The 118,892-nt window shown below is 37.8% G+C and overlaps 1 protein-coding gene across 2 annotated transcripts; it reads left to right on the top strand.

Annotated features, from left to right (window-relative positions):
• The first annotated feature begins 16,658 nt into the window (after positions 1-16,658).
• Positions 16,659-68,679, top strand: CCDC15 (coiled-coil domain containing 15). 2 transcript variants are annotated; one of them, XM_021000629.2, is made up of 12 exons: positions 16,659-16,903; positions 17,127-17,309; positions 19,803-19,952; positions 21,462-21,665; positions 32,003-32,116; positions 36,754-36,861; positions 37,439-37,516; positions 39,704-39,796; positions 41,268-41,371; positions 63,309-63,485; positions 64,946-65,094; positions 66,309-68,679. In XM_021000629.2, the coding sequence occupies exons 1-12, from the start codon at positions 16,754-16,756 to the stop codon at positions 66,428-66,430; spliced, it is 1,632 nt and encodes a 543-aa protein (XP_020856288.2). In that variant the 5' UTR covers positions 16,659-16,753; the 3' UTR covers positions 66,431-68,679. The 2 variants fall into 2 exon arrangements, with proteins under 2 accessions (XP_020856288.2, XP_078003254.1); XM_078147128.1 differs by lacking the exon at positions 37,439-37,516 and having other exon boundaries at positions 16,660-16,903.
• The last annotated feature ends 50,213 nt before the right edge of the window (positions 68,680-118,892 follow it).

Below are 118,892 nucleotides of genomic sequence, written 5' to 3'. Positions count from 1 at the left end.
TGTATATTCCCTTAAACAGACACGTGTAAATAATCCTGCTTTAAACAATTATCTTCCTTTTTTTCTTTCCTACTTCAATGTTAACTAGGTCTAATCAATTTTCTCCCCTTAGGCAGAAAGCTTCCAGAGTTCCAATAAGTAATTGAACAGCCCAGTTTATGTAACAATCTCCAATCACAATGATCTGCAAAATTTCACTTCAATTCTACCCAAAGCAGAGTCAAACTTCCTCACATTTTTAAAACACCTTGAAGGCAGCCAGAATCAATATCCAAGGGTGGCTTACCTCAAAACAAATACCCACTCATCAAGGCTGGGACAGCTTTGGACTCAGAAGGGACATAAGAATTGCAAACCCAGAGAAAAACACTCTCCCAGCCTTTCCCCAAATAGCTTTTATAATGTTAAAAACCCTTATTTTTGTAATGTTAAACACATTACCCCTACACCAGACACATTGGTGGGAGGGATAAAGACAGCCATTCAAACTTTAGCCTTGGGATCCCATTAAACCTGAATTCTAATCCTGGGCCCTTTTTCTTCTCTTGGCCCTAGCCATCTTGGGCTGCAAGCTCCTTATCAGTTAAAGGCTGCTTGCTGGCCTTCCACTAACTTCTGAGAGATTCTCTCCTTTTTTATTCTAATCTCAATCTCCCCCAGAAAGCCTGAGGCAGGAGGTCTTTCCCACTGTTCCTTTTCCAATCTCAGACCTCAAAAGTTACCCCAAAATTTTTCTGGTAGACATAAAACATCCATAGACAGACAGACATACAGGGTGCGCGCAATCCTATTTCTAATTTTGACCTAGGGTCCCCTTTGAATAGGTTCTGAGGTTTCTCTCTCTCTCTTTTTTTTTTTTCTCCTTTTCTTTTCCTCTTAGGAAAAGGAGGCAAGGAGCGGTAAGGCGGAGGGGCACCAGACAAAGGAGGGGCAGAGCTCGGGGCAGAAGACACAGGAAAAAGGGAAAGATCATTGCTATAACGTGCGGTCTTTTCCTCAAGCGTGGCAGTACCAGTGGGGTCGAGGGGGCTGTCACCTATGGAGAGATTAGCAAGGCAGGGGTAGAGAGATTCGCACGATGCAGAAGGCTGGGGGTTAAGGGGAGAACGCAAAGAGGGATCTTCTTTTAAGGGCATATCGATAGAAACTGAGTCATCATTTTTTCCTTTAGGTTCAAGTTTCGTTTGAGACTCTATATTTACGGCTCCATGGTTACTGGGGTCTATGGGAGGGCTTAGGACCCTCTCACTATTTTCTCTTTTAAAGATAACACTGCCCTCCTTAATAATTTTTGAAACATCTCTGTCCTGATGATAGATACTCAGTAAATCATTAATACAATTCCAATAACTGAAGGCAGTAACGGGGACCTTTTCTGGGCCAAATGTCTTATAATAGTCATTAAGACAATCTCCAACCCTTTTCCATCGTTTCTCATCAATTGTTCCTTCCTGTGGGAACCAGGGACAAACGTCCTTGAGGAAACAACAAAACTGAATCAAATCTTTCTTTTTAACCCTTACTCCTCGCGCCTTTAAAGAGTCTTTAACACCCGTCACAAACTTCTCATGACTACTAATGTCTTGTCCCATTGTACAGATGCCTCACTTACCTCAGGTCTCAATTCCTCGGGGCGGGCACTCCCGCGGCGACCACTGTCACTATTGTTAGGCTGCAGCTTAAGACCATTCCCAAAATCCACGAACCTTCGAGCCCCACGTTGGGCGCCATCTGTCCCGGCCTGCGGGACACACGAGGGCCTGAAGGGAGAAAAAGGGGATGGGGACAAGAGACGCGAAGAATGGAGACAAGACAGGCTTTCTGATCAAGTCTCGTTTATTGAGGGCAATACTAGCAGTAATTATACTCCAAGGAAAGGGAGTAAGGGCTTTCCAAAGGTCAAGGAAGGGATGATAAGGTTATCAGAACATATTGTTTCCAAAGAAGAATGGGGGAATCTACTTTTACAATCGTGCCGTTTTGTTGTTAGCACAGGTGGCTGGCTCCTGGTCCCCTACACAAAATGTCTCTCAAACTTGTGCAAGCTCCTATGCATAATCAGTCCATTGACCTGCTAAGTGTAAATATCAAAATTAGTACAGAAATAGAGTAAAAATGAGAGAACGATATGATGTGCAATTAAAATAACTTCGTCTTGACCTATTTAAATGAGTTATTGATGATGCAAATGGGATATACAAAAAAGAAAAGACATATATACAACTTCAATAATTTCATACAGAGATTTTAAAGATGTAAATAAATTGCCATAACAAAGGGGACCAAAATATCCTAAAAAGCACCTTTAACAGCAAATATTTATCTTACTTGTAATATGCAGAAATATTTGAACCAATCAGTTTAGAATATAACATCCATTTGTAAAATTTTATAGATCCTGGAAAGATCATGGATGGACTATAAGCAGTATCGCTTCATAAAACAAGGCAAAATTGTGGACGGTAAAATCAATTTAAAGAAAGCTTTACAGACCCAATTAAACAGAGGCCCAAGGATATTTAGAGATGAAAATGGAAGAACAATAAAGAGAAGAAAAATGATAAAGATCTTCAAAGATTTTTCAAAGTAACAAACTCCTTTTGCCATGTTAGTGGAGCTACCACTCTCGGATTCTAACATCACAGTCCCCGATTTAGAAAGGAGGTAGGAATGACACTAAGATCAAAAATTAGAAAAGTCACTGGATTAGACTAAGTGTGCATACAGGAGAGTGCTGTGCTGGAGATGACACAATTGTGAAGGCATGGAGGGATTAATTTCTAGGTATCTGAAGGAGGGGAAGATACAAAAGGTTTAGAAAATATCTCAAATTCTAATCGTCTGTAACAGTGAGTTCATAAGTGTGGGAAAAGCAAAGTAAGGAAATGCTTTCTATTATTAATATAAAAAAGTATTTTCCAAACTATATGAAAATTTTATAATAATGTACACATGCATCAAGAACATTCTCAATGAGGATATTGTTAGGAAAGAGGAAGGCTCTCACAAGATATATTCTATATGTAGAAAATACAAAATGCTTCTATATTTTTTGTTTGTTGGTTATTTTTGTTTAAATACACATACATTTATTTGGCAGAACAAACTGCTGCCTTAAAAGCTCTTTTCCAACAAGGTCCCTCCGTGCACACATCAAAATTATTCAAGATTCCTTGAAAAAAAAAACAGAAATAACCTTGTTGTGACCCTTTTATCATTAATATCAAGCAAGGCGAGAAACAGGGATATTTGTGTTCATTAAAGGTTTTGTAGTGGCACTGAGACTATCCAGCATGGAATGCAAGTTCAAGAGGGTAGATAGTGAGGTCCTCCAGATGCTGCTGTTTGTGATATTTGTAGTGCTGGTTGTTATCAAGCCCCAAGAACATTGTAGAGTCTCCTGGATGAGATCCATAATTACTCAAAAGAGCTTAAAAACTCAAGTGGACAAAGAATGTTATTGTCCAGAGTCCAAACTATGATATGTAATTATATGGACACCCGGTAGAGCTCATAAATAAGTATATATACACCTTGGGCAGACACTGCAAATGGACTGAATTGTGCTAAGAATTAGGCTTAGAATTAAATGAGGTGAGTAGGTTGGATTGCCTATAGTAAATTCCAGAACTTCTTTAATGGTCTAAGATTATTACCTAAAATGAAGGTACATCTTTTTAACACCAAATTTTTTTTTTAATAAATTACAAATGGGGCAGAGCTAAGACAGTAGAGTAGTAGGAAGCAGTTCAGTGAGTTCTCTGTCTACCCCTTCTCAACCCCCACAACCCAAACTCCTCCAAACAGATTTATGAAAGGTACCAGATTGAACCTGGATGGGGATTACTTTTTTGTAGGCAATTGGGGTAAGTAACTTACCCAGGGTCACACAGCTAGTAAATGTCAAGTGTTTGGTCTGAGGCCGAATTTGAACTGGCTTCAGGGCCAGTGCTCTATCCACTGCACCACCTACCTACCCCCGATGGGGATTTTTTTTTTTAAGTCTCAGTGAGTCATTTTTCCAGCCCAGGTCAATATAAGGAGACAGACAAAGAGGTCTGGAAGACTCTGGAGATGGAGTCTGGCCAGGAATATTTTGCCTGCTGAGTGCTCTAGCACAAGGGAAAGGCTATACATATTACAGTAGGGCAAAAGGAGGTCTGATACCAATATCAGAACACTGGACAGAAACAGGTACCAAGTAGAAGTTTTGTCACTCACTACCCAGCTCCAGATCACAGACCCAAGGTAACTGCCCTGCATCCAAGGAAGTATTCCATATACCCTAGATGGTATATGGAGAGAGTAATAGGTTCAGTAGCAAGCAGGAGCAGTGTGTCTCACATGCCAGGAGCAGAGCAGGGTCTCAGTTCTAGCTTCTTCTAGCCCAGTCTAAAGCCTGCAGAAAATAATCAGGGCAGGAATCACAAACCAAAGCAGACCCTACAGTTCTGTCAGTCACTCTGAACCAGTACTTATTTCCAGTTGGCTAAGAGTGGCTAAGTCCAGCAGCAGTCTACTGCTGCTCAGAATCAAACCCAGGTCAGGAACTTGCAGAGCTCAGACTAGGGGGGCAGCGATGAACTTTGCCCTTGATCAGATCACTTTGGGAATACTGAAGACTTGCAGGTCCCAGCCTGAGTTGTCCCTAAGATCTTGGAACAATAAAACACTCAATACCCCAAGAAAACACCAACAGGACCAACCTAGACCTTTTTTTTAAAAGAAGTTAACAGAGCCTGGCCCTAATATTGAGTCTGGTATCAAGAAGTAGGCTAGAAGAATGAGCAAACAACAACAAAAAGAATCACATCATAAAAAGCTGCTATGGTGACAGGGATGATCAAGACTCAAAACCAGAAGAGGAACGTGAGTAAAACACCTATAAGCAAAGGCTCAAAGAAGATCACTGTGGGCACAAATTCAATGAGAATTCCTGAAAGGGATGAAGCAAGAGTTTTTAAAAGTTTTTTTAAAAAAATTTATAAATAAAATGAGAGAACTAGAAGAAAAAATTGGAAAAGAAATGAGAACTACAAAAGAAAGAATTGGGAAGGGCACAAGAGGTAGAAAACCTTGCCCAAGAAAAAAAAGCTCCCTGAAAATTAAAATGGACCAAATTGAAGCCAATGACCCCATGAAACAACAAGAAATGTTAAAGTCAAAAGACTGAAAAAATGGAAGAAAATATAAGCTATCTCAAAATTAAAACAAATGACCTGGAAAATAGGTTGAGGAGAAAAAAATTTAAGAACCTTTATACCACCTGAATAACATGATGAAAAAAAGAGCCTTTTACTATTTTGGGAAATAATATAAGGAAACTACCCAGGTCTCTTAGAACCAGAGGGCAAAGTAGAAACAGAAAAAACCTAATAGTTGCCTCCTAAAAGAAACCCTAAAATAAAAACTCCCAGGAGCATTGTAACCAAAATCCAGAGCTTTTAGGTTAAAAAAAAAATACTAAAAGCATCCAGAAATAAAGAATTCAAATGGCACAGAGCCATGGGCAAGATCGTACATGATATAGCACTTGTTGTTGTAAAGGACAGGTTAACTTGGAATATGATATTCCAGAAAGCAAAGATGTAGACTTACAACAAAAAATAATGTACCCAGAAAAACTGAGTATAATCCTACAGGGGGAAAATTGGACTTTTAATGAAATGGAGGACTTACAAGCCTTCCTGATAAAAAAGACCAGAGATGTATAGAAGTTTTCAAGTTCAAACACAGGAGTGGAGAAACATAAAAGTACAAACACTAACAAACAATGATTAAGGACTAAACAAGGATAAACTACTTACATTCTAATATGAGGAGGTGATACATATATCCCCTCTGAATTCTATTATCATCAGAGGTCATAGAGTGAGTCTAATTAGATAAGTCCTAGGAATGGTTTGGCTACGTCTTGATCTTAAGAGAAGCATAGAAAATGGGGAAGAGTAATATACTGGGGAGAAAGAAAAGAAAAGTTGGGGGAAATTATCTTATAATCAGGGTGCACACGTAGACATCTTTACAAGCAAGGAGGGGAGTGGTTGACACTTGAACCTCATTCTCATTTAAACTGGTCAAAGGAGGGAAGAATATATATTCATATACATGCAGCTGAGTTCAGAAATATATTTCACTCACAGGGAAATAGGATAAAAAAATGAGGAAAGGAATTTAGAGAGAAAGTAGGTTAAGGGAGAGATTAGTCCTAAGCAAAACAAATTCTAAGTAAGGATGTATACATATATTTATAGCTCTTTTTCAGGTGGCAAAGAAATAGGAATTACAGGAGTGCTCATCAATTGGCAAGTGGCTGAACAAGTTATGATATATAAATGTGATGAAATACTATTGTACTGTGAGAAATGATGGAGATGGTTTCAGAAAAACCTGGAAAAACTTACATTCACTGATGCAGAGTGAAGTGAACAGAACCAGGAGAATAATTTATATAAAGTCAACAATATGGTAAAAACAAACAACTTTGAAAGAATTAGGAATTCTGATCAAAGTAATTCCAGAGCCAGTAAATCTGGCTATATATCTGCTAATACAGAAGTGAAGGACTCAGAGTTCAGAATGAGACATATGTCTGTCTATCTATCTATCTATCTATCTATCTATCTATCTATCTATCTGTCTGTGTCTGTCTGTCTATCTATCTATCTATCTATCTATCTATCTATCTATCTATCTATCTATCTATCTATCTATCTATTTTGGGAATGGTCAATGGGGAAATTCTTTTTGCTTGACCATACATCTTTATAACAGGGGTTTTGTTTTTTTCTTTTGTTCTTATTTGGAGGAGGAGAGGTGAGAGGGAGAGAAGGCAAATTTTTGCTGATTGAAAAAAAAATTTAAAAATAAAATGTATTGATACCTTCTGCTTTTCATATCTCTAGAATTTCTTCTAGTTTTCTTCCCACTCTCCACTCCCAGAGGTCCATCCCATATAACATATAATATTTTTAAAGAAAAAAGAAAGAAGAGAAAAAAAGTCCATAAAACTGATCAGTACATTGAAAAAAACTGAAAATATACACAATGTATCACACCTATGGACCTCTCACTTCTCTAAAGTAGTTGGGTGAGGGTGTTTTCTAAAAAACTTTTCTTTGAAATTTTGTAACATTCTCTTTTGATTAATAACAAAATTCTACTAGCATAGTATGGCTGCAAGTCATAGAATTCTATAGTTGTTGAAGAATTAAAATTGTTTATTACTCAAAGGGCAATGGAAAGGCACATGATAGAGCAATATAAAACAAATGAGGAACTCCAAAGAATTGGAATAAAGGAGATCACCAAAGAAATGTATAATCATAAAAAGAGGAGGATATTGGGTTGAGAATGAGGGCTGGACAATGTGTGCTCCATTGGAATCCTTGCTATATCAAGAAAAAGAAAGAACTCCATCCCCACCCCCATACACACACGCCTCATTGAGTGGACCCTTGTGGTGAATTTATGGGAGAACATGAACAATATTTACACAAGATGGGAAGGCAGGAATAAATCTTATTTGCATAATTGGAGCTAACATATAAATAAATTATATCAAAGATCCATTTTTGCATTTGAGTATAGGGGGAATGTTGGCAGATTAGCAAAGGTCAGATGACTTTTTGTGGGGCGTACTATAGAAGGGCTTCTTGTTCTGATACGGGTTAAATTAGATGGCCTCTGAGGTCCCTTTCAACACTGAGATTCTAAAATAGTCTTCTATTCTCCTGGAACTTCTGTTGCCTTCTTTGTATTAACAGATCACTATCATTTGACAATTGCTTTGGTTTTCTGGGCTTGTGCATTTTTCTGAACACAAGAAATTTTGGGATGCTATGAGCCTAGAGAAATATAAGGCATTAGAAGAGATTGCCTTTCTAAGGTACCTGCATTGTACACCTAGGTATCTAACATCCTTCAAAGCCTTTTGGAACTCTGTGTAGGGAAGTTCTAGGCTACAGGAATGTGGACATGATACATAAGCTTCGATGCTTCAATACTCATTCTCAAAAAACAAATCAGGAATTCAGTAGTATTATTTGAGTGCTCATTTATAGGTCTCTGTAGAAAGGCAAAAAAGAAAACACATATGATCCCTGTATTCAAGAAGCTAACTGGACATTTGACATGTACTAGCTGTATGACCCTGGGTGAGTCACTTAACCTTGATTTTCTCACAAAAAAAAAAGAAAGAAGCAGCTAATTCATAATAAGAAAGTCAGGACAATAATGGGATAATTGGGTCATAAAATTTTAGAGATGGAAAGGTTCTTAGAAATTAACCAGTCTGACCTCCCATTTTTAGATGAAGAAATTGGGGTTCAAAGAGGTTGTGATTTGTTCCAGGTCACAAGCTAGCCAGCACATACCACATTGTAAAATCTCAAAAAAATACATGTAAAAAAGCTATATAAACAAATATAAGTTAAAACAAGAAACTGTCTATTATTCTGCTAGGTTGGGGTATGGGGCACCTTGATTAATCAAAAATTCTCATTGATAAAGATGCAAATCACATATATTATAGACAGATTACCAAATAGAATGTAACAAAATTGATACGCTAAAACAGTATCAACATAATTTAATATTTTTTCAGTGATTCACAAGGTCCTTTTGGATCTTTCAGTGATTATCATCATTATGAACATCAGTAATCAATTGTACAATAAATATATGAACAAGTTGTGTTTGTCCTTCGTTCTCAAAGAGGACCACGGCATCAGGGAGATGATGACATGACCTGGAATTGACTTTGATTTGAGTGTGGGAGGGCTGTGCAAGGTCACCAGCCTCACTTGCTCCTCCAGAGCCATCTGGGTGCAGTGGCCAGATATTCATCAAGTTGACTGGAATTGGCCCAGGATCAATGGGAAACCCTGTTCCTTTTAAGCTAAGGTCTTTTCAGGTTCTCACTTTGAGTAAGGTAACACCCATTCAGTGACTAGGCATCTTTAAGAAGTGAGTCAAGGGATGGCCCCTTTAATTGAAAAAAAAAATCAAACTGGGAGGGGAAGACCCTCAGGGTTACTGGCCAAAAAGAGGAACAGTTACTATTTACGTGCGCTCTGAGCCAAGAGGGCCCAAAAATAAGCATTATGTGGTGCTTGGGCAGGGACTTATTGTTGTCTAATCTATGAGCTCCATGGTTACCCAACTGGAACTGGCTAGACTTCTTTCTCAACTCACTCTGAATCTCATGGATTCATGGCCTAGTCACTGAATGAGTGTTACCTCACTTCAAAGTGAGAACCTGAAAAGACCTTAGGTTAAAAGGGCCAGGGTCTCCCATTGATCCTAGACCATTTCCAGTCAACCTGATGAATATTTGGCCACTGTACCCATATGGCTCTGGAGGAGAAAGTGAGGCTGGTGACCTTGCACAGCCCTGCCTCACTCAAATCAAAGTCAATTGCAAGTCATGTCATCATCTCCCTGATGTTATGGTCCTCTTTGAGAATGAAGGACAAACACAACAAATATATGACCGTATTAGCGGATGATTTTGTTTAACAAAAATATAGATAATAGAACTCATGTAATTATATTAATAATATAACCATGATGAGGGAACATAAGTAATAAGTGAAAATAAGCAATCTCTAATTTCTCTTCTGACTCTAAAATTCTATGGTGCCTATAATTCGTAAATTACAGTATCATGGAATTTTAGAATTGGAAGGGACCTTAGTGTGCAGCTCATCTAATCCATACTCCCAAAAGAATCCCCATTATATTATATTCAAGTGGTCATCCAGATTCTGCTTGAAGAACTCCAATGAGGGGAAATTCATTATCTCCTAAGGAAATCCATTTCATCTTTGGACAGCTGTTAGGAAGTTTTTCCTGATATCAAGCCTAAACTGGACTCTTTGTAACTACTGCTCTTTGCTCTTGGTTTTGCCTTCTGGGGCTAAACAGAAAAAAAAAAAAGCAAACAGCCCTCTTCAACATAATAGCCCTTCAACTATTTTAAGAGACGGGCAGATTCCCCCCAATCTTCTTTTCTTCAACACTAAACTTATCCAGTTGCTTCAACCAATCCTTATGATATGAACTCAAGGCCCTTCACCATCCTGGTTCCCCTACTTTGGACAATCTCCAATTTATTAGTCTTTCTTAAACTTTGGTGCCTAGAACTGTACACAATTCACCAAATACAGTCTGACCACAGCAGAAAACAGAAGGACTCTTGTGTCCTTATTTCTAGAGGCTATGACTCTCATCATGTCTCCTCCATCTGTAACTGTGAAGTTGATTTTTTTAAGCCAAGTATAAGACTATATTTATTTCCATCGCATTTTACTTTACAAGATTCTGCCCCATTGCTCTTTCTTGTCAAGAATATTTTGAATCCTGACTCTCATTCCCTGTTGAGTTCCTTTAAGTTCCACCTAAAATCCCACCTTCTATGGGGAAGCCTTCCCTAATTAATTCTAGTGCTTTCCCTCTTTTAAATTATTTCCTTTTTATCCAATATAGCTTGCTTTGTTTTCATGTAGTCTACTCCATTGTAAGCTTGAAAGCTTACAAGAAGATTGTGAGTTCCTTGAGGACAGGGACTGAATTTCCCTCCTTTTGTACCTCCAGCACTTAACAGTACCTGGCAGTTAGCCGGCACTTAATAAATGTTGATTAATTGATTGATTGAAAGACGAAGTTTCACAGAGAGAAGAGAGAATGTTGTTAGAAATGAATTGTGCTTTAAAAAACTCCATACTAACAGAAGTCATGAAAAGATGGTGCCAGCTCTGTGAACTCCCAACTCAGAGCCACAGGAAAGATCTTACCAAAGCTGGGGCAGGCATATTAAAGTGTAGATCACTTGTGGGAAGGAAAAGAAGTACTGAATGTAAGTGGAAGGTGATGTGGAGGACATGAAGGAGCTAAGTTTTCAGGACAGGGGGAATTGACTGAAGAAGATCAGAGAGAAAATAGAACTGTGATTTGCCACCTTAACCTCCCCCAAACTCTTCAGTCTTGTAATTCCTGAAGCTTAAATGGAGAATTTTACCCCTGGCTACAGAAATCTAAGCACTATCTTTAATCACCCCACCCCTAGCACCCTTTCAGAGATCTGTGAGCACATGGTCCACCTAACCATTCTCTGACCCCAAGGGTTACTCCCTTCACTAGCTCCCCAACCTCCCACAAAGGTACCTCAAGGCATTTTCCCTTCACCCAGTCTCATAAACCATTGCTCTAGTGAACTGGTAGTAATAGGACCCTACTGTGGGTTTGATTTACCAGAACAGAGAGAAATAAATTGAGAGGCAAATACCAGAGCTTTTGCAGAGCTACAGAACCCTGTCTAGGAAACAAGGAATTTCTGTGCAGCTTTGTACAGAGAGTGGGCAGGGCTATGCTGCTCCAGCAACTAACAAACAAGGGACAGATTAGCTGGCTCCTTTTGGAAACAAAACAAGGGTGGATATTTTTTGTTTGTATGTTTTTGAGTAAGAATGGACAGGAAAGAAAAACACCCTTCAAAGAGCTTTTTAAACTTTTAAACTTAAGGTTACCAGAGGGTCATCCCCACTACCTAAAAGACAACAAGTTAAAGAAAGTAGAGATGAGATAAAAACTAAAACAAATCCCAAAAAGCCTCTTCATTTTGCCTCTTATCTTTCACAGCCACCCTTATCATCTTCTCAGGCTTTGCTGCCTACAGAGCTCTGGAGAGGTATGGGGTCCTGAGGATGTGAAAGGGTTGGATGTTATTAGGACAGGTGTAAGGCTCAGAGGGAGGAGGCGTGGATTCCCTAAAAGAGAGGGGCCACAGAAGAAGAATGGGAGTCTCAGAGAAGGTATGAATTTCCATAAATGAAAGAAGGGCAGTTATGGGGTCTTGATATATGTAGGGATATGTGGGGAACATTTACTTCAGCACAAGAAAAATGAGTGTAAATATTTGATTTCTAAAAAGAACTATTTCCCGTTCAGATGCTGAGTGTGACTCCAGCTTGTGTCCATGGTTGCTAAAAGTGCCCTATTCAGCAACTCTTCAGAGGAACAAAAAGAGAGAAATTGCCTTTTAAGCATTGCAATGGCACAACTGACTTATTTAAGATGCAGTGAGGTCATTCTGAAGAATATCTCTAGAATTGTTGTAAAGCTTCATTGCCCAAAAACAAGCAAGTTGAAAAATCATGGGGAAAATTACCCCAACTCTTACCTCATTATTAATTTTCTTCTAGACCCTAAAAGATTATCCAGCCTGTTCTACTAACCATGCCATGTGGAAGGACATTCCCCCCAACCCATTACACTGGCCTTCTTTCTAAGTATTGTGATACAGGAAATGGAAGTGAGGCCATAAGCCTGATACATTTAGACCACTTTATGTTAGGTTCTGGGTGGAAAGAGGTGGGGAGGACTTACACACAGGAAGGGGCACATTCTTCTTAGGAATATTCCTTCTAAGCCTATGCAGAGCTCAATATGGAATCTGGTTGGAGGGAGATATGACATATGTTTTTTTGGGAACTACATCCTTCACAAGTCTGCGTGGAGCATAGCTGGTGATGACACTACCCCCAATACAGTTTCTAGTTGGAGGGAAGCATTGGCAGGTCACATGGTAAGAGGCTGAGTACAACCTCTTGTGAGAGAGACAGAATATAAGAAGAATCCAGCAGGCAAGTAGAAAAGAGGGAAGAAGAAAATGGATGCAAAGGTAGGAGATTCCCCCACATGTATGTTGCTACTAAAAGGAGAATTAAATGAATGAAATGAATGAAAAAAATTTTTTCTTTTCTTTTTTAAAAAAAATTTATTTTATTTTTTATTAATTTATTTTTAGTTTTCAATAATCACTTCCATACACTTTTGAGTTTTAAATTTTTCTCCCCTTCCCTCCACCTCCCTCCCCAAGATAACATGCAATCTGATATAGGTTCTACATATACATTCCTATTAAACATATTTTCACATCAATCATGTTGTAAGGAAGAATTAGAACCAATAGGAGGAACCACCAGAAAGAGGAAAGAAAATAAAACAGAAGAAAAAAAAGCGGATAGTATGCTTTGATGTGCATTCAAACTCCATAGTTCTTTCTTTGGATGTGGATAGCATTTTCCATCACGAGTCCTTTTGGAATTGTCTTGGACCCTTGCATTGCTAAGAAGAGATGAATCTATCAAAGTTAGTTATTGCAATTGTGGCTGTTACTATGTACAACATTCTCCTGGTTCTGTTCACTTCACTCACCATCAGTCCATACAAGTCTTTCCAGGTTTTTCTGAAGTCTGCCTGCTCATCATTTCTTATAGCACAGTAGTATTCCATTGCATTCATATACTACAACTTGTTCAGCCATTCCCCAATTGATGGGCATCTCCTCAATTTCCAATTCTTTGCCACCACAGAAAGAGCTGCTATAAATATTTTTGTATGTGTGGGTCCTTGAAAAAATATTTATTAAGTATTTACTATGTGTCTAACACTGGGGTTTAAAAAACAACAACTGGAAAGCAAGATGACCCTGCCCTTAAGGAGCTAATACTCCATTTAAAGAAGAGAGCATATAAAGGGGAACCAGAACAACATCTGCACATGCCCTCCCAGCTGTGGTTCCTACTCTGAAAAACCATGGCTGCAGGACTTACATGTTTCACAGATCTGGTGCTGAAAGTATGTGTTCAGACACTGAATCGCTTGAGTTTAATTGTTATATGAGTTGCTAACACCCAAGTTCAAATTGTGGCTCTACCATTTACTACCCATATGACCTTGAGGAAGCCAATTATCCTCTCTGGGTCCCAGTTTTTCATGTATAAGATGTAGGGACTGAACTAGATGATCCTATGTTCTCTTACACCTTGAATCCATGGTATTACAGCCTTTCCTAAGTTGCTATGGGACACTTGTATAAAAACTTAAGGAGTTCTAAGAGAATGGACTCTTCTCTTAGTGTCCAAAAATAAACCTGTTTTTCTCATTCTCCTAATTTATGTATTGGGCTGGTAAGTTGACTTGGGAGCAGAGATGAAAAGACATCCATTGTTAAATGGATGGCAGGAGTATTTACTACTTATCTCTTATGTTGTATATACCTTGCGTTCTATTTTAAGTAAATGTCCTTTTGCATTGCTACTATATCAAGTGATCCAGTCATCAATTCTAGCAGGTAGGAGCAAAGCTCAGAGAAAAACTGGGAGCTCATGAGCAGAGGTTGAATAGATGATGAATTCCAAGAACTTGAAGTGGTGGTAAGGTACTACAAAAGTAATAGAAGTAAGTATCCATCCTCAAAGTGCATAGTGTAATTCAATAAATCAGACCACACATAAACATAAAAAATTTAGAAGCAATTATAAATTAAAGCATTAGCACATCTTCTGCAATTTCACTAGTTACTGATTAAAAACCTTGAACAGCAACAGAGTACTAAGGCACTCCACTAGAGATGATTGTCCAAGTTGATGTTAATGAGTTATTAAGGACTACTGTCTGGGTCTGGTTATTTAATTAGTTTTGAATCCACCTACCTGTATTATAACTACCCCATATCCCTTCATCTCACCCACCAGTATAATATCAGAGAATTTATCAAATGCTCTGCTAAAGTCCAAAATTACTGTCTACAGCATTTCTCTCATCTACCAATGGGATGCTTGGGCCCCAGACCTAAGATCATGTCTCTGGAAACCCCCCAATTTCTCAGTAGGCCCCTGTCCTGTGAGAAAATTTTCTCTTGTTGCAGAACACATAATCTTATCAGAACAGATAGAAGGGTGCCTGGCCCAAGGATTTTTGTCCCTGGCTGGCCCAAGGACTTTTCCTCCCAAGAGAGCCCCAAGTTCCATGCCTCTGACAACTCCCTCAACGTCTCTTATGCTCCCTAACTTTCCCATCCATAGATCCCAAAGACACCTGGACCCTTAGATTACCTAATTAGCATCCTTGGCATTCCTTTCCTATGCCTCTTTTCTATATATGTTCTCAATTTATCCCCATTAGGGTGCAAGTTCCCCCCAAAAGAATTTCACCAGCTCCTATTGGCATTACAATAAACTCTCTTGACTGAAAGATGTCTTGAGTGTGTGAATTCGTTCCAGGCGACCCTGCCTTAGCATTCTTGGGGTCCCAGCATCCCAAACCTCTACCCCAAACCTCTTCACTACTACTCCAATTACTCCCTCAAAATGAATTTTAAAAGTATTTATTCAGAGTTCACTTTGGGCCAGTCACTGTGCTAAGTACTATAGATATAAATTCAAAAAAGCAAGACAGCCCCTTCCCTCAAAAACCTTAGGTTATAACAGGGGAAGACAACACACAGGGTCATGGTTGCCAGGAACAGAGGTTTGGGTCTAGGTAATAAGTGGAGCTATAGGGAAATTGCTTTCTTAGAATGATCATGTTGATTGTTTGGATTGCTGATCCCAGAGCTGGGGAAGGGGGAAAAGGGTATGCATACAATGGCATGTCAAAAAAAAAAAGACTAATCTAGTTTGTATGATCTGTTCTTGATGAAGCTATACTTCCTTTTCTAAATGCTCACAAACATGTTAACAACGTGTTCTAGAATTTTGCCAGAGATAAGTGCACAGGCCAATAGTTTGTAGGCTCCATCCTCTTCCCTTTTTTGAAAACTGGGATATTTGCACTTTTTCAGTTTTATAATACTCTTCCTGATCCTCCCCCAACTCTCACCCCCAATGTTTTAAATATCTACAACGGTTACTCAGCAATCATATTGGAGGGTGGTTGTTGTTTTTTCCTCTCAGTATACTACATTGTGTAGATGCAGTATTGGTGGCCTGAACTCATCGGGTGCAGGAGGTGATCACAAACATTTGCTCATTCTTCTAGGATTTCAATTTTTTTAACCATTTTTATTCTCTCCCTCCCAATCCAAATATTACTTTCTTTGGCCAAGAGAATAGAAATAAAATAACCATTGAGTAGTTCTGACTTTTCTCTGTTGTCTGTAAACACCTTCACCAAGTAGTGGTCCTATTACTTCTTGGCTCCTCCTCCCTCCCTCAATTGGTTTTAAAAAAAAAGCTATTATTTTCCTTAGCATTCACAGCCAACTTTATTTCACTCTAAGCTTCAGGATGGAACACCTGTCATTATTTTTACAAGACCATTCCTTTACATTCATTTGGTTACCTGCGCTTGCTCCATACAAGTGGGAGTGTGCTGGAGCCAGCTCAAACCCTCTTTGCAGGGCCAATTGTTAAATTTTCAGGATGAAAAATCGCGAATTGGAAATCCAAACCTAAAAATCATGGCTGGATTTATTGTTCTGTTCATTATCCAAACTTAGGAAAGTGATAGGGAAAATGTTAATAACGCAGATTAAATTTTAAAATGTCTGGAGACTTCTTTTCCTAAAAGGCAGGCGGCTCTAAAATGAAGGATGCTGATCCTCCCCTCTCTCAGGAGAGAAGAAAAGAGCATCACGTTGACTAGGACTCGTGAGCCCAGGTCCGCCCCGACCACGGGAAACATCAGACTACAGCGCCCCCCACAGCCTGCAGCCGCAGACAAAGAACTCGAGACCGCCCCACCCCCACGGGAAGCGTAGGTTCCTGGTCTTCAGGAACCGGAAACAACGCAACTGGAGGCCGAATGCGAGTCCCTCCTACATTCCGCCCCGGATGCCCGGAGGCAGGGCGGGCCCGGAAGAGGTGGGAGTAAAGATGCGGGTTGGGCGTGGCGCCGAAATAGAAAGTGGCGGTTGAGGGGTTGTAGTTTACTTGGCTGTGTTTTCCCGTTAGGTTCTGGGCACCTGATGGCTCGCCCCGGCCTGCAGCAGCTTTCCCTGAGCAAAGGCGGGATGCGGGTGCCGCCGCCGGGCCGGGCTGTCTTAGGTCCCGGGCATTTCGGACGCCGCCCTTCTCCTGTCTTAACCAAACACTCGGCTGTCTTTGCCCGCGTCCAGGTTCTCTGTGCCTTCCGGCCCCGGCGGCTCCAGCTCTTCACCCGCCCCCTTTCCTATCCCGGGACCCCCGGGCTGCCCCTCCCCAGTCCCGCTTCTTCCCCCACTCTTCACTCCCACCCCGGGGCCCCATCCCTCCCCCAGGGGCCCAGCCCTCGCGTGGCTTTGTAAGCTGTGGAGGTTCAGAGCAGCTTCTTGAAGATGCTGATGTTTTCTTTCTGAGCAGGAATCACGGATGTCTCAAAAACCGGCACCGACCCGGAAGTCTCAATGTGCCCCCTGGGTGGAACAAACTTTTGAGAAGAACCGGGCCCTTCTGGCAGTGCTGGCTGAGAGGAATGAGGCGGTGGCCCCTGTTGGGGCTTGGGTGGAGTGTGCCTCACAGTGTGGTGAGGAAGCCCCAGCATCTGTGAGTGCCGCTTTTATCCAAAAACGGGGATGGGGAAGGGTACCCACCGCTGGACTGACTGGGCAGCCAGGGCTCCTCCTAAGTAAGCATGTTTTTGTAGAAGGGGTGCCGAAATTATGAGTCAAAACTTGTGGTTTGGATCATTTGCATAGTAATGTTAACTTTTATTGAGCACCCCCAGAATGCAAGGCGATAGGCCAGTTTCGAGAATGAGCCTAGCCTTACTTAGCATAATACTGTCCCTGCCCCTCAGATAATAATCTTGAGGAAACAAAGACAATCGATAAAACGCGTAAAGTTTACGCATAAAATCAAAGGGTCTTAGGACTTGAAAGAACCTCTGTGAAGCCATCTTGTTTAGCCCCCCTGCCTGAAGCTTGAATCCTCATGTAGATGTTGGAAAACTCTGCTAGAGCCTCCTTTCCAAGTTGATGGTCATTATAATTACAGTGTTCAGTTGCCATTTTTGTTCTTCCCATCTTCATTGTAGTTGTATAAATTATTTTCCTGACCCAGCTTACTTCACTTTGCCTATATTCACGCACGTTTTTCCACGACTTTATTCTTTATCTTTAGGATTTTTCTTTTTTTTAAACAGCACAGTAATATTCCAACATACTATGCACCATAGTTTGTTTAGCTGTTCCTCAGTCAGTGGACATCTACTTTGTGTGTGTAGGCTAAAAAAAAAGCTAGGTGCAAATCCTGCGTCTGCTAATTTCTACCTTTGTGACTTTGGGAAAATCACCCAACCTGTCAGTCTTGGTTTCTTCAACTGTAGGAGAGTGCTGGCATTGGTAAAGATCTCTACTAGTTCTAGATCTTATCCTGTATGATAGAATCAGTAAGTGCTAAAGTTCCCTGGGGGAAAAAAATGACTTTGCCCAAGGATGTAAGAAGAAAAAAAAATCTAACAATTTGAGCTATCCAAAAGTGGAATTGGCTACATTAAGATATAGTAGGGTAGTAGATTTCTCCTCATGCAAGCTCTTGAAAGGCACTGAATGGCCACTTGTCTGGGATTGAGGAGATTCTTGTTTAGATTTGGATTAGATTAAATGGTCTCTGAATTTCTCTATATATCTGAGATTCTGTATTATGCATGTGACCTTTGTTAGGTCACTTAATTTTTTAGGTCTTAGTTTTCTTATCTGTAAAATGAGTGGATTGAATTATATCTCTGCCAGTTCTTGATTCTGTGATGTTGTAAATTTGGAGAATTTAGGAAGAATTGATAGGACTTGTTGATTAATTGGGTGTGGTAGGAGAGGAGCTAAAGATGATAGAGGTTTCCAGACTTCGTGACAGCTTTTTTGGAGTTGTCACCCTGTCATTTATTTTTTGAGACATAACTCCTGACAAATATGTTCCTCCTCAACTTCCTGCTCGTCCCTATTTACACACATATATTTCTCAATGGCATATTTTTTTAAGAGGGGAGTCAAAAGTAATTTGGTTTTGAGAGTTTGGAAAGGGGAGTATCATATGAAGCTGGAAAGATAAGTTGGGGCCAAGTTGTTCCTCATACATGGCACTCTATCTCCCGTCACCATGCCTTTGTTCTGCCTGTCCTGTCCTTCCTGCATGTATTACATTTCCTCCTCAATTTTACTTCATTGATTCCATTTCTTCCTCAATTCAGCTCAACCACCACCTCCATAAAAAGCCTTTCCTATCTCTCTATTTGCTAGTGCTCTCCTATCCATAACTCCCTTGTATTTTTCTTGTATATGTTCTGTGTATATATATATATATATATATATATATATATATATATATATATATATATATACATATATATATATCTTATATTTATTCTCTGCATACATGTATACATATATGTATGTACATAGATATATAATCTCTTTATGCTTATGTGTGTACATGTTGTCTCTCCTAATAGGATATAAATTCCTTGAGGATAGGTGCCCTTTATATTTGTATACACAGTGGCACACGGTATAAACATTTGTAATAAATGCTTATTGATGAATTGCTAAAATATATAGGGAAAGTTTGTATCAGTTTGAGGAAAATAATAATGATAATCATGATGTGGAGGAGGGAATGCTAATTAGAGACATACTCCTAATGAAATATGGTTTAGATCATGTTCTTGAGAATACTTTAATCTGTTCTATAGTTTTATTAAATTTATAGGCTGAGTTCTGGTTAGAACTGATTGATTCTGTGTTTTTTTTAAATGACTTTTCAATTCAGTTTAAAAAGTAATTTGCTTTGGAATTCAGCAAATTATCTCCATTTAAGTTTTTAGTTCATTTAGTTTAGGTGCCTGAGCTGCTAAAGCTGTGCTAAATTCTACATTTCTGACCCCATCCATTTTCTTATTCTCAAAGGAATTTTGATCTCTGAAACTGGATTTTTTTTTTCAGGATTTCATCCTGATTTTTTTTTCAAGTTTATGATAGGAGAGCCCAGATAGGAAAAACTGCCTGGGGAATGAAGCTCATTTTCCTCCTTTTGTCTCATAAGGTTTCAGCATCTCAGTTAGAAGAAGAATTAAAGGAACAACAACGATTAAAAGAAGAAGCTCTGAAACGCTTTCAGGAGCAAGTGAAAAACAGAGTAAATCAGCACATGAGGCTAAGAAAAAAACAGCAGCTTCAGAAATCCTATGAAGCAGTAAGTTCATGAGTGGATTTTCACATGGGTTTGCTAAGAAATAGAAAGAACAAATACGGAGGTTTATCTACTGTACGCTTTGCTTTGGAGTCCTATTTGGCATAACTTCGAATTTAGTACACGGAACAGAAAACCACATCATTAAGGAACCTGGGTTCTATTACTAGCCTATCATGGACTCACTCTGTGGCCCTAATTGTATTACAATTTCTGATTTTTTGAAACCAATCTATGAACATTTATTGAGCACCTACTACACTGTGCTAAGCACTGGGGATACCAAAAGAGGCATAAGAAAAAGTCCCTGCACTCAAGGAGTTTACAGTCTAATGGTAGAGACAGCAAACAGACAAATATGTATAAATAAGTTATATACAGGATAAATAGGAAATAATTTAAAAGGGGAAGGCACTAGAATTAAGAGGGGTTGGGAAAGGCTTCCTGTAGAAGATGGGATTTAGTCGAGACCTAAAGAAAGGCAAGGAAGTGAGTAGGTGGAGTTAAAGGAGGGAGAACATTCCAGGCATGTAGGACAGCTAGAGAAAATGCTTAGAGCTGAGAGATAGATTGTCTTGTTCATGAAACAGCAAGGAAGCCAGTGTCACTGGATTAAAGAGTACATAGTGGGGAGTAAGTTATAAGAAAATAGAAAGGTAGGAGGGGGATAGGTTGTGAAAGGCTATGAATGCGAAACAGAGGATTTTGTATTTGATCTTAGAAGCATTAGGGAGTCACTGGAGTTTATTTAGTAGGAGAGTGACATGATCCCATCTGTGCTTTGGGAAAATCACTTTGATGGCTGAGTGGAAGATAGAGTGGAGTGGGGAGAGATATAATTAGCAGGCAGACCTACCAGCAGGCTATTTCAGTAATTCAGGTTTGAGGTGATGGGGCCTGCGCTAGAGGGGTGACAGTGTCAGAGAAGAGAGAGAGATTGCAAAGATGAAATCAACAGGCCTTGGCAACAGATTGGATATAGGCAATGAAGAGATAAGTGAGGACTTAACAGTGACACCTAAGCTGTGAGCCTGTAGGACTGGGAGGATGGTGCTGCCCTCTACAGTAATGGGAAGTTGGGGAGAAGAGTAGAGTTTGGGGATAAGATAATGAGTTCAGTTTTGGACTTGTAGAGTTTAAAGTGTCTACGGGGCATCCAGTTCAGGATACTTGAAAGACAGTTGGAGGTGCAAGACTGTAGGTCAGAGAAGTTGGGGGCAGGATAGGTAAATTTGAGAATTATCAGCAGGGAAATGTAAGTTAAATCCATGAGAGGTGATGGCTCACCAAGTGAAGTAGTAGAGGGAGATGAGAAGAGGATGTGGGACAGCCCTGAGGGACATCTGTGTTTCTTATGACATAATAAGGCTGCTAAATACTTGTCTTAAAATATCACAGGATAGCAAAAAAAAATCACCAAAGTACTTTTGGACTTCGAGGAATTGAGTGAACAAAGGTGATACTTGTGACACTTAGGTTAGAGACTCATTGTATCTTTTATTCCATGTACAGACAGAAAAAGAAAGCACTGTAGCCATGAAGTCTTCTGATTCAGCCCCACACTTGACCCCTAAAAGTAGCAAAAACATTTATCAGAGCAGTTTGAAAAGTGCTATCCGAAGTACTGGTCCCAGTTTGCTACCTACTCAGACTCATGGTGATACTGCAGAGGAAGAAAAAGATGAAAATGAAACATTCCAACAGCAGGCCCTGGCTGTAAGTACATCAGAATACTTACTATGTCCAGTGCACCTCAAATCCAAACTATTAGAGTTCCTCTCTTTAGACAGTGCTTTGTAAATACCTTAAAGCATGGTTAGAATACTTTATGTTTATAGAGTGTTTTATATATATTATTTTATTTGATTATAAATAGTTGTGTGAAGTAGAATAAAACCTCAGATATCACATTTGTATTTTTAAATGTTTTTATTAAAACAATATTCCTTTAGTAATTTTATTTTGCGCACTTGTTATTTTAGAATTCTGTACATGACAAGTTAGTTAACACTACACAGTGTAGTTAGGCTACATGTTCCTACTTATGCAGTTCCTTTTTCTGTATAGTTATACATTGTATGCTTAGGCTGTTTGTTGCAGCACACCTTAAAAAATATTTTTCAATTAGATATAAAAATTTTTAACATTCATTTTTAAAAATTTTGAGTTCCAAATTCTTTATTTCCCTCCCTCTACTCCCCTATCATTGAGATGGCAAGTAATTTAATATAGTGCAGTCATGCAAAACATTTACATATTGGTCATGTTATGAAAGAAAACATAGACCAAAAAATAAAACAAGAAGAAGATAAAGTCTAAAAAAGTATGTTTTGATCTGTATTCAGATTCTGTCATTCTTTCTCTGGAAGTGGATAGCATTTTTCATCAAAAGTGCTTCAGAATTTCTTGGATCATTGAATTGTTGAGAATAGTTGTCATTCACAGTTGATCATAATGTAATATTGCTGTTACTGTGTACACTGTTCTGGTTCTTCTCACATAACTTTTTATCAGTTCATGAAAATCTTTCCAGGTTTTTCTGAAACTATCCTACTTGTCGTTTCTTGTAGCACAATAGTATTCTATCACAATCATATACTACAGCTTGTTCAGCCATGTCCCAAATGATGGGCATCCCCTTGATTTCCAATTCTTTGCCACAAAAAGAGTTGCTATATTTTGTACATGCAGGTCCTTTTTTTTTTTTAATCTTGTTGGGATAGGGACCTAGTAGTGGTATTGCTGGGTCAAAGGGTATGCAGAGCCCTTTGGCATAGTTCCAAATTGCTCTCCAGAATGGTTGAATCACAATTCACAACTCCCACCAACTGTGCTTTAGTGTCCCAATTTTCCCATATCCCCTCCCAACATTTGTCATTTTCCTTTTTTGTCATGTTAGCCAATCTGATAGGTATAAGGTGGTACCTCAGAGTTGTTTAAATTTGCATTTCTCTAATCAATAGTGATTTAAAGAGTTTTTATGTATGACTATAGATAGCTTTGATTTCTTCATCTGAAAACTTCCTATTTATATCTTTAGATCATTTATCAATTGGGGAATGATTTGTTTTCTTATAAGTTTGACTCAATTCTCTATATATTTTAGGAATGAGGCCTTTATCAGAGTCACTAGATGTAAATTTTTTTTCACAGTTATGATTACTAACTGACAACACAAAAACTATTTTTGAACATTGCCATTTACTGTATGACCCAGGAGGAGTGCAGAGTTATTTATTTAGCTAAGAAAACTAAGGTACTAGATCTTAGTACTTAAATCATTTTTTGGCATTCTTTCAACACATAAAGTACCTACTTTGTGCTAGGCATCATGTTTATCTTAGAGAATACAAAGAATAAGACAGTCGAAATTTCTATCTTTATATTGTGTACTTGTGTACAGGTTAGTAAAGGAAGTAAGACATATACATAAATACCCGGTATAATACAAAAACTGAAGCATGAGGCATGAATGATGTGAATAAATCCACTATATATATCATTAGGAAAAATGCAGAAAGCATATTATAGATCAAAAATATACACTTTTTCCCAGCATCATTTCTTTCTTGAGAATGTAACTTTTCCACATCAAATTTTCAAGTTTTGGTAAGCTTAAAGAAATCACTAAAGTATTGAGTTTTACTTTATAACATAACTAGATAATTAGAATCAGTAAGCATTTATTGAAGGCCTATTATATAGTGAGTACTTTTATGTATAATAATAGCAAATTATAATAGCTAACATTTATATAGTACTTTAAAAATCTGCGAAGTGCTTTACATGTATTATCTCATTTCATTTTATCATTACAAAAATCCTCTGCGTGTTTGTGTATGTATATATGTAGTGCCAATTTTAAATAGATTTTATTCTCCAAGACAAGAATTGCATTTCCACTTGTTTACAGTACTGATAAAGTGCATTGTTATTCTCTTCTTTACCTCTGCACACATTCAAGTATTCAGAATGCCCAGATTTACACAGTAGCTTAAGTGTTACTTTTAAAAAAAATTTTTTTTTAATTAATTTATTTTGATTTATCAGCAATTACTTCCATAAGCTTTTGAGTTTTTAATTTTTCTACCCCTCCCTCCCCAAGACAGCGTGCAATCTGATATAGGCTATATATATACATTCCTATTAAACATATTTTCACATTAGTAATGTTGTAGGTAAGAATTAGAACTAATAGGAGGAACCACCGGAAAGAGGAAACAAAGCACAACAGAAGAAAAAAATAGCAAATACTGTACTTCGATCTGCATTTAAACTCCATAGTTCTTTCTTTGGATGTGGATAGCATTTTCCATCATGAGGCTTTTGGAGATGTCTTAAATCCTTGTATTATTGAGAAGGGTTAAGTCTGTCAATATTAGTCATCGCACAACTTGGCTGTTGCTGTGTACAACATTCTGGTTCTGCTCACTTCACTCAGCATACAAGTCTTTCCAGGTTTTTCTGAAGTCTGCCTGTTCATCATTTCTTATAGCATAGTAGTATTCCGTTACATTCATGTATCACGTTCACAATTATGATTACTATCTGTGTTTTTCTCTCCATCCTTCCCCCCTCCCGTTTATGCTTTTCTTTCTCTTTTCTCGTTTTCCCTCCTGACTAATGTTTTGCTTTTGACCACCACCTCCCTCAGTCTCACTTCCCTTCTATCCCCCTCTCCCTTTTCTTTCCCCTTTTCCCTCCTACTGTCTGTATGGCATGTTAGATTTCTATACCTAACTGATTTATGTTATTCCCTTCTTGAGCCAAATCTGATGAGAGTAAGGTTCAAACAATGCTCATCTCCCTCCCTTCTTTCCCTCCACTGTAATAGGTTTTTGTGCCTTTTCCTGTAATTTACCCTTGTCTGGCTCCTCCTTTCCTTTTCTCTCAGTACGTTTTCTTAGATAAGATTAATCCATTTACTTGGATCCATTTAACCCACTTGATTAGATTTTTTTCATCATTACATCAAAGTCAATTTAAACCTACTCCCTTTATGTATATCCCTTTAACATGGTGTAATAACAATACACTTCTCAAGAGTTACAAGTGTCATCTTCCCTTGTAAACAGTTTGCCCTTATTAATAACATATTGTTTTTTCTGTCCCATTTACCTTTTTATGTCTTCTTGAGTCTTGTATTTGAAGATCAAATTTTCTGTTGAGCTCTGGTCTTTTTATCAGGAAGGTATGGAAGTCCCCTATTTCATTGAATATCCATCTCCTCCTGAAAGATCATGCTCATTTTCAGGGTAGTTGATCCTTGGTTGTAATCCAAGCTCCTTTGCCTTATGAATATCATATTCCATGCCCTATGGTCTTTTAATGTAGAAGCTGCAAGGTCCTGTGTAATCCTGACTGTGGTTCCATGATATTTAAATTGTTTTTTCTGGCTGCTTGCAGTATTTTCTCTTTGACTGGTAATTTTGGAATTTGGCTACTATATTCCTTGGTTTTCAATTTGGGATCTCTTTCAGGAGGTGATGGTGGATTCTTTCTATGGCTATTTTACCTCTGGTTCTAGGACCTCAGGGCAGTTTTCCTTTATGATTTCCTGAAAGATACTGTCCAGGCTCTTTTTTTCATTGTGATTCCCAGGTAGACCAATAATTTTCAAATTGTCTGTCCTGGATCGATTTTCCAGGTCAGTTGTTTTATCAGTGAGGCACTAGACATTTTCATCCATTTTTTCATTCCTTTGTTTTTGTTTGACTGATTCTTGCTCTCTTATAGAGTCATTAGCTTCCATTTGCCCAATTCCAATCTTTAACAAATTGCTTTCTTCTATTAGATTTTGTATCTCCTTCCCCATTTGGCCAATTGTATTTTTTAGGGACTTGTTTTCTTCAGTGTACTTTTTTTCCAGTTGGCCAATTGTATTTTTTAAGGACTTATTTTCTACAGTTAATTTTTGTCCTTCCTTTTCCAAGCTATTGACTCTCGCATACCTCTCATTTCTCTTCCCACTTTCTCTTCTACCTCTCTCATTTGACTTTTAAAATCTTTCTTGAGCTCTTCTAAGAAGGCTTTTTGGGCTTCAGATCAGTTCATATTCCCTTTTGAGGTTCCAGATGTGGGTTTGTTGACAATGTCCTCTTGAGAATTTCTGCCTTGATCTTCACTCTTTCCATAATAAGAATCTATTGTACGTTTCTTTTTGCTCATGGTGTTTGCTAATTTCCAGGCCTTTAAAGAGATTGAGCTTTCCTGCTGGGGAGCAGAGGGCACTGACCCAAGCTTCTTGTGTTGTGAGCCTAGGGCCTGGTCACTGGCTTTGTGTCCTGGGGCTTTCCAGTGTTGGCAGTTGGAGGCTATAGGGTTCTGGCAGCTTATCTGGGGTGGGGCTGGAATCAGCAATACTGGAACTCCAGGGTAGGACTGGGTAGTGTGGCTCCTGGAGATTTCCTGCTCACCCAGGCCTTTCCTTCCTTTCGCTTTCTTTTAGCTCCTTTCAGATGGATGTTGTAGGGTGTTTATCTGCCTGGGGCCCCTTGGAGCACTGCTTCCCTTAGTTTTGCTGAGGCACTGGGAGAGCAGGTTGCTGTAGAATGCCCAGGCACTTGGTGGTTTTTCAAATTGATTTCCACCAGTTCCCCCACCCTCAGTGAGGCACTTGGGGGTCCAAGTGTTGGTGTTTGCCTGCTCCACCGCCTGGGCTTTAGGATCTCCTCCTTGTATGCCGAGGTGGGGCTTTCCACTAGCTTGCTGTGACGCCTCCCATTCTGTCCTGCTCCTGTTCCCCCAGGGTAAGAGGGGCCTTTCCAGTTAATCCCTCAAGCTACCTGGGCTATTGGACTGCTGCACCCCATCTTTCTTCTGGTTCAGCTGTTCCAGAGTTTTTCCTGGGGTGAAATTTTCTGGACTTTTAGGGGTTAATAAGGGAGGGTAAGAGCTGCTCACCTCTTACTCTGCCATCTTGGCTCCCAGAAGTTACTTTTAAACTTTTACTGCCTTGACTACAACTTTGAGTCCTTTATTTTTGGAAAGCTGCGTGGAATACTCTTTCTTCTGGTGTGTTTAGTTAACCTCATCAATGGTGGGTTCAAAAGAAGCACCTGCAGATGGGGCTGCTCCACCCCTTGGGAACCTACCAGGCATGCCTCCTGGCATGCCCCCTGCAATCTTGTACAGCTTAGTAATGATAGGGTTGCAAACCTTCTCGAATTCTTTTTTTTTTTCTTTTTTGGTGAGGCAGTTGGGGTTGAATGACTTGCCCAGAGTCACACAGCTAGTGAGTGTTACATGTCTGAGGCTGGATTTGAACTTGGGAGAACTCCAGGGCCGATACTCTATCCGTTGTCCAATTCTTTTTGCTGATACTCAGATTCTTCCTTCTCAGCATCTGGTTCTTATCCAGCCAGTTGATTATTTCATTACATTTGTCAAGAATTTTCTGTTTTGTCTTCATCACCAATTTTGCCTTTCAGTTTTTCATCCTCTACAAATAGCCTTAACATTGAATACAAAAGTAAAGGGAAATAAAATTGAATAGCAAGACTGAGGCTAAATGATGAATAATTTTGAAAGCAACCTATTATATATTCCTTTTAATTTCTGTGAAGCAAGTTGGCCATTTAAAAAATTGTCAGTAAAGTAGCCTCAATTATGATGCATCCATAAAGCAAATTCAATCGTATAAAGAAATTGTACACTAAAAAAAGGAAATATGTGCTTCCTGATCTTATCTTTCTTGTAATTTTTAATCCATTAGATGTCACTGGTATTATCTTTATCATAGAAACATTCAAGAACTGACTTCTCCATTTCCCCCAGACCTGATTAAAGAGCCTGAAATTTGGTTACATACTGAGGTCAATAATGAAAGTTATCTTTCTGTTAGGATTTCATGAAATTATCAGCTCTGTTGTGATTTAGAATCACAGAATCATAGAATTTTGAAGTTGAAAGAGACCTTTGAGATCAAATGGTCTAACAATCTCCTGTGCAGCACAGGAATCTTTTATACGATATGCCTAACTTATGATTTATGCAGCCTCAGCTTGAACATTTCGGGTCACAAAGAACTCATTACTTTGTGTAGTAGTTTGTTCTTTTATTGGACAGCTCTAACTATCTGGAAATAATTCCTTAAATAGCCCCTGTTTCCTCATATGACACTGTTTACAGACTCCTCACCATCCTCTTGGTTGCCTTTTTCTAAATGCTCCACAGTTTGTAATTTTTATCCTTAAAATATGGTTCCTGCATTTTTCTTAGCTTCTTATACTTGGTATGCCACCAAAAATTAACCTGCTTTCAGCTCTAGAACTCTGGTCCCATGAAGAATCAAGCCTGGCTTTTCCTAGTTTCCTATATCACTTGAAATTGAATAGAGAATCACATCATCAGAAGAGACTTCAAGAAGTCAACTGATTTAGGCCCTTGCCCTGTTTTTTTTTTCCTTCCCCTCTGCCCTTAATAGTATTTTATTTTTTTTCCAATTACAGGCAAAGGTAGTTTTCAACATTCACTTTTATAAGATTCTGAGTTCCAAACTTTTTTCTCCCTCCCCTCACCAAGATGGCGTGCAATCTTGATATAGCAGGCCCTTGCCTTGTAGTCAGCTATAGTCAAATGATAGTGGTCCCTGTGGTTGGAATTTCCACAGTATTGGTCAGCTTTATTCTTTTATGGATATTGGAAGCATATGATCAAGGTTGTTTGCTCTACTCTGCATAACCAGTTTTGTGTTTGCAGACTGCTATGCCCCAGTTCAGCCATTTCTTTTCCAGGAAAAACTTCCATCAACTTCTCTGATCTTTTCTTCTAGAACCTTTTCATTACATAGGTTGTTTTTCTCAATGCCTTGTAGACTTTTTACACCCTGTGGCAAATAAGATTAATAAGGGTAAACTGAGGTACATGGCTTTGAGCAAAATTAGTTTATTAACAGTGACATATATAACTGTTAGCAAAGTGGGTCAGACTGGTAACCTCAATAAAGCCAGCAATCCCAGTGAGAAGAGGAGAGCCTCTCTGTTGACACACAGCAAGAAGGGGTATTGGTAGGCATGGAGAAAAGGTGATAGGTTGTAGGTTCCGGGCAGGAACGTTATGATTGACTATACTGAGAAAGGTGGGCTGGCATTCACATGAGGCTAATCACCACCCCTCTCTGACAATTAGAAAAGCTAATTGTTTTATGGGACCCATCTACACCTTGTAATCTTTGTGAGGGGATCAAAACTACCAGACTTGCTATCTCTTTGGAAGAGATAAAAACTCCCCTAATCATACAAGGACAGGCAAGGACAGACAGTATGTCTTTTGGGAATGGTACCAAGTTAACTTGTGGGGCTTAAAGATAAGTAAATGTCCTGGAAGTATTCTGGAGGTTACCAAAGTATTCCCAGGGGCTACTGGTATGAAAGATAACAGCTTTTCTTTTCATTATAACTTTAACTGAGAGGGAAACTTGAATTTCTGAGTTCAACTCAAGGACATAGAAATGGATCAATTATAATAGGAAACCAATACAATATAAGAATCAGTTACAAAATAGAATTAATTTTAATTTCTTAAGCCTTTCTAAAGTCTGGGAAATTAAATTTAGTCCTTGAACTCTCAAACTAAATTCAGTACTTTATTAAGGGTGTGGCTAGATACTCTGAGCTCTTGGCTTTGGAAATGAAGTAGAAGATAACTGCATTTTTTGAGTCAGCTGGAAGGTAGCCATTGGTGGCTGTTAGGAAGAAGGTGAGATTTGTTGGCATTAATTTTGTTTATTAGACTGATAGTTTCTTAAGATTTTCCTGAGGACCACCTCTAGATATATGGGGGGAAAAAAGGCCAGATATTCATTTGCATGTATTTAATCCCCTATGTTAATTATGTAAAGGTTGCAGGGGTTTTTTTTCTTTTTTTGGAAGCAACTGGGGTTAAGTGACTTGCCCAGGGTCACACTGCTAGCAAGTGTCTGAGGTCAAATTTGAATTCAGGTTCTCCTGACTCCAGGGCTGGTGCTCTATCAACTGAGCCAACTACCTGCCCCTAAATGTTGACTTTTAAGCCAAGACATTATGAAGGTGCTAAGTGAGCCAGAAGTAAAGTCTGTTATCATTGCTAGGCTTTATAAATCACAACCATAGTTTTATATCAAAGTGTAATGTGTATATTTGCGTAATGTGAACAGGACTTTGGGTCACCTATGAGCTTTTTTAGCCATGCATAAACACACATAGTGATCACTGTCATCTTCAGATAAGTAAATCCCTTATGTACAATATGCTTTTTTAAAAAGTACATATGTTCTCTTTTATTCACTTTCTATCTGTCATTGTACATGTTACCGATATTAGAGGCTTGTAGTCAGGGAAGGGGTGTTGGTGGAGAAAGGAAAGACTACAGATATTAACATCACCCAGAATTTTTTGCTTGATCAATTTGGAGAATACTCCTTCAGGCAATGCGGTGATTGTGATAAAGATTTAAAGTTTATTTTACTTCTTACTGCAGGTCTTTTACAAAGGTGACTTTGATCCCCTGACCATACGGCATAGGGCAGTGCTACCTACCACTTGGCAAATAATAAGAGCAAGAATAATTCATGATACTGTGTTTTATATAACCTTGGCTACACATATGGCTCATTATGTATTGTGAATAGCTTCATCTTAGCTTGTTGAGCCACTCTGAAACTAGCTCATTGAAATCTAGGTCTTTTAGAAGACAGATGCCAATTTTTAAAGTTGATCTCTTTGCAAGAAGAGACAAACTCTTTAAAAACAATTAGAATCTAGTTAGAGGTTGTATACTGCAGGGAGACCAGGAAGATAATGAGAAAGGGACCCTGAAACTTAGATTACTATTTAGTAATCATCTGAAATTTTTTCATCTTTGCATATTCCTTTGCGAGAAATTTATAGACCCTGTTTTTCTCATTTTAGGAAAAAAATTTTATGTCAAAATTCCAGCAAATGGTTAAACTCGTCATGACTTTTCCACTATTAAAATGTATGACATGGGAAGAATCCACTCTTATTTGCTACTGTCTTTAGCCATCTATAAAGGGGAATACCCTTTCTTCCTACAGGAAGATTCCAATTCCAAATCAATTATCCTGTAGTCTTTTTTAAGACAAGCTGTATGTTAATGAAAAGTAATAAATAGGTAAATACTAATATAATGGGTGGAGACAGAATGAATATGTAGGCAACATAAATATTAGTAAAGTACCACTTAATAGCACTTTTGCTGAATATAGTATTAAAAACAATGAGCTTATAGTCTGCATTAATTGGAGAAGGGAAATTAGAACAAAGAATTTAAAGGAAGGTTGAATTGTCTAAAAATGGGAAAGGAATAGCACAAAATGGGAGAGAAGAGTATACATAGCGGCTACCAAACTTTTTTATGGGGAAAGGGTGTCTAGAAATGAAGGGTATGAATAAGGAATAACAAAAGCAGTTAGGTTGGCAAGGAGTAGCTGATAGAAGGATTCCTGTTCTGAGGTTTGCCATTTGGAGGGATGACTATAGTAATAATATTAACAGTACATTTATACGGAGCTTTAAAGTTGCAACCCACTTTCTTCAGAACAACCTGTGAGATTGGTAGTAAAAGTAAAGTATTTCCATCTCACAGACAAGGGACCAAGTGTCTGAGTAATTCTAAGTTGCCCGTGTGGTGGTTAAGGTAAGATTCAAACACAGATCTGACTTCTAAGTAGGGTGCTTTTTATGCTATACCTTGCTGCTTTTCAAGGTGGGAAGTATCTATTCAGTAGTTTCTATTTGTGTTAATCCAGACTTTAAGCTTTGGGTGTTTTTGTGCCAACATTTAAAGTAAAAATATATAATATCAAAAACTTATTTGACTAATAACTGTAAGACAAAATGATGAAATAAAAATTGCTGAGTTGAAATAATGAAAATAAAGTTGTTATACAAAAATATTATCACAAGATGAAAATCTCCTGTGAAAATAATCCTCTTGTCATAAGTTTGGCATGAATTTAATAGCAGGAGCCTATTTTCCTGTATAGAACACTTGTTATTGGTATTAACATTTGGTTTTTCTTTTTTTTCTTTTTTCCTTGCTTTCTCTGGCAGCTTAGCCAAACTGTGAAGCAAGCCCGTCAACAACTGGCTTCCCGAAAAACTACAGATGGGGAGAAGCCATTAGGACTTTCAGAAGAAAGCACAGAGAGTAACCCTCCCCAAGAGGTAAATTAGTTTGCTAAGAAACTCCACTGAGTCAAAGTAACAGTTCAGAGTGAACTCTTAAGAGACTATGAATGTAAAAGATTTGTTTAAAGAGTATCCTAAAACTGACAAGTCAACAGATTAAAATTCCGTTCTCTGGTTTCTTTTATATTTTCTTCAAAGTTCCTGAGTCTGGATGCTGAACTCATATAATGTGTTGTCTTAGCTTATAGAATTCCTTTTGAATTCTTGATGAGAGGCTTTTATAAAATTTCTCCATTATATCCTTTTAACCGTTATCTGCACTTCTTGCATTTCCAGTTAGTTGCCTGCTGGATATAATTCCCTAGGTGTCCTACCAAATTGTCAAATTGAACACATCTGAAACCCAATTTATTATCTTTCCTTTCCCGCTCTGACACCCACCACTTCTTTAGATTTCTTGATGACATCATTATTGTTTCAGTCCCTCAGGTTCGTAGCCTCAAAGCCATCCTAAACTTTTCCCTTTATTTTACTCCCATATTCAATAAGTTTCCAAATTTTGTTGATTTGTTCTTTATAACACCTTTCTTCATTGCCCTTCTCTCTACTCATATTGTTACTGTTGTAGTAAAAACCCTTATGTCCTATTATTTGCATTTTTGCAGTAGCCTCCTAATGTTTGTCCCTGATTCTGGTCTCTTTCTTCTCTAATACATTCTCCTTGTAACTGTCAAAATAATTTTCCTAAGGCATAGGTCTAACTATGTTATTCTTCAGGTCAAAAATCTTCAGTAGTGTCCTTTTACCTTGAGGATGAAATACAGACTCTTAAGACTGCTGTTTAAGGCTTTCCACAATCTGGCTCCCAGCCTTTCCAGACTCATTTCACAGAATTCATGTAAAACATTCATGCATTCTGAGTCCATTCAAATGTGCTACTAGATGCTTCCTCCTCTCACTCTGAAATTACCATTCCATCTACCTTCACGTGCACAGGCCCTCATGGCTGAAATGTATTCTCTCCTAACATCTACTTTTCAGAATCCTTAGTTTTCGTCTAGCCTTAGCTCAAGCATCACTTCTTAGTAGATGCCTTTTTCGATTCTCTCTTGTCCATTTCCTTCTTAGTTTTAGCATCTTCTCCCTCCTGAAACTACTCTGTATTCATACTGTGCCTCCCTCCACATAGTTTAAAATTTTTAAGGGACGAGACCATGCTTTTTTTTTTCCTGTGTACTTCCAACACCTGGAACAGTGCCTTTATATATAATGAATGAGTAAAAAACGGTTATTGAGTTAAGTTCTCTGGTGATGTGCCTTAAGTTAGTTTCTTATTAAGCATATACTTGAATACTTATGTGGATCTGTGATTACTTCCTGTAATTATGCAGATTATAGTCAATCCACACTACTCATCCTTTGCGATTCCTGTCTGTGTCCTTTCCTAAATCTTGCATAAACTATCTAATAAGACCTCTGAGGGCCTTCTAGTACTTTTTTAACATTTTTTAGGTGCCAGTATAGCCTTCAGGCTGCCCATCTGATACACCTCACTTTAATTACATGAGTAGCCTGCCCTTCTTTTCTGATCATAAATTTTCTCGATGATACTTTCATTCCATTTTTTGCATAGAAGTAATTGTTGGTAATTTAGTTCAGGCTACTTCTGTCCATTAATGCATTTTTCTGTTCCCACTGGAACTTGTTGATATCCTTGAGAAAACTGAGATGTATCATGAATAGCAGCCATATAACATCACCAAAAGAATACTGTTTTTAAATGGGCATTTGTATTTTTAAATGGGCATTTGTTTCAAAGAACAGCTTGGAATCATTGAAAGTGCTTCATGGTTTTCAAAATCTGTTCAATTCTGGATCCACCTCATCATCCATCTACATTGCCTGCCTGTTCAAGGTATTGGACTGTTGGACTGTCAGTGGACCATCCATCCAACTAGGTGTTATAGTTAGGACAATAGACATTTTTAATCCATTTAGCTTTTCCATTGTGGCCACTTTCTTCTCTTGAATGGCCTTGTATTTTTTTTGATGAATCTCCTTAGTATTCTGTGGCTTGATGCAGTCTGTGCAATAGCAGCTCCAAACAGAACCATCTGGAGGATTTTACCTTCACCAGGAAATACCTTTATTTGGATTCTCTCCCAAGACATTCTTCATGATAATTGCCAACGCTTTGACAATCTCCCTATTTTATGCATCATTTTGATGGTTATAGATCATTGAACAAACAAAACATTTTTTCCGGAATCTTAACATATGCATGGGAGATACTTCTGCCATAGGAAAAGCTTAAAGGCTCTGTTTTTTGGTGTTGAGTTGAATGATATTCTGTAATCAACAGTCAAAGCAAAATCTTATATTTCCTGTACTTTTCAGTTACTAGTGTGACTAGGAAGATGTTATCTGTTGTAGGAAATTGTTTGTAGAACTATTTGTTTGTAGAACTCTTTCTGGAAAACATCAAATTACTTATTTTTATCAAGAATTCCTTTAATATGTAGTTAGATCGTTCTCATGGAGATTTTATAGAGATGTGAAAGTAGACTTACTGTATTGGTAAGTTATTGCTGCTCTATTACCACGCTAAGCCTTTCTAATTTGCTGTTGACTTTTTTACTTTTCCTCTATTAGATAATTTGTTCAAATCTATTGACTCAGAAATTATTTCTGCATTAGTAACTAATAGTTTCCTGGCTGTTGTGGTGATGTTCAGGGTACCTCATGTTTATACCTTCAGAATCTCTTATTGAAAAAATAATATATGGGTGTGAAGCTTCTGTTTAGTATTTGTCACCACAATCATTCAAGCTGTGAGTATTGTTTCAGCTTTGCAGATATAAACAGAAAGACAAGATGGCTTATTGGATAGAATATTGGACTTGTCATGAAAACCTGTGTTTTCCTGGTAGGGGAGAGAGAATGGACCTTGAATGCCATACCAAGGAGTTGGAACTTTAATCAAAGTTAGCTCTCATGGGTTCAATTATCATTTATATGCTCATGGTTCCTAGATCTATATTTCTATCCCTAGTCTCTTCTGAGCTCTAGTCATACATTTCTAACTGCCTCTTGGAAATTTCAAACTGGAATTCTCATAGACGCATCAAAAACATGTCCATAACAACATTACATTTCCCCTAACCTCTCCACCCATAATGCTTAAGGGTACCACCATCCCACCAATCCCTTCCTGATCTCCAGCATTTAGTGCCATTGTAAAACTCAAATGGGATAATGTGTGTAAATGCTTTATAAGTCTTAAAGCAGTATATAAAGACCAACTGTTGTTGCTGCTGCTGCTGTTGTTATTAGTATCATGGTTATGGTTTTCTCCTCTATGTGGTCAATTGTAAGTTAATTGTAGAACTCAGTTTTTGCCTTGTCAGGAACGTGGTGAGATGGCTGCTTTTCTGCGTAAGCACTCCCCAGTGACGTACTTTCTAACACCTTTGCAAACACAGACTATTTAGCAGTACTGTGTTTTAGAGTGTTAGGTTGGCTCCAGGATACTGGTAGAGGGAGGTGATTGAATCAGAATTATTAGATCCTAAGGTCTGACATGGGGCATTGTGTGGAGCATGCTCCAGTGATTTGACTGATATTTTTCCAGAAAGAGTGCTATCCACAAACTTGACTTGAAATCATTATTCACAAGAAGAGAGGATTAAATCTGATATGACAGCATTGTATAAACCAGTCTTATGTGTCAAAGGCACCACTCGGTTTAAAGTATTATTTTTATTTTGAAATCAGAGTGTGCTTCCTCTTCAAGGCTGTTTGTTTTCTGGGTAAAGCATCAGGCAAAAAAAATTCTCTTATTGTGAGCAGTGACTGAAAATGGGGCTAAGACTTTCTTTTGTGAATGAAGTTAAGTTTATTACCCCTTCCCTCAAGCCTATACTGCTTTCTACCCCCTTAATTACCAGGGGTGGGAACCTGCCACTCAGGAAAGGAGGAGGATCTATAACTCCAGTTGCTCTAAACTATTTCCTTGTTGGGTTTGCCTTTAGTCACATCAGAATCACCCTGGCTGTAAATGTTATTTCAACTCTAAACATAGAAACAAAAAATGTCTTTGCTTGTCTTCTTGCCAGATTATAAAACCATGAACCTTCTGGAAATATTTCCATTTTAGAACACAAGGGCAAATAGCTGGTGTCTTTGGCAGTCAGACTTAGGGGGTGTGATATCTGTTGGCATACATCATCTATCCTGTTTTATTCCATAATGTATTGTACTTGGACTTCTAAATTTAGTGAGAGTCTCACTGAAGACTCTCACCAAAGCCTAGAGTATGACCACTCACATGTTACCCCTATTTGAAGAAGGTAAGAGGGAAAGGACTCTCCTCTGAAAGATCAGAGAGTTCTGCTCCTTCTGGCCCATGGAGAACAAAAGAAAGAGGAGAGGGAACAGCAGAAAGTAAACTCCTGGTACTTGCTAGGACTATAATGCTGCAGTTGCTTTGGCAGTATAAAGTTAGGTTCTGAGAAGCTGATTAGTATATTTTTATTATCTTTTGATATGCCAGATGAACTCAGCCTACTAAGATTGATCACAAGGCTTTTGATAAAACCTAGAGTATTATTTTTAGTGTATTGCCCTTTCCCAGGCTATTGATGTTGCTTTTTTTTTTATTTCTTTGTTTTCAGAAAATATATTTTGGGCAGCTATCATCTATTAGTGCAGATGAGAAGGATACAGAAAAGCCCCCTCCTAACGATCTTCCAGTCAAGATACAGGACCAGGAGACTAAAGATGTAAGTGAACCGTAAGAAATAACTACTTGGAATTTGCAATAGAACTTGCCAAGACTATGCTGCAACTGGTTTGGGGATACAGTATTAGGACCTTAATGGAACTTAAAATATCTATATTAAAGTCCTTCATTTTACTTAGATTACCCTGTTAAAATTACCTAATAGCTTTCACTGAAATCCTAGTATATGGCTACTATCAGAGGTAATTGACATTTTATATTTTTTAATTAAAACACTTTTCAGAAAGTCATTATGGGTTTTACTAGTGAGAGAGACAAAAGCATTCATTCCCTGTGGAATCTTAACAGGGGGCAAGTGGTACTCTAAGTTCATTACAGAGAGCAGCTAAAAATAATAACTACTTAGGATTTGGGTTGGGACTTGTTAGGACTATATTGTAACTGGTTTGTGGACAATGGCATTAGGGTTTATGGAGTTGGGGTAAGGGTTGCGTGTCCTGTGTTATGTTGTAAAATATAAATTACTCTAAGGCTGTCACCAAAGTATAAAAGAGTATCGCTAGTGTATTTCCTCCATTTGTGAACAAAAATGTGCATTTTGTATTTTTTGTTTTTAGAAGACATCATCTGGTATGAAAACTGTTGTCACCAGGGAGCCTGCAGAACGGATTGAAGAGAAGGGGGAGCCACAGAGAGTAATCTCAAGATTAGGGCAGGGGTTTACTAGCACTGTAACTATAACTGGTTTGGCAGTATAGAGTTAGTGCTACCTGGACACGGAACTAAGAGAATAGTGTCCTGTTTTATTCCATTAAGTGTAAGAATTCCTTAGACTCTTGAACTTGCTCCATACTTCTTGCTGCAGCCAAGAGTATTTTTCCATGAAAAAGTACCTGTGTGGACTTTGTGTCTTTATAGAAAACATTTTATTGGCTACCAGTATTTCCCTCAAATATCACCATAGCAAGTGAAGGAAGGCGAGAAACCCCCAGGAACTTTCACCTAGTCTTTATGCCCAGACCTTTAGCAGAGATTAGGTAGAGCAGAGAAAATAGAAGTAACTTGGATTGGGACTTGTTAAGATTAGACTGCAGTCAATGTTGGGAGAGCAAGTAAGAGACTGGGAAGTTAGGTACATAGTTTGGATTTTCACTTTTTTTCTTCAGTTTTGGCTGCTGCTAAGAGGTACTAGAATTTGTAACCTTGGAGCTAGGAATCCTCTCTCTGACTCTGCAGTGTAAATAGTTTCTTTTGGCACTAGGAGTCAACTAAGCTGGTATTATACAAACACAAATTTCCTAACTCACAGGGTAAGAGATGAATCCCACTGAAAGTAGAGTTTTCGTCAGCCCTGCTGGTTACGGATATCTTCTTTTCCTGACTTATTTCAGTATCTTTGCATTAGGTGATTTCATCCTTTTTTAGTTGTCAAGTTACTAGAAGCATGGTGCTTCTAGTTTGTAAGTGCCACCAGCTGCAATGTGGCACAATGCCTAAGCCATGAAAACAGTGATTGAATTATGTGTTTTAAGGCAGCTGGGTGTTTTGTTTTGTTTTTGTTCACTTTACTCATGTCTGAGAGTTAAGCATTTTCCAGTCAGTTGGAGTTTGTAAAAGGAGACTTAATGTGGAAGTCCCTAGAAACCCCTTCATAAGAGCATAGGACAAGTGTCTTGAGCCATGCAAAAATGTCTTGATCCCTGTTTTCCTGGTATAGGTGTTGGTGCTGTGTGCTGGTACATAATTCGCTCTTGTTTTGGCCCTGAGCAGGAGGGAATAGAAGATGTTAGTATTGAGTAATGCCCATTTACACAATTAAAGAGGGAACGGTAAGCAAAGACCCTTGAAGTGGTAAAAAAGGAGATCATAGGTGACAGCCTTTTTAAGCAGAGGAGAGAATGTGATGGGAGGCACTATGTCGTGCTGTTGAAAATTAGTCTTTGTACTTTTTAGCATATATACTGTAGCTTTTTCGTCCAACTCATGTTATTTTCTTTACCATACTAGTGATTTATCTCCTTTATGTATTCTTTTATGTATTTCATTTAGTCACAATAAGTGTTGAGTGTATTGAACAGCTAATATATGCAAGGCACTGTACCCAGGTGTCCTCGGATTACTTTTCTTCTCATATCATGATATAAAAACACTGATCAGAATTACCATCCTTCTGTTATGATTTTGGTGGGGGAAAAAGCCATCTTTTTTTTTTAAGATGAACTTTTAGAAATCACAAAGAGGTAATCAGTGAATGAATTCTCAATCTGAGAGGTTTTTTTGGTGAAATCAAGTCAGAACTTTTATATTACTGGTATTAGATGACAGGACTAGCCCTGCCCTTATGTCATATTGGACTTTTTGTTTAACCCTAGGGAGTGTGATTTGAGCCGTCATATTAAAATCTCCATACTAAGTTTGTTATAATTGAATTTTATTCTAATGGAAGAAATAAGTTTCATGTCCCTCTTTGCTATGTCACTAAGGACATATTTCAGGCTCCTGCTTCCATTGCATTCCTATGAAGAGAAATGAATCTGAATTATAGATATCAGACATTGAGATTTTAGAACCCAGACCTTTATTTCTAAGTCTTAGATTCAGATCTGAACAAATTCAAGGCATGTACAAAATACCAATATTAGTATTAACTTTAAGATGTTGTTCATCTTTCTCTCCATTGTTCTCTACTCTGTGGTCTTGGTTGACTGATTTCCTCTGAAGTTGGCCTCTTTCATTCTTTTATGGGTAGTTTGTTTTCAGTTTGGGTTCTTCACAAAACTTAGCTTAATGTTGAAAAATAAAAGAATAAAAAAAGTCAAAAAAAAGTACTCTGGCTAAATTTTCATAGTTTTTGGTTTAAATGCAGTTGGATTGTTTTACAGGTTCATGATGGTCCTCAGTCAGGATTAAGAAGTGAAATACAACATTTACCATCATTTGAATATGGAATAGACCAAGAAGAAGACAAGAAAGAGGTATGTGAAATGTACTAGCTTAAACGCACTGCCACTGAACTTGTGCATTCCTGAAATACCTGAAATAGCATATGACCAAGAAGCTAGGTAGCAGAGTGAATAGAGTGCCAGACCTGCAGTCAGACAGACTCATCTTCCCGAGTTCAAATGTAGCCTCAGACACTTAACTAACTGGCTGACCCTGGGCAAATCATTTAACCTTGTTTTCCTCAGTTTCCTCATCTGTAAAATGAGTTGGAGAAGGAAATGGCAAACCAGTCCAGTATCTTAGCCAAGAAAACCCCAAATGGGGTCATGAAGAGCCTGACATGACAGAAACAACCAAACAATAACAAGCCAAGAACTGAAACTACGAAATCCAAAAGCTTTGAAACAGTTACAGTAATGACCAAAAATTACAACAGTAATAAACTGCTCTTCATTATTTGCAAATTATTTCAAGATTTTAGCAATTTAGTTACCATCAAGTATATTTATAGCAAAATCTGGAATCTTAGAACAATCCTAGATTATGCTTAATGATTCACATAATTTGGATTTGCTTTAATACCTTAAATGCTTTTGGTCAGTTTAGGGGCTTTTCCTTGTTCATTTTATCACCTTGTTAGCATCTAACCTTAGTTTAAACTAATGTTATTTTACTCAGGGACTGGACATTATGCTAAAATGACACACACAAACCCTTTGCCTGCCAATAATAATAACAGCAACAACAACAACAGTAATAGTAATAGCTAACATTTATATGGTGTCTTCTATGGGCTAGGTACTGTGCTTTACAAATACTAGCTCATTTTATCCTTACAGCATCCTGGGAGGTAGGTACTATTCTTACCTCTGTTTTACGGATGGGAAAACAGGCAGACAATGGTTAAGGGACTTGCCCAGGGTCATGCAGCTAGTCAGTGTCTGAGGTCAAATTTGAACTCCAGGCCCAATGTTCTGTCCCTTGTACCACTTAGCTGCTCTTAAGGAGGTTGTATCCTAAAACACAGACTTTAGATAAATCAACCACAATAGCATTTGACTTCATGTTACTTAAACCTTTGGACAAATACTTTCCCAACTTGTGCCTCAGCTGTGAGATTATCCTTACCTAATAGAGTTCTCACCATGGGAGCTTAAACTGATTCTTATTGTGTCACCTACTTCAGTGTTATATACCTTTTTCTCTGTGTCTTTCATGTTTTTACACCAAGAACAAAAAGTAGACATAACCTTATTTAGGAAGATAAACTAAATTAATAGTGCTTTGTCTTTTTCCCTAACATATCTTTAATCACATATGTTTAGTTACATATGTCCAGAAGTACAGTTTTAAGCACTATTTCTAATGAATATCTGAGGTGGAGGGAAATTAGGATCTTTTCAAGGCCCTTTGCTGGTTTCCTCATATGTGAAGAAGATATATTGTCATTTGAAAGTCCTTTGAGAACTGGCTATTAGTAAATTTGTAATACTTTTCTTTTAGCGTCAAAAGCAGTACTTAAGATACAGACGACTTTTCATGGATATCGAGAGGGAACAAGTAAAGGAACTAGAGAAACAAAGAGAACTTAGGAAAAAAATTGAAAGGTAAGCCTTCTGGATTTCACTGGGAACCCAAAGTGACCGTTTCATCTTCTCTAGGAAAGCAGGGGTACTAGGTTTTGTTTTATATCAACGAAGCATTTGAGAGTCTCTTTTACTATCCTCATGGACAAGATAGATGTAGGCTAGATATTAGTATGATTATATGGATTCATAATTTGTTGTATGATTAGACCAATGGAGACATATTAATGAGTCACTGTCAACTTTGAAGAGAAGTCCATAGTGGACTGCCCAGAGATTTGTTTTTAGCATTTTGCTTTTGATTATTTTTATTAATGACTTAGATAAAATTGTAGAAGATATACTTTCCAGATTTACAGATACCATGAAGCTGAGAGGGATGCTAGAAAACAGGTGTTAGAAAACAGGATCCAAAAGTTACTCCATAGGTTAGAGCAATGGCTGTAAATTAACAATATGAATTCAATAAGGATAAAGGTCTGCATTTTCTCTAAAAGTTAGTTTTATGGATACAGTTTGGGAAAGTCATTGCTGAGATGCCTGTTCTGATTCAATAGATCTGTGGATTTTTATGGCCTGTAAGTTCAATGTGAGTCAACACAATTAAGGCTATCTTAGGCTACATTCAGAGGGGCCTAGTGTCTAAAATTCTGCTCTGGTCAAATCACATCTGTAGTACTGTGTTCAGTTTTGAGAGATACATTTGAGGAAGACTGTCATGATGATAGCTTTCATTCAGGGCCTTCAAGTTTGAAAGATACTTTACCTGTATTATTTCATTTATGACTAGTGACATAGGCAAACTGAAGCATATGTCAAAGATGGTGAGCAACATGGTAAGGGGAATGGAAAAGTTAAGGGGATAGGAGAATGTGCCATATGAATATTATTAGTGGTGAGGAGAAGAGAAAGCTTGAGAGCAGGGAGAGGACATACTTGCATCTTCAAGTATTTGAAGGTTTTAGATTTGTTTTGCATGTTCCTAGAAGGAAAAACTAGGCCCTCTAGTAGGCAGAAGTTGCAGAGGGACATCTGGATTTCACATAAGGAAAAACAATTAGAGTTGTCCAAAATGTCCAAAATGTTGTAGAAGGGTTCTCTTCCTGGTTAGGTATATGTTGAATTAGATGACCCTTCTAGCTCTTAGGTCCTGTGATTTTATATCTTTCACTGACTCATTGTGAACTAGCAATTTATTTAATCTGAATAGATAATCCTTGTCTTCTCTAGCCTCATTAATAGGACTAGGAGGCATTGTCCAGGAAGGTATTGATATAGGCATGTTCCTGTTAATTTATAAAACAATTAGATTTAATAATAGTTGATTTTTTAAAATTTAACAAAAGGCTTCTTACTTTTGAGGAGCCTTTTAAAAGAAGGTCCCCTGGTGCATTAAATAATTTAGAGGGGTAGAAAAACTTCCAAAAGTAGTAAGAGCCACTGTCAATTGTTTACTAATTATGTATGGATACAAGACCATGCTTAGATTCTGATTAATAAGACATAAAGGTAAAGCATACCTGAAATTACTATGTAAATGAGTGGGAAACTATCACATTGGATCTACATAGTTTTATTAATGCATTACTATCTCTGAATCAACAAATATGTATTAAATACCAGCTTAGCACAAGGTATAGAATATCTTGTGAAAGATGTAAAACTGAATAAGGTGGATTCCTCCCAGTCTTCGAAGAACTTACTACTTACTAAAGTCAACTTATATTTTGTTTTGCTTGTCTAGCTCAAAGATATGATATTGTACAACACCTTTAACATATAACAAATCTGTTATGTAATTTGGAGTGGTATCTGTTATTAATATCAAATAAGTCTCTTGTTCTAAATGAAAAATAATATTGGGCATTTTTATAGCTCTTTAAATGCAAAGCATTTTACATACGCTGTATCATTTAATGTGTCTTTGGTCACCTGGCTAGTAAATGTTATAGGCGGATTTTGAAATTAGACCTTCTTGATTCCAAGTCCAGTACTTTGTCCATTGTGCCAAGCTGTCTTCCATTTAAAAAAGTATATTGCCCTTTTTCATATGCGTTCTGGATAAATAGATTGGATTTGGATAGATCAAAAAGTTAAAGATATTTCCTCTGGTCTCCAAAATTTAGGTTTTAAGGTTGGATACTAGAAGCACTAGGATACTAAAGAAGAATTAATGAGTAGGAAGAGGTTTTCCTCTTATTTATACTGATAACCATTTCCTTGGCCTTTTCCCATATTTTTATGTCTGAAGAGTTGAGGAAGAATGTTAATTGTAAACAGTGCCTGAGCCATTACATAGTACCTTATGAAAAGGAGGATCGGATGTTAGAGGAATGTCCTTTTCTGCTGAATATTTGTTTTGCAGTGAAAAGATAAGAACACTTCTGAAATTTTTATATGGGGGTCCCACTAGAAAGAATTGTATTTAATGGATTTAACCAATTGCTTTAGATATCTTAGTCTTTTTCTGTCTAGGGTAATTTTACTTTTGTGCCCAAGGAGCCACTTGTCTAGATTTGCTATGGTATAAACACATTCTCATAATGTTTTCCTAGAACTAGAAATGTCTTTCAGATGTTGTCCAGTTTGTCCTTCAGGAAGGGCCATACTTAAGCACAGTCTAAGATGCCTTTCTTCTTCCTAATGATCTTCAGGGATAGTAAATCTAAAATATCCTTTGGTAATCTGGGACTATAATCACCTTGATTTTCAGGAAATGCTTGCTTTTTTCTGTTCTTGCTTAGTGAAGCCTGAATCTCTTGCCATTGCTGTGATATGGTCAGCATCGAAGAATCTTTCAGTTTTATAGTGTCCAGAGTATATAAACATTTTTTCATGTCTCAGCAGAGAAGAAAAAAGTAGACAGAAATTTAATTTAATCCATTTGGCTGAAATGGAGACAGGTTTGTTGGGTGTTTTATATTTAATCTATAGAAAATCTTCTTTTATAGACAGTTAACTGAAGATATTTTTAAAAATCATTTTTTGCAATAGAAGGGGAAGGGGATAAGAGAAGGGAGGGGGGAGAGATAGAAGAGAAGGCAGACCAGGGGAAGGGGTATTCAGAATGCATGCCATCTTGGGGTGGGGGGAGGGGTGAGAAATTTGGAACTCAAAAACTTGTGGAAGTGAATATCAAAAACTAAAAATAAATAATTTATATTTTAAAAAAAATTTTAAAAAGTAAATCTTGTTTCATCCTAAAAAAAAAATCATTTTTTGCCTTTCTCTGCCAAAGTCCTTTTGGGATTCCAGGTGCAGATAATAGATAATTTAATGACTTGATGATACAACAACTTTGGCAACATCCTGAAGTGATTATATCTAATCTAGACACTTTAGTACTAAAGCTGGAACCCCAGGTACTATTTTAAGGTATATATGATGATAATTTGGGAAAGGTGGCTTGGAGGGCTCCTCTACTTTCAACCTGAACTCTGCTGAGGCTCCTGTTGTTGTAACATAGAGCCTTAGCAGGTTCCTCAGAAATTAAAGGGTCTAGAATATATTCTTAATAACTCTTTGGAAGTTTTGGCATGTCCTCTAATTTAAAATTTGAAAACGTTGCATTCGCTTTATCCCAAGCCACTAAGGAGCCCCAGGTGAGAATATGGTTAATTTGAGATAAGGCCAGCCAGAATAGCCAAATCCACAGGATTTAAGTCATATATATCTATTTGCTGCTTCCCTTGAAATTGTTGTGTAGTTTTCAGGGACATCTAAGAAAGGGACCACTTCTCAGGAAGGATGCTATTAGAATTCATAGGTTAGTGGGGAAGGGACAGATGTACAGAAAATGAATTTTAAAATACTAACAATGTTAGGGGCAGCATGGTATTGTAGAAGGAGCAGTTGGATTTATCATTAAGTTCAGCTCTCAGTTTTGCTACTTACTACCTTTGTGACCTTAAGCAACTCACTTAACTTCTAGACCTTGGCCTTCTCATTTATAAAATGAAGTTGGGGCTTCTTGGACTATAGATATTCTCTTTAAAAAAATTTTTTTTATTGGAACACTAATACATTGTTGGTGGAGTTGTGAAATGATCCAACCATTTTGGAGAACACTTTGGAACTATGTCCAAAGGGCTACAAAAATGTGCATCCCCTTTGATCCAGCAATAGCACTGCTAGGGCTATATCCCAAAGAGATCAAACAAATGGGAAAAGGACCCACATGTACAAAAATATTCATAGCAGCTCTTTTTGTGGTGGCAAAGAATTGCAAATTGAGAGGATGCCCATCAATTGGCGAATGGCTGAGCAAGTTGTGGTACATGAATGTAGTGGAATACTATTGTGCTATAAGAAATGATGAACAGGCTGACTTCAGAAAAACCTGAAAAGACTTATATGGTCTGATGCTGAGTGAAGTGAGCAGAACCAATTGTGTACAAAGATTGTTAAACTGAATCCTTCTCAGCATTACGAGGATCTAAGACATCTCCAGAGGCCTCGGGATGGAAAATGCTGTCCACATCCAAAGAAAGAACTATGGAAGTCGAATCGCTATCACTTATTTTTACCTTCTGTTGAGTTTTGTTTCATCTTTCTGATGGTTCCTCCTATTGGTTTTAATTTTTACTTACAACTTCACTGATGTGAAAATATGTTTAATGGGTATGTAAATGCAAAGCCTATATCAGATTGTGCACCGTCTTGGGGAGGGTGGGGGGGAGGAAGGGGGAGAAAAATTTTCAACTCAAAAGCATATGGAAGTGATTATTGATAAATCAAAATAAATTAATAAAATTTTTAAAAAAAATTTTTGTTACATTGGAAGTTCTGAACTCTCTCCCTTCCTCCCCACCCTACAGAGAGAGAGCCACTCTTACACACACACACACACACACACACACACACACACACACACACACATATACTTTCATGCAAGTCTTTCCATATTTTTCTAAAATCAACCTGTTCATCATTTCTTATGGTGCAATAGTATTCTATCATAATCATATACCACAATTTGTTTAGCCATTCTTCAATTGATGGGCATCCCCTCAATTTCCAGTTTTTTGCCACCACAGTGACATTGCTGGGTCAAAGAGTTTACAGAATTTTATAACTCTTATGTTATAATTCCATATTGCTCTCTAAAGTGGTTGTATCAGTTCATAGTTCTACCAAAAGTGTATTAGTGTCCCAGTTTTTTCACAGACTATAGATTTTCTCTAAGATCTCTATAATTCTAAATCCTATAACATTTTAGCTTAATTGTAGTTCTGACCTTAGCTTTAACCTGTAGACCAACCTGATTTTTCTATAGCTCCAAAGTTAAAATAATACTTCTTAAAGCTTATGATCCTAAGGAATCTTCTTAAAGATGGAAGTGAAATTGCCTTTTTTTTTTAAGTCTCAAAAACCTTCTCTATCATACCATCTTGGAGAGCTTCTGTTCTAGTGTTAAAATGAAGCTAATTCATTAATATGTTTTGAAAAGAAATAGAAACAATGCTAATCTTTGTAGCTGTACAACAGGAAGAAATTCTTGGAGTTAAAGGGCAGACAGGAATTGAAGCCAAAAGGAAGGATTTTCAGGTTTCAACTTTGCAATATATATTTACTAGATTTACCAACTCTTTGGCATAGACATATGGAAGAAGACCAAGAGCATGTGGTTTAGTGCTGGAATCGTTATGAGAATACATTGGGGATTTAGAACTTACCAACAGTAGCACCTCATTTTAAAGACGAAAAATTTAAATGAAATGGAACCTGTTTGTTGTATTCTCGTGCAAATACTCTGTGTACTAGATTTTAAGACATTTTTGGAGGTGTTTTAATTTTAACCTATTTACTGAAAACTTGACTTTGATTTCAGAATGATTTGGGGGAGAGGGAGTGTTATATTTACTACTTGTAATTATATTCAGCAGTATTAAAAAAGTCAGATATTTTAAAACATAGGCATCTGCCTTAGAGCAATTCCTATTATGATAAATTCAGAGTATATTTTAATAGATTAGAAGCGTATCTGCCTAAAAGCCCTAGACTGAGTTTCTTTAATTTTCTTATCTTTTCAGTATATACAATAGACTCAGGAGCAAAATCTATTTTATAAGTGGATATAGTTATTATTAAAGTAGAAAGTGTTCAATTTAAAGTCAAAGGACCTAGTTTCAAATTCTGGTTCTCCTATTTGCTATGTGTGTGGCCTTGAACAAGTTATTTTAACTAGTCTTCAATTTGCTCTTCCATAAAATGAGAAGGGTTGTATTCGATGACTGCTATAATCCCTTTTAGCTCTAAAATTATTATCCTAAGAATCTGAAGAGTTTTCATATAGAAAAGGATTTAGATTTATTTTCTTTGACCTCAGAGGGCAGAACAATGGATTGAACTTGCAGAGAGGCATATAGTAGGCTCTACGTAAATAAATGCTTATTCCTTCTCTTTTTCTGTGTTCTATAATTCTTTCATAGGAGATCCACCCAGTCTCTTGACAGTGCATTGACATCATTAAAATATACATCAGTTAACCCTCATTCTTGCCACGACCCCTCCGACTCCTTTTCTGTCATCTCTCTGATGACAACTTTTACACAGCTTGAGAATTCTTCATTGATAATGTGTTACAGGCTGCTCACCCCTAACATGTACCCCCAACATTATCCTTTAGATAACTCAACTTTAATGTTTTTTCCTTTAAAAACATTTTATTAATGTATTTTACAGCATTATAATTTCCCTGTATGCCCTTCTTCAGTCTTTTCTTCCCCCCTCAACTTTCTTTGAAACAAATTCAGTTAAGCAAAAATGACCAATGTAATAATTCTGTCTGCCACAGTCAGCATCCGTACTCTAATCTCTCATTTCAGTACTGATTGTTGCATTTATTTCAAATTTGGTTGCCCTTCTGTCATGTTTTTATTTACATTATTGTCATCTCTCCCCACTCTGATCCTTAACATAGTTGACAAAGTGATTTTCCTTAATCATTGGTCTGACTGTTCCCTTTTTCTACTCAATAGACACCCAATCGAGATTCTGTTGCCTCTTATTTTAAAACCTCCAAGATAATCTCATTCCTAATTCTGCAGCTCTCAGTTTTCCTTATAGTCCAAGTCTCACAGCCATACATGCTACTGGGAAAACTGTAGCTTTCACTATACAGACCTTTGTTGGCAAGTTGATGTCTCTGCTTTTTAGTAAGCTGTCCAGATTTACTATAGCTTTCCTCCCAAGGAACAAGCCTCTTTTCATTTCATGGTTGTAGTTGCCATCTGCAGTGATTTTTGAGCCCAAAAATATAAAATCTGACACGGTTTCCATTTCTTCTCCCTCTGTTTGCCAGGAAATAATGGGACCAGTTGCCAAGATCTTAGGTTTTTTGATGCTAAGCTTCAGGCTAACTTTTACACACTCCTCTTTCACCTTCATCAAGAGGCTTCTTAATTCTTCTTCACTTTCTGTCGCCAGAGTGGTATCATCTGCATATTTGAGATTGTTGATATTTCTCCCAGCAATCTGAATTCTGGCTTTTGATTCATCCAGTCTGGCATATCATATGATGTACTCTGCACATAAGTTAAATAAATAAGCTGACAACATAGAGCTTTGTCATACTCCTTTTCCAATCTTAAACTAATCAGTTGTTCTGCATGCAGTTCTAACTGTTGCTTCTTGGCCCACATACAGGTTCCTCAGGGGGCCAGTAAGGTGATCTGGGACTTCCATTTCTTTGAGCACTTGCCACATTTTGTTGTGATCCACACAGTCAAAAGATCTAGTGTAATCAATGAAGCAGAAGTACATGTTTTTCTGGAATTCTCTTTTTTTCTCCATAATCCAGAGAATGTTGACATTTTGGTCTCTAGTTCCTCTGCCTCTTTAAAAACCAGCCTTCTCTTTTGGTAATTCTCAACTCACATGTTTCTGAAGCCTAGCTTGCAGAATCTTTAACATAACCTTGCTGGTGTGTGAAATGAACATAATTGTTTAGTAATTTGGACATTCTTTGACAATGCCCTTCTTAGGATTGGGACATAACTTGATTTTTTTCCAGTCTTGTGGCCACTGTTGAGTTTTCCAAATTTGCTGGCATATTGAGTACAGCACTTTAACAGCAGTATCTTTAAGATTGTAAATAGCTCAGGTGGAGTCCCATCACCTCCACTAGCCTTATTGTTAGACCCACTTGACTTCAGTCTCCAGGATGTCTGGCTCTAGATCAGTAACCTCACTCCCTCATGGTTATTAGTGATGTTAAAATCTTTCTTCTATGGTTCTTTTGTTTATTATTATTTTTTTTAAGTGAGGCAATTGGGGTTAAGTGACTTGCCCACAGTCACACAGCTAGGAAGTATTATGTGTCTGAGTCCAGATTTGAACTCAGGTCCTCCTGACTCCAGGCCGGTGCTCTATCCACTGCGCCACCTTGCTGGACCCCTCTTTTGTGTATTCTTGCTTCCTCTTCTTAATCTCTTCAGCATCTGTTAAAGTCCTACCGTTTTTATCTTTTATCAGGCCTATTTTTGCACAATATGGTCCCTTGATTCTTTTGAAGAGATATTGTCTTTCCCATTCCACTGTTGTTTTTTCTATTTCTTTTTATTATTCATTTAAGAAAATCTTCTTAATCTCTCCTTGCTGTTCTCTGGAATTCTGATTTCACTTGGTTATATCTCCCTTTTTCCTTTCCCTTTCATTTTCCTTCTTTCCTTGGCTATTTTGAAAACCATTTTGCTTTCTTGCTCTTTTTTTCTTTGGGATGCCTTTTGTTGCTGCCTCCTGTAGTTTTGTCCATAGCTCTCTACTCTGTCTACCAGATCTAATCCCTTAAATCTATTCATCACCTCTACTTCATATCCATAAGGGATATTGTATAGTTCATACCTATATGATCTGATGGTTTTCCCTACTTCAGTTTGAATTTTGCAATAAGAAGCTCATGATCTGAACCACAGTTAACTCCAGGTTTTGTTTTAACTGACTATATAGATCTTCTTCACTTTTGGCTGCAAATATATCTTCAATATGATTTCTATATTGACCGTGTGGTGATATCACGTGTAGAGTCCCCGTTTGGATTGTTGAAAAATGATATTTGCTGTGACCAGTGAGTTATTTTGACAAAACTCTATTAGTTTCTGCCCTGCTTCATTTTGTATTCTAAGGCCAAACTTGCCTGTTATTCCAATTATCTTTTGATTTTCTATTTTAACATTCCAATCCCTTATGGTGAATGTGACATCTTTTTTTGGTGTTATTTCTAGATGTCATAGGTCTTCATAGACCTGATCAACTTAGCCTCTTTGGCATGATATTTAACTGTTTGCCTTGGATTAGAACAGATATCATTCTGTCATTTTTTGAGATGATACTCCAGTATTGCTTTTCTCATCTTTTTATTGACTATGAGAGCTACTTCATTTCTTCTAAGGGATTCTTGCCCACAGTAGTATATGTAGTGATCACCTAAATTAAATTCTCCCATTCCTGTCCTTTTAAGTTCACTGATACTCACGATGTCAGTGTTTAATCTTTCCACCTCTTGTTTGACCACATCCAGCTTGCCTTGGTTCATAGACATGACATTCCAGGTTCCTGTGCAATATTGATCTTTGCAATGTGGGACTTTCCTTTCATTACCAGATGCATCTGCCACTGACCTTCCTTTCAGTTTTGGTCCAGCTGCTTCATTAGTACTGGTCCCCTAGAAGCGTGTTGGACACCTTCCAACCTTAGGGGCTATTCTTCTGATGTCATCTCTTTTATCATTTTAGTACTGTCTGTCGGGTTTTCTTGACAAAGATATGGAGTGGTTTGCCATTTCCTTCTCCAGTGGATTGCATTTTGAAGGAACTCTCACTAAAACTGTCTGTCTTGGTTAACCCTAAATGGCATAGCTCATAGTTTCCTTGAGCTGTGTAAGTCCCTTTGCCATTACAAGGCAGTGATCCAGGGGGAAATCTGTGCTGCAATGTAGTCCTTTTACACCTTTCTAATCAATTGACTTTCTCACTCACCACAGTGACTCTTAAAAACTTTTTCATCCCTCCTCAAACCTCCCATGACTCCTTCTCTTCCCACCCTTTCAGCTGAGAACCTTGCCATGTAGTTCACTGAAAAAAAAGAGGTCATTAGTCATGGGTTCCCTCTCTTCTTCATCTTATTTCAGTGAGATACCTTCTAACACTATCTCCTTCCTCATTCCTGTTTCACATGAAGGGATAATCTTTCTCTTGCCAAAGCCATCTCCTCTTTATGACTGCCGTCTCCAGTCATCCTGATCTATATCTTGCCACTGGACCCAGATGGCTCTGGAAGAGAAAGTGAGACTGGTGACGTTGCACAGCCCTCTCTCACTTCAATCCAATTCACTTGCAATTCATGGCATCATCCTCCTGATGTCATGCTCCTCTTTGAGAACAAAGTAGAAACAACAACAACTCCTCTGCATGCATGAATTATCCTATTCCATTCCTTCTTCTCCAGTAGATTGCCCTGTTATCTCTATTCTCTCACTAAAATTCAGTGGCTCCCTCTCTACTAGCTATTTCCTTACTGCCTACAAATATAACTATGTCTCCTCCGTCTTAAAAAAACCCTCACTTGATCCTTCCATCTCCACTGCTGTTGTCCTATATTTCTCCTCTTTTATGGCAGAATTCCTTGAGAAAGCTGTCTGCAATAGGTGCCTCTACTTTCTCCCCTCTCCTGTTAACTCTTCTTCAGTCTGGCTTCTGACCTCATCATTCAATCAAAACTGCTCTATCCAGAGTGCCAAACTTCCCTATTACCACTGAGGGTACTACTACCCTCCTAGTCACCCAGGCTTAAAAGGTAGGTGTTAACCTTCAACTCCTCACTCTCCTTCCTCTCTCTATATCCAGTTTATTTTCAAATCCTGTCATTTCTGTCATTGTAACATTCCTCATATATCCTTTTTTGTCCTCTGACACTGCCATCACACTGGTGTAAACCCTTATCATCTCATGCCTGGATTATTGCAATAGCTTGCTGGTTGTTTACCTTGCCACAAGTCCCCACTGCAGTCCATCCTCCATTTAGCTGTCAGATTGATTATCCTGAAGCAGAAGTCTGACCATATCACAGTTTCCGTCATTTAATAAGTTCTAGTGACTCCCCATTATCTCTAGGATTATTTATAAACTTCTCTGCCTTTCAAAGCCCTTCATAACCTTGCCCCTTCCTGCCTTTCCAGTCTTCTCATATATTACTCCTCTCCACTTAGAATCTAGTGACATTGGCCTTCTTGCAGTCTCTTGTACACTCCACTTCATAGAATCCCTTACATCTTTCAAGACCCCTTCTATTCTGCAATTTTTTTTAGTGATGTGACCTCTTATAAATAAAAGTTGTTATACTCTCTCGGTATTCTTTCTTGGTGGCCTCATGAGCTCCTTAGGATTCAGATCTTTATATTCTGCCCATAACTTGTCCCCTGAGCATCAGTCTTGCATCTCCATCTCCCTATTGGACAGCTCCACCTAGATGTTCCCATAAGCATCTTTAACTCAACATACTTAACAACGTAACTCAACAGAGCTTATTATCTTTACCCCTACACTAACCTTTCCTCCCAACTTCTTTCTTTTTGTGTGTGTTCCTGTCACCCAGGTTAGAGTCTTGGAATCATCCTCAACTCTTTGCTCTCCCTTAACCCTCATATCATTATAGTTGCCAAGCCTTATCTATTCCACTTTCTCAACAACTCTCATATCCATTTCCTTTGCTTTACTTACTATAATCATACTGTTCCAGGCCTTGTCCCTTCTTATCTAGACTGTTGCAGTAGCTTCCTAATTAGTTTCTGTCCTCTTCTCTTAACAATTCATCCTATACATAGCTGTCAAATTAATATTCCTAAAGTGTAGGCCTGATCAAGCCACTGCCCAAGAAGCTCCAGTGGCTCCCCATTGCCACTAGGATAATATAAAAACTGCTCTGTTTGTCACATAAAACCCTTTACAGTCTGGCTCCATCTTGTTTCCACCAAGGTAGCACAGTGAATAGAGTATTGGGCTTGAAGTCAGAAAGACCTGAGTTGAGATCCAACTTCAGACACTTAGTAGTTGTGTGACCCTGGGCAAATCACTTAACCTCTGTTTGCCTCATTTTCCTCAACTGTAAAGTGGAGATAACAATATCACTTGCCTGGCAGGGTGGTTGTGAGGATCAAATAGTTGTAAAGCACTTAGCACAATGCCTGGTACATAGCAGATGCTATCTAAGCGCTTATCTCCTTTCCCATTTCATTCCCTCAGAGCGATTACTTATTACTTACTCCTTCATATGTCCTACATAGCCAGAGTAGCCTACATTCCTGTGTGTAACATTCTGTCCCCTACCTCTGTGCCTTTCTTTGTACAGGCTTTTCTCCCTTACTGGGAATTTTTTCCTTCCTCACTTTTGCTTCTTAGAACCCCTAGATCCCTTCAAGGCTCAACCGAAGTATCAGGTCTTTCAAGAGGTCTTTCATAATTCCTCATATTTTGTGTGTGCGTGTGTGTGTGTGTGTGTATATACACACACACAATACTGCATGCTAAGTGCATCAGAGTGTTACTAAACGAAGTGCTATATGATGTTTGAGGGAAAAGAATCGTAGAATGCTTCATGGAGGAGACAGCATTTGAATTGGGATTTGGAAGTATGTTTTCAAACCTTATTTGAGTATGAGAGCTCTTAAATTTTTTAATTAAATTTTTTTTATTCAGTAAGAATCTGCCTTTTTCTTTCCAATGCTTCCCTCTGTTAAGAATTGAAAGAAAAGCAAGGCACCTATTACAAATGTGTGTAGTCAAGTGAAACAAATTTTCCCCACTGGTCATATCTAAAAAAATTATGTCTCATTCTGTACTCTGAATCCTTCACTTCTCTGTGTTTCATCATTAGACCTTTGGAATAGTGGTTGGTTATACACTGATCAGAATTCCTAATTCTTTCAAAGTTGTTTGTCTTTACCATCTTGTTATCACTGTATAAATTTTTCTCCCAATTCTATTCACTTCACTCTGTATCAGTTCATGAAAATGTTCCCAGGTTTTTCTGAAACTATCTCTTTCAAAATTTATTTTAGCATTTCATCATATTTAAATCCGATAATTTGTTCAGCCTATCCCCATTGATGGGCACTCCTTCATATTCCCATTCTTTGCTACTTGTAAAAGAGCTATAAATATTTTGCTACATCCTTAGAATTTGTTTTGCTTGTACAGTGATCTAAGACAATTCCAAAAGACTCATGATGGAAAATACTATCCACATCCAGAGAAAGAACTGGGGAGTCTGAATGTAGATCGAAACATGCCATTTCCTCTTTTTTCTTTCTTTCTTGTGGTTTTTCCCTTTTGTTCTGATTCTTCTTTCACGGCATGGCTAATGGGGAAATATGTTTAATATGATTGTACATGTATAGCCTATATAAGATTGGTTGCCATTTTGGGTGGGGGGAGGAGAGGGAGGGGAGAAAAATTTGGAACTCAAAATCTTTTAAAAGTGAATGCTGAAAACTATCTTTACATGTAGTTGGAAAAAATAAAATACTATTAAGTGGGGGAAAAGAATTTAAAAAAACTTTAACTGTAGGGAAAAAAATAAACAGAAAACATAGCTCACTTCTAATGCATGGGATTATGGCGTTTAGATTTCAGTGTTCATTAACAAAATTAGTGGAGGTAATAAATTAAAAATTAATAAATAAAAAAGAATTTGTTTTGCTTAAGACATTTCTTCTTTAATCTTATTGTGGTTGAGTCATTTTTCCAATTGTGTCCAACTCTTCATGACCCCATTTTTGGAGTTTTCTTGGCAAAGATCCTGGAGGGGTTTGCTTCTTCTCTAGTTCATTTTACAGATGAGGAAACTGAGGCCAACAGGGTTAAGTGACTTGCCCAGAAACAGCTTGTAAGTATCTAAAGCTGGATTTGAACTAACAAATATGAGTCTTCCTAACTCCAGGCTAGCAGTTTATCCATTGTGCTGCCTCACTGCACCTTCTTTAATTTACCCTCCCACTAATTCTTCTTTCTCTCTTCTCATCTTTGTCACCTATTTCCTTAAGGGAGATATATTTTTGTACCCATCTAGGTGTATATTTGTGTTTTTATTCTTCCCTCCTTTGACCAACTCGAATGAGTGTCAGTTGTCAGCCACTCTTTCCCCATGGGCCCTCTCTTTCTTGTTTGCATAGATATCTATTTGAGTACCCTTTGTGAGATAATTTTCTCCAACTTTACTTTCCCTTCCCCTCCACCTCTACACCTAATGTATTCTTCCCTTTTCTTTCCATTCTTCTCTTAAGATCATCAAGACATTACCGACCCATTCTCAGACCTTCTGTCTAATTAGATTCCCTCTTTAACTTCTGATGATATAGGGACACATGTATCATCTCCCATATTATAATATAAGTCATTTATCCTTGTTTAATTCCTTATATTTCATTTGTACTTACTTTTTTATATTTCTCTTAACTCCTGTGTTTGAACTTCAAAGTTTCTTTGCAGCTCTGGGTTTTTTTATTACAAATCTTTAGAGACAGTAGAAATCTTCTATTTCGTTAAAAATTCATTTTCCACCTGTGGCATATTATGCTTTTTCCTTTATCTTCTAAATATTATATTCCAATCTCTCCACCCTTTCATGGTGGTAGCTGCTAAATGATGTATGATTCTGATTTCTTCCTTGGTATTTCCTCCTGTGTCTGACTGCTTGCCCTATTTTTTCTTTGACCTAGAAGCTCTGGATTTTGGGTATTATGTTCCTTTTAGAAGGTAACTGATGGATTCTATTTCTACTTTACCTCCTGCTCCTAAGACATTTGGGCAATTTTCTTTCTTTTAATATTTTTTGAAATACGATATCTAAGATCTTGTTTTGGTCATGTAGTTCAGATATCTGAAGAGTCTTAAATTTTTTTTCTTCTTGATCTATTTTCCAGGTTAGTTGTTTTTATTATGAGATGCCTTATGTTCTCTTTTTTTTTTTCAGGTTTTTGACTGTTTTAATATCTTTTGTTGTCTCGTATTTCTTGTTGGCTTCTATTTGGTCCATTCTAATTTTCAGGGAGTTGGTTGATTGAGCAAGGTTTTATACTTCTTGTGCCAATATATTAATTCCCTTTCCAGTTCTTTCCTTTGTAATTCTCATTTCCATATTTTTCCTCTTGCTGTCTCATTTCACTAACAGAAACTTTTTTTTTTCCTTAACTCTTACTTTTCCTCCAGGAATTCTAGTTGAATTTGTGCCCACATTGCAATTTTCTTTGAGGCTTTGCTTGTAGATGTTTTGGGGGTATTCTTTTCTTCTGGGTTTGTGTCTTGAGCATCCTTGTCACCATAAAAGCTTTTTATGATAGATTTCTTTTTTGTTTTTTCATTCTTTTAGCCTACTTCTGATTTCAGATTTGATGTTAGGGCCAGGTTCTGCATACATCTGAAGGGAAGATCTAGTTTTGTCTTCTTGTTGCTTTCTTGTAAGATTGAGTATTGTGTAGTCCCACAGTTTCAGGGACAGCTCAAGTTGGGGTCTTGTGAACTTTTAGTGCTCCCAAAGTGGTCTAATCCAAGGCAAAATCTGATTGCTCCCTCAAGCCCTCCAGGTCTGAGCTCTGCAAGTTCCTGACTTAGGTTTGATTCTGAATGCTGCTAGACTTAGCCACTCTCAGCTGCCTGAAAAACTCTGCTGGTTCAGAGTGACAGAAATTTTGGCTTCTGTGGTCTGTGATTTCTACCCTATTGATTCTTCTTCTGGAGACTTTAGACTGGGCTAGATGCTGTAACTGAGGCCCTACTCTGCTCTTAGCATGCAAACATCAATCCATTCCTGCTTGCTTCTAAATCCAAATCTACTTCACTTTTGATAACCCTGCTCAGGGCCTGCATTGGAGTTCAGGGAAAGGCCCGGGTCCCTTTTTAAGTTCTCCCTGGATCTGTGACCCAGAACTTGGTAGTACGTTACAAAGCTATGAGTTGGCCCCTGTCCCTGTAGATGTGCCCTGGTGGATCTGGGGGTACTCTGGCACATACCCTCTTCCTGCTCTGGAATGTTCCATGCATGGGTGTTCTGGATAAATTGGCTCTCCAGTGTCTATAGATCTCTATCTCTTTCTCTGTATTGACTTGGGACAGAAAAATGACTCACTGTGACTTTTTCTTACATGTCCCCATCGGAATTCAGTCTGGACTGGAAAAATAGCTTTGAGAGTCAAATATGTAGAGGTAGTATTTGGTGCCAAGAGAGTGAATGAGATTGCCAAGGGAAAATACTGTATTAAAAAAGGATAGAATAGAGTTGAGGCAAGATCCTGGAAGAACACTCAAGATTTAGGAAGAGAAAGAAGAGTCAGCAAAAGAGTCATTAGAGGTAGGAGAAGAATCAGGAAAGTATGGTGTCTGCAAAGCTTTAGCCAGAAAGAATAACCAGCAGGAAGGGATGGTGAGACATCAATGATGATGAAGAATGATAAAAGGTCATTAGGTTTAGAGATTAGGAGTTCAATGGTTACCTTTGAAAGAGCAGTTTCCACAAAGTGGACAGGGAGATCCCAGTGTGAAGGATTGGAGAGGCAGTGAAACAGTCAAGTATAGACAGATTTTAAAAGATGTTTATAGAAAGAGGTGGGATGGGAAATAGATGGACTAAGAAGAGTCTTTAAAAAATAGAATTTGGAAAACCTTAGCATTTTTAAAGATAGATGAGAAAGCCAGTGCTGAGGGGAACGTTGAAAATCCATGAGAGGGTGACTGGAATCAAGGGCCTGGAGGATATGGGAAGGAATCAGACTATGGGCACAGGGAGCAGAGTTTAAGTCACAGTAATCAAGATTTCTCTTGTCACTATAAAGAAGGAAAGATAGGGTGATGATATTGAGGAATGGAAGAAGAGAACTGAGGCGATTTATGTTGAATTGCCTCAGCCTCATTAGTGAAATCAAAACTTAGGTTATTTGTTCCAAGTTGGAGGAGAGAAAAGGGGTTGGTGGTAAAAGATAAAAGGTGTAACAATCTTGCTTAGACAAGATCCATATTTTTCATTGAAACTATGGTTTTCAGTTTTTATTCCCTGGATTCCAAGATTTCTAGGACTATCTTTAGTAGCTTCGTGGAGGGGACAAAGGTGTGGTCATAACAAACATAGCAGTTCCATACAGTATTCTCTGTCTTTTCGAGATATATAAATATCACACCAGGGTCTGGAGTTCTGAGGTATGAAAAACAGTGCTAAGGTAATCTCAGTTTCCATTGAACTAGAGAATTCCTTATTAAATGTCACATCTTCTTCAGTCTAATCCTTCAGATTTTTTACTTTAACACTGTCACCACACGTTTGCTCTGGTAGCTAACAGTGGCCACTCAGTGAATGTTCTGTTCTTCCAATTTTATTTAATTTAAATCTTTCCTTGGCCTTTTCCATAAGGAAATGAAATGTGTTCAGCTAAATTCATAATTCTCCCTCTTTATCCTCCCTCTCCGCACATATACATTAGGTGCACACTTTCTTTCTAACTACTTTTTCATATTCCTTCAGGAATAAGATGCTCATATACTATATTTAGATTCTGCCTTAGTTATATGTAGATTCATCAGATTCTCAACATCTGCTTTATTACTTAAAGATAGTCTGAAAGCTTTCCCTCCACACAGTATCTTGGGTTGATCTTTTAAATTTTATATTCTTTCAGTCTCTCCTTTCTGTTTTCTAGCTATTCTTGTAAAGTATTGGACTCTAAAAAGAAAGGTGCTGTATAATTTAAAATAATTCAGTATTTGTATTTCTTCCTTCTCTGTGTCCTTTTTGGCATCTCTCATGTTTCCTTCTTGTACTTTTCCCCTCACAGCTTTTATATCTTTTCTTTTCCTGACATACAAATATTGACCTTAACTTGTATAAAACCCAGTCCTTTTGCCCAAGTAGCAACAATGAGCTTCTTTTCTCCCTTGACCTTTTGTTCTGGTTATCGGGCTTAGAGTTTATTGGATGAAATTGTGGTTGTTACTGGAGTCTGTTTTGGACCGCTTTATGAAAAAGACTCTTATTAAGCTGCAGATCTGTATACTAAATTAGCTTCTTGTTCCCCATCCTTTTCATTTTTTTTGATGATTGCCTACATCTGGTTTATAATTGTTGCTTAGTAAAGGTTACTGAATCGAGAGAGAATAGAAGAGCATGCAGAAGATAATTCTAAGCTCAAAATGTCCTTGTCACTCTAATAAACAGATGGTTATAAATAGTGATCTGTAACAGTAGCCTAGATGGCTCAAGCCCACATCCAGAATAATTTCCAAATTTATGCGCTCTTTTTAAGGCCTGGTCGTTATAGCCCAAGTAGAGCAAACTCCTTACTTGTGGATGTGTTAATCTCAGAAAAGAAAATATATTCTTCCTCTTGAACTAAAATAAACAACCTGGGTTGATGGACAGGTAGCCAGGATTTCTAGAAGAGCTCTATTTATCAAGTGGTGTGAACATGGGCAGTCTGGATAATTGCAGTTCAGAAAATAGCAGCTGATTTGCTCCAGAGTAACTGGTATTACCTGGTTTCATCAGTTTGAGGGGTAATGTTTTATTACCCAAGTATTTTGATAAAGGATCTGGCTTCAAGCTGTTATGTCATTTTCTCAAAATACCAATTTGAGCTTCATAAAAACCATTCTTATATTTATCTGGAAAGGAGTTAGATGGTTATGAAGCAATCACTGAACATTGCTATAATTGGAAAAAAGTATTAAGTGAAGTCATCCCTTCTGTATGTTCATCTAACCCCTACTAAGGAGAGCAAACATTGATTAGGTGCCAGGGCATTGTGTAAAGAATAGGAAAAGAAAGCTACATAATCATGTACATAGATAATTAAATTAGGAGTTTAAAACAACTAAAGGAATAGGTAAAGTTAAACACAATGGCCATAAGAGATTCAAGGAACAGAGGGATCACTTCCACCTGGAGAGATGAATAAAGGCTTTGGGGTAGAGAGGTGAGTTGTGATAGAGAGGAAAAATACCAAAGGACTGAAATGGAATATAGGGAGTCATTGCAGTATGAGGATTACTTTGCGCAAAGGGACAAGTGGGAAAGAATACAGTGAGGTCAGAGAAGAGTAAATAGTCCAGTTCTAGGAGGATATAGAATGTATAAAGGGATGCACTTTGAAGTAACGTTAGAAATATGATATGGAGTCAAACTTAAGGATGGTGGTGTGATCTTGTATGTCAGACTAAGAAGTTTGTATTTTATTTTATTCAGTAGGCCAATTTAGAGGATCTACTTTTTTTACTTTGAATGTGAAGTTGGACAGCAAAGAGACTGGAAGCAGGTAAAACAGTTAGGGAGGCTATTTTACCTAATACTCTAGGTGAAAAATAATGAACCATCTTAGCTCAGGCCTTCATCGTTTCTTACCTGGACTTTTGAAGTAGCCTTCTATGCAATCTCACAGCTCTTATCTCTCTCCCTTCTAAAGTCCATCCTACACATAGCTGCCAAATTGATATTCCTAAAGTATAGGCCTGATCATGCTACTACCTGAGAAGATTCAGTGGTTCATCATTGCCATTAAGATAACATAGATACTGCTCTTTTTGTCATTTAAAGCCCTTTACAATCTAGCACCATCTTGTCTTTCCAGGCTGATCACACATTATTCTTTATACATTCTACACTACAGCTAGGGTAGCCTACTTGCTGCCTTCTCTCCTCTGCCTCTGTGCCTTTGTATGCTTGTCCCCCTTGCTGGGAATGTTCTTTTTCCTCACCTTTGCTTCTTAGAACCCTTGGATCCCTTCAAGGCTCAACAAGTGTCAGCTCCTTCAAGAGGCCCTTTCTAATTCCTCCAGTTTGTGTGTGTGTGTGTGTGTGTGTGTGTGTATAATACTGTATACTAAGTGTATCGAAGAATTACTAAACGGGGAAAAGATAGATACAAGAGATATTTTAGAGATAATACTGACAGGGCTTAGAAACTAATTAGATTTGATGAAGAATAGAAAAGGAAGCATCATATTGATAATCCTTCAAGTACTCTTAACTTCCCAATTCCTCAGTCTACTCAGTTCCCATAACCTGCTTCTTCCATCCACCTCAGCCACACACAGAAATGGTCATGTCCTTGATTTTTCCATCATCTACAAGTGTTTCACTTTCTTGTTTAGGAACTCCAAAATTTATTTATCATTCAGTCTTTCCCTGTGTTTTGTAACTCCTTACTCTGTTATTCATCCTTATAATCTCCACCTTCTCTACCCCTCTTTTCTTCCCAAAAGTATCACTGTTTCACTGGCTTCCCCCCCCCCACTGGTAAACCAGTTCAGCTCTCTATTCTAATTCAGATTGCTTGCTCCCTTGTTCTCTTCAAACACTTCTTTCCAAACCCCAAACTTGGATTAATCCTACCATCCAACTCTTTTGCTCCTAATTCACTTGCTGCTAAACATAGCTAGAGAAAATCATGAAACTTTGCTGGTTAAATCCATTACACATTTATATTCCAGAACTTTAACTGTATTTTCACTTCAGCAAGATGATCCTTCCTAATTGAGCCTGCATTCCAATTACCACAGCAGGTATTCCAAACTTTCTTATCCTCTGAGCCTCCCACTGTACCCCACCCTCTCTGCTGAGGAGCTAATTTTATACTTTTCTGAAAAAAAAACTGAGGCCAATTATTTAGAGCTCCGAACTTTTTTCCTCTTCTTCATCTCATAACACTTAAACATCTTCCCCTATTATCTTCACCTTAACCCTTGAGTCTCTTGAAGAAGTGGCCCTTGTCCTTGCCAGGGCCAATCCCTCCATATGCACCTTTGATCCCATCTCCTCCCATCTTTTGCAGCAGATTCCCCCTGCTATCATCCCCACTCTTTCTCATCTTCAAGCTCTCCCTAGTATCAACTGGCTCCTTGCATGCTTCTCACAAACACCCATGTCTCCTCCATCCTTAAAAACCCTCACTTGGTTCAACTTTCCATAGCTATATCAGATAATATAGCCGTCATCCTGTCTTCTCCCGCTCTTGGCTTAATTACTTGAAAAAACCATCTACACTCAGTGCCTTTACTTCTCTCACTCAGCCTTCTAAACCCTGTGCAGTTTGGCTTTTGACCTCATCATTCAACTAAAATTGCCCTTTTCTAGTGCCCTTACCAAAGATTTCTTAATTGCTTGATCTAATGATCTTTTCTCAATCTTCATCTTTCTAGATGTCTCTGTAGCATTCAATATTGCTCCTCCCTCAGATAACTTTCTCTCTATTTCCATATATTTATATCTGTATATCTATATATCTATATACATATAGATATATAGATATATATCTTTTATGTACCTAGTTGTGTGAATGTTGTTTTCCCCATTAGAAAGTAAGCTCTTTGAGGGCAGGGACTGTTTTTTGCCTGCCTTTGTATCCTTACCTCTTAGCACCTGTCTAGCACATAGTAAGTGCTTAATACATATTTGTTGACTAAGTGGTGTAATGAAGAGCAGGATAGATTTATAGTTAGAAAAGACATATATTTGAGTCCTGACACTGACTAGTGTGACTATGGGCAAGTAACTTAATCTCTCTCAGTTTCCTTATGTGTAAAATGAGGATAATAATACCTGTTATATTTATCTCACAGGACTGCTGTGAGGGTCACGTGAAATGAAGTTTTTAAAGTTTGTGCTTAACAGGCCATAAGACCTTATATGAATGTCATTTATTATCAATCTTGGTCTGAGAAATTATACAAAAAATCTTTGCAGAAAAGCCTCTTTCGTTATAATCACCATTAATTTTCCTCTGAAAACTTGAGTTTGTAAAAGAGTGTGTAGAGATTTACTCTTGTAAAAGAGATTCCCAAATTACCTACTTGTAATTAAGGACTAAGGATCAATCCATTGTATTCTTTGATTCTTGTTTTTTTGAAGGGGAAATGGGTCCAGAGAATTGTATCCAAGGAGTGTGTAGCCAAATTACCCAAATGTATTTGTATTTTGTCCCCAGAATTAAGAAATGGAAAGAGCAGCAGCGTTGCATTGAGGAGCAGAGGATCCTGAGAATGACCCATCAGGAAGACCTGTATTCTGGGGAGAAGACACATGAGATATTAGCTGATTTACAATTGAAAGATAAGAGAGGAGCAGCTACTAAAAAGCAGCAGAGGAGCAGAGAATGTATCAGGTACCTTGGGAGAAGTGTTCAAAGCTTACTACAAACTTAAAGAAGCACAGTTCTGTCCCTTTTTAAGAAAAAAGAGGTCATCTATGTTTCCTGAACCCTTTACCTTCTTTCTCTTGGTGATCTCATCATTTCCCGTGAGTTCAGTTATGATTGCTATGTAGATTATTCTCATATCTATATATCTAGCCCTAGTCTCCTGAGCTCCAGTCCCATCTCATTAAATGTCATTTGGATATCTTGAATTGGTTTTCTTGCTGGCATCTCAAACTCAGCATGTCCAAACCAAAACCAGTTAACTTTCCTCTAAAACTCTTCCCTCTTCCCAAGTTCCTTATTACTATAGAGGACACTCCCATCCCAGTCACAAAGGCTTACAACTCCAATGTCATCCTTGAACCCCTCACTTTCACTCATCTCACATATCCAATCCTTTATCAAGTCTTCTTGTTCCTACGCTTTACCACATGTCTCACATACCCTCATATACTTCCCCTTCTCTCTACTCATATAGCCACAATCCTATTTTAGGCCCTTATTACCTCTTGCTAGGACTGTTGCAATAGTTTTCTATACTCCAGTTCATTGTCCATTTATCTGCCAAGGTGATTTTTTATTACATAGGTGTGACCATGTCACTCCTATCCCTTTCCTCCCATTCACTGAGGACTAGTAGCTTCCTTTTACCTTTAGGATCAAATGAAAACTCTCTTGTTTGGCATTTAAAGCTCTTTGTAACCTACTCCCTTTCTGCTCTTCCAGCCTTCTTAGATTTTACTCTTCTCTAAGCGTTGTATATTCCAGCAACATTGGCTTCCTTGTAGTTCCTGGAATATGATACTCCATCTCCCATCTCTGTGCTTTTGTACTAACTATCTCCCATATCTGGAATAGTCTGTGCCATCCCCTTCACCTTTTAGTTACCCCAGCTTTCTTTAGGACTCAGCTCAAATCTTACGTACTGCAGGAGGTCTCTCCTGGTCCCCCAGCTGCGAATGCCTTCTTTTAGAATTCTTTCCACCTATTCTGGATATGTCTTTTTTCTGCCAAGTTGTTTACATACTGTCTTGTCCACTAGAATTTAAGCTCCTTGGGAATAGAGACTTTGTTTCTGTCTTTGTATCCAGAGCACTTAGCACAATGCCTAGCATGCAATATGTTTTTAATAAAGACTTCTTAACTTGACTTGTCTTGACTAGAGTAGAAGTCATGGAGTAGACAGTAATTTATAATATTCCTGAAAACCCATGGAAATGTTATTTTCCCCATATTGTAGGTTGTTGAGAGAAGGAACTAAGGTACAAAAGCACAAGATATTTCACCCAGGAAGTTACCTAGAGTAGATCAAAGAATCAAATTAGGCCTTCTAATTCAGAGACTAGTACTTTCTGCCTACCTTGCCCATAGTAAGTGTTCAATAAATGTTTGGTGACTGACTGACTGACCTTGCTGTGTTTTTACAGGTATATGGAAGCTTTAAGAGCCCAGATACAGGAGAATATGAAATTGCATAATATTGATTTACCTCCATTGTGCTGCTGTGGTTCTGATTTTTGGGATGCTCATCCTGATACCTGTGCCAATAATTGTATCTTCTATAAAAACCATCAAGGTATGTTTTTAAGAAGATGTGAGATCTAATGGCAAAAAACTGAGATATGCTAAAGTTGTTGAAAATCATTCATATTTCTCCCTGACCTTAGTATCTATCATTTTACTTTCTCATATTAGAAAACTATTTTTGGATTCAGTCCTTATTATTTAACTTGTGAATGAGGCCCATTTGTTACATAGGAGGAAGGTGGAATAGATGTTTACCTGGCCACATAGAACAGAACTCTAGCATTCCCAATCTATGGAATATCCAAATGTTCATTAATGTTATTTATTGATCATTTATTACATTCAGAACATAATATTAACCTTTTCATGTAAAACATTTTAATAATAAGTTTATATTATAATTTAGGACATAAAAATTGGTTTTTAAAAAACATGAGTTATTTCCCAATATTACCACCACTCCTCCTAAATTCTCCCTTGTAACAAAATATTAGTTCAAGTAAAACATCATTTATGTGAAAAATACAACATTCCCCCATAAGTCTGCACCTCTCTCCTGGGGGCAGGGAACTTTTAAACTGTTAATTTTATTTGAGATGTTGAGATGATTTAGCAAAGTACCAATTCCATCAGAAAGAACCCTAACTGGCTAAAAACACTCAAGCTGATTTTGGGGGAGCAGATAAATCATCATCCACGTTCTTATCTCCTGTTCAACAACAAAGGCACTCATTTCTATGGCCCAAAATAGTGTATGTGTGAGGTACTTTTGGTGAGATACTTCCAGTGGAGTATATGAGATACTCTCAGTGTTTTTTATATTGGTGGCCTAAATTATTTGAATATTATTCCAGTTACTCTTTCTGAAAAATTAATATTAAATGATGTCAATAGTAGCTTATATTTCACTAAAACACTTTGCAGACTTGAAGGTGCTGCATAAGCACTAAAGATCACGGTTTGAACTCTTGGAGACGAGAGTGGAATTTCTTATTTCATTGGCATAGGAAACTCCCTGCAAGAAAACTCCCTCTACCAATGCAGATTTGCATCTGTTCTGTAACTTAGAATTTTAAAGAGTTTCCTAGAGGAAACTATTAAGTGATGATAATCAGTTTATTTATTTATTGGTTGATTGGTTGTTATTAGCATTATGATGTGTTTCTAGCTCGGGGAAACAGAACTAGTGGAGTAATGTTGGGGTGTGGAGACTATTTTGGAAGTTAACGTTTTTTTAATCTCTGGGAAAACTCTTGTTTACAGCATACACTCAAGCACTACATTCTGTCATCTCATCTTGTGAGATTTCTGAAAGTAACTCATCGATGCGACTCGCCATCCACAGTTTTGCATCTGCGAGCAGACGAAATTGGAAGTTTCTGTAGCAGTAAGAATCTGGCATCAGTCTACACTTCAAATCAGTTCTTCAGAGGGCATTTGGATTCAGCTGATCGGGTGTATGATTCTAGGGAGTAGGATTTCCACAGGTATCTACCATTCTCTTGGAAGTTAGTCCTTGACTGATGGACTAAACTGTGCCTTATGACAAGAATACAGATTGGAGTCTAAGCCTAGTTTCTCATATGTGTAAATCACACAGGTGCTATTGTTTTAAAAGGTCAGCAGTCAGGCTGAGACAGTACTTGACTGCTCTGCTGCTAATGGAGAAGAGGTTTTGTGAAGACTTCTCTCTCAGAAATTCTCATCATCATCTGTTCAGAACTAGCTTTATTTCATTCTTCTGACCAAAGATAAAAGTATCTGGATGGAGCAGGTGTTCAAATGAATTTCCAAGTATCGGCAGTCATCCTTATTGTTTTCTTTTCTGGTTATACATAAGAATCTGAGATGGGAAACTTTGGACTTTGGATGTGTTTCAAACATTATCATCTCAAACAACCCTAAAATGTTGCTTCTTTTCCAGTTCCATGGCTATTAACCTTGGAGGCAGAGTTTTTATTTGCATTTTCTCGTTAGAAGCCTTAAGAAAAAGTAAATAGTTCCTCTGTCTATTGAGAATCGTTGTATGAAAGAAATAATATTTGGGAAAATGAAACTAAACTTGAAATAAATCAAGTCTTTTCTAATGTCCCATTTTGAATCAGTTGAATGAAATACCAGTTTCCCTGCCGAGCAGATAAAATAAAAATCCCTCTCCATAATATGAGCTTGGTTCGTCAAGGCAGTTTCCTGACCTGTTTTCATCTGGTAGGTAAGTTAATCAGGAAGTTGCTAGTCAGCACCTAATGATGAGACATTTAAACTGGATCTGATAGATGCCAAAATAGTGGGTGGCAGAAAAAAAACTGTCAAGCTATTCTTTGACCTGACCATTTTTAAACTAAATTAATAGATCATTTCTGTCAAAATGCTTGAAACTTATATGCCCATAGCTCCAACCTTAACGAATTCTTCTCTTGACCTTTGTTTCAGTTTGATTCAGCAAATGTTTATTAAGCACCTTATCTGTACAAAGCACTGATTTTGAGATGCTCTGCAATATCCTTTCTTCTTAACTCAATTATATGGACTATATGGTCTACAAAATCTCTTGCTGCTCTAAAGGTCTGTATTTGTGTGGTCTTATGATTTGCCTGTGGTCACTTTCTGAGTTGGTAGTAGGACCAGGGTAGGGGTTAATCTTTACCCAGGCCTAGTGAATTCTGTTTTCCCAACTAGGGCTTCTTGCCATTCTAGCAAATTCATTCTTGACTGAAGTGTCAGCACTATGGTTGTGGTTTACTGTCATCAGTTTTGCTTTTATTGTATTGGAGAATTATTGAAAACCTAACTGCCCTCCAGGAAGAAACCTAGGTCCCATGTCCCCCAACTATAATGCAGCAAAACTTGTTCAGATTAAATTGGGAGTCTAAAATACAAGCTTAAGGAAATGAGGACTTTGAAGATCAATTCTGCCAGTTCTCCAGATTAACACCGATTATCATTTCCTGGACTTTATCATAAGAAAAGGTTCAGAAAATTGCGTTGGTGAATTTCAGAGGAGTTTTTTTCCTTCTTTTGGGAAAAAATTAATTTTGGGTCTCTTGTGTGAAAATTGAAGGGTATGCTGTCATTTCAATTGGAAATCTGAATAAGAATGAATTTAATTTTTCTACTATAATTCCAAGATTCTTTACATTGTCTTTGATGTATTGGTCACCAGCAACTTTGAAAGAGTGTTTATGTGCCCACTTATTAAGTTCAGTACACTTAACTCTGAAAGTCTCTAGAGATGATTTTGTTGGGTTTTTCATTGGATTCTTTTTAAACAGAGACAGCATGATATTCTAGAATAAGCACTCACCCTTGGAAGTAAGAAAATCACAGTTCAAATTCTAGCTGTGCTCCTAACTGACCGAGTGACCTTGGCTTAAGCTTTCTGAACCTGTTTCCTTATCTGTGAAATGAGGGAGCTAGACTAGATGACCTCCAACATTGTTTATGTGGACAGAGAGAAGGCTTCCACATTCAGTTCCTGGCTGCTTCTCTGATTCTTTCTAAGAACAAGAGCCTGCTTTTCAGTTTTTCTGATGTTAGATGGATAATTTATTTTGTGTACCATACCCTTCTGGGCAATAATTCTAAAATTCTATGATTTTATAAATAAAAATGATTTTATACTTTTTAATATTAATTTTTATCTCTGTCTCGTCACTTCATTCACCACATGATATGTTTATCTGTAGTGGACCAGAATTGGATTGTAGATAAGGAAACATCTACATTTCCTTCTAAGCTCTCTTACAACACCCCCACTCTGATCTTACCATCAAAGCCAATGCTGATAGATTTAAGGTGGGGAGATAAAGTTAAGGTGGGGAGAATTAGAAGTATAGAAGGGATTTAGGGGAAGGTATTGTTATAACTTCAGCAAGGAAATCTTAACCCCCTTACTTCTCTAGAAGAGATCTTTAAAGAACTTGTATCCATATTAGGAGACTGGGCCCTAGAGTACTTTGAATGTATGTTAAGACATTCAGAATTCCAGGATGACAATAAAGCATGAGTTTTCCTTTAAGAATAAAGTTAAAAGACCTAAAATGTGGCATGTTTCCCTGAATAGTTCCATTTTATGACTGCTAGCCCTGCCAACTTTGATGATACTCATAATAATAGCTCACATTTAGATAATGTTTTTCAGTTTAGAAAGTGATTTACTGGGGCAGCTAGGGGGTACAGTGGATAGAGCACTGGCCCTGAAGTCAGGAGGACCTGAGTTCAGATCCAGCCTCAGACCAAACACTTGACATTTACTAGCTGTGTGACCCTGGGCAAGTCACTTAACCCCAATTGCCTAAAAAAAGTGAACGAAACAAAAAAAAAAAGAAAGTGATTTACTATCCATTCTTGATTCATAGTATTTGCCAGTTGATTAATAAATGCTTGTTGAATGGAGAGGTGAATGGATGGATGTATGGATGTAAATAAGATTTTTCATATAGTGACGGTGAGTTAGAGAACTTAAGTGATTTGTCCATAGTCATGTTTCAGCTAGTTAATGGCAGAGCCAGGGCTTGAACACAGATCTCCTAATTGTCATAAAATACCAGAGTAGAAAGGGACCCAGAGGTCATTTAGCTCAGTCATAGCTGAGTAAGATAATCCTCTATAAATAGCTGACAAATCATTATCCTGCCTTTGCTTGAAGACATCCAGTGAGGAGCACCCAGCTACCTCCAAAGGCAGCACATTCCATTTTTTAATAGTTCTAATTGTGAAGTTTTTCCTTACACTGATGCTAAATTTGCCCCATTGTGATTTCTACCCACTTCTCCCAGTTCTGCTTTCTAGGACCAAGCAAAACAAGTTTATTACATCTTTCCTTGACAGCTCTTTTAAAAACAACAATCACATCCACATCTCCCTACCTCCTAGTCATCTCAATCACATCCACATCTCCCTACCTCCTAGTCATCTCTTTTCCAGGCTAAACACTCCCAGGTCCTTCAGTCAATCTTGATGGCATTATCTCAAGGCCCTTCACCATTCTGGTTGCCTTCCCCTTGGATGTTCTCCAACTTATCAGTGTCCTTCTTAAAATGTGTCCAGCTCTGAACACAGTTCTCTGACCAGAGGAGAGTACATTGGGACTATCACCATCTTAACCAGGGATATACCACCTCTCAGTGACATATAAAATCACAGTAATTTTTTTCAGCTGCTATAACGCAGTAAACATAACAAGCTTTTCACTAAAACTCATGTTTTCAGGTGAAATGCTCTCTAGTTATACCTCTACTCTCTTTTACTTGTGAAACTAATTTTTTTAACCCAAGACTTTAAGAAGATGACATTTATTAGAGATGTGTGTAGATCCAAACCAACATTCTAATCCTTTAAGACCTTTTTGGAACTTTACTGTCATTTAGTGGATTAGCAACCCTTGGCTTTGTATCAGTGTCATCTGCAGATTTGATAAGCATGCCATCCGTGCTGTTTTCAAAAGCATTGTTGGGGTTTTTTGTTTGTTTTTGTTTTGTTTTTTAAGAAAGAGATTTACCAAGAAATATATAGCAAGAACAATTGTTTAAAAAAAATCCCCCCTGAACTTTGGGGATACTCTCCAATTGCACATAAGATCCCTGGAAAGAATGAATGGGTTCAAACCTTAAAGCCCAGTGGTAATGAGGCATATGTGTACAAAATGTGTTGTCACAAGACTACCTCTTGGAACTCCTGGTTTGGAAAATCCAATTGAAAGTACTGATAAAAATAACAAAAGCCAAGCATGGATCCCTGGGGTAAGATGAAAGCGTGAAATTCAGGACCCAGAGAAGCCTATATCTTTCACATTCCATTAAAGCTCTAAAAAATGCACTGGAAGAAACAGTGATAAAGCTAAGTTCCTCCATCTAGTCCAGAACTACACAAGAAGATTGCTAGAAATCTGCAGAGACTCTGAGTGGAGGCGTGCCAGGATAGGTTAAGGGCACAGCAGCAAGCCATTTGGAGCCAGGAGACAAGTCCAGATCAAGGCCAAGCAGCCTAGCAGAACCATAGCAAGAAGCAGAGTGCTGCTCAGTACAAAGTCTAGGCAAGCCACAGCCCAGCACTTAGGCACCTGACACCCAAGCCACAGCAAGAGACAGGGCCAGACCAATGACCCAGTAGCCCACTGCCCAAGGAACACATGCTAAAGCTACAGCAAGAAAATGGGTCAAGGCAGCACTGGGGAAGAAAAGTGTTTTGTTTTTAAGAGATCTGGTATAAATGCAATTGACAACTTACATTTGGAGCCTATTAGGGTCGTGTCAAAGGATGAAGTGAATTCTTGAGTTCCAGGACTGTTATAAGAAGGAGACAGAGAAAGGGCCAAAGCTAAAACTGAAGTTGAACTACTAAGAAACCAAGGCAAAACCTTACTTAGGGTGAGAGCTGGGCTTAGCCAGGAATCTAGGTCCACCCATCCCATTCTAGAGTAGAGGAGGACGTAGATTATTCCAAACACAGTTTCAATCCAGATAGGTTGGAGATGTGACTAAAACAAAAGGAAGAACAACACAATGAAGCAATAATATGGATTGAGAGAAGCCCAAGAGATGGACACGTGAGAGAGGAGACTAATGTAATAGTGCAAGGGAGAAGTATCCTGAACTAGTGTGGTAGCCATGTGAGTAGAGAAAAAGTCAGGTGCATGTAGAAACAAGATTAGGCAATTCAATGAATATACAGGGTGAATGGGAGAGAATGCCATGTTGTGAGCTAAAAGGTCCATGCCCTTAACAGAAAGAGGAAAGTTCAGAAGAAGGGCAGGTTTGAGGGGAAAATTCTGTTTTGGATATTTTTTTTGGTGAGGCAGTTGGGGTTAAGTGACTTGCCCAGTGTCTGGCGTGAGACTGGATTTGAACTCGGGTCCTCCTGACTACAGGGTCGGTGTTCTACCCACTGCGCCACCTAGCTGCCCCTTGTTTTGGATATGTTGAACTTGAGAGGTCCATGAGGCATTCAATTTGAAATATCTAATAGGCAGCCAGTAATGGAGGATGAGTTCAGGAGAAAGACAAGCACTAGATATAGGAAGGAAGGAAGCAAGCAAGCATGCAAGCACGCACTTATTAGGTACTTTGTACTAAGCTCTGGAGATATAAGTAGAAAAGAGTTCCTGCTCTCAGGGAGCTCACAATCTAATAGAGACTGCAAGTTAGATGGAAAGGTCCCATGGTCCTTAAGGTGCAGCCGGCAAAACAGATGGTAATGCCTCTTTAATGTCATTTCCACTGGTAAAATCATTACATGTATGATAATGATTTGACAGTGCCAAGGACTTTGGTGACAAAAACTTTCTTTCCCTGGGTCTTCAATAACTAACTGTGTAGTGTGTGTTCACATGTAGGAGCAATTGCCAGGCTACATTTCTACAGCAATTGCTTCCCAGAATGATAGCTGTAAGGCACTGGCCTGGAAGCATTACTATTCCAAAGGCTCTTAAGTGTAGGGTCCTAGGCTATCTCCATCAGAGTCTAAGGGAAGATGGCAGTCATGATGGTTGTAGTAGTTTGATTTGCCTGGCAAATGCTGCCTCCTTTCTCTCCTTCAGGGTGCCTTGCTGCTTCAGCTAGGCTAGCTGGATTGCCTGCCTTGTGAGTGGTAGTTGGTAGTTGGTGGGGATGGATACCCCAGAAGCAGCCTGGAGGGGTGCTGTTACATTCAGGGCTCTTACACTTATCTGCCTGTTGGTGGCAGTTGGTCAGCAGTTGTTGCTGGTGATGATTAGGAAGGTGAACCCCTTCTCCACAATGATTTCCTCTCTCAGTGGTTGGAGATGCTGGTCTGGAAGCAGGTCTAGTGGTTTGGGTGAAACTACTATTCCTGAAGCTCTTGGGTTCAGAGACCTGGGCTGTTTCCATCAGTGGCAGACAAGTAATAATGGTCAAGATACTGGTGGTGGTTTAACTTTCCTGGTACATGCTGCCCCTTGTCTTTCCCTCAGGAGAAAAATTATGAGAGAAAGGAAGAAAAAGGGAAAGAAAGAGGAAGGAAGAGAAAGAAAAAAAGAAACTGGGAGTCATCTGTGTAGAGATGATAATTAAACTCATGGAAGTTGATACGGTCACTGAGAGCATAGAGAAAGAAGAGGGTACAGGACAGAGCTTTATAGTATGAAAACAGCAAAGGAAATGGATAAGGAGGGGTTAGGCAAGTGGGAAGAGAACCAAGAGAGAAGTCTGGACATGTCAGAGAAAAAAGAATATCCAGGAGAAGAGGGTGGTTAAAAGGGTCAAATGTGTCAGAGTAGTCAAGAAGAATGAGGATTTTAAAAAGGAAATTTTTTTTAGAAAAAGAAGAATGAGAATTCAGAAAATTTAGAAATCATTTAGAAAATATTTGGAAATTAGAAACCACTGGTGATTTGGGGAAAAATAGTTTCAGTTTTGTGTTGAGTTCAGAAGCCAAATCGCAAAAGTTTGAGGAGTGAGGAGAAAGTAGAAGCCATGAGTATAACCAGCTTTTTCTAGTCATTTGGCAGCAAAAGAGAGAGGTATGATATGATGATGATGATAACTTGAGGGGGTGGTAGGATTTTTTAAGAATGAGAGAATCATATTTATTTGAAGGTAGCAGGAAAGGAAACAGGGAGAAATGGAGTAGAGATTGTAGGGAAAATCTGCTGGGAAAACAAACAGGAAGCGTTAGGATCAAAGGTAAATGAAGAAGGGCCATTCTTTATCAGTATGAGAAACTTTGTCAAGAGCTTTGCTAAAATAAAGAGAAACCATATGGCAATCTCCAGATCTAAAATAGTAAACCTATCAAAAAAGGAAGCAATATTAGTGTGTCATGACCTGTTCTTAAAAAAAGAAAAAAAAGTTGTATAGATGCCTTTTGTTTCATACCACAGTCATTTCTGGGTCTCCCCCACATCTCCTACCACCACCATCCTTTGTAGCCTTATTACAAAGAAAAAACTTTGTTAAGAAAAAAGAGCCAGTACAATGATTCCACCTAATAACAATCTTCATGACTTATTTTTGATAAAACTGTGATGGATCTTTGTGATCACTTTCTTTTCTAAATGTTCACTAATCCTTTAATAGTAGATTCTAGAATTTTGCTAGGAATCAACATCAACCTCATAAGCCTATATTTGGCAAACTTCATTTTTTCCCTTTCTGAAAATTAGGACATTTGTCTTCCAATCTTTTCCATTTTCCATAATTTTTGAAAAATCACTGACTGTTGCTTGACAGTCATATGTTTTTCTGAATCTGAGGGTTTAGGTTACCTGGGCCTATTGGCTTGAATTCATTAAGAACAGCTAGATGCTCTCTTGTTGTTCAGTTTCAGACTTTGTAACTCTATATTGGGGTTTTCTTGGCAGAGATACTGGAATGATTTGCCATTTCCTGCTCCAGTTCATCTTACAGATAAATAACTAAGGCAAACAGGTTTAAATGACTTGCCTAGGGTAACACAGCTAGTAAGTGTGTGAGGCCAGATTTGAACTCATGAAGATAAGTCTTCCTGATTTCAATGCCAGGGCTCTATCGACTGAGTCACCAGCTGCCCCAGAGATACTGTCTTACTGTTTCTTTATTTCTCTTGGTTTTCAATTCCAAATAAGGCATATTTTTAATGTATTTCCTTAAATAAAATTTAAATCTAAAGATCATATTCCTTGGCAGAGAATATAGAAGCAAAAAAGGAACTTAGTAGCTCTGCCCTCCCTTTCCCCCACCCAGAGCAACAAATCCTATCCCATCTTTGGTCTTCCTCTTTTCCCCTAATGTAACTTATTTTTTTACTATTAGCCTTAGCTTTTCTCAACAGCCACAGTCCATTCTTAGCTTTAGTACTCTTGACACTATTTTTTTTGCCTTTTGGTGAGGAAATTGGGGTTAAGTGACTTGCCCAGGGTCACACAGCTAGTAAGTGTCATGTGTCTGAGGTTATATTTGAACTCAGGTCCTCCTCACTCCAAGGCAACAGCGTATCCACTGTGCCACCTCGCTGCCCCTTCCTGACACTATTCTTACAGCAACATGCCATGCTTTTGGATTCATCTGTTACTTCCCCCTCTTTCTATATTCTGGACAAGTCTTTTTAAATTCCAAAGTTGGTTGATGAATTCCCCTTATATCTATATGCATGCCCACTCTTTTGACAACTCCTTTTCCTTCTCATCAGGATTGTTTTGCTTCCCATGTCTGCTGTCTTGACTTCCTTTCTAAAGTTTTGGTCCATGGGATCCTACTTATCATTTGCTAGAACCATTTGAAGCCTCTCCCCAAAACTAGATGGCACATCATACTATAATATCCAATCATTTATCACACATTTTAAGAAGGAGTCATTACTTCTTCATGAGATTCCCCTCATTTCCACTTAAGCAAACAATTCCTTCTTTTTGGTGAGAATCAGAATAGAATTTGACTGGCAAACTTCTGGGCCGACTGTAACCTGCTTTACTTTATACATTGTACTACTGTGTACAGTCTGTAGTTTGGTGGATGTATATAGAATATTTGTGTCCTCCCCTTTCCTTTCATTTTGAAGCCCTTTTGATTAGATTTCCAAAAATCTAAGCAAATGCATTTTTTTTGACAAATGCTCAATCATTCTTTTATTTTAAGCCACGGTCCAGAAATACAGACACCTGTCTCAGATAGTCAGCAGTAGTGATGAAACCACCCCCTGTGCCCTTAAAGGCTTCAGTTTCTTTCCCAAGACTTTGTAATCTTTAGCAATGTTTTCTGCATTCAATAGTGGATTGTCATCTGGTTTGACAAGCTCTGGGAGGTTCACTTTTATGTCTTAAATACTTGCCTCAGGAAGACAGCAGACTTCTCTCCATTGTTGTCAGATCAACAAAGAACCACTTAAGTACTCACCCTCTAGTGAGAGACACAAGACCCCATTAGAACCAGAGGATCATCAGTGTAGAACTGAATGAAACCTCAGAGACCGTCTACTCTAACCCCTTCATTTTACAGTTGAGGAAATTAAGGCTCAGAGAGTTGAAGTCATTTGCCTGATGTCACATGGGTGGCAGAGCTACATTTGAACCCAGGTCCTCTGATTGTAAACCCAGCACTCTTTCTACTGCACCACACTATCTCCCCATTATTTGCCTCTTTCTCTGACCCTGACTATATGATCCCTTACCTTTCAGTGCCGGAGGATCTGTATCATCATTCAATAAAGAATAAAAAACTATTTCTTCTTTGGTGGGTCTGCTTCCTTCCTCTTTGGGAAGAGCTTCAAGCTTTTGCTTGACTCAAAGTGTTCTGTTAGACCTTCTTTCTTCTTCTTGTGTGATGTTCTCCTACCTTGTGACCATGGACCCAGGTCAAGATTCCCATCCACCTTTCCAAATGCTTTATCTTCTTTGTTTTCACATCGAAACTGTTCTGGTTTTCCACTTTTGTTTGATTTTGAGGTTTGTTATGTTTTACTTGTTTTGGGATTTTGTTTATTCTTTTCTTTTTTTTCTGAATTCTTTATTCCCCATGATAAATTCTTCACTCTCAAACTTGGTTTCAAGCTCCTTTACCTTCTCTTTTAGGGGATGTGTCGCGCGACTAGCTCAGCTCACCACAAGAGTAAGGATCCTATAGTAACCTTGAAGGGATAAGACCAGCTTAACCTTCTATCTCAAATGCGCATTGATGAGGCGGGAGACAAGATGGAAGCATTTTAACAAAGCATTCACTTAAGTAGTAAAGTAACAGGAACTTCTTCTCAAGTCACGATGACGTAGAGCTCATGCTGTGCTAAGTACAGTGCATGCGCGTCTGACTCCAGTCACAGACAAACTGCTAATGACCATGCAATAACTAGGGGAGTTAAAGATTGTTAAAGATCCATATAATGGAGCACCGAACCAGGCGACCTTTGCTCAGAGATCAGCACCCCAGAGGGGCCTCCGCCTGTCAGTGAGACCTCAGGAACAGCCTGTGGCCCTCTACATCCTTACAGATCCCTAACAGGGATGCACAGTGAGCAGTTAGCAGAAAAGCAGGTATCATACTCCCTTTCAGACTGGAAAAGTATCCTCATGCTCCATGCTTGCTGGAAGTGAAAGCCTCAGTCAGTCATTCTTGCTAGAAGCTCCTGTAGGGAACTGCTGTAGTATATATATACAGTTTGCTGTGTGGTTTTCCACTGGAGTTGTCACTCTCCTCAACTGTTAGCAATCTGACAGCCACACCCATCTTTCTTCATTTTTCTTATACCTTCTTACTTTATCTTACCAGCTACCGCAAGTTCTTTGCTTCAGTTTAAGTCTTTCACCTTTCTCCAGTTTTTTAAGTCTTCTTAAAATTCCCTCCCCCAATTTCAGTCTCTAGCCTTCACAATTCCAAAGCCCTTCAATTCATTATTATACCCTTCTCCTGTATTTGCTCAAATCCTCCTGCTCCTTTTCCCACAAAATTTTATGCCATGTAAGCTGTGTCCCATTCTATTGTTTTCCCACTATAGCACACTGCCTCTCAACCACTAACTGCTTAGATCTGAGAAGTTTCCTTTGTCCCTGGGACTATTCTACTGTGTTACTTAATTATCTGGACCTCATCACTGTGTACTAGGTCTTTTTGATTGGAAAGGACAGGATATTCTGTCGACCTTTATCTGCCCACTGGGTACAGAGTCTAAGCACTAGTGCTTTCATCACTGCCTCCTACTTGCGATATGAAAAAAGGAAAGGACATATGTTAGGGTTGTTTTGTTTTTGGGTTGTTGGTTTTTTTAATTTGGGTTGAAGGTTGCAAAGTTCCTTTCCTGGCTGCTCCCCTGATTTTTTTCTGGGAACTAGATTTTTTTTTCTTTAGTTTCAGATGGCTAATTTGCTTTTGGCAAATTTAAAAATTTGGGCCACACAACATGCTTTTCAAAGAAAAATTTAGGAGTTTGGAAGGGTTGCAGAGGCAAATTTCCTGCTGGAGCAAAGGCTGTGGGTTTGCTATCGCTTTTGCTATTCATGGTCCTGGTGAGGAACTGGCTCATTATTAGTAGGTAAGTGCCATCTCTGGCCCTTCCTAACATCATTGACCAAGGCTAATGGATAGGCCAAGGAGGGGAAAATCAAATTAACCATGTTTCTTTGAGTCGACTCAATACCTTGTTGTGTTCCTCCACACATGAAGACCAAGCAAGAGAAGACAAAAAGGGGCCTTTTTGCTATCACTTAATTCACACCTTTAGATCTTTTCCTGGCACTTAGCTTCAGTTTGTGCTGGCAGGAATCCTAAAATATATGTCTCATGAGCTCATTAGGAAGTGTGAACAGGAAGAACCTGTATTTACCTTAGGTAAAGAAGAGTATCTCTTATCTCAGAATCTTGTTCCTGATTACTAAGGGAAGATTGCTTAAACTAGGGGATTACTTGGGATTCCATGGCTATCCTATGGCGACAGAATTAGCCAAAGGTTAATTCAGTACCACAGTCTAACTAAGGGCAAGGCAGGCCTGGATAAGAAAGAAACCTTGTGACACAGCCTCCTCTCTAAGAAGGGGCTTGAGGTCTCACACAACTGTCTTTCCATGGCAGGAGTGTTGAATACTCTATGGGCACTAGAATGGTTCATAAAGGATAAGAAGGGCAGCCATGGAGGAGCAGGGACAATCTAAGGGGACTGAAAAGGAGAAAAAGAGTAGGCAAGTAGCACAAAAGATAAAGCCTCCCCTGGAACCTTGGAGTCAAGAACCTGAGTTCAAAACTGTCCTCAGACACTTAACAGCTGTGTGACCCTGAGCAAGTTACTTAACTTCTGTCTGCCTCAGTTTTCTCATCTGTAAAATGGAATAATAATAAGCACCTGCCTTCCAGGGTTGTTGTGAGGATCAAAGGTGATAATAATTGTAAAGCTCTCAGCATAGTTCCTGGCACATAGTAAGTATTTAATAAATATTTGGATTTTTTTTGAAGTGTAAAAATAGGAATTTGTTAAGAAAATCTTCAAAATCCTTGGACCCAAAGATGCCACTGCTAACCCAAGGAGGTTAAAGACAGAAAAAGGCTTCATACGTACCAGCTATTTGGGGGAATCGTTAACCAAACTATAGTACATAAATGTGGTAGGATATCATTGCACTAAGAGGGGTGGTGACTATGAAGACTACAGAGAAACACGGATAGGCTTATATCAGTTGATGCAAAGAAAAGTAAGCAGAACCAAGAAAGCGATACACACTCCAGCTATGACAATGGAAATGATAAGAACATTCACAAAGTTGAGAGCTGCATGAAGATGATGTAATTCAGTCTAGAAGAAGAGATGAGGAAATGTACTACCTCTCTTCCTTTTTTGCAGACACAGAGAACTAGGGGGGTGGAACATTGTTTATATCATCAGACTTAGTTGATAAGTTGGTTCCTTTGGCTAAACTGCTTTTTTCCTCTCTGTTATAAGGGTTTATTTTCTGGCTAGGATAGGAGGAAAGATCTATCTGGAATTTAAAGTGATATAAAAATAAAAGACACCAATAAAAATTTTAGAGGAGAAAAAAACTTCAAATTCAAGAGGAGAATGAATAGTGGCTGTGCTCTAAGATTTACAAAAAAAAAATCACTTATATTCCTGCTTTTTTCTGTGGGGTGTGAGTGGTAGTTGTTCAAAGAACTTGAGGTGCTGCTTTTTTCCCTAAGGTTCCTTTTGGCTCTCCTCTGTGGAAGGAAGCCATATTCTCTGTCAAATCAACAAGCACTTATTAATTGCTTACCATGTGCCAGGCACTGTCCTTAGCGATAGGTAGAACTTGACTTGTCCCAGCCAGATATATTCCCATACATTAGCATTTCAATTTTTCTGCTTTTCATCCTTTAAGAGAGAACAGGGCCTCCTTACATACTTGAGATTTCATGTGTTGAAGTCAGGCAGTCTCACATTAGCCTTTGGTTTCCTTCTCTACAGGAAGGCATTTTCTGATGCAAGTCTAATGTAGCCTCCAGCATAGTCTGATGTGCACCTTAGATGTTGGAAAAGTGGATTTCAAAAGATTCAGAAAAAAAGTTTTACAGAGGAAGCTGGCTCAAGGTATGGAAAGTTTTCAAGAATGAAATTCTGAAGGAAAAAACAATTTTGAAGAGAAAACAGGGGGATGGGAGCTACCTAAAGAAACCAATGTGGATATATAGGGAATTCAGACTAACAGAAATTTTAAATGGACATCTGTAGAAGATGGTCAAATAATGGATAACAAATGCAGGAAGGTGGCCAAGTCTTGTAAAGAGCAGTGTTAGAAACACTAAAGCTCAGCATGATGAGCTATGCCAGGTGAATGCTAAGATCAATATTTTGGTGTTGGTGTTCAGTTGTATCTGACTGTTCATGACACCATTTGGAATTGTCTTGGTGAATGTACTGGAGTGGTTTGTCATTTCCTTTTTATAGATGAGGAAATTGAGGCAAACAGGGTTAAATGACTTGCCCAGGTTCACACAACTAGTAAGTGTCAAAGACCAGATTTGAACTCACAAATAGGAGTCTTCCTGACTCTAGGACTGGCACGCTATCCACTGCACCACCTAGCTTCTCATAATATCAATATAAAAGGCAACTTTTTTTTTTGTTACAAAAAATGTTGAGGGACAGCTAGGTGGCAAAGTAGATGGAGCTCTGGCCTTGGAGTCAGGAGGAATTGAGTTCAAATCCGGACTCAGACACTTGAAACTTACTAGCTGTGTGACCCTGGGCAAGTCACTTAATCTCAATTGCCTCATGCAAAAAAAAAAAAAGAAAAAGAAAAAGAAAAAAATGTTGGAGGAAGCAGGAGGATCAAAGAAGGGGTGGCACAGAGAGAATAGCAGGCAGAGCTATTCATGTCTGTTTTCTGTATCAAGGAGAATGATATTTGGGTTGGGAAGAAGCAAAACTGGTTAATGGATTTGAAAACCAAGAGGACTGAGAAGGTAGTAAGAGAAAACCTAGCGGCCCTCAATGAATTCAAGAAACCAAGTCAGGAAGAATTATATATCTCAGGATATTAAAAGAGCTAGTAATGATATTCTGAGATCATGGAAGACCAGAAAAAGGGCTGCAAGACTGTAATGGGGCAATGTCATTGTGGTTTTCAAAGACAGAATTCTGAGACAAACCAGTCTAATTAGCTTTATTTCAATTCTATAGAAATTCTACAACATACTATTAAGAATGGTTTGTGAGCTTTTAGAAAGCAAAATCATGATCACTAAAAACCATTATGGCTTCATCAAAAACAGGTTATGCCAACTCTGAATAATTAAAAAGCCAATGATTGTCCCAGAGAACAGATAATAAAACATACTTCCTCATGACAGTCTGTGAACTACTAGGATGGAATGCTGTATACATATCTGATTTAGTTCACTGTAGTTTTGTTTAATTGCTTTTCTTTGTTATAACGGATTATTTAGTGGGAGATGGAAATGATATTCTCCTTCTTCCCCCCAGAAATTACACTGATATAAAGAAAAAAGATGTCAAACTATGTTTTTTAGAACAACAGGTCATGCCAAACTAACCTAATTTTCTTTCTTTCTTTCTTTCTTTCTTTCTTTCTTTCTTTCTTTCTTTCTTTCTTTCTTTCTTTCTTTCTTTCTTTCTTTCTTCCTTCCTTCCTTCCTTCCTTCCTTCCTTTGTTTCTTTCTCTTTCTTTCTTTCTTTCTTTCTTTCTTTCTTTCTTTCTTTCTTTCTTTCTTTCTTTCTTTCTTTCTTTCTTTCTTCCTTCCTTCCTTCCTTCCTTCCTTCCTTCCTTTCTTTCTTTCTTTCTTCTTTCTTTCTTTCTTTCTTTCTTTCTTTCTTTCTTTCTTTCTTTCTTTCTTTCTTTCTTTCTTGACTGGTTAAGAGAATGCCAAATATTTGGATTGCAGCAACTGGGTACAATGAGTAGAAGCTGCAAAGAAGCAGATTTAGATGAAAGCTCCAGCAATCATAAATGCAATATAAACTTGCAGGAATTTCTCTACTGGAGTTCCCAGAAGCCTGTCATTGGCCCTGTATTGTTTAGCATTTTTGTCCATTAGAGTTACAGAATCTAAGAGTTGTAAGGGACCTAAGAGACCATCTAATCCTTAAAACTGACCAAGAATTCTCTTTTCCATATCACTAATACTGGTCATCCAGGCTTGACTTGAAAATATCTAATGAGAGGGAACCTAGTTCCTCCTAAAGTAACCCATTCTAATTTTGGACAGCTCTGATTGTTATAAAATTTTTCTTTACATTGTCATAGGATTGTAGAAGCATAGATTTAGAGCTAGAAGGGACCTTAGCTTTCATCTAATCCAGCTTCATTTTATAGATGAGTCTCAGAGAGGTTTATGACTTGTTCCAGGTCACACAGGTCATAAATGACAGAATCAAGATTTGAATCCAGGTCCTCTGACTCCAAATCCCAGGGCCTTTCCATTTCTCCACTCTCTAAATCTGCATTTTTGCAACTTCTACCCATTGTTCCTACTTCTGTTATTTAGAGGCTAACAGAACAATTTAATCCCTCTTTTATAACTCTTGAAATATACATTATATTATCCTTCCTCCTAACTCATCTTTATATATCATTTTCTCCACTGCGCTCACTATGTTGGCTAACCTTTTTTGGATGTGCTCCAATCCATCAATGTCCTTCCTAAAATGTAGCACCCACAGCTGAACACTGTACTCCAGATATGGTCTGACCAGCTAAAATCTCACCTTCTACAGGAAGCCTTCCTGATCCCATTTAATTCTAGTGCCTGCCCTTTGTTGGCTATTTACAGTTTATCCTTAATAAAGCTTGTTCATACACAGTTGTTGGAATGTTGCCTCCCCCATTGGACTATGAGCTCTTTGAGAGCAGGGACTGTGTTTTGCCTTTTTTTTTTTTTGTATCTCTGATGCTTAGGACAGTGCCTGAAATATAGTAAGTGCTTTGAAAATGTTTATTGACTGACTAATTACTTCTCATTTTGCATTTTAAGACTTTCAATGCAATTTATGGTAACAATAGCATTTAGGGGTACCATGTCTTACTGTTGATTCATTGCAGTCCCCTAAAACCCCCAGATCTTTTTCATAGGAGCTGTTGTTTAAGCCATACCTCCCCCCAACCAGTACTTGTAAAGCTTTTTTTTTTTTGTTAATCAAAGCTTCTAACTTTACACCTATATCTTTCATTTCACATCTTGTTATTCCATCCTGTCAAGATCATTTGGATACTGTCTTACCACTTATTAGCTGTCATTCCCAGCTTTGTATCATTTGCAGGTATGACATTCCTTCTATGACTTCAGGCAAGTCACTAATAAGAATTTCTACAGTGGAAGACTAGAACAGAACTCTAAGCCTAGCACTAGAGACCTCTAAGTTTTATTGTTGTTATTCAGTTATTTCAGTCATGTCTGATTCTTCGTGACCCTATTTGGGGTTTTATTGACAGAGATACTGAAGTGGTCTGCCATTTCTTTCTCCAACTCATTTTAACAGATGAGGAAATTGAGGCAAAGAAGGTTAAGTGACTTGCCCAGGATCCCACAGCTAAAGTCTGAAGCCCACCAAGTTTACATCAACCCATTAATGACTACCCTCTGGATTCTATTATGAAAGCACTTCTGAATCACCTAACTCTACTATTATCTATCCCACAGCTCTCCATACTGTTTGCAATGAAAGCATTACAATGTTTGTTAAATGCTTTATAGAAACAAAAAACTCAATACCCTCTTCTCCTCCTCCAGCCTTATATTATCTTCATTAATGTTTTTGCTAGAAATGAATGGGGTTGGAGCCATATGTGGTATACTTATTAAATTTGTAAATGATATAAAGCTAGGAGGGATAGTTGATACACTGGATGACAAAATAAGGATCTAAAAAGATGTCAACAGGCTAGAAAAGAGGTCTGGAGTCCTGCACATGGGTTGAAAAAATCAGCTTCACAAATAACAAGATGATGGAAGCATTGCTAGACAATAGTTCATGTGAAAAATATCTGGAAGTTTTTAATAGGCAGTAGATTTAGTATGAGTCAACAGTATGACATAACAGCCAAAAAAACTAATTTGATCTTAGGGTGCACTGAGAAGTATAGTGTGTAGAAAAAGAAAGGTAATTATCCCTCTCTGCCTTATTCAGATCATGCTTGAAAATTTGTGTTTAGTGCTGGATGCCATGTTTTAGGGATAGAATTGTCAAGATGGTGGAAACCAGGTTGCTAAGGGGACTGGACGCCATGCAACATGATGATCAGTGAAAAGAATTTGCAGAAGACTAAGGAGGGACACAGTAGTAGTCTGAAAGCATTTGAAGAGTATTCACATAGAAGAAAAGATTAAATTTGTTTTGCTTGGCCCTAAGGACAGAAGTAAGATCGTTGGGTGGAAATTGCAAACATGCAGATTTAGGTTGATTTAAGCAAAAACTATGAAAATTAGAACTTTCTAAAAGTGGAATCAGCTTTTTAGGCAGTTCCTCCTCACCAGAGATGTTCATTCAAGAAGAGGCTGGATGACTACTTGATGTTGTAGAGTGATTCCTTTTAATGAATGGAAACTAAATGGCCTCTGAATTCCTTTCCACCTTTGAGTCTGTGATTAGTTTAGTAGTCTGGTTTCATTCATCCCCTCTCTCTTATAAGTTCCCTCACTGTTTTTGAAGGTACGGCTATTGCCCTGTTGCCCAGTGAATGGGTGTGGCACAGATATTGCAAATTCACCCATCCTCAATATTGCTTAACCAGAAGAGTAGGTAATGCTCTTATTAAAGTCATTCCTAGCCCAGAGTTGAAGCTCTTGCTAAACAGGATTACCTGTCTCATCACCTAGCCAAATACCCACCATAATTGATGTGGGGGGAAATGATTTATTATATTGTTGGTGAAAATTATCATCCTGTTTAAATCCAACCTAATGTGATTTAAGGTTGTCAACACCCAGAATGTCTCTTCCCCCTAGTAACTTTCTAACCAGACATTGCTACAAATTATTTCCAATTCCCTGAAGTCCCAGGTTGACCAAAAGCATCCTTGTTTTGGGTTACCACACCCCAGAACTCCTGAGGGTTCCACCCCAAGCTTCTGTTTTGGGTTATAGGTACTTATATATCTGTATCTCAAACTACCTTCCTTTTATGCTGCTCTTTTGGCAAAATTGCATAACTGCATATGTTGATTCCTATGCAGAGAAACCTTTGATAAAATCCTATTGTCAAAAGAAATCTTGTTTCAGGCCTTGCTCTCGCCAGTGAGGGAAACTTGGGGGATAGGGGAGTGGGGAAGGCAAAAATATTTTATCAGCACACCGAGCAACAAGCAATTATACTGTGATTTTGGGAAACCCATTGTATAAGACATGTGTTAACTTGAAAAAAAATGATACCCAGGGAGTGTTGAAATTGTATCATTAGAAAAATAACTTCTGACACTTCTGGCGGAGTAGCCAGAATGGTGAAGTAGAGAAAGTACTCAGCTAAGCTCTCCCAATATTCCCCTCCAACTTTAAAATAATGCCTCAAATAAAATTCTGGAGTGGCAGAGCCAACGAAATGCCAGAGTGAGATGTTCTTCCAGCCTAAGACAACACAGGAGATTGGAAAGAGGGATTGAGGCAGTGCTGGAGTTCATGTGGGACTAGGTAGTGATGACAAGCAGCAGCAGCAGCTTTGGGAGCTCCCAAGCCAGAGACAGTAAGGGGAATTGGCTACTGGTTAGAAAGAGATTACAGGGTGCCCCTGTGCTAGTACTGAATGCAGGACCAAATGTTGTTTGTCAGCTCCATTACCTATCCCGTCTGGGTCGTAGGTCAAGGATGGAGAGGAGCACTTTTAGTCAAGAGAGAATGAAATCCCTGAGAAGCAGTATCATTTCTGGTCCCAACAGAGGAGGGGCCCCGAGGAGCAGTATCTCTTTGAATCCCATTTCCTGGATAAGAGCCAGAGTACAGACTAAGAGAACAGTGACCACACGTGGACTCCCCAAATCACACTACCTTGGAAGCACTGAAAACTTCCAAAATCCCAGATCTAGCTCTGAAAACATCATTGCAAAAAAGCCTGAAGCTTGAAACAGTGTTCCTCTCTTCTCCCCCTGCCTCATGCCAGGAACAGAACCCAACATTAACATGGTATTCCAAATCAAGAAATAAGGTCGAAAAATGAGCAAACAACAACAACAAAATAATGTGGCCATAAAAAGCTAAATGACAGAAAAGACTGAGATACAAACTCAGAAGAAGACAATGATGTCAAAAAAGCTACACACAAAGCCTCAAAGAAAAAAATGGGCCCAACAAGAATTTGTGGAAGAGCTAAAAAAATCAAAATCACATAAGAATAATAGAAGAAAAATTAGATAAAGAAATGAAAGCAAAGAAAGAAAATTTGAAAAGCAAAAACAATGAACAACCTGGTAAAAGAGGCACAAAAATATTGAAGAAACATTATTAAACAGTATATTAAAAAACAGAATTGGTGAAATGGAAAAAAAGAGGTACAAAAATCCACTGATGAAAAGTCCTTAAAAAGCACAATTGGGCAAGTGGAAGCTAATGACTCCATGAGACGTCAAGAAACAAACAAAGTCAAAAGAATGAAAAAATAGAAGAAAATATGAGATTTTCATCAGAAAAAACAACTGAAGTAGAAAACAGATCAAGGAGAGATAATTTTTTTTAAGGAGAGATAATTTAAGAATTATTGAATTAACCTAAAAACCATGCTCAAAGTAAGAGGCCAGGAATAATATTTCAAGAAATTATCAAGGAAAACTGCCCTGATATCCTAGAACAGAGGGTAAAATGGAAATTAGAAGAATTCACTAGTCATCTACTGAAGGAGATCCAAAAATGAAAACTCCCAGGAATATTATAGCCAGATTTCAGAGCTCCCAAGTCAAAGAGAAAATACTTCAAGCAGCCAGAAAGAAACCATTCAAATATCATGATGCCATAGGATCACACAAGATTTAGCAGCTAACACATTAAAGAGGCAGAGGGCTTAGAATATGATACTCCAGAAGGCAAAAGAATTGGGATTACTACCAGGAAAAACCTAGCCAGGAAAACTGAGTATAACCTTCAAGGGACAAAATGTATACTTAATGAGATATAAGACTTTCAAGCATTCCTGATGAAAAGACCAGAGCTAAATAGGAAATTTGACTTTCAAATACAAGACTCGAAAGAAACCTAAAAAGGATAGCATGAAATAGAAATCATAAGAGACCCAATAAGGGTAAACTGTTTAATTTTTGTTAATTTTCTATATGAGAGGATGTTACATGTATCTTCTAAGAATGTAATCATTATTAGGGTAGTTAGAAGGATTCTACATAGAAAAAGGGTACAAGAGTGAGTCAACTATGTTGGGAGGATGTAAAAAAATGAAGGGGTGAGAAAGAGGGATGCACTGAGAGATGGGGGATGGGAAAGGAAGAACAGGGAAAATAAACTCACATAAAAGAGGCAGGTAAGAAAGAGTTTTTACAGGGGAAGAGAAAATGGGGGGTGGGCAACTTCTGAACTGCACTTACATATAAATTGGTTCAAAGAGGGAAATACACACACACACACACACACACACACACACACACACACACGTACACTTACTAAATTGGTAATAGAAATCTATCTTACCCAACAGTGAAGTAGGAGGGGAATGAGAAAAAGAGAAAGGGTAGGGATGCTAAAATTAAGGGATACAGTGGTTAAAAGCAAAATAAACTTTTGAGGAGGGCAGGATAAAGAGAGCAAGAGAAGGATAAACAGAAGAAAATAGGACAGAGGGAAATGCACAGTTAGTAATCATAACTGTGAACATGAATGGGATGAATTCACCCATAAAATGGAAGCAGATAGCAGAATAGATTAGAAAGCAGAATCCATCAATATGTTGTTTACAAGATACATACCTGAAAAATAAAGACACATATAGAGTTAAAATAAGAGACTGGAGCAAAATCTACTATGCTTCAGCTGAAGTAAAAAATGCAAGGGTAGCAATCATGATCTCAGACAAAGCAAAAATAAAACCAATTAAAAGGAATAAGCTGGGAAACTACATCTTGCTATAAAGGACCCTAGCTAATGAAGTAATATCAGTATTAAACATGTGCACCAAATGGCATAGCAACCAAATTCTTTTTTTTTTAATTTTTTTTTTTCAACTAAATTCTTAAAGGCAAAATTACAGGAGGAAATAGACTGTAAAATTATACTTGTGGAAGATCTCAACTTTCCCCTCTCAGAGCTAGATAAATCTAACATAAGATAAATAAGAAAGAAGTCAAAGAGATGAATAGAATCTTAGAAAAGTTATTTGTGATAGGCCTCTGGAGAAAACTGAATCAAAATAGAAAAAAGTATGCCTTTTTCTCAGCTATATATGGTACCTTCACAAAAACTGACCGTTTATCGGATCATAAAAGCCTCACAACCAAATGCAGAAAAGCAGAAATATTAAATGCATCCTTTTCAAACCATAATGCAATAAGAAAATTTTATTTAACAAAGGGCTATGGAAGCATACATTAAAAGTTCATTGGAAACTAAATAATCTAATCCTAAAGAACAAGCAGCTAGATGGTGCAGTGGATAGAGTGTTGAGCCTAGAGTCAGAAAGACCTGAGTTCAAATCTAGCCTCTGACACTTATTAGCTGTTTGACCCTGGGCAAATCATTTAGCCCTGTTTGCCTTAATTTCCTTTTCTGTAAAATTAACCAGAGAAGGAAATGGCAAACCTTTTCAGTATTTTTGCCAAGAAAACCCCAAATGGGATCATGAAAAGTCAGATACAACTGAAAGCAACTGAATAACAACAAAGAATGAGTGAGTTAAAGAACAAATCAAAGAAATAATTTCATTAAAGAGAATGACAATGAACAACATTCCAAAATTTGTGGAATGCAGCCAAAGCAGTACTTAGGGGGAAAACTATATCTCTAAATACATACCCCAATAAAAAACAGAAAGCGATCAGTGAATTGAGCATGCAAAAAAAAAACCTAGAAAAATTAAAAATCCCCAGTTAAACACCAAAATAGAAATCCTGAAAATCAAAGGAGAGATTAATAAAATTAAAAGAAAAAAATTTAATAAAACTAGGAGGTGGCTTTATTTTTTTTTAAACTTTTTTTTTTTTGGCTAGGCAATGGGGTTAAGTGACTTGCCCAGAGTCACACAGCTAGTTAAGTGTCAAGTGTCTAAGGCCAGATTTGAACTCAGGTCCTCCTGTCTCCAGGGCCAGTGCTCTATCCACTATACCACCTAGCTGCCCCCAAATATATATATACATATATATATATATATATTGGCTAAGCAATGGGGGCAAGTGACTTGCCCAGGGTCACACAGCCAGTTAAGTGTCAAGTGTCTGAGGTCAGATTTGAACTCAGGTCCTCCTGACTCCAGGGCTGGTACTCCACTGCACCATCTAGCTGCCCCCCAAACTCTTTAAAAAAAACTCTTTAAAAAATAACAACAACAACAACAACAACAGCAACAATGCAGTTCCACATTGGTCATGTTGTGAAAGAAGAAACAGAACAAAAGAGAAAAAACATAAAAAAAGAACGTGAAAATATATGCTTCAGTCTGTATTTGGATTCCGTCAGTTCTTTCTCTGGATGTGGATAGTATTTTCCATCATGACTCTTTTGGAAATTGTCTTGAATCATTGTATTGCTAAGAAGAGCTAAATCTATCATAGTTGATCATTGGACAATGTTGCTGTTACTGTGTACAATATTTTCCTGGTTCTGCTCACTTCACTCAGCATTAGTTCATGTAAATCTTTCCAAGTTTTTCTCAAATCTATTTGCTCTTCATTTCTTTTTTTATATTTATTTATTTTTAGTTTTCAACAATCACTTTCATACACTTTTGAGTTTTAAATTTTTCTCCTCTTCCCTCTCCACCTCTCTCCCCAAGATGGCATGCAGTCTGATATAGGCTCTACATATGTATTCCTACTAAATATATTTTCATATTAGTCATGTTGTGAGGAAGAATTAGAACTTATAGGAACTACAAGAAAGAGGAAACAAAACAAAACAGAAGGAAAAAAAGGAGCAAATAATCTGCTTTGACCTGCATTCAAACTCCATAATTCTTTCTCTGGCTGTGGATAGCATTTTCCATCATGAGACTTTTGGAGATGTCTTAGATCCTTGCATTGCTGAGAAGAGCTAAATCTATCAAAGTTAGTCATTATACAACGTGGCTGTTACTATGTACAGTGTTCTGGTTCTGCTCACTTCACTCAGCATCAGTCCATACAAGTCTATCCAGGTTTTTCTGAAGTCCACCTGCTCATCATTCCTTCATCATTTCATATAGCACAATAGTATTCCATTACATTTATATACCACAACTTGTTCAGCCATTCTCCAACTGATGGGCATCGCCTCAATTTCCAATTCTTTGCCAGTACAAAAAGAGCTGCTATAAATATTTTTTGTACATGTAGGTCCTTTTCCCTTTTTTATTCTAAATAATTCTTGATTAGAGAAATGCAAATTAAAACAACTCTGAGATACTATTCCACACCTGTCAGATTGGATAACATGACAGAAAAGGAAAATAACAAATGCTGGAGGGCATGTGGAAAAATTGGGACATTAAAACACTGTTGGTAGAACTTACTCAGGAGAATAATTTGGAATTACACCCAAAGGATTGTAAAACTGTGCATACTTTTTGATCCAGCAACATCACTATTAGGTCTGTATCTCAAAGAGATCATAAAAAAGGGAAAAGGGCCTACTATAAAAATATTCAGAGTAGCTCTTTCTGTAGTGGCAAAGAGTTGGAAATCAAGAAGATGCCATTAATTGGGGAATGGCTGAACAAGTCGTGGTATATGATTGTGATGAAATACTATAAGATTGTGATGAAGTGCTATAAGAAATGACAAGGGGAATGGTTTCAGAAAAACCTAGGAAGACTTACATGAACTCATTCAAAGTGAAATGAGCAGAGCCAGGAGAACATTGAACACATTAATAGCAACATTGTAAGGATGATCAATTGTGAAAGACTTAACTACTCTGATGAAGACAGTGATCCAAGACAATTCCAAAGGACCCATGATTAAAAATGTTATCCACCTCCAGAGACAGAACTGATGAACTCAGTGCAAATTGAAGGGTACTTTTTTTTTACTTGTTTTATTTTATTTGTTTTCTTTTGCAACATAGCTAATATGGAAATATATTTATCATGGCTTCACATATATATATAATCGATATCAAATTGCTTGCATTCTTAAGAGTGGGGGAGGGGTAAGGGGGAGAGAATATGGAACTCAATTTTTAAAAAATGATCGTTAATTTTTTTACACATAATTGGGAAACATTTAATAAAATAAATAAAAATATTTTTTTAAAAAAAGAAAATAACTTCTATTTTAATCTGGATACTGTTAGTTATAAATTGTGCTGTTAAAGAATGTACTCACAACTAGGAGAGCAAGGAACAGTTTACCTATCAGATCTGTGGAGAAGGGAAGACTTATGGCCAAACAAGAGATAGAGAACGTTATGAAATGCAAAATGTATGACTTTGATTACATTAAATTGAAAAGCTCTTGCACAAACAAAACCAATGCAACCAAGATTAGAAAGAAAGCAGAAAGCTGGGAAACAATTTTTATAGCCAGTGTCTCTAATAAAGTCCTCATTTCTAAAATATATAGAGAACTGAGTCAAATTTATAAGAGTACAAGTCATTCCCCAATTGATAAATGGTTAAAGGATTTGAACAGGCAGTTTTCAGAGGAAGAAATTAAAGCTATCTAGAGTCATATGAAAAAATGCTCTAAATCACTATTGATTAGAAAAATGCAAATCAAAACAACTCTGAGGTACCACATCACATCTATCAGATTGACTAACATGACAAAACAGGACAATGATAAATATTGGAGAAGATGTGAGAAAATTGGAACAATAATGCATTGTTGGTGGAGTTGTTAATTGATCCAACTGTTCTGGAGAGCATTTTGGAAGTATGCCCAAAGGGCTATAAAACTGTGCATACCCTTTGACTCAGCAATACCACTTATAGGTCTGTATCCCAAAGAGATCATACAAATGGGAAAAGGACCCACATGTACAAAAGTATTTACAGCAGCTCTTTTTGTGGTGGCTAAGAATTGGAAATTGAGGGGATGCCCATCAGCTGGGGAATGGCTGAACAAGTTGTGGTATATGAGTGCAATGGAATACTATTGTGCTATAAGAAATGATGAGCAGGTGGACTTCAGAAAAACTTAGATAGACTTGTATGGACTGGTGCTGAGTGAAGTGAGCAGAACCAGGAGAACACTGTACACAGTAACAGCCACGTTGTACAATGACTAACTTTGATAGACTTAGCTCTTCTCAGCAATGCAAGGATCTAAGACAGCTCCAAACGACTCATGATGGAAAATGCTATCCGCATCCAGAAAAAGAACTATGGAATCCGAATGCAGATGGGAGCATACTATTTGCTCTCCTTTTCTTTTGTTGTTTTGTTTTGATTCTTCTTTCTCATGGTTCCTCCCATTGGTTCTAATTCTTCTTTACATCATGACTAATGTGAAAATATGCTTACTATTAATGTATAAGTAGAGCCTATATCAGATTGCACGCCATCTTGGGGAGGGAGGAGGAGAGAGAGGAAGAGAAAATTTAAAGCTCAAAATCTTATGGAAGTGAATGTTAAAAACTAAAAATTAATAAATCAATTATTTAAAAATCAATAGTGTGCTCACAGAGTTTGAAAACTGTTATGTATTTAATTGGGTTGCTTTAAAATGGATAAAGTTTTTAGGATCTTCTATTTGAGCAGGGTTATAAGATCTTATCAAATCTGAGAGAAGATGCTGACAGCACATTGTAAAGTTCTAAAAGTAATGGAGTTTGAAAAATTAGGACCACTTCCAGGCAAAGTGGGGGAATTTATAAGTTTGCTTATAGTAAAGAGTAAATTTTATCTGATAGATTATTTGACCATCACTTATGGAAATTATAAAATTGTACCTGTTTATAAATAATATGTATTGAAGTTACATCTTGGAGCCAACTTAGTAGCAATTGACCTTAGATGCAAAAATTTCAATTTTGCCTTAGAGGTTAAAAGGCAATATGGATATCTGTTAGTCTGGAGGTTTACAGTAGCCAGCATTTTTCTAGGAATTTGAGTCAAGTGTCATGTATTCACTGTATGTGTTAAACTCCAGAAGGTGATTATTTTTAATTGATAAATGAGGAATAAATAAGATGTCCTTACATGTGTCCATTGTTAACTATTGTTAACAACATGAGAAAAATAAAAATAATCTAGCTCTAAGCTATGATTAGTAAAATTTTGCTATTTGAGGTAACATCTTTTGGGACTGTAATTTGATATTATTCTGAGTTTTAATTTCAAGTATGATTTTCTGAATTGTCATTAAGCTAATATTCCACCACTGAAGAGAAAAACATGTGCTAGCCAAAGGGAGTATGGTCTCAGAGCTGTAGGTAGATGTCTGTGCCTAAGAAAATTGAGATGACATTGCATAGGTGAAGGTAGGAGCCTCTTGACTTAGTTTTTCCATTGTGCTATTTCTTTTCTGAACAGGAAATTTTCCCACCTTGTTAATTCTGAGCCTTGCTCTGATGCCCTGTGCATGATGTGGAACTTGGCTGTGTGTTTAGCTGTTAACTATGACTCTTACCTGGAATTGAAAAGAGCTGAGGGAGTTGTTTTTTTCCCCCTTGTTATTCTTAAGTCAGGTCAGTCTGTGCCCTTGAAGGGATAGTCTTGATATTGTCCCTCCTTTTTCCTTTCATAGCAGATTTTTATAATCAGGTCAGGTGAGCTATAAAAGTTTTTGTCATTGCAATACTATTAATAAATTGATTAATATTAAAACTTTGAGTTACCACAATAGGATACAAGTATGAAAGATCTTACTATTTTTTATCTGAATTTGTGGTCAACTTTTTATCCTAACCAACTAGATGAAATGAGTTCTTAGGCTTGCCACCCCCTTGCTAATAATTATATATTCTTGTATAAGATTAGACCCTTAAAGTATCTCTTTCAGGATCATATGAGGAAAATACGTATCTTCAAAAGAGGAGGATACAATAAAGATATAAAAGTTTTAAAATTTTAATGAAGTAGTAAACTTTGAGAAAGCAACAAGATTAGCCTATTTTCTCTAATAACTAGGATATACATACATATATATTTACATGCACACACATACACATACATATACACTTCCAAATTTTTCTAATGAGAAATACAGGCTTTGAGTATGTTTTAGTATGTTTTAGTAATAAGTTATCAAAACTGGATCAAGGATTTTACATATTAAATTGCATTAACATTACACATTATTTTATCATGTAATTTTAAATGTAATTTATGTAAATTTTAGTATAATATATTATTGTGTGACTTGTTATATAATTATATAATTATATGTATATAATAGAAATGTATAAATATAACATGTAATTATATAATTAGATATAAAATTGCATTAATAATTACAAAGAAAATTTTAAATTATAGTTTTTTGTTTCCTATTTTGAAGTTTTTCTCTGATAATATTAAGAGGGAGAGGGCTCATTTTACGTTTTACATTTACTCAGACCCTTATGGGTCCTTTTTAAAGATTCTTCCTTCAGTCTGTTGATGGCATTGTCCAAATCAGATGCAGGATTCAAGTAAAGATAGAAAGAGCAACTGGTATGTAACAACTGAGATTCTGTGAAATTTCAGGTGAATCTTGGGCTCTTAATTTGATGCTCTTCTAACAGCTTTGTCATTAATAGGATTAGATCCATTAGGTTTGAGCTGGGTTTCAACCCATGAACTACTTAATAGAAAACCAAATTTAAGAACAAATTTGTTACTAGAAGATTTTAGCAGAATTACCTAGGAAATTTCTGCGACTGTCTTGGAACCAGAGAAGCAGATCTGCTAGGAGTGGTCCTGAGAAAAAGGCCTATTTCAGAATGTTTAAGAGAAGGTATTTCATAGTTTTTCACAACATGACTAATATGGAAGTACTTTACATGTCTACACATGTATAACCTGTATCCAGTTGCTTGCCTTCTCAATGAGGGTGGGTGGGGAGAGAGGAAGGGAGAAAATTTGGAGCCCAAAGTTTTAAAAACAAATGTTAAAAATTGTTTTCACGTGCAACTGGGAAATAAGATATATGGGGTATAGAAATCTATCCTGCCCTATAGGAAAATAGAAGGGGAAGGAGATAAGAGAAGGGGGGTAGTGAAAGAAGGGAGGGCAGATCAGGGGAAGGGGTATTCAGAATGCATGCCATCTTGGGGTGGGAGGAGAGACAAGATGGGGAGAAAATTTAGAACTCAAAATCTTGTGTAAGTGAATGTTGAAAACTAAAAATAAATTAATTACTTTAAAAAGAGAGAGAGAGAGAGAGAAGGTATTTCCAGGGACTAGACAAATATATGAGACATCTGGGACTCAAAATTTGCTGATTAAATAGATATTGGGAATGGATTACAAGGAGATTTGATGTTGTTTGATATTGATGATCACTATTGCGTTACTTTGTGGTTTTTGTTTTTGTTTCATGGTGTTTATGTTTGCCTGGAAAAGAGATGTGCCTTGAATTCCTTTTGTTTATTGTTTGGCATCATAGCCATTCTTCTGCAATTTTTGGTCTGAAAGCTTATTTTCTGTTTTTATTAACTTCACCTGATCAGAACTTGACTAATGGTATAATAATGTTAACTATTTGACATTCCTTAGGTAGAAGCCAAAGAGAAGTTTGAAGCTCCTTAAAATTATTTAATTATTACCCTAGTTAACTGTATGGGAGGATTTCTCTGACACTGAGTTTTCTTGGTTAACTTGGTAATATGTAAATCTCCCCTTTCAAACTGGTCCATTGTGAACCCCCTAAGTAGATTAATCTGTAACCTGGATTAGTTTACCTATAGAGTCTGTTTAATAATGTTTATCTCCTTAAAGGGATATGTAAGACTATGACTCTACAGAGCTAAGTTTGTTCAACTTTTATGACATTGAAGGAAACATGGGATTATGATTTCTGTGATACTCGTGGCCATAATACACTTGTTTTCTGTAAGTTTAAGTCCCCTAACTTATAACCATTAATCCTTACTCAAATTGATCCCTCTGACTGAGACATTCTGTTTGTCACCAATCTAACCCCTATCCTTCCTTAAATGAACTATATCAAACTTTAGAAAATATGTATAATAAGGAGGATGATTCCATTGGTTCATGTTGTTTTGACAAACTCCCTTTGACACCTTAACCTAGCTTTTTGCTTCTGTAATTATGCTTTCATTAACATGAGAATGTTGGGCTGGGAAAAGCCCAAAAGGAGGAAATTGTAGGGGAAATGATTTATTATACTGATCTGGGAAAATTATTATACTGTTTAAATCCAACCTTATGTGATTAAAGGTTGTCCACACCCAAAATGGTGTAGAGAGTCAGTAACTCTCTAGGAATGCCAGAGAAGGCTATAAGGTATTTCTACTTCCCCCAGGCCAGAATTCCTGAGGGGTACACTTCAACCTTCTGTTTTGGGTCATAGTTACTCATATCTATCTTAATCTACCTTGCTTTCAAGCTGCCCTTTCGGCAAAATTGCTTAACTGTGTGGAAAACCTTTGTCAAAGTCCTGCTGTTAAAAGAAATCTTGGTTCAGGTCTCACCCTGGTCAATGAGGCAAAATCAGAGGGGGAAAAGGCAAAAGTATTTTATTAGCACACCAAGGCAGTAAACAGTTATTGTGAGTTTGGGGAATCCATTGTATAAAACATGCTGTTAACTTAAAAAATGATACCCAGAGAATGTTGTCATTGCTTAACTTTCCTGTGTGGGAAACCTTTGTCAAAATTCTGTAAATAAGTAAACTTTCTAGAGCCTGAACAAAAGGAGACCGTACCTCCTTTCTATCTCTCTCTCTCTCTCCTTTACTAAATGACTTAATAAATTTCTTTCTAAAACTGTTTCAGATTTTGGGGTCTGTTCTCACAAATAACATTGACTAGGTTGCCCAAACAGGTTGAGACATTGCCCTACCCTGTTTTTCCAGGCAAGTACAGTGCTACGTTATTCTTTATTTCTCCAGTAAGTTCAGAGCACTGCTATACCTCTGATCAATATAGCTGTTATTCTTAGGAACTCTGAGAATTATTGCAGCTAAGCAGCATCTCAGCATGTCATGTCTATTGAAGCTTAGCCAGATCTGAGATGTCCATTCCCATATAATGATCCAGTTTCAGACTTAGCTCTTAATACAGTTTGGGCCATAGGTAGCAGGATAAAGAAAATTGAGGGAGAAAGTAGGGCTGATACTTGAAACCAGGAAAGAGGATCAGAAGAATGGGGTTGAAAGAGGTAGCAGGACCAGCAATAAAACCAAGAGATGGGACAAAAAGTATGGCTTGGGAAAGGAACTAAGGATGAGAAATAGTACTTAGAGACTAGGAAGGGGGAAAGTGTTGTTTTTGTTTTTTGCTAATAAAAGTGTACTACTGTTTAGTTTCCGGGGCTGGAAATTCTATCAGTATGAAAATTCATTAATGTTTTAGTAATAATACATATTTTTTTCTGTCTATTGTGTTGTCCCATCCTCTCATTCACCTCCCTCACCTTATACAACTGACCTACATGGACCTATATAGTTGAATTTGTTGCTCATCAGAGTTGGTAAAACTTGATTTGACTAGAGAAAGGTCTATCCAATGCATTTGAATCCTGGCCCACAGAAGTAGCAAGGGTAAGCTTGGGACCACTCCTTTGTTCTACTTTTTTTCTTCCAAGCCTCTTTGGAATTGCTTTATAGGAAGCAGGGTACAGATGATTCTTGGAAACAAGCTGCACTGAATTGATGAGCTAATTATCCCAGTTACCTCCACCCCCTGTCATGACTCTGCTCCCCAGCCTGTTGTACCTGCTGGAAGGCCTGCTTTAGCTGTGCTTATGGCACTATGGCACTTTGCCAGGGTGAGGTATATGGATGATTCACTGGAATGGTGTGCTAGTTGGGTGTTGCTCCTACATGAATCCCATAGTTCTGACCTCCCTATTCGAGTCCAAAGACCTGAATACTTACTGAATCATACCAGCTGAGTTGGAAGGGATTTGAGAAATCATCTCATTTAGCCACCACCTGAATAGAATTGTCCTCTAAAACACTCTTAACAAGTAGTCATCCAGCCTTCAACTTTGGATTTTCTAATGAATGGAAACTGCCTGTGGAGGCAACCCATACATTTTTGGATAGCTCCTATTATTAGGATATTTTTCTTAACACCAAACCTAAAAACTGCCTTTCTGCACTTTCCACCTTCCTTCTCATTCTGCCCTTGGGCAAGAAGAACAAATCTAACCACTCTTCCGCATTATAATTATTCAAATACTAGAGAATAGTTATCATGTTTCTCTCTTTTCACTAACCCTGAGAAAGTCTATTTTCTACATCCCTGTATGTTTTCATTGATCCTCATATGGCGTGATATAATTCCAACAACAACCTAGTCACCTTTCTCTGGACTTCTCTAGCTTCTCAGTGTCTTTCCTAAAATGTAGTCTCCAGAACCAAATACCATTCTTCAGATGTGTCTGACCAGAGCATGTTATTCACTTGAAGCTGCCTGATTTTTCTGTTCTTTTGGGGTGATATAAACCCAGGATGAAAATGGACCTTAGGGTCACACTGAGAGTACTGAAGACTAGACATTTCTCTGCTAGGTCACTGGTCATGTATGGTCTCTTGTGGTAAAATGTGATGGTCCTCAGGACAGTCCAAAAACTGAAGACTTAGAAACTGAGTTCTATTGCACATTGTTTCAGCAACAAACATTTACTAAATGCCTGCTATATGCCAGGCACTGTGCTAAGTGCTGGGGATATAGCATATCAGTCATTTAAGTGCCTACTGTGTGTCAGGAATTGTGCTAAGCACAGAGGATACAAAAAGAGGCAAAAGACAATCCCTGGCCTCAAGGAGCTCATAATCTAATGCAGGTGACAAGCAAACAAATATGCACAAACAAGCTATATATAGGAAAGATAGGGATACAATTAAGAGAGAGAAGGTACTAGAATTTAGAGAGGTTTGTAAAGGCTTCCTGTAGAACATGAACTTTTAGTTCAAATTTAAAGAAAGCCAGGGAAATCAGTAGGTAGCGATGAGGAGGGAGAGCATTCCAGGCATGGGGGACTGCCAGAGAAAATGCCCCGAGACAAGAAATTTGTTTGTGGTATAGCAAAAAGGCCAGTGGCATTGGATTTAAAAGTACCTGTTGAGAAGTAAATGTAAGAAGACTGGAAAGGTATGAAGGGGTAGGGGATTTTGTATTTGATCCTAGAGACCATAGGGAGCTACTGGAGTTTATTGAGTAGAGGGTTAACAAAGAAAAGCAAAAGACAGTCCTAGCTTTCGACAAGCTCACAGTGTAATGGAAGAGACAACATGAAAACGACTATGTACAAACAAGATATATACTGGGTAAATTGGACATGATTGATCAACAGAGATTAACTATCTATGGCAATGTAGCATAAACAGTCATTTTAAGGTGCCCAACTTTATTAAAATAGAAAAGGATCTTAGAACATAAGCTATATACAGTAAATTACTGGGACATAGTTTATATTGCTTCATTTACATAAAGTGTTACTTAGTCTCTTCTAAGACCTTTAATTTTCTACCTTAGGTTAGCTAGCTTTTCCTGTAATTCTGTCATCTGGGTCATTATTTCTTCCTTGTTCCTTAATCTTTGCTCTCATTTCTCTTACTCTCTTGGTCCCTAGGAAAGCAACTTGCCTTCCAGGTTAGGCCCCAGGACCAGCCTCAATTTCGGGTTGAAATGGTTCTTTTTAAAGCCATTCCTTCAGAAGATATGAACAAACATTTCTCAAAATAAGAATTGAAAATTATTAACAATCATGCTATCATAACAATCAAAATCTTTAATAATAAGAGAAATAAAAATCAAAACAATGGTGAGCTTTTATATTTAGAAAAATGGCAAAAATGACAAAATACTGGGAATAATCATTGTTTGAGAAATCATGGAAAGAAGAGCATGCTCACAAATTGTTTTTTGGAACCGTGAATTTTTCCAGCCATACTAGAAAGCAATTTGGAATTATGCAAAGAAAGTGACTAAAATGTTGATACGTTTTGACCCATAGATTCTACTCAAAGGAGGACGACAACAACAACAACAAAAAGATCTTAGACACACTAAAGTATTTATAGCAGCACTTTTTGTATCAGCACAGAACTAGAAACAAATAGATGCCCATCCATTGTGGAATGACTAAACAAATTGTGATACTTGAACGTAATGGAATGTTATTGTTGTATGAGAAGCCATGAGCAAGATGATTACAGAGGAGCAAGGAAAACCATATGAACTGATAAAGAGTGAAGTAAACAGAACCTGGAAAATGATACACACAATTACTACAATAATGTAAATGGAAAGAATAACAAGAAACAACTGAAATTGAATGATAGTTATAATCACCAAGCTTGGCCCCAAAGGAGAGTTTTGAGAACCCCCTTTTTCAACTTTTTTTTTTGTGTAGTCTTCTCCAGTTAGAATGTAAACTTCTTGAAGGCAGGATCTATCTTTCTGTTTTTATTGTTATTCTGTCCTTACTTATCTCTATGTCAGTCCCTTAGTGTTTAATAAATGCCTGTTGACTTGACCTTCCCCTCTACTTCTTTCTGGAGATGGGGGACCATAGTGTGTACCATTTCAGATAATGTTAGATTTTTTTGATGTGTTGCTTAGTTTTTCTAAACTGTTTCTCCCCCCCCCCACCTTATTCTTTATTTTAAGAGATAATTCTCTAGGAAAGGGATGGAGGAGATCAATATAGTGGGAAACATAGCAATGTAAAAACAAAAGATATCAATAAAACTTATTTTGGAAAAAGAAAATGTGTGATCTGTAGCGCTGGGGTAATGCAAGATGCTGGTGGGACAGGGGTTTTCCCAGGAAAGGTGTTCATACTGTTGTCTCTAGGAGACCTTTATTCATTGTGGGGAAGCTTGACCCCAAAAAGAGGAGTCAAGATTTTCTCATTTCTCTATGGTTTATTGTAGCCCTGCCCCAGAATATAGCTAGGAAAAAATCTCTAAAACACAGGTAAGATAGGTCTCAAGGCTGGGGTCTCTTCAAAAATTAGTAACAGGAGTGGTAAGCTGATAAATGTTTAACAACCCACTTTCTAGAAATATATGTGTGTGTGTGTGTGTATGTTCAACACACTTTAAAGTTTAATCTGCATTATTAACATTTTCTCCATTGATTTCTTAAGTCTAGCCAATTAACAAAATAATAAATCAAACCCTATTTGTAGCATTTGCCAATTTCTGAGGTGTAAATGTTCACATTGAAAATTTAACAATGGACTCTGGCAGCTTGGTCAGAGCTGTCTCCAGCAAAACCCTGAAATAGATATTAGACTTAGATCTATATCTTACCCCATATTCTACATTAAATTTAAAATGGATATATGACCTGAATAGTAAAGATCATAACATAAAAAATTGAAGAGCAGATCTTTCACAGCTATATTGTTCACGAGAACAGATGCCCCAAAATCTGAAATACTTTTAGAGAGAAATTTATTAGGTTACTTAGTAGAGGGAAGTGAGTTGGAAAGGAAATGTGGCTCTCTCTACACATATTCTGGAAGATTTAGATTATATAAGATTTTGAAAAAGTTCTTCCACACAGGAACCCTACATGCACAGTTAAGCAATTTTGCAGAAAGGACAGCCTGGGGCAGCTAAGTGGCGCCATGGATAGAGCTCTGGCGTATTCTTGACCTGAGTTCAAATGTGGCCTCAGACACTTGATACTTATTAGCTATGTGACATTGGGCAAGTCATTTAACCCCCATTGCCTAGCCAAAAAAAAAGAAAGAAAAGAAAAGAAAGAAAGGACAGCCTGAAAGCATGGTAGATTGAGATGGATAACTGTAACCCAAAATAGAAGCTTAGGTTGAACCCCTTAAGAGTTCTAGAGTCTGGTAACCCAAAACAAGAATGCTTTATGTGGATCCCAGGCATGAAATAACTTATAGCCATCTCTGGTATTCCTAGAGAGTTTTGGGGGTCTAGTAACATTCTGGGTATAGACAACCTTTAATCATATATGGTTAGATTTAAACAATATAATTTTTCCCACAGCTATGGGTAGGAGATATATTATTAACCAAACATGGGATAGAGGCAATTACAAAAGATAGAATCAATAGTTTTGATTCCATGAAGTTGAAGCATGCAGAAGCATGAAGAAAATGTATGCATTTAGAATAAGGGAAGCAGTCCACAGGGGGAAAAGTCTTTGTATAAAATTTCTCAGATAAGAATTTGGTATGCAAGATAGATAAGATAGACATCTAATGAACATATAAGACCTGAAGTAATTTCTTAATAGATAAGTGGTCAGAGGATGCAAACAGTTCTTGAAAGAAAAATTTCAAACTAATAACCATATGAAAAATATTCAAATAGAGAATTGCAAATCAAAATAACCCTGAATTTTTACCTCACATCCAGAAAACTGGCAAAAATGGCAAAAGTCGGGAATAATCAGTATTTGAGGGGTTGTGGAAAAGAAGGCACATTTATACATTGTTTATGGAGCTATGATTTATTACAACCATTTTGGAAAGCTATTTGGAATCATTTGAATAAAATGACTAAAGTGTCTATACCCTTTGACCCAGAGATTGCACTGCTAAGCATATGCCTCAAGGAGGTCACTGATTAAAAGAAAAGAAGAAAGGGAAAAAAAGCTCCATATACACCAAAATATGTATAGCAGCACTTTTTGTAGCAGCAAAGAGGTGGAAACAAAGTAGATGCCCATCAGTTACGGAATGGCTAAACAAATGGTGGCACATGAAGGTAATAAAAAAGAAAAGTATTGTGCTGTAAAAACAATTTAATGGATACAGAGAAGCATGGAAAGACTTACATGAATAAATGCAAAGTAAAGTAAGCTGAATCAAGAAAACAATATCCACAGTGACTACACTAATGTAAATGGAAAAACAATCAAAAAAAAATTTTAAATGAATGTTAAAAATTAGAAAGAACAAAGTTAGCCATAATAGAGTTATTTAAAAAAAAAACCTTTCCCCATTCTTTTGCAGAGATAGGAGGTCCAGAGGTATGGAACATTGTATATATTGTCAGGTTTTTCCAATATATTAATCAATTTTGCTGATTTTTTTTTCTCTTTAGAAAAAAAAATCTTTGCTATAAGGGGTAATGAGGGGATGGATATGTAGTGGAAAAGATAATGTAAAAACAAGATTGAATACAATTTATTTTTTTAAATATTAGGTAACAGTGTCTTCTAGAAATAGTAAACATTGTATAAAATAGACATTGGTTATAGGACAGAGTATTTATTTCCTCCACCATAAAAGCAACGCTTAGAACACAAAAGACTCAAAAGCACATATTAATAAATATTTTAGACGTGAAACAATAACCCATCACATCTATGATATATACATAATATATGTATGTGTAATATGCAGCACATACGTGTATGTGTGTGTGTGTTTTTCCTTGCACACACCTTTACTCTCTCAGCAGGTAAGGATAACTTTGTGGTATTGATGAATAAATATTTCACACTTAGCTTGAATCTGTACCGCCTGAGCAGCTTACAAGGTCCAAACCTTCTGGCCAGCCAGGCATGATTGTTTAGTCCTTTCAAGTTGGGAACTATCCTGTTCTCTGATTTGCAATGTGTTGCCAGAAAGCAACTTCTGCTAGTCAGCTAGTGCTGACTCAGGAACCCAAGAACTCTCTGGCTCACTGGTCACTGGTCATCTACCTGTACCCAGGCAGCTAGGAATCAGAGATTCACTTTCAGGCTTACCTAGGCAAGCACGTGTTCTTGATACCATGTGCTTATGATCGCCGTTGCTGTTGGGGGAAGATGAAAACAATCCTTTGTCCTCCATATCTAGAAGTCCATCTTACACAGAGCAGTGGCTAACTTCTAAGAAAAATGCAACCAAAAGAAGGAGCAAGAAAGAGAAACAAGGCCTCCTTTCTCCTCAGTTCCCTTTATAACTTCCTGAATGGTTGCTTTTTGCTGGCCCATTCACTAAACAGCTTGGATGTAACCCCTGTCCCAGGAACCAAGAGAGAAATCAGGAGTTGCCAGGTCATGCCTGTCCTTAAATCAAAGGGGCAAAACATATGGGCAGAAATAAGGCCAAAGAAGACAGAAGTGTTTGGGGAGAGATGTCTTAGATTTGGAAAATCTGAAAAGGTAGGTTTTTAATTTTATTTTTAATCTCATAGGCAGTGGAGTTTTTGTTTTCCCCAATATTTTCTGAGACTTGATCATGCATTACATCAAGGAATCTCTGCCCAGGAAACATGGTAGCCACATAGATGATTAGCTTTGATAATCATATAAAGTGAATAGAATAGGGCATTCTTATATCTGTGAAAGATATAGGAAAAAGATATTTAGATTATGATAATCGCTTACATTTATAAAACATTTTATGATTGCAAAGTGTTTTCACATGCATTATTTGTCCCTTACAACAACACTTTCAGGGAGGTAGTATAATTACTATTATCCCTTCTTATGTCCTCTCCCTACCACCTACCATGTACTCTTTGATCCAATGACACTCGCTGTTCCTTGCACTAGACACCCCCTTCCCTGTGTCTGAGCATTTTCACTTACTCTTCCCCCTACCCCCATGTTTTGCTTTTCTTTGTTAGTCCTCTACTCAATAAACTCCAGTGGCTCCCTATCACCTCTAGGATCAAATGGAAAATGTTGTTTATCATTCAAAGCTTTGATAAAAAAAAAGAGCCTGGACAGTATCTTTCAGGAAATCATAAAGGAAAACTGCCTGGAAGTCCTAGAACCAGAAGGGAAAATAACCATAGAAAGAATCCACTGATCACCACCTGAAAGAGATCCCAAATTGACAATGCCAAGGAAATATAATAGCAAAATTCCAAAATTACCAGATGAAAGAGAAGGTGCTGCAAGCAGCCAGAAAGAAACTATTTAAATATCATGGAACCACAGTCAGGATTACACAGGACCTTGCAGCTTCTACATTAAAAGACCACAGGGCATGGAACATGATATTCTGTAAGGCAAAGGAGCTTGGAATGCAGCCAAGGATCAATTACCCAGCAAAAATGAGCATCATTTTTCAAGGGAGGAGGTGGATATTCAACGAAATAGGAGACTTCCAAACTTTCCTGATAAAAAGACCAGAGCTCAACAAAAAATTTGATCTTCAAGTACAGGACTCAAGAAGGACTTAAAAAGGTAAATGGGACAGAAGGATACAATATGTTGTTAATAAGGGGGGGCTGTTTAAACCCCTACAAGGGAATATGAGACTTGCAACCCTTGAGAACTGTATTGTTATTACACCTTGTTAAAGGAGTATACATAAAGAGGGTGGATATTAGTTGACTTTGATGTAATGATAAAAAAAAATCTAATCAAGTGGGTTAAATGGATCCAAATAAGTGGATCAATCTGATCTTAGAAAATGTACTGAGAAAGGAGGAGGCAGACAAGGGTAAATTACATTACAGGAAAAGACACAAAATCCTATTACAGCAGAGGGAAAGAAGGGGGGGAGCATTGTTTGAACCTTACTCTCATCAGATTTGGCTCAAGAAGGGCATAATATAATCAGTTAGGTATAGAAATCTAACTTGCCCTATAGGCAGTAGGAGGGAAAAGGGGAAAGAAAAGGGAGGGGAAAGAAAAGGGAGGGGGAAAGAAGGGAGGGAAGCAGCAGTAAGACTAAAGGGGAAGAAAAGGGAAAGGGATAATAAAAGGGGGAAGGGACTGAAGGAGGCGGTGGTCAAAAGCAAAACACTAGTGAAGGGGAAAGGAAAAAGGAGAAAGAAAAGCATAAATAGGGGGGAAAAGGATGGAGAAAAAGACACAGATAGTAATCATAACTGTGAATGTGAATGGGATGAACTCTCCCATAAAACAGAAATGGATTGCAGAATGGATTAAAAACCATAATCCTACAATATGTTGTTTACAGGAAACATATTTGAAAAATAGTGACACAGGGTAAAGGTAAAAAGCTGGAGCAGAATATATTATGCGTCAGCTGAAGTAAAAAAAGCAGGGGTAGCAATCCTGATCTCAGACAAAGCAAAAGCACAAATAGATATAATCAGAAGAGATAAGGAAGGAAACTACATCCTGCTAAAAGGCACCATAGACAATGAAGTAATATCATTACTAAATATATATGCACCAAATGGTATAGCATCCAAATTCTTACAGGAGAAGCTCAGGGAGTTACAGGAAGAAATAGACAGCAAAACTATACTAGTGGGGGACCTGAACCTCCCCCTCTCGGCACTAGATAAGTCTAACCACAAAATAAACAAGAAAGAAGTTAAGGAGGTGAATAGAATATTAGAAAAGTTAGGTATGATAGACCTCTGGAGAAAACTGAACGGGGATAGAAAGGAATATACTTTTTTTCAGCAGTACATGGTACATACACAAAAATTGACCATGTACTAGGGCATAAAAACCTCATGATCCAATGCAGAAAGGCAGAAATATTAAATGCATCCTTTTCAGATCATGACGCAATAAAAATTACATGTAATAAAGGGCCATATGCTTTTGAGTTGAAAATTTTTCTCTCCCTTCCTCCCCCCCCCGCCCTCCCCAAGACTGCGCACAATCTGATATAGGCTTTACATTTACATACCCATTAAACGTATTTTCACATCAGTGACGTTGTAGGTAAAAATTAAAACCAATAGAAGGAACCATCAGAAAGATGAAACAAAACTCAACAGAAAGTAAAAATAAGTGATAGTGATTCGACTTTCATAGTTCTTTCTTTGGATGTGGACACCATTTTCCATCCCGAGGCCTCTGGAGATGTCTTAGATCCTCCCAATGCTGAGAAGGGTTCAGTTTAACAGTCTTAGTCATTGCATAATGTGGCTGTTATTGTGTACAAAGTCCTCTTGGTTCTGCTCACTTCGCTCAGCATCAGACCATACAAGTCTTTCCAGGTTTTTCTGAAGTCAGCCTGTTCATCATTTCTTATAGCACAATAGTATTCCATTACATTCATATACCACAACTTACTCAGCCATTCCCCAATTGATGGGTATCCTCTCAATTTCCAATTCTTTGCCACCACAAAAAGAGCTGCTATGAATATTTTTGTACATGTGGGTCCTTTTCCCATTTGTTTGATCTCTTTGGGATATAGCCCTAAAAGTGCTCTTGCTGGATCAAAGGGTAGGCACATTTTTGTAGCCCTTTGGGCATAGTTCCAAATTGTTCTCCAAAATGGTTGAATCATTTCACAACTCCACCAACAATGTATCAGTGTTCCAATTTTCCCACATCTTCTCCAACATTTATCATTTTTCTGTTTTGTCATGTTGGCCTATGTGATAGGTGTGATGTGGTACCTCAGAGCTGTTTTGATTTGCATTTCTCTAATCAATAACAATTTAGAGCATTTTTTCATATGACTATAGATGGCTTTAATTTCTTCATCTGAGAACTGTCTGTTCATATCCTTTGACCATTTATCAATTGGGGAATGGCTTGTGTTCTTATAAATTTGTCTTAATTCTCTATATATTTTAGAAATGAGGCTGAAAATAGCCCAAATTTCTGACAGGAGATATAGTGTTCTGCCAAATAGAGCTTTTGAGCTGTTTTAACAGGGCTTGATATCAGAACTAAGGCAAGCTGTGACAGTACCAACTCTTATAAAAAAAACTATGATATTTTGGGGAGCAAATTAGGTTAAAAACCTGCCCAAGAGGGAGAAGCCCTTTTGTTGTTGTTTGTCCTTAGCTCTTGAAGAGGACCATGACATCAGAAAGATGATGCCATGACTTGCACGTGAATTGGATTTAAGTGAGGAAAGGCTGTGCAAAGTCACCAGCCTCACTTTCTCTTCCAGAGCACTGGGTCCAGTGGCCTGACATAGATCAGAACAACTGGAGATGGTCCAGCTAAGGGAGTTAAATAAGAGAAACATAGATCCTGGAGACAGACAGCTCATTATGAAGTTTTCTTTTCTTTTTTTTTTAGGCAATTGGTGTTAAGTGACTTGCCCAGGGTCACATAGCTAGTAAGTGTCAAGTGTTTGGTATGAGGCCAAATTTGAACTCAGATCCTCCTGACTTCAGGGCTGGTGCTCTATCCACTGTACCACCTAGCTGACCTTTGTTATGAGGTTTTAAGAAAGGGATGAGAAAGGCAGGTAAAAGGAAAAATGTACTAGTATAGAAAGGAAGAATAGTAACTTGAAGGAAAAGGTGAAAGGGAGTAGGTATCATATGAACAAAGTCACCAGCCTCACTTTTTGCTCCGGAGTCATCTGGGTCCAGTAGCAAGGATGACTGGAGATGGCCCTGGATGCAGTGGGAGACCTTGGCCTTTTTAAGCTAAGGTCTTCAACACATCTCAGTTTGACTGAGGCAACACCCATTCAGTTTAAGGCTAAGTAAGAAATGAGACAGAGAATGGCCTCTTTTACCTAGTAGGGGTAAAAAAAAAAAGTCAGTCTGGGAAGGGAAGACCATCAGGGTTTCTGGTCAAAACAGAAACAATTGATATTTACATTCATTTTGAGCCAATCAGGACCCAAACAATGACTATGTAGGGATTGGTCTGGGACCTATTGTTTGTCAATCAGTGAAAGCCAGAGTGATTCAGGTTTAAGGCATGGTCCTTAAGAAAGAAATCTAGCCTGTAAACCCCAAGATATCTTGTGAGGTTTTAGCTATCAAAATATACATTCCTTTGGGCAGAGTATCCTCAGGTAAGGGTATGATACTGTCTGTGGACAGAAAGAAGGGAAGAGAAAGAGAGAAAGGAACAAAGAAAGGAAGGAGGAAAGGAAGAGAGAGACAGAGCTGTGTTGCCCAACAGGCCAGTTCCTTTGTCCTTATGTGATTAAAGGTTGTCCACACCTAGAACCAGTAACTCTCTAGGAATGCCAGAGAAGGCTACAAGATTTTTCCACTTCCCCCAGGCCAGAATTCCTAAGGGGTCCACTCCAACCTTCTGTTTTGGGCCACAGTTAACTCATATCTGTCTCAATCTACCTTGCTTTCAAGCTGCCCTTTTGGCAAAATTGCTTAACTGTGTGGAAAACCTTTGTCAAAATCCTATTGTTAAAAGAAATCTTGGTTCATGTCTCACTCTGGTCAACAAGGCAAAATTGGGGGTGGGGGTGGGGAGAGAAGGCAAAAGTATTTTATTAGCACACCAAGGCAATAAAGTTATTGTGAGTTTGGGGAATCCATTGTATAAAACATGCTGTTAACTTGAAAAATGATACCCAGAGAATGTTATCATTGCTTAACTTTCCCATGTGGGAAACCTTTGTCTATAAATAAAAAGTAAACTTTCCAGAGCATGGACAAAAGGGAGCAACGCCTTCTTTCCATCTTTCTCTTCTCTACCAAACGACTTAATAAATTTCTTTTTAAAACTGTTTGAGATTTTGGGGTCTGTTCTCACAAATAATATTGACTAGGTTGCCTAAACAGACTGAGATATTGCCCTACCCTGTTTTTCCAGGGAAGTACAATGCTACATTATTCTTTATTTCTCCAGTAAGTTCAGAGCACTTCTATACCTCTGATCAATAGGCACTCTGAAGATTATTGCAGCTAAGCAGCATCTCAGCATGCCATGTCTATTGAAGCTTAGCCAGATCTGAGATGTCCATTCCCATATAATGATCCAATCAATGAGAGCCAGAGTGATTTGGGTTTAAGGCATAGTCTTTAAGAAAGAAATCTATCCAAACCCCAAGATATCTTGCAAGGTTTCAGTGATCAAAATTTACATTCCTTTGGGCAGAGCACCAGCAGGTAAGGGTATGATTCCCTATGTGGGCAGAGGGAAGTGAAGAGAAAGAAGAAAGAAAGAGAGATACAGAGATAGAGACAGAGACAGAGACAGAGCACCCAACTGGCCAGTTCCAGTTGGGTGTGTGATTAAAAGTTGTCCACACCCAGAATGTTACTAGACCCCAGTAACTCTCTAAGAATGCCAGAGAAGGTTACAAGGTATTTCCAATTCCCCCAGGCCAGAATTCCTGAGGAGTCCACCCCAACCTTCTGTTTGGTGTGTGGAAAACCTTTGTCAAAATTCTACTGTTAGAAGAAATCTTGGTTCAGGTCTCACCCTAGCCAATGAGGTAAAATCAAGGGGAAAAGGCAAAGGTATTTTATTAGCACAGCAAGGCAGTGAACAGTTACTGTGATTTGGGGGAAATCCATTGTATAAAACATAATCTGATACCCTGAGAGTGATGGCATTGCTTAACTTTCCTGTGTGGAAAATCATTGTCAGAATTCTATAAATAAAAAGTAAACTTTCCAGAGTCTGGACAAAAGGGAGCCACACCTCCTTTCCATCTCTCTCCTTTACAAAATGATTTAATAAACTTCTTTCTAAAACTGTTTCAGATTTTGGGGTCTGTTCTCACAAATAACATTGACTAGGTTGCCAGAACAGACTGATGAGATATTGCCCCTACCCTATTTTTTCAGGGAAGTACAATGCTACGTTATTCTTTATTTCTCCAGTGAGTTCAGAGCATTTCTATACTTATGATCAATATATCTGTTATTCTTATGCATTCTGAGGATTATTGCAGCAAGGGAGCATCTCAATATGCCATGTCTACTGAAGCTTAGCCAGATCTGAGATGTCCATTCCCATATAATGATCCATTTTCAGACTCTTAGCTCTTATACAGTTTGAGCCATGGGCAGCAGGATAAAGAAAGTTGAGGGAGAGAGTAGAGATGGTACTTGAAGCCAGGAAAGAGGATCAGAAGAATGGGGTTGAAGGAGATGGCGGGGCCAGTAATAAAACCAAGAGATGGTACAAAAAGTATGGCTTGGGAAAGGAACTAAGGATGAGAAGTAGGTCTTGGAGACTAGGAAGGGGAAATGTGTGGTGTATTTTTTTTTGTTTGTTTTTTTGCTGTTAATGTATACTACTATTTTGTTTCCTGGGCTGGGAATTCCATGTATCATAGAATACATAGTCTGAGTAGTTAATAGTTCTAGACAACCAGTATGAAACATCATTAATGTTTTAGTAATAATATATATTTTATAATAATATATATTCTTTCTTGTGTTTTTTTCTTTTGATTTGTTTTTTTTTTCACAGCTGTGATTAATATGGAAATATTTTTACATGATAGCACATATAAAACCTATATGAAATTGCCTACAATTTTTAGAAGAGAGGAGAGGAGGGAGAAAAATTTGGAACTGAAAATCTTGCAAAAATGAATGCTAAAAATTTTCTTGACGTGTAATTGTGGAAAAAATAAAATACTATTTAAAAAAGTAAAATAAAAAGGAATAGCAAGTTGTACAGAATAGATTTGGGGTTTTATGTGCAGTCATCTTTTTATTATACTATGTCATGGAAATGCTTATTTTATTCCATAAATTAAAAATTAAATAAAGATTAAGGCGATTACTCCTGGATAGAGGCAATAAGGTAAAGGGTCAGAGAGCTGGTGGTATTTTAGCTGGGCTTTGAAAGATGGGTAGGATTTCAACACTTAGAGATGATGATGCACTTAAAAAATGATAAATTGGAGAGATGCAGCCTAGCATTGTGGATAGAGAGCTGGCTTGGTACCAAGAAGACCTGGGTTTAAGTACCACCTCTGAGATATACTGTCTATGGGCCAGTCTCTGGACAAGTTGCTTAAACTCCTCAGTGCCCTAGGTAAGGCTAGGTAAGGCTTAGACTCTAAGTTGCAGAAAAGGTGCTGACTTGCATTCATAGAGGCAGTTTGCTCATCTACAAGGTTCCAGTATCACTGAAATCACAGGCTCAGTCCCTATCGCTTTATCTATCAGTGGAATATCCTCAAATTTACCTATCACCTTAAGGCTTACAGAACACTTTATTTACAACAAACCCGGAAGGAGCAGCCATTATTATCCCTATTAAATGAATGAGGAGACATGCTCAGGATTACGTAGCTACTAAGTGGAAGGGCTAGGGCTTGAACTTGGTCTCTTCAGGACTCTCTACATGATACCATGTAGCCTCCCAAGAATACATAGGGAATGGAGTGAGCAGAAGCTCAGAGGTAGGAAATGCACAATATGCTGGGGCAAGGACTAATAGTCCAGTAGTGTTGGGATGGAGGATAAGTGATGGGGACTAATAAATCAGGCAAATAAGTTGACTTGAGAGTCAACATGGTGTAGGAGATAGAGTGCTCGACTGAGAGCCAGGAGGGCCTCAATTTGAATGACCTCAGATACTGAGTAGTCATGTGACTCTGAGCAAGTCACTTAATCTCTCAGGGCCTCCATTTCCTCATTTGTAAAATGAGAAGTTGGGCTCAATAACCTCTGAGGTCTCTTTCAGCTCTAAATCTATGATCCTATTAATTCATAGGTGAGGGGTGGGAAAATGACAACTACAGGATTTTGAGCAAAAAACTGACATGAACAGAACTTGTTGTTCAGTTATTTCAGTCTTGTCTGACTCTCTGTGACCCCTTTTGGGGTTTTCTTGGCAAAGATATTGGAGTGACTTTTGATTTCCTTCTCCAGCTCATTTTACAGATGCGGAAACTGAGGCAAATAGGGTTAAGTCACATAGTAAGTGTCTGAGGCCAAATTTGAACTCAGGAAGATGTCTTTCTGACTATAGGCCCAGCATTCTAGCCACTGTGCCACCTAGGTGCCCCATGAACAGAACTATAAATTGTAAAAAGTAGTCTAACAATAATAAGTAGGATGCATGGTGGAAGGAAGGGACCAGAGGCAGAGAGAGCAGTTAGGAATTTAATGATCCCAGATAAAAAGTAATGGTGACCTGAGTATGGTGTGAGAAATGAAAATGGAAGGGAGAGAGACAGAGGAACCAGCAGGCTCCAGCTCCAAGAACCACCACATGCTTCAGCATAGCCCTGTGCCAGCAGGCTTCCTCCAGCATGTAAAGAAAGTAGCCCAGACCTCCATGTGCTCCAAAACAGCCCAAGGCAAACAGGCACCCTCCTCAGCCACACCTCTGGGTAGTTCAGTGTAGTCCTAGGGAAATGCAGAAAACCTCACCTAGCCTCAGCACACACCAGACACCCCCCACTTGGACTCCAGCTCAGGCACCAGGTAAGCTGCTAGACCACTATGGTCTCCAGCAGCTCTAGCTCCCCACCCCCTCAACACAGCACCAGACTGCACAGTCCCTGTAGGGCTCAGGGCAACATCAGTACAATACCAGATAAACAGCCAGGGCCTGCAGCTGGAGACAGTGTCACTTCCACCCTGAGAGCAGAGCTCAAATTTAAAGGAAAGAAAAAAGGCGAAAAAAGCGGGGAGGAGGAGAACAAAAAACAACAAAAAGAATCTGGCCATAGAAAGTTATTATGTTGACAAGGAAGACCAAGACACAAACTTACAAAAGGGCAACAACATCAAAATACCTATGGACAAAGCCCCAAAGAAAAATAGGGGTTTTTGAGAGCAAGTTCTTGAGACCAGGAAGTAGTCTCAAGCCCAGAAAGAACTTATGGGAGAGCTCAAAAAGGAACTTAAAATCATATAAAAGGGGTAGAAGAAAAATTGGGAAAAGAAATGAGAGAGATACAAGAGACTTATCAAAAAAGAGTCAACAGCTTAGAAAACTGCCTAAAAGGTAGAACTGGCCAAATGGAAAAGGAGGTACAAAAATCCACTAAGCAAACAACTCCTTAAAGAATACAATTGGCCAAATGGAAAAGAGAGTACAAAAGCTAATTGAGGAAAACAACACCTTAAAAATTAAAATTTGGCAAATGGAAGCTAATGACTCTGTGAGACAACTAGAATCAATAAAACAAAATCAAAAGAATGAAAAAATGGAAGAAAATGTAAAATACCTCATGGGAAACACAACTGACTTGAAAAATAGATACAAGAGAGACAATATCAGAATCACTGGACTACCTGAGAGCCATAATCAAAAGGAGGACCTGGACAGCATCTTTAAAGAAATTATCAAAAATAAATAAATAAAAGAAATTATCAAGGAAAACTGCCCTGATTTCCTGGAACCAGAAGGCAAAATAGGCATTGAAAGAATCCACCAATTGCCTCAGCAAAGAGATTCCAAAATAAAAACTCCAAGGAACATTATAGCCAAATTTCATACAGGACAAGGAAAAATAGTACAAGTGTCCAGAAAGAAACAGTTCAAATATAGGGGGGGTCATAATCAGGATCATACAGAACCTGGCAGCTGCAACATTAAAGAATTGGAGGTCATGGAACACGATATTCTGGTAGGCAAGGGAGCTAGGACTACAACTAAGAATCACTCACCTGGCAAAATTGAACATAATACATCAAGAGAAAAAATGGTCATTCAACAAATAGAAGGATTTCAAGTTTTCATAGGGAGAAGACCAGAACTAAATCTGACCTCCATTATTAAGACCCAAGAGAAGCATAAACATGTAAAAAGGGAAAAGAAAACATATGGGATTCAATAGAACTAAATTATTTACATCCCTAACAGGAAGATATTTGTAATTTCTAAAAATTGTATCACTAATAGTAGAGCTAGAAGAACTATACATAGACAAACAATACGGGATATGAGGTGAATTTGAAGGAATGACATAAAAAAAAGGATGAGAAAGAGGAGTACAATGAGTGCAGAAGGGCGAGATAGAATGGGGTAAATTGTCTCACATGAAGAGGCACTAAAGATCTACTATAGTAGAGGGGAAAATAGGAGGGTAGGTGATGAGTATTGCTTGAACCTTATTCTCATCACTACTGGCTCAAAGAAGAAATAATATACACAATCAGTTGAATATAGAAATCTATCTTAAATGACAGGGAAGTAGGAGGGGAAGAGATCAAGTAAGGTGGGGATGGGGACTCACAAAAGGGAAGATCAAGGGAGGGTGACAGACAGAAGCAAAACACTGATGAGAAGGGAAAGGGTGAAAGGAGAGAGAGGACAGACGGGGAAGAATAGGATGGGGAGAAATACAAAGGCAGTAAAAATAACAAAGGTAGTAATAAGTAATAATGTGAATGGGATGAATTCTCCCATAAAACAGAAGTGGATAGCAGAGTGGATCAAAAATCAGAATCCTACCATATGTTAGGAATAATCTATCTGTCAAATCTATGGTGAGTGGAACAATCCATGGCCAAACAAGAGATAGAGAACGTTACAACATGTAAAATAGATAATTTTGATTATACTAAATCAAAAAGGTTTTTTTATGCAAACAAAACCAATGCAATCAAGATTAGAAGGAAAGCAGAAAGCTGGGAAACAATCTGTACAGGAAGTATCTCTGATAAAGGCTTCATTTCTCAAATATATAGAGAACTGAGTCAAATTTATAAGAATATAAGCCATTCCTCAATTGATAAATGGTCAATTGAAAACAGGCAGTTTTCAAATGAAGAAATAAAAGCTGCCTGTAGGTATATGATAAAGTGCTCTAAATCACTTTTTATTAGAGAAATACAAATTAAAATAACTCTGACATACCACCTCACACCTATCAGACTGGCTAATATGACAAAAAAATGAAAAGGATAAATGTTGGAGAGAATATGGGAAAATTGGGACACTAATGTACTGTTAGTAGACTTGTGAACTGATTCAACCATTCTGGAGAGCAATTTGGAACTATGCCCAAAAGCCAACCAAACTGTGCATACCGTTTGATCCAACAATACCACTAGTAGGTCTGTATCCTAAAGAGATCAAAAAAAGGGAAAAGGACCTACATGTACAAAAATATTTATAGCAGTCCTTTTCGTGGTGGCAAAATATTGGAAATTGAGATGATGCCCATCAATTGAGGAATGGCTGAACAAGTTGTGGTATAGGAATGTAATGGAATACTATTGTGCAATAAGCAATGATGAACAGGCAAATTTCAGAATGCCCTGGAAAGATTTGTATGAATGGATGCAAAATCAGGAAAACACTGTACACAGTATCAACAACACTGTGTGATGATCAACTATAAATGATTCAGCTCTTCTCAGCAACACATGACCCAAGACAAGTACAAAGGACTAAGGAAAATGTGATCTATACCCAGTTGAAGAACTAATGGGCTCTGAATGCAGATCAAAGCATTTTTTTACTTACTTTATTCTTCCTCTTAAGTTTCCCCCTTTTAAATTGTTTCTTCTGTCACAACTGTGATTGATATGGAAATATTTTTTACATAATAGCACATGTATAAACTATATCAAACTGCCTACCATTTTCAAAAGAGGAGACAGGAGGAGTAGGAGGGAGGTAGAAAGATTTGGAACTCAAAATCTTATAAAAATGAATGCTATGAATTTTCTGGACATGTAACTGGGAAAGAAAATAAAATGCTATTTAAAAAAAAAGAAAATGGAAGGGAAAGAATGTGTTTAAGACACATTGGAATTAGAATTGCAAGGACTTAGTGACTGGTAATATGTGAGGTCCAAGGAAAGGGAAGCATTAAAGATAACTTCTATTTGATAACCAGGAAAATGGTGGTAATTGACAAAAATAGAGACATCAGTACCAGGTTGGAGGGGAAGGTAATTTTGGATTGGGATATTTTGAGTTTGAGGTGCTGATGGAGACCCAGAGGAAGATACCTAATTTCTCACTAAGAGAAATAACACAGGTTTGTTTATTGTTTAGAGACACTGGCACCATTAGTCAATATTTTGATCCATTTTGCCAGCTTATTCTTTGCTTTTAACATTAGTGAATGATAAAGATTAAAAAACATTGTTTTTTAAAATTTTATTAATTTATTTTGATTTATCAGTAATCACTTCCATATGCTTTTGAATTTTATATTTTTCTCCCCCTTCCTCCCCACCACCCTTCCCAAGACAGCACACAATCTGATATAAGCTATACATTTACATTTCTATTAAACATATTTTCATGTTAGTGATGTTGTAAGTAAAAATTAAAACCAATAGGAGGAACTGTCAGAAAGAGGAAACAAAACTCAATAGAAGAGAAAAAAAATAGCAATTCAACTTCCATAGTTCTTTCTTTGGATGTGGACACCATTTTCCATCACAAGGCCTCTGGAGATGTCTTAGATCCTTGTATTACTGGGAAGGGTTAATTATCAATATTAGTCATCACACAACGTGGCTGTTATTGTGTGCAATGTTCTCTTGGTTCTGCTCACTTCACTCATGATCAGACCATACAAGTCTTTCCAGGTTTTTCTGAAGTCAGCCTGTTTATCATTTCTTATAGCACAATAGTATTATTCCATTACATTCATATACCACAACTTGCTCAGCCATTCCCCAATTGATGGGCATCCTCTCAATTTCCAGTACTTTGCCACCACAAAAAGAGCTGCTATGAATATTTTTGTACATGTGGGTCCTTTTCCCATTTGTATGGTCTCTTTGGGATACAGCCCTAGAACTGCTATTGCTGGGTCAAAGGGTATGCACATTTTTATAGCCCTTTGGGCATAGTTCCAAATTGTTCTCCAAAATGGTTGAATCATTTCACAACTCCACCAACAATGCTTTAGTGTTTCAATTTTCCCACATCTTCTACAACATTTATCATTTTCCTGTTTTGTCATGTTGGCCAATCTGATAGGTGTGATGTGGTACCTCAGAGTTGTTTTGATTTGCATTTCTTTAATCAATAATCATTTAGAGCGTTTTTTTCATATGATTATAGATGGCTTTAATTTCTTCATTTGAGAACTGCCTGTTCATATCCTTTGACCATTTATCACTTGGGGAATGGCTTGTATTCTTATAAATTTGACTTAATTCTCTATATATTTTAGAAATGAGACCCTTATCAGAGTGACTGGTTATAAAAATTCTTTCCCAATTTTCTACCTTCCTTCTAATTTTAGTTGCATTGGCTTTGTGTGTGCAAAAACATTTCAATTTAATGTAATCAAAATTATCCGTTTTACTTTTCATAATGTTCTCTATCTCTTGTTTGGTCATGAATTCTTCTGTTCTCCATAGACCTGATAAGTAAACTATTCCTTGCTCTCCCAGTTTGCTTATAATATCAGCCTTTATATTTAAATCATGAACCCATTTTGACTTTATTTTGGTATATGGTATGAGATTTTGGTCTATGCCTAGTTTCTGCCATACTCTTTTCCAATTTTCCCAGAAGTTTTTTTCAAAGAGTGGGTTCTTGTCCCAGAAGCTGGGGTCTTTGCGTTTATCAAATAATAGATTACTATAGTCATTGACTCCTGTGTCTTGATTATTTAACCTATTCCACTGATCCACCACTCTATTTCTTAGCCGGTACCAAGCAGTTTTGATGATTGCTGCTTTATAATACAATTTAAAATCTGGAATTGCTAGGCCACAAAGAACATTGTTAATGAGAAAATTTGAGAGGGAAGTCCAAGAATAAGGATGCTTGTCGACCTCAGGGAGACTTAAGAATTGGGAAGTTCTTTCATTTGTCTTCACCATTGCTGTCATCAGCATTTGGAGCTTTAAATATATATGTGGGCAGCATGAATTCCTTTAGTCCTTATTAATCTGCATGTCTAGAAATTCCTCTGGATTTTGTTTCTTCAGATTTCATTTCTCTTTTTTTTTTTACATTAACAAAAAGATTTTTTTTTTAATTATCAAGTATTTCATTTTTTCTCTTCCACCTCCTCCCACCATCCCTCCCCCACTGAGGAGGGGGAAGAAAAGAAAAATGAAACTTTTATAAGGGGCTAAGTATAATCAAAGAAAGCTCCCTAACTGTCTATATTCAAAAATCTGTGTTTCATAGTTATCCTGTCAGGATATGGGCAGCATTCTTCATCATTGGTCTCTGGACTCATGATTGCTCATGGTGATTGATCAAGGAGTTCTTAAGTCTTCCA

This window comes from Phascolarctos cinereus, unplaced genomic scaffold (genome assembly GCF_003287225.1).
Source record: "Phascolarctos cinereus isolate Bilbo 61053 unplaced genomic scaffold, phaCin_HiC Scaffold_726;HRSCAF=1367, whole genome shotgun sequence".
Classification (NCBI taxonomy): domain Eukaryota; kingdom Metazoa; phylum Chordata; class Mammalia; order Diprotodontia; family Phascolarctidae; genus Phascolarctos; species Phascolarctos cinereus.
This window is presented reverse-complemented; position numbering and strand designations above follow the sequence as displayed.

Excerpts from the sequence above, each read along its gene's own strand:
- CCDC15 (XM_021000629.2), top strand. The coding sequence starts at position 16,754 with ATGGCTCGCCCCGGCCTGCAGCAGCTTTCCCTGAGCAAAGGCGGGATG. Across the intron at positions 17,310-19,802 it reads GTGAGGAAGCCCCAGCATCT|GTTTCAGCATCTCAGTTAGA; the intron begins GTGAGTGCCGCT and ends TTGTCTCATAAG. Across the intron at positions 63,486-64,945 it reads AGGAGCAGAGAATGTATCAG|GTATATGGAAGCTTTAAGAG; the intron begins GTACCTTGGGAG and ends GTGTTTTTACAG.